The sequence below is a fragment of the Dendrobates tinctorius genome, unplaced genomic scaffold (genome assembly GCF_039654945.1).
Source record: "Dendrobates tinctorius isolate UK_male_01 unplaced genomic scaffold, ASM3965494v1 ptg000043l, whole genome shotgun sequence".
NCBI lineage: Eukaryota > Metazoa > Chordata > Amphibia > Anura > Dendrobatidae > Dendrobates > Dendrobates tinctorius.
In genome coordinates, this window is record NW_027361711.1 from 21,328,290 (window position 1) to 21,472,468 (window position 144,179).

Here is a 144,179-nt window from a genome sequence, read left to right on the forward strand (position 1 = left end):
GTACAACCCCTCAATTTATTCCCCCATCTGTACAGCCCCTCATTTTATCCCTGTTTATTCCCATCTGCACAGCCCCTCATTTTATCCCTATTTATTCCCATCTGCACAGCCCCTCTATTTATTCACCCCATCTACACAGCCCCTCATTTTATTTCCCCTCATCTGCATCCCACTCAGTATATTACATGTCTGCACAGTTCCGCAGTTTATACCCCATCTTCACAGCCCCAGTGTATTCACCCCTATCTGCAGAGCCCCTCAGTTTATTCTTCCTCTCTGCACAGCCACTCAGTATATTCCCCCATCAGCACAGCCCCACAGTTTATTTCCATATGAACAGCCCCATTTTATTCTCCCCCATCTGCACAGCTCCTCAGGTTATTGCCCCTCTCTGCACAGCCCCTCAGTATAATCTCCCATCTGTACAGCCACTCAGTATATTCCTCATTCTGCACAGCCCCGCAGTTTATTCCATCTGCACAGCACAAGTTTATTCTCTCCCCATCTGCAGAGCCCCTCATTTTATTCCCCATCCTGTGCACAGACCCTCATTTTATTCCCCCTCCTGTGCACAGACCCCCATTTTATTCCCCCTCTCTTCATTGACCCTCATTTTATTCTCCCCATGTGCACAGCCCTTTATATTATTCCCCTCATCTGCAAAGCCCTTCCTCTCATTTTATACCCCCCTGCACAGCCCCTCATTTTATGACCCCCTTCCACAGTAATATAAGAATTACCAAAAAAAAAGCTCATACATAATCCAGGCTCCTGGTCCTCCGTCTCCTCTTCTGTGAAGTACAGCAGTGGACAGCACAATGACATCACTACATCATGCTGCCCGCTATCCTCTGCTGGTCGATATAGCCACAGCCAGTCTGAGCATTGCGGTCCGATTTATACAACTGTCTGACTGTGCCCTTGCAACCAGTTTTGTTTGGCTGCAGCGGAAGTACAAAGACTGGCAGAAGACCAGAGAAGTCCTGGAACAGGAGCGACAGGAGATTGGTAAGGCAAGTATTATTTTTCTTATTATTTTAAAACATTTTGATTGTTTTTTTAAACCAAAAACTGCATAACCTGTAGTAACACAAAAAAAAACTCCACCAAAAAGCATAAACATACATACGGTATTAAAATTTTTGATACGCTGCTGTATAAAAATAAGCAGAATTCTGAAAGTGAAGAGCAGACACACAAGGTTACAGTGGAACAGGTGACATTTGTAAATGATACTGGTTGTGGAGCTTTGCTCGCTGGTGCATGAAGCCCTTATACAGTATAAAGCAATATTTCTCAATGTTGTAATTTAATTCCTAGAACAGAAACTACAGAGGTTTATTGGAAGGTTGAGGTATGAAAGTATTATGGGAGGGTTTCAAAAACAACAGGGTGTGGGTTAGGAGATGATTTGGAGTTAAAACTTGTGTGTCCTGAATAACCAAATAGTTTCTATAATGCTTGGCTTCACCTAGATTTTCAGCTTAGAAGTGGAATTCAGAATCTCCAAACTTTTACAATTATGTAGAATAACTTTAATACATATGATTTCCTTAATTTACATTTTTGATTAATAAAACGAATTCAAAATGTTTATAGGTAAAACCACTTCTATAGAAAAGTGACAATGGTGCACGAGCACTTTTATTAGCCATTTTTATCGGAATAGCAGTGATGACCAGAGTGGTAGGAAGTGAAGTGTTTGTAAACTGATAACTCATTTGGTGGCATTTATTGCTGTTAATTTTGCAGAATCCACTATCGCAACAAAACACAAAATAGTACATGTGGCCTCCTTCAGCACAACCCAAAATAAATATAGAGCACACCCCCTAAAGAAATACAGGTATATAAACACAAAAATTTAATGAAAACCCATGACCAAAGTCATTACAAAAGACCCTCTGGAAATAACACCCCAAATAAAAAGCACTTAAGACCAATTAAAAAAAATATGGACACCATACCAGATCCATCCCCTGGTTTACATGAGGTGTTTCTTCCTGTTTACAGACCCACAACCAGAACATCTGTGTTACATCTCCACTGAGACCTGATCTTTCAACATCTGATTCTGTCACCAAGCGCCACCTTAGTCATTTTGTGGGCAGCGTTGATGATGAAGAAATGTCAGGACCAAACTCTCTGGGCGGTGCTAGCTTTGTCCAGTTAGAAATGCTGGTAGGGCTGGGAGCTGTATTGGTGCCAAGTTTGTTAGTATGGGTGTGTATGCTGTTCGGCAGGAATAATAAGCTCCATGCTTTGGCCAATGGGTCAGGTCAGCATGGCACCCTACTTAATGCCCAGCATAATACTGGGAGGTGCCAGCTATAAGTTATACTTGCCTTGAATGAGCCAGTTTGTCTCCCGTTTCTGACTGTGGCCCATGTTTAGACAATCCTGACTATTATCTTCCTGTCCCTTACCTACTGGGGGTATTTATTCTGTTTCCTGACAATCCTCTGCCAGCTCACTACTGTAGTCAGCAGCTACTCTGTGGACCCAACCCATGGGCCCCTGTGTAAGCTAGGATCCCTGAACAGGAGTTACAGTATGAAGGCCAATTCTGGGATTTGAGAGGCCTAAGCCTGTTTATGAAAGCCTTCTAAAAAGCTGCAAGGCTACCATGCACTGTCCCCTTGTGAGACTTTATTTAGTTAAGTTGCAACAGCACCAACAGTCTCAAGACCAGACCTTTATACACACGTGGTCAAAATTGTTGGTACCCATCGTTTAATGACAGAAAAACACACAATGGTCACAGAAATAATTTGAATCTGACAAAAGTAATAATAAATCAAAAATCTATGAAAATGAACTAATGAAAGTCAGACATTGCATTTCAACCATGCTTCCACAGAATTTTTTCAAAAATAAAACTCATAAAATAGGCCTGGACAGAAATGATGGTACCCCTGAAAATAATGTGACAAAAGGGACATATTAAAGCAAGGTGTGTCCACTAATTAGCATCACAGGTGTCTACATCTTGGAATCAGTGAGTGGGCCTGTATAGAGGGCTACAGATACTCACTGTGCTGTTTGGTGACATGGTGTGTATCACACTCAACATGGACCAGAGGAAGTGAAGGAAAGAGTTGTCTCAGGAGATTAGAAAGAAAATTATAGGCAAACATGTTAAACGGAATCTGTCACCCTATTTTAGCCCTATCAGCTGCCATCACCGCCATCAGGGGCTTATCTACAGCATTCTGTAATGCTGTAGATAAGCCCCCGATGTAACCTGAAAGATAAGAAAAAAAGAGTTAGATTATACTCACCCCGACGTTAAGTCCGGTCCAATGGGTGTCGCCATTCCATCCGGCGCCTCCCATCTTCATACGATGATGTCCTCCTCCTTGCTTCTCCCTCGGCTCCTGCGAAGGCGTGCTTTCTCTGCCCTGTTAAGGGCAAAGTAAATTACTGCAGTGTGCAGGCGCCGTGAAAGGTCAGACAGGTCCAGCACCTACGCACTGCAGTACTTTACTTTGCCCTTAACAGGGCAGAGAAAGCACGCCTTCGCAGGAGCCGAGGGAGGAGCAAGGAGGAGGACATCATCGTATGAAGATGGGAGGCGCCGGACCGGACCGCGACACCCACTGCACCCGACCGCCCCCCACCCCAGTGAGTATCATCTAAAGTGTTTTTCTTCTCTTTCAGGTTTCATTGGGGGCTTATCTACAGCATTGCAGAATGCTGTAGATAAGCCCCTGATGGCGGTGGCCGCATCTTATAGGGCTAAAATGGGGTGACAGATTCCCTTTAAAGGTAAAAGTTATAAGACCATCTCCAAGCAGCTTGATATTCCCGTGTCTCTACAGTTGCACATATTATTCAGAAAACTAAACTCCGTGGGACTGCAGCCAACCTCCCTGGATGCGGCCTGAAGAGGAAAATTGATGACAAATCAAAGAGACGCATAATACAAATGGTAACAAAAGAGCCAAGAAAAACTTTTAAACAGATTAAAGGTGAACTTCAAGCTCAAGGAACATCAGTGTCGGATCGCACGATCCGTCGTTGTATCAGCCAATGTGGACTTCATGGGAGATGACCAAGGAGGACACCATTGTGGAAAAAATCTTAAAAAAGCCAGACTGGAATTTGCCAAACTACATGTTGACAAGCCACAAAGCTTCTGGGAGAATGTCTTATGGACAGATGAGACAAAAATGGAACTTTTTGGCAAGGCACATCAGCTCTATGTTCACAGACAGAAAAATGAAACATATCAAGAAAAGAACACTGTCCCTACTGTGAAACATGGAGGAGGCTTTATGTTTTGGCGCTGCTTTGCTACATCTGACACAGGGTGTCTAGAATCTGTGAGGTGTACAATGAAATCTCAAGACTATCAATGGATTCTAGAGAGAAATGTGCTGCCCAGTGTCAGAAAGCTTGGTCTCAGTCTCATGTCATGGGTCTCGCAACAGGATAATGACCCAAAACACAAAGCTAAAAACACCAAAGAATGGCTAAGAGGAAAACATTGGACTATTCTGAAATGACCTTCTATGAGCCCAGATCTAAATCCTATTGAGCATCTTTGGAAAGAGCGGAAACATGCCGTCTGGAAAAGGCAACCTTCAAACATGAAACAACTGGAGCAGTTTGCTCTTGAGGAGTGGGCCAAAATACCCGTCGAGAGGTGCAGAAGCCTCGTTGACAGTTACAGAAATCATTTGCAGTGACTGCCTCAAAAAGTTGTGTAACAAAATATTAAGTTAAGGCTACCATCATTTCTGTCCAGGCCTATTTCATGAGTTTTACTTTTCAAAAAGTTCTGTGGAAGCATGGTTGAAAAGCAATTTCTGACTTCCATTTGTTCATTTTCAAAGATTTTTGATTTATTATTACTTTCGTCAGATTCAAGTTATATCTGTGACCATTGTGTTTTTTTCTGTCATTAAATGAGGGGTACCAACCTCTCCCTATTCCTACGCCTCACATTTGAAGGCCACTGCAGGCAATGTCCTCAAACACTTACATGTCAGGACGATGCTTTCAGTCAGGCTCAGCAGTGGGGGGTGGAGCACAGGAACAAGGAAGGAGGAGTATATAGGCATCCTACATTTACTGGTTCGTCCAAGAGATCTCACCTTTTTTGGAGTGTTCAGGACATTTTGCAAGAGTTGTCAAGTGCAAGAGCATTTGAGCCAAAAACTAGAATGAATCAACAAAGAAGGAAGAGTATATAAAGGAAGGATTTCTATTTTTTCTGGATTCACTGCTATATTTGTTTCAAAGGCTGTCAATAAAGCCTCTTTCACACATCAGTCTTTTAGAATCAGTCACAATCTATCAAAGTGTTGAAAAAATGGATCCTGTGCAGATTGTAAAAAAACTGATGCACCGGATCCGAAGCAGGAGTTGTAGGAATTTTAAAGGAACAGAAATTTGGGAAGAAGAGAGAGAGAGGAGAAAGGAGAGAGAGGGGGGAGAGGGAGAGAAAGAGGGAGAGGGGGAGAGAGAATTTTTATGTGCCAGAATGGCTGTGGGGGTTAAATTAAAGGAAGAGAAATTGTTCAGGACATGCTCAGTGACGGATTCCGTCATTTGACAGACAGCGTCGGATCCTGCGCCCATAGGATTCCATTATAGCCAACGACAGACGGCGCTGGATCCGTCGCTGTCCAACTTTTCAACGTACACAAAAAACGTTACTATGTCCGTTGTCTCCGGCCGACATAGAATTTATGACGGATCCGTCAAACGACGGATGAAACATGCGGCCATCCGTCACTAATACAAGTCTATGAGAAAAAAATGGATCCAGTGGCATCATTCACTGGATCCGTTTTTTTCAAAAAAAGGACGGATTGTGACTGATGGCAAAAAACTGATGTGTGAAAGAGGCCTAAAACATCCACAAAAACTGCATGTGTGGTTACAGCCCTGGACCAACTAAACATCTTTGTTCTAGGACCAAAAAAGGAGAATTAAAGATGTGTTGGATCGGTTTAGCAGTGGGGCTTATCCTCACTGACATCCTCATTACTTACGTTTGATCTCTGGATTCCATACGATAGGCTTTATTTAGAACAGGAAGGTTTATAGGTTGGCTATTTGGGGTGAAAAAAACACTATTAAACTACAGATATGGGGTTAATCTGCAGGTTACTAGAGTTCTGAATTTGCCCAATGCCCGCCGTTAGAGCAAGGAGGAAACTAACTTTATCTCCCTAGGCAGCGTTCGACTTACAGTCATAGGAGGGGTCCACCTCCTTAAAAGGTTATTTTAAATAAAATTTTAGGGAGCAGCCTGACCGTGGTTTTACCATATTCTGTTTGTTATGAAGCTGATCCATTAATACACATAATGGACGAATGTATGACAAGTCCAATCATGTTGTAATAAAGGTAGCTAACTAGCCACAACCCTATTATTAGACAAAAACTCTCAGGGCACTCGACAGCTGTACAATAAATGTAGAGTGATAAGTTAGAAATTTAGCACATTTTTCACTCTATTTTTTTAAAGCACTTTTTTTTGAGCCGTTGAGACATTAAGAGTATTCTCTGACAGTTTTTTTCTGGGATTTTAAAGCAGATCCACATAGAAATCCACTCATTAACACACCCTCATAATGAGCCCAATAAATTTCAAATGATTGTTGTTCCAAACATAGGCTTACATAAAGAATCGTATTTTTAGGTTGGGCTACGAGTGCAACACTGATGCAACCACGATGCCATTTTAGTGGCACACAGTTCTGTTTTTTTGTTGTTGTTGTAAAATCATGAGATCAATTTAAATACTGTAACGCCTGCTTAATGACACTTTTTTGGATGCAACACAGTCATTATGCCATGTACCCATACTGTTAAATACAGACTAAAGGCCCCATACATAATGGACCCGATCTGTGCTCCTGTACTGTTAAATATAGACTAAAGGACCACAAACACCCTAGACCCAATGTCAACAGGTTCTGCCAATGGTCAAATGTGTTTGCCAACTGATGGTCGGGAGAGATGTTGATTGTGCATGCCCAATATCGGACTGCGGATCACATTATCCTCAATGGAGATAGGCTGCCAGCTCTCCAAGCAGCACTTGTCAGAATGAGCACTCGTGTGTATGGGAAAGTTGGCTAACATGGCTGTCTGCTGAATGATCGGCTGAGGCATTGTTCGGCAGACAGCCATCTGGTAAGTATGGCCAGCTTTAAATAAGTGGGGCATAAAACGAAATTCAGTATTTAGCCTGCATCATGTGAGTTCTGTTTTTTTCTTCCTTCCATGCTTTTCCGCTGCATTTTGCTGAGCTATCTTCATCTAGAATTTCTTCTAGAATGGTAATACACTTATGATCAACAATAGGGATGTCATACAATTGTAACCCATACATATTATTATAGTGGCTGTCCACTTGCACACGGACTAACATGTTGGCACACAGAGCCTCCATAAATGATCCATGACTCAAATTCATGTATCATCTAGACAAATAGTCCCCAACCTTTCTGACCTTGAGAGTCACATTCAGTTTACAGTATAGAGAGGGTCGCGAGCCACATTCAGCACTGAGAGAGGGGCGCGAGCCACATCCAGCTCCCACCCCCTTCAAAATAGTGTCAACCAAAGCCCCCATTACAGGAATAATGATAACCAAAGCTTTTCCACAGAAATAACTCCAAAGCAGTACACTGAGATCCAGGGGTTCCCACAATTCAGTATTCTCCCATCAAGGACTCCCAATACACTGTCACATCCAGCTTTGAGCACCTCCTCTAATAGGTAGTACCATCCTCCAGCGTACCATACCTAATACATCTCTAAGACCAGTATATAGGCATCCAGATCTGCTCTTCTGTGCAGGGCTACTCACAAAATTCACGATTTTGAGATGTGCTCCTCGTACCTGTTTGCTAGACCTGCAGCTAATGCACCAAGCTGGCAGACAGTTGCGAGCCACAATTCATGGGACCGCGAGCCACATGTGCCTGCCGAGATACAGGGTGGGGACCCCTGATCTAGACCCTGTGGTTCTCTCTCACCCATGACAGCACCATGGAGAGAGGGGATCCGCCCTTCAGGGACAGGAACCTACAGATAAAAGGGCGGTACCTCTCCTCCGCCTTCAGTTGGGTTCCTGTTGCTGACGGGCGACCCACAGGACGAGCGGTACCTGTATCTGGTCTGGATCCGGGGCCGACCTGACCGGGGGATGGCAGCGGGGAGGCCCCTGCCACGGCGGGTGCGGTGCCCGAGGCCGCCAACGTTGGGGCCGATGCGGGCTGCCAGGTGAGCGGGGGGGAGATGTCGGAGCTGCCGCTCCGGAGAGGAGGTCGGGGCTCGCAGGGACCCGGTAAACGCACGCAGCACCATGGTACAGAGGTGTACCAAAATGGCCGCTGCCCCCGAAGTATATACCGGCTTCCGGGTCCCAGAAATCGGCGCATGCGCAGGAGCACTCTCCCCGGCAGAAGTGGTGCAGGATGGGAGCGGTGATGTCACACGCCGGGAAATTTGAAATGGTGGAGCTGCAAAAACACTCCTGGCTGGAAGCGATCCTATGCATAATGGGGGACAGCAACCAGCACCAGAAGCAGCAGCCCAGGCAGCAGCTTAAGCAGCAGCACCACCACCACCACCATCATCGACAAAAGGAACGAGATAGGAATAATGGCTGTTCCAGCAGTCACTCCACGCAGCGCAGCACAACAGCCGCAAGGAGCAAATCGCCACCAGGAGATCAGCTTGTACAGGACCTGACTCCGTCTCCCGAATCGGTACCTGCAGCCGCGTACTTTCGGGTGAGTGATCTTCGTGAATGTTCACCATTGTAATAGAATTCCTTTCCCTTATTAGGGAAAGAAGAAGGGGAAAAAGAAGAACAGGGAGTGCCTAATGTACTAATCCCCTACCTATATCATGGGAGAAAAAACTCTGCGAATTTTGTACAAAGGAAGTCCTTTGTCAGGAAATCCCGGATGTCGCCTCTGACCTAAGAGCCGCAATGAAATCGGAGGCTCAGAGTGCCCTTAAATCCCTTAAACACAGGGATAAAATAAAAAAGAAAGACACGATAGAGGTTTCCCAATCTGAACCCTCGACGTCGGGGGAGATCACTTTTAGTACCTCGGAATCCGGCTCCTCATCCTCTGACGAGGAAACAGGGGGACATCAGTTTTCCCCTAGAAGAGGTAGACATGCTAGTGAGGGCTGTAAGGTCTACCATGGGGGTGTTGGATCCTAGGCCCGATAAAACAGTCCAGGACATAATGTTCGGGGGACTAGGCCAAAAAAAGCGGAGAGTGTTCCCACTAAACGAAAATGTTCAGGGCCTAATCAAAAAAAAAATGGGAGAAACCAGATAGAAAAAACACCACCGTCCCTTCCCTAAAAATGAAATATCCCTTCGATGAAGAGGCATCTACGTCTTGGGATAAAGCCCCGAAGCTCGACATAACAGTTGCAAAGGCCTCAATGAAATTCGCTCTTCCCTTTGAGGACATGGGTATCCTCAAGGATCCCCTAGATAAAAAGGCAAACACCTTTCGTTAAGGGGCATGGGAATCAGCAGGAGGTAATCTCAGGCCAGCTATAGCGGCGACATGTACCTCAAGAGCCCTAATGGTATGGGTGGATCAACTTGAGAAGCAACTAAGGGAAGGGACACCAAGGGATAAGATCCTGGATTCCATCCCAGTAATAAGGGGAGCAGCTGCCTTTTTAGCGGACTCATCGGCCGACTCGGTACGGTTATCGTCCAAGGCAGCAGCACTTTCAAATGCAGCCAGAAGAATACTATGGCTCAAAAGTTGGCCAGGGGACCTACAGACTAAAATGAAACTGTGTTCGATCCCCTGTGAAGGGAAGTTCCTTTTCGGGGAGACGTTAGACGACATCCTCCAGAAGGCAGGGGATAAAAAGAAGGGGTTTCCAAACCTGGGACCTGCAGCATTCAAGAGGCCCTTTCGGAATAGGAAATTCTTTCAGAGGAGACCACCGAGGGAACAAAAGTGGGACGACAGGAGAAGAGATAGAGGGTTTCTCTTCAGTAACTCGTCCCGAGACAAAAAGCCCCCTAAGTGACATTTTGCCCAGGGTGGGGGGGAAGGTTAACCCTTTTCCTTCCAGCCTGGAAGAAAATCTCAAACAACCCCTGGATATTAAACCTAATCCAGGAGGGGTTGAGAATAGACTTCCTTTCTCTCCAACCTCAAAAGTTCATAGTGACCCCACTAAGATCCGGTACGCAAGAGCAGAAAGCTCTAGAAAGCGAGGTCCTAAGCCTGGTAAAAAAAGGAGTCCTCCAGGAGGTTCCCCTTCAGGGGATGGGCAGGTGTTATGAATGAGTCACCGAGGAGGAAAAAACAAAAAGCAAGCTAAGCCCAGAAAACTGGAGAGGTTGGCAACTAGCGGATTGCAGACCCCTGAACCCATCCACACAACTAGCAGTAGCCGTGGAGCGTGCCTACGGTGGTCCTAGACGCCTCGTCATGGCCGGAGAACTAAATAAGCCTAAAGAAAGAAAGGGAAAATCTAAACTGCCCCAGAGCAGACCCCAAAGCAATAGACAGCCCCCAACATGTATTGTCGGTGAAACAAGATGAAAACACAAACACAGATAGAAAGATAGGCTGAGCAAACGATGGGGCCCTCACTAACTAGAAAGGACAGGAAAGAAAAGCTGCTGTCTGCAATCACGCAAAAAATCCTGTCAAAAAAATGGCCAACACGTCTGATAGAAAAAGGCCCTGAAGTTGCTAGACTTCAATTCCCAATATCAGCACTCAGGTATATTCTGAAGACAGAGCAAAGAGATCAACTGATCAGAGACAAAATGGGGATTCAGCCCAGTCCCAGCCAGGGCTGGCTGAACACAAAAACTAAGTAAACCAGACGAAAACTCATATGAACAATAGCAGAGAAAACTTAGCTTTAAGAAGGCAGGAACCAAACTGGAAACCAGAAGCCACAGTCAGGAGAAATCACCAGCAAGAAACTAGGGAGTCGGCTGCCCCAAACCCAATCAGAAACTCCCGATGCCCAACCACAGTCCCCCTCCTCAGGCGGCCGGTCCCTGCCACCCAGACCAGCCCCACCACCCCCCTTCACCAACAGAGGGAGCCCAGACAGAGAACCCACCACCCCCCTGCCAGCACAGCCAGCCCCACAACCCCCACCAGAAGCCAGAGGCAAACCCGAAAATGAGCCCACAACAGGCAGGGGGTTCTACTCCCCTCTTTTCCTGGTGACCAAACCAGACGGCACCTTTCGGACAATCAGAAATGTAAAAAAATTAAACAGATATGTCAGGAATCAAAGCTTGAAGATGGAGTCAATCTGGTCCACCACCAAAATCCTGTTCCCGAACTGCGTTATGACGGTATTAGATCTCAGCGACGCCTATTATCACGTCCCCATTCACAAAGACTCCAGAAAATATCTCAGATTAGCTGTCACAATAAATGGCAAGATAAAAGAATTCCAGTACAGAGCCTTGCCGTTCGGAATATCTGTAGCTCCACAGGTTTTTACCAAAATAGTAGCGGAAATGATGGCCCATATAAGGGAGCAAGACATAATAATAATCCCGTATCTAGACGACTTCTTAATAGCGAGCAGTTCGACTCAAAAAATGCCGGGAACAGAGGGACAAGGTGATGGACACTCTACAGAGACTGGGCTGGCTTCTAAGTATGAAAAAATCAAGATTGGAGCCCAGCAGAGTGCAGGAATTCTTGGGTCTAACGCTGGACTCAAACATTCAAGAGTGTCGCCTCCCAGACCGCAAGAAGGAGAAAATTGCTCAAATAATAACAAGAGCAATCCAAAATCCCTCCATGACATTAAGGAAAGTTATGTCACTGCTGGGTTCTCTCTCCACCTACTTGCCAGCAGTCCAATGGGCTCAGTTACATACGAGAGATCTCCAGTGGGACGTTTTAGCAAACCAGTCAGCAGTAGGGGGCCACGTAGAGGGTCGCATTACCCTAAATGCAAAAACTATTCATTCCCTAGCTTTTTGGGGGAACCAAGACAATCTCTCCAAAGGAATCCCCTGGGTAACAAAAACAACACACATAGTTACCACGGACGCCAGTCCTACAGCATGGGGAGCGCACTTGAACAGTGAGGTGGCTCAGGGTGCGTGGGGAAGTCAAGAATTAGAAGCCTCCTCGAACCAGAAAGAGCTTTTGGCAGTAGGCCACGCGTTAACACACTTCCTACCCCTGCTCCAAGGTCATCATGTCCGCATATTTTCAGACAATCAAGTCATAGTGGCCTATATAAATCATCAGGGGGGAACCAGGTCCCGAGCCCTAATGGACACATCTTCCAAAGTCCTCAAACTAGCAGAATCAAATCTGCTATCTCTGTCAGCACTACACATCCGGGGCATAGAGAATCAAAGAGCAGACTTTCTGAGCCGCACCCAATTGCAGCAAGGGGAATGGGTCCTAAAGCAGTACGTTTTTCAGCAGATTGTAAAAATGTGGGGGACCCCGGACATAGATCTGTTTGCCGACTTCAGGAACAAAAAAGTGGAAACATTCTGTTCCCTAGACCCCAGGGGGAATCCTCTTGCTCTGGACGCATTTATACTCCCATGGACACAGAGCCTAACATATGCCTTTCCCCCGATCATTCTTATTCCGGCAGTACTGAGGAAAGTCAGGGAAGATGGGACAAGAATGATATTAATAGCCCCCTTCTGGCCCAAAAGAACCTGGTTCTCCTGGCTAAGAATGCTCTCGGTAACCGACCCATGGATCCTTCCGGATCTCCCGGATCTGCTATCTCAGGGGCCGGTGTTACACCCTCGGGCAGTGAACCTCCATTTAACAGCATGGAATTTGAGAGGGCACTGATGAGGGACAGGGGATTCTTAGAGAACCTGATCACTACATTACAAAAAAGTAGAAAACTGATTACGATGAGAGCTTATGGGAGAACCTGGAAAAAATTCCTATCCTCTTCTGAGGTAAAGGTCCAGGATGGGGTCCAGATTAATAAGATCCTAGAATTTCTACAAAAGGGCCTAGAACAGGGTCTGGCGGTCAACACACTAAAGGTTCAAGTAGCAGCTTTGGGTGCCCTTTATAACCAGGATGTGGCAGGTAACCCTTGGGTGGTACGATTCATTAAGGCGGCAACCAGGTCTAGGCCAGTAGCTAGTCAAAGGTTACCGTCATGGGACCTGAATCTTGTACTGTCCACACTGACAGGGCCTCGGTTCAAACCTATTCACTCAGCATCCCTAAGAATCCTGTCATTAAAAACGGTACTTCTGGTGGCACTAACATCAGCTTGCAGGGTGAGCGATATTCAAGCCCTGTCAGCGGGGCCACCTTTTACAAAAATTCAAGAGGATAGAGTCATTTTAAAACCTGAGCCGGCCTATCTACTTAAAGTGTCATCACATTTCCATAGGTCGCAAGAGGTAGTCCTTCCTCCCTTCTGCCCAAATCCTAAGAATAGGGGAGAAGAAAAATTCCACACCCTAGATGTGAAGAGGTGCCTAGTACAGTACTTAGAGGCCACCAAAAAATATAAGAAGGAAGGTTCTCTCTTTGTGTGCTTCCAGGGACCTCGGAAGGGACTCAAAGCATCTAAGAGTACCCTGGCAAGGTGGATAAGGGATGCCATTGCCCTGGCATATTCATCCAGTGGAAATACCATCCCGGAAGGGTTGAGAGCCCATTCCACAAGAGCGATGGCGACCTCATGGGCTGAAAGATCTGAGGTATCAATAGAACAGATCTGTAAGGAGGCCACCTGGTCATCACCTTCAACCTTTTTCAGACACTATCGATTAGATCTAGCCTCTACGTCTGACATGACCTTCGGGAGAAGGGTCCTTCAGGTGGTGGTCCCTCCCTAAGCTACCAATCTCTGTAATTCTCTCTGTGGTGCTGTCATGGGTGAGAGAGAATAGCTTAGTTACTCACCGATAACGGTGTTTCTCGGAACCCACGACAGCACCCGCTTATTTCCCTCCCATTCACGAGTGTGGTGAGTACGTTTTACTGTCTGTAGAGTGTTTCCGTTTAGGCACGGTGCTTCTTGATAAATAAGCAAAATTATAATGTTGTGTATATATTTCTGTTGTTTAACTAACCTGGAGACCCTCTGATGCTCTGTAACCAACTGAAGGCGGAGGAGAGGTACCGCCCTTTTATCTGTAGGTTCCTGTCCCTGAAGGGCGGATCCCCTCTCTCCGTGGTGCTGTCATGGGTTCCGAGAAACACCATTATCGGTGAGTAACTGAGCTATTTTTAAACAAATATTGTGGTTAGAAGAAATTTATCACCCATCCATATGATAAGTGATAACTGTGAGATTGAGTGTCTGACCGCTACAATCATCACCGATTCTGGAAAGGAGCATATTTATCCCCATTAGTATAGATTGGCAGTACACATGCTGGATCACCACTCCATTCATTCTCTATTGGGCTGATGGATTTCTCCAACAGCCCCATAGAGAATGAATGGAGCAATGATCGAGCAAGTGCACTGCCACTCCAATAACCACTATCAGGGGTAGAGGTGCCCTGATCTGGAGGTGGGAACTTCTTCCAACAGGAATGTCTTTAATGCGAGTGTATGACAAATCATCAGGTATTCATCTAGAATGTCATCCATGTGTCCGTTTTTCACATTCCTATGGCATCTGTGTCTATATATCAGCAATTAATAAAACGTAGAAGTGTCAGACTGCGGTGCCAAGTGCCCACCAGTAACAATGACTTTGGGGGGCCCACTTTACACCTGCATACAAATATTACACTCCCCTCGTTCACAAATTTAGCTGTATCTATATAATAATTCACTGGCTAGTATGGTTAATGAATGATGAGATGCTGATTTTTTTCTGTAGGGAGTGAATTATGCCAAGTACTGCTCATATAGTGGGGTTGGGGGCCCACCGGGGGATTGCCCTATCGGCCAGTCCGAGCCTGCGCACAAGACCAAACCCAGTTTCCTACGATAAGAGCCTAGTGCGTGCCAGACGGCACACGCATGGGGCGAGTCTTGAATGCACAAAGCCACAGAGAAGCAAATAGACGCTTGTTTTTGCAAAATTGCACAAAATTTGCACCTAAATTTCTGGGGCATGTAAAATCCCTCTGGGTGACAAAAATTAGCGACTATTTAAAAACTCGCACTCGAATCAACCGAAAACATGCGGCAACATTTGTAAGTATAACAGAAAAAAAAACAACCCAAAAAACATAAAATAGGCTGTAAAAAGGCGAAAACCACCAAACATGCAGTGCACAGACTCGTATGGCTAGAACCCAACCGGTGCTATGTGGAAGCAGCCCGCCTATCAGCAGCTGACAACACCCAAACCTCCTCTGGCTGACCTCATTAGCGCACTGTACACATCCCTCCAGCAGTGACCTTATTGGGCGGAGCTATGACAAGCGACCTTCATAGGAGGAGTCAGGAGCACCATGTGACCGTAGCGTCAACTCCTTTATTTCTCCTCTTTTTGACCTTCTAGGGCGTGGCTAGTGAATTTCAGCTGGTCAGGCAGCGCTGTGACCCCGCCCACTCCAATCTGTCCTCGCCACGCTATTGGCTGCTGCATCTCCTGAGTACGCGAACCGGAAGCGCCTCTTGCGCCAGCTGGTTGTCATTTCTCTGTGTGCTCGGTGCTGACTAGAAGGACGGGGAGGAGCAGCGGAGACGGACGGAGCCTGGCGAAAGGGATTGTAATCCCCCCGTCCCCCACACCGAGAGCCCGTTCTCCTTCTTCTCATACACACTGCTGTCACCGGGGCGGGGGAGCAGAGCCAACCATATGCTGTAATGTCACAGAGCCTGGCAGGCGAGCTGCAGCGCTAGGCACGTCGTCTGGAGCGCTGCTGTCACTGAGGAGCCGCTTCGTGAGGTAATGGTCGGTGAGCTTCCGACGTCAGCTTACTTTCTGTCTATTCTGGGCAGAGGAGGAGACGCTCGCACCGAGGCCCCTCACCTCTCGCCAGTGCTGCCCTTCATGGAGTGAGCCCAGCCCAGCTCCACCACACCAAAGAGCCATTTGGTAGCTTGCCCCCCCCCACCCTTCATCCCCCTCCTGAGGTAAATGTCTGGCGAGCATTGCCACCATTAGAGAATCCTCTGTGGAGACTTGGCCTCGAGAAGAAAAAAGCAAGACCCTGCTATATTTGCCCCCGAAATTAGGAATAAATGGGGGATTACGGCTTTGGAGTGCTGGTGCAAAATAACACTGGGAATAAATCTGCGTTTCCAGTCAGGTTTCACCCACATCTTCAGCCTCCTCACCACCATCAGAACGCCAGCCCGAGCCCCGCCGCCTTCATCAACAACACCCCTGCCAATGGCAACAGTGCGGGCTCGGCCTGGCTCTTTCCTGCCCCGGCTGCCCATAACATTCAGGATGAGATTCTGGGCTCTGACAAGTCCAAGTCCCAACAGGAACAGCAAGAGTCCTTAGAAAAACAGCAGCTGTCCCCGAGCCAAAGCCAAGAGGCCGGGATCCTGCCTGACCCCGAGAAGGTGAAAGCTGAGGAAAATCAAGGAGACTGCTCTTCAGAAAGCGGCAAGGAGAAAATAAGGATCGAGTCGCCTGTGTTGGCAGGGTTTGATTACCAAGAGGCGTCCGGGCTGGGGTCTTCTAACCAGACCTTGACCTCCTCCGCGTCCCCCCTCACAGGCTTCAGCAATTGGTCGGCTGCTATCGCCCCTTCTTCTAACACTATCATTAACGAGGATGCCAGTTTCTTCCACCAGGGAGGGGTCACTGCCGCTTCGGCTAATAATGGTGCTTTGCTGTTTCAAAATTTCCCTCACCACGTGAGCCCTGGCTTCGGAGGTAGCTTTTCTCCACAGATTGGACCCATGTCCCAACATCACCCCCACCACCCCCATTTTCAGCACCACCATAACCAACATCAACAGCAAAGGAGGTCTCCTGCCAGTCCGCACCCACCGCCGTTCCCTCACCGAAATGCTGCTTTTAACCAACTCCCCCATTTGGCCAATAATCTTAATAAACCTCCCTCTCCATGGAGCAGCTACCAAAGCCCTTCACCGACACCATCGTCTTCATGGAGCCCTGGTGGCAGCGGATATGGAGGATGGGGTGGGTCCCAAGGTAGGGACCACCGTAGAGGACTTAATGGAGGAATAACACCCTTGAATTCCATCTCGCCGTTAAAGAAGAATTTTGGGAATAACCACATCCAGTTGCAGAAGTATGCCAGGCCCAGTTCTGCCTTTGCACAAAAATCTTGGATGGAAGACAGCCTGAACAGAGCCGACAACATATTTCCATTTGCGGTGAGGATATGCATATGTTGTGTGTCTGAAAATTTGTGGACCTCATGTGTTTAAAGGAGACCTGTCACCGGGTCCAAGGTGGCCAGTTTTTGCCCTTATTTTATGCGCTTTGCTCTCCTTTAAAATCTATGGTTTCAGAAATATGGGCTGTTTAATTTATTGAGCACCGTATGGTAATTTTTATGGTGGCTCACGGGCTAATAATGCAGAGCAGCCTAAAGTCGTGCCCCCGTCTAAAGATCAGAAAAATTAGCAATGACTATATAGGCCCAAATCTTTTGGATCTGTACGGCCGTGTTAGGCTGTGTGCACACGCTGCGGATTTTGCTGCGGTGTACAGTAGCATGATTCCCTATGGGAATCAAAAACCGCAGTGCAGACGGTGCGGAGTTTTCCACGCGGATTATCTGCGGTTTTCAATCCGCAGAAAGAATTGACATGTCAAATCTTTCTGCGGATTCCCCTGCGGTTTGCCATCTCCTCCATTGAGGAGATGAAAAACCGCAGAGCAATCCGCAGGTAAAACCACAGGTATTTTGACCTGCGGATTTTACAAAATCCGCGCGGATGAATCCGCACCTAATCCGCAGCGTGTGCACACAGCCTTAAAGGGGAGCAGCAGGAATAAAATCAGAGCAAAAATTCCTATTTACTGTTTAAAGGGAATCTGTCACCCCTTTTTTTGAGATATCATTCAATTGTGTCACATAAGGATTCTCTTAGTACTTTTGCTTCCCCCTGACCCTGCACCTTTCATGCATAAATACCTTTTCTATATCTGTTCAGATGTATGTAAACTGACGCGGTGCGGTCCGATGGGCGGGGCTTATTCACCTGCTCACCCCCCCTCCTCCTCCCTGTCTTGCTCTACACAAGAAGAAATGCGTAGAGCAAGACAGGGAGGGGGGGAGCAGTTGAATAAGCCCCGGACAGCGGTAGTTTACATACTTCTGAACCGATATAAAAAAGGTATTTATGCATGAAAGGTGCGGGGTCAGGGGGAAGCAAAAGTAATAAGAGAATTCTTGTGACACAGAATTGAATGATATCATTATGATATCTCAAAAAAGGGGTGACAGATTCCCTTTAATGATGCATCATGCTATTTGCAGCCCCAGCGAAAATGGCACCGGTTATGTTCAGCTACGAGCTCGCATATAAAAACGATGCCTCCATCTACTCTAGTGCTGATGCTATTAATATATGACCCTAAGTGTCCATGGATTTAATCCCGGAAGACCCAGATACACTGCAGATTAGCACAGTGAGAAGAATGCACCACTGTGGACTGTGCTTTCCCTCACCGATCATTAGTGCTGGTTCTGATCCCCTACAGGTCAGTCCGGCTTCTCGCATTTCCATTTGGGTGCCTGTGCCAATATCAATAGTTGCGTCATTGTTGACCTTGAAATATTGCAGCAGAGCTCCAGTCCGTGTCCATGGCTCAGCGTTTGGCGATGGGCTCTGTACATTGCAGATAGCACATCAGCTGCTGGCCCATGGCCTCAGTCCCTTTTTAAAAATAGACAAGGGATCCTTATTGTTTCCATAACAAAGGTTACAGATTTTTCAGGTCAGCTGATGATACATCTCCCCTCAGTGAGATACAGGCTAATGGGGACTATTTATAGCCCTGGTATGTAAGAATGTGCGAAGCACTGCTGACTGCATTCCTGCACTTTCATGCCATACATGCAGCGTGGAGGGTAGATATCTTCTACACATCGGATACAGACCCATGCCAAAAGACAAACCCACCTGTACTGCATCTGTATGCTTGTCCTGGCACCTACCATGTATTTACTGCAGGTACTATACATTGAGGCTGAGATGTAAAAACCTCTAGTACAGCAAAAAAATGAGGGGGTACAATCATTGCGCTTATTAATATGTGAACACCCACCTGGCCCACTGTGTGTAGAGCAGTTTTATGCAGTGATGTTCCCAATCCAACCCTGCCCAATGCCTGCAGTGAATTTCTAGTCTTGGCAGTCAGTGGGTTACTATGACTGCTGGATTACTAGGCTGGCTTTGGCATGGTGGCTTGCAGTGTGCCATTTTATGTAAGAAGGCATGTCATGCTCCGCACAGTTCACAATATGATGCAATTCATGAATCCCCTTATTACATAACCACACCAGTGTCTGTCCACCGTGCATTATTAATTGCCGTCACCTTGTTCTTGATTCTTCAGCCATGTTGTGTTTTTTTTTTTTTTTTTTTTTTTTTTTTGTTTTTTTTTCTAACCTGGAAAGATTGAGGAAAATTTACTTTAGCCAGTGCACCAAGACTGGCACAATTGCCACATTTATACCTTTTTTGTGCCCTGGTTCATCTTATGGCTGTGAGCTTTCTGCATTATCTCTAGTTATATATTTCTTACTTTACAGATGCAGCTGAATTGCTCAACTTGCACTTATTTTCTAATATAAAGGCATTTTCTGACATTTCATTGCCTATTAATAAGCAAATGATATAAAATCTAAACTCACATTTCAGATCCGCTGCTTTGATGGTCCCTGCCAGCTCTTAAGTTAGTCATGTGCTGTATATCATTCATGGGACCACTGATGCCAATGATTGGCTGCAGTGGTCAAGTGAACTATGTTTGACTAGAGTTGACTCTGGTGCAGTTTCCATGTTAGTAGTTTGTTGCTGGTGGGTTGTAGAGTTTAAACCTCCTAAACCCCGTGGCATCCCAGGCACCCCTTCTTAATAGGTACCTGTGATGTCATGCCTGCATTGAGCTGTAATGTTATGGCATCGCCATGCCTACTAATCAGAAGAAACGCTGGGGATCGCAGCTGCTAGGAGGATGTTTTTGCATTGCTATGCATAGTCGGCCACGGATTTTAAAGGTGAAATATATATTATTACCTAGTAATAGGCAAACTTCATGAAATGCTGGAACACTCCTTTCAAGGCATGCACTCCTTGCTTGCCCTATGCCTTCGTACCATTTCTCCATTGCAGTATTGATGATGAACCCTGTGAGGGTCTCCTCACTGCAGCCTGTGCGTTGCCCTATGGTGACTCTTAAAGTCTATTAGTAACGCAGTCCTGTAACAGCAGTTTACACTGTTGCTACATTGCTACCATAGGAATAGCTTTAAATATTCAGGTTAGTGTAGAATCCCGGTCACTGCTGACGCCTTGTCCTTCAGAGGTTGATTGTCATTGCTTTGTATTCTTTTCTCCTCCTCACTAGTGAATAAATGTGGTTTCCATGCCATCGCAGGTGTCTCATGCCTTAAGAGGATCTCTACTGAAATGAATTTCTGCTTAATGCAGCAAGGATGGTTAAGGCCCAAGTAATCTGGAGAAAACTGCTTAGGGATGTGCTGCATTGAAAAGGAAGTGTATCCATAGTAACCGCACCGAGCTGTTCCTTGAGTCGGCTAAATGGGATATAGCTTGGATGTGTTTCCTTCTGAATATACATAGGTTTAATATTTGGGAAAAACTAGACGTCCATCTGAGCTCACTAGTAACGCAGTGTCGGGAGTATGATTTTCCACATTCATGGCTTCTAACACTTGCTTTGCTCTCAGGCCTGAAATACAGAACCACATTCAGGAGCTGCATAATAGGGAGGTATAGTTATAAAATACAGGTGTTGTTTCCAGTGGGCTCAATACCAGCTGTGTTCAAGTCACTGACTAGTCTACGCTTAAAAATTGCATTTGTAGAGGCTTCTGCAAGACAACAAGAATTTTTAGTCTTGTTTCCATCCGTATCCTTATATAATTCCAGATTTAACACCTAAAGTAGTCACTTTTGCAATTGGACTCTTACCCGGGAAGCAGATGGGGTCAGGTGTTAAACTGTGAGCAGGAGGTGGGGCGGCTGGTAGGTGTACCTGAATGTGAAATGTTACTGTCAGTAGATACAACACAGAGGGAGATAGTGTAATAGGTATAGTATCTAATTGTTCTTTAAAATGACATTCCAGCGGGTGTATGCTTCAGGGAGGAAAGAGTCACAACCAGCAGAGCGTCCAGTGAGGCAGGTGGACTTGATTGCGGGAGCGTACGGGACTGGCTGCTGGGTGGATCGGGAGCGTAGGGGACTGGCTGCTGGGTGGATCGGGAGCTGCAGGATGGTAGGCCTTTAAAACCAGAATATGGTTTGTAGCAACCCTCCCGGCGAGAACATGGTGAGGGCTCATTGGCCACATTGTGTGCCCTTGTTACAGAGCCTGAGATGACCTGTACTTTTTTTTTTTTTTTCAATGTTACCGCATCTGTGACCAGGTGCACAGCACAGGCAAGCTATTATATTATATATGGATCATAACAGAGCAATAGTGGTTTAGACATCATAGCTGGGTCATGAAGAAGGAGGTTATTATACATCATTATACATGGTGCGGTGGGCATTACATTATTCACTGTTATACCTTGCCTTGCTCATGGGTGAGGAGGGAGCATTATACATCATTATACCTTGGTCATGGGTTGTGGATACACCTGTGTCATTGGGAGGGATATTTATTCTTGGGACTTTATGGATGATATTATAAAATTATTATACCTGTGTCATTGTGGGGGATACTGTATATACATAATTATATAGTACCTAGGTTATTGGGGGGGATACTATATTATACATAATTATACCTAGGTCATTGGGGATATTATGTTACACGTTATGCCAGGTCATTAACCCAATTACACATATTTTTCCCTAGTCCCATTGCTCCTATTTTATGTACCAACCTTATTGTGGCACCTTATTAAACACCATTGAAAAGTCCAGATAGTGGCGATGCATGATATTACCCTAGTCCTGTGTGGATATTGCCTTCTTATAGAAGCTGATCAGATTAATTTGACAGGACTGATACCTCAAACTGATGTTGGGTTATGAGGCTATTCTTTTTGAGATACTCCAGGATAGCATCTTAGAAAATCCTCAAAGATTTTGCCCACAATAGAGGCAAACCTTACTGGCCTCTCATTTCTAGCCTCAGGTCTTGTCCCCTTTTTGACTATTGGCATCACATTTTCTATGCACTAGTCCTGTGGTACAGTTTTTGAATGTTAAAACTAATGTTCTGTTTATCATATTGCTTAAAGGGAATCTGTCACCCCTTTTTTTTGAGGTATCATATAACGAAATCATTCAATTGTGTGTCACATAAGGATTCTCTTAGTACTTTTTCTTCCTCCTGACCCCGCACCTTTCATGCATAAATACCTTTTTTATATCGGTTCAGATGTATGTAAACTGCTGCTGTCCGGTCCGCTGGGCGGGGCTTATTCAACTGCTCCCCCCCCCCCCCCCCTGTCTTGCTCTACACAAGAAGAAATGCATAGAACAAGACAGGAGAGGGGGAGCAGTTGAATAAGCCCCGCCCAGCGGACCGGACAGCGGCAGTTTACATACATCTGAACCGATGTAAAAAAGGTATTTATGCATGAAAGGTGCGGGGTCAGGGGGAAGCAAAAGTACTAAGAGAATCCTTATCATTCAATTGTGTGTCACATATCATTATATGATATCTCAAAAAAGGGGTGACAGATTCCCTTTAAGTGTGTATATACTGACAGACCATGTGACACTTAGGGTATGTGCACATGATAAGGAATGGCTTAGTAGTCAGAATTTGACGCAGGTGAAATGTGCACCAAATCTGCATCTGAGGTCACTGGCAGGTCACCTGCGTCTTTGATGCATTTTTTGCATGCGTTTTTGATGCGTTTCTTCATTGCGTGTGATTTTTGACACTTGAAATAAAGCTAATTGAAAGTTGGCTTCTGGGAAAAGGAAAAAAAAAAAGCTATTTCCTGTTTGCAGATATATTGGGGGTATGCTCCCACGGTCAGTAAACGCTGCAGGTTGGATGCTGCGTACATCCACAGCGTCCAGCTGTTACAGCGTAGTGGATGGGATGTCAAGAAATCCCATGCCCACTATGCGTGAATCGATGCCCGCGGCTTACCTGCAGAGATGGACATGCGGCGCATCTTTCCAGACCGCAGCATGTCAATTTATGTAGCGGAGACGCTCAGTCTCCGCTGCATAAATTGACCATACACTTTAATTAGATGCAGTAAAACCGCATTATCTTCCTAATCACATGCGTATTAAGTGCGGGAGCCCCCCCCCCCCCCCCCCCCCCCCCGTGGCTGCGATCGCTCTGATTGGCTGTTGAAAGCGAAACAGCCAATCAGAGCAATTGTAGTAATATTTCACCAATGAAATTTGATGAAATATTACTATCCAGCCATGGCCGATGCTGCATTATCATCGGCCATGGCTTGCGAGCGAGATCTGACCCCCCCTCCCACTGACTGACGGCGGCGATCTGCCACCGCCTTCAGCATCTGTTCAACCTCCCATTCCCTCCGCTCCCCCACATTCTGATTCCCCCCGGTACCTCCTATGTCCCTCCCGAATTCTTCATGGGCGCCCCCATCTTCCAAAATGGCAGGCACATGCGCAGTGCGCCCGGCAGATTCATTCATTCATTACAGGTACATTTTGATCACTGTGATAAACTCTATCACAGTGATCAAAATGAAAAAAGTAAATACACCCCCCGTTTATCACCCCCATAGGTAGGGAGATATAATAAAATAAAGAAAATATATTTATTATTAGGGTTGGGGTTGGAATTAGGGTTGGGGTTGGAATTAGGGTTGGGGTTGGAATTAGGGTTGGGGTTGGAATTAGGGTTGGGGTTGGAATTAGGGTTGGGGTTGGAATTGGGGTTGGGGTTGGAATTAGGGTTGGGGTTGGAATTGGGGTTGGGGTTGGAATTGGGGTTGGGGTTGGAATTGGGGTTGGGGTTGGAATTGGGGTTGGGGTTGGAATTGGGGTTGGAATTAGGGTTGGGCTTGTGGTTAGGGTTGTAGTTAGGGGTGTATTGGGGTTATGGTTGAGTTAGAATTGAGGGGTTTCCACTATTTAGGCACATCAGGTGGTCTCCAAACGACATGGCGCCACCGTTGATTCCAGGCAATTTTGCGTTCAAAAAGTCAACCCATGCTCCCTCCCTTCCGAGCCCCGTCGTGTGCCCAAGCAGTGGTTTATCCCCACATTTGGGGCATCAGCGTACTCGGGAAAAATTGCACAACAGCTTTGGGGGTCTAGTTTCTCCTGTTAGGCTATGTGCCACCGTATGCAGAAAATTTCTGCTTCAAAACCGGACTCCTTCCCAGAAAACGTGCGTTTTTTGCGTGTTTTCACTGTTCTGCGCGTTTTTGTGCAAAAAACGTGCGTTTTTGATGCGGAGGTTTTTTTTGTTTTTTTTTTGCGGGGGGAAAAAACGCATCAATGTGCAGAATTAGTTTAAAATGAATGGGATGCTTCTTGCATGCGTTTTGACCGGGACAAATGCTTCAAAAACGTGAAAAAATCGCTTACGTGGGCACACAGCCTTACCCTTGGGGAAATAAAAAATTGTGGGCTAAAAAAATTATTTTTGTGGAAAGATTTTTTTTTTTTTTTTTTTCTCGTCTCTGCGTTAAACTTCTGTGAAGCACTTGGGGGTTCCTCCAAGTGCTCACCACACATCTAGATAAGCTCCTTGGGGGGGTCTAGTTTCCAAAATGGGGGCACTTAGGGGGGGTTCTGCTGTTTAGACACATCAGGGGCTCTGTAAACGTAACATGACGCCCGCAGACCATTCCATCAAGTCGGCATTTCAAAACGTCACTACTTCCCTTCCGAACCCCAACGTGTGCCCAAACAGTGGTTTTCTCCCTCCCCCCCCCCCCCCCCCCACATATGGGTCTAGTTTCCAAAATGGGGTCACTTGTGGGGAGCTCCAATGTTTAGGCACTTTGGCTCCCCATACGTCCGCTAATGATTGAAACTAATTTTCCATTCAAAAAGTCAAGTGGCGCTCCTTCCTTTCTGAGCCCTGCTATGCACCAAAACAGTGGTTTATGACTACATATGAGGTATCAGTGTACTGCACACGGCAGGGCTCAGAAGGCAAGGAGCGCCATTTTACTTTTCGAATGGAAAATATGCTTGAATATTTAGCGGTTGCCATGTCGCGTTTGGAGAGCACCTGTGTGCTAAACATTGGAGCTCCCCCACAAGTGACCCCATTTTGGAAACTAGACCCTCCAAGGAACTTATCTAGATGCATAGTGAGCACTTTGAACCCCCAGGTGCTTCACAAATTGATCCGTAAAAAAAGTACTTTTTTTTCACAAAAATTTTATTTAGCCTCCGTTTTTTCATTTTCACATGGGCAACAAGCTAAAATGGATCCTAAAATTTGTTGTGCAATTTCCCCTGAGTGCATCGATACCTCATATGTGGTCATAAACCACTGTTTGGGCGCACGGCAGGGCCCGGAAGGGAAGGAGCGCCATGTGACTTTTTGATTGGAAAATTAGCTCCAATCGTTAGCGGACACCATGTCGCATTTGGAGAGCCCCTGTGTGCCTAAACATTGGAGCTCCCCCACAAGTGACCCCATTTTGGAAACTAGACCCCCGAAGGAACTTATCTAGATGTGTGGTGAGCACTTTGAACCCCCAAGTGCTTCACAGAAGTTTATAACGCAGAGCAGTGAAAATAAAAAATCATTTTTTTTTTGCTCAAAAATGATTTTTTTTAGCCCGCTATTTTTTTATTTTCACAAGGCTAACAGGAGAAATTGAACCACAAAAGTTGTTGTGCAATTTGTCCTGAGTACACCGATACCCCATATGTGTGTGGGGGGGGGGGGGGAACCACTGTTTGGGAGCAGCACGGGAGAGCTCAGAAGGGAAGGAGCGCCATTTTGGAATGCAGACTTTGATGGAATGTTCTGCGGGCGTCATGTTGCGTTTGCAGAGCCCCTGTGTGCCTAAACAGTAGAAACCCCCACAAGTGACCCCATTTTGGAAACTAGAACCCCAAGGAGCTTATCTAGATGTGTAATGAGCACTCTGAATCCCCAAGTGCTTCACAGAAGTTTATAAATGCAGAGCCATGAAAATAAAAAAATATTTTTTTCCTCAAATGATTTTTTTTTTTTTAGCCCGCTATTTTTTATTTTCCCAAGGGTAACAGGATAAATTGGACCCCAAAAGTTGTTGTCCAGTTTGTCCTCAGTACACTGGTACCCCATATGTGGGGGGAAACCACTGTTTGAGCGCATGGCATGGCTCAGAAGGGAAGGAGTGTCATTTGACTTTTTGAATGGAAAATTAGCTCAAATCGTTAGCGGACACCATGTCGTGTTTGCAGAGCCCCTGTGTGCGTAAACTTTGGAACTCCTCCACAAATGACCCCCATTTTGGAAACTAGACCCCCTAAGGAACTTATCTAGATGCATAGTGAGCACTTTGAACCCCCAGGTGCTACACAGAAGTTTATAACGCAGAGCCGTTAAAATAAAATATTTTTTTTTCCTCAAAAAATAAATTTTTAGCCTGCTATCTTTTATTTTCACAAGGGTAACAGGATAAATTGAACCCCAAAAGTTGTCCAGTTTGTCCTGAGTACGCTAGTTCCCCATATGTGGGGGGGGGCACTGTTCAGGGACACGTTGGGGCTCGGAAGGGAAGTAGTGACGTTTTGAAAATGCCGACTTGATGGAATGGTCTGTGGGCGTCATGTTACATTTGCAGAGCCCCTGATGTACCTAAACAGTGGAAACCCCCCCACAAGTGACCCCATTTTGGAAGCTAGACCCCCCCAAGGAACTTATCTAGATGTGTGGTGAGCACGTTGAACCCCCCAAGTGCTTCACAGAAGTTTATAGCGCAGAACCGTGAAAATAAAAAATCATTTTTTTTCCACAAAAATAATTATTTTAGCCCCCATGTTTTTATTTTACCAAGGGTAACAGGAGAAATTAGACCCCCCAAAGTTGTTGTGCAATTTTTCCTGAGTACCCTGATACCCCATAAGTGGGGGTACACCACTGTTTGGGCACATGTCGGGGCTCGAAATGGAGGGAGCACCGTTTGACTTTTTGAACGCAAAATTGGCTGGAATAAATGGTGGCTCCATGTTGCGTTTGGAGACCCCGTGATGTGCCTAAACAATGGAAACCCCTCAATTCTATCTCCAACCCTAACCCCAACACACCCCTAACCTCAACCCTAATCCCAACACACCCCTAACGAAATCCCAACTCTAACCCTAACCACAAGCCTAACTGTAATCCCAACACAACCCTAACCCTTAAGGCCCCGTCACACTAAGCGACTTACCAGCGATCCCGACACCGACATGAAGGTGTCAGGATCGCTGGTAAATCGCTATGTGATCGCTGGTGAGCTGTCACACAGACAGCTTCACCAGCGATCAGCACAGCGATGCCGAGCGCCCGGCATCGCTGGCCATCCTGTAAAAAATAGAATCAAAATAAAAAAAATAGTTATTCTCACCTTCCGACGTCCTGTTCAGCCATCCCGCCTCTCTCCACGCTCCGGTCCCAGTGATCCTTTGCACGAATGACCGCGAGATGTCAGTCTCGCGGGATAACAAAGTCTCGCAGTCATTCGTGCAAAGGATCACTGGGACCGGAGCGTGGAGAGAGGCGGGATGGCTGAACAGGACGTCGGAAGGTGAGAATAACTATATTTTTTATTTTTTACACCTGATCGCTGGTCTCCCGCCTGTCACACACAGCGATGCGGGAGACCAGCGACCAAAGAAATGTCCAGAGATTTCTTGCAGCGATCAGCGATACTGGCAGGGGGGCTGATCGCTGTCACACATAGCGATCTCGCTGGTGAGATCGCTGTTATGTCACAAAAGTTGTGACTCGGCAGCGATCTCGCTACCGAGATTGCTTAGTGAGACGGGGCCTTTAGTCCAACCCTAGCCCTAACCCTAGCCCTAATGGAAAAAAAAAAAAATTTTTTTTTTTTTTTTTTTTTTTTTTTTATTATATGTCCCTACCTATGGGGGTGATAAGGGGGCGGTGATTTACTATTTTTTTTATTTTGATCACTATGAAAGTTTATTATAGTGATCAAAATAAATGAATGAATCTGCAGCTTTGCAGATTCGATTCGGCGCACTGCGCATGCGCCCGACATCTTCCAAGATGGCGGCGCCCATGACGCTGGACGGCGGGACACCGGGACGGATAGCGGGAGATTGGAGGCACAAAGGAGGGTGAGAGGGGGTGATCGGAGGGCTGGGGGGCGGAGGGAAGGCCGGGGGCCGATTATGACGGCGGCTGCTGATCGGTGCCGTCAGTCGGTGTGGGGGGGGGTCGGGTCTCGGTGTCCAGCCATGTCCGATGCTATTTCAGCATCGGCCATGGCTGGATTGTAATATTTCACCAATTTTCATTTGTGAAATATTACAATCGCTCTGATTGGCAGTTTCACTTTTAACAGCCAATCAGAGCGATCGTAGGCACGTGGGGGCTAAGCCACACCCCCAGGTGTTAACTCTGAAGGGTCCTTTGTGTGCGGGTCGGGTGACCTTTCAGTGACCCCGGTCACCCGACCCGCAGGGGGGCAATCAATTCATGACGCCACATAGGCGTCATGGGTCGTATTGCCACGACTTTTCATGACGCCTGCGTGGCGTCAGGTCGTGAAGGGGTTAAAGGGAAGGTGCCATCCTAAAAATTTTTTTCCAGCAATTGAAAAATGTGAAGAATTAATGTTTACATTTTCTTAAAAAAAAATTATCATTGTTTTTGAATTTGTAAAATATGAAAAATAATTTTAAAAAGTTTGGCATTTCCACTTGTTAACACTAGGGGGAGCAGCTACTGAAATTTGGCACAAAAACCTAGTGTACAACTAGCTCACATTACTGCCCTGCAGTAATTATGGGCGGAATCTGCTGACATGGGTGTGATGTCACTCCTCTCCTCCCCTTCTGGGTGTTGCTAAGGGAAAAGAGAGGATGACATTTAGGAACACAGTGAGCAGCCATTTTGATGGGGCCTGCAAAGTTACTGACTGTCTTTGCATGCAAAGTCTGGATCAGAACAGGCCATAAATCAGCAGAAATGTTGCCTGGATTTCTGTGGAGCAGACAAGCAGACAGTCCATCCACGTGTATAAAACACAGCGCTCTATGTACAATCCCTGGCACCGAACAGGGTGCCCCCCATAGACCAGCACACTGCTCTCCTGAAATACTCTGTGCTGCTGTCACCCTGCTCCTTCCACCTTATATCAGGCCCCTGTCGCCTCGCTTTCACACATCGCCAGGACAGGATCTGAGGCGAGGAATATGGGGTCTTCGGTCACCGAGGATGGCAGGCAGCAAGGATTCTGGGAGCAGGGTGATAGCAGCACAGAGTATTTCAGGAGGGCAGTTTGCTGGTCTATGGGGGGCACAGATGGAGATATATGAGGGAGGAACAGGGTGACAGCAGCACAGAGTATTTCAGGAGAGCAGTGTACTGGTCTATGGGGGGCACAGAGGGAGATATATGGTGGAGGAGCAGGGTGACAGCAGCACAGCGTATTTCAGGAGAGCAGTATCACACGAGATAGGATTAGATACAAGGCTCAGCAGTGAGTATCACACAGGATAGGATTAGATACACTGCTCAGCACAGTATCACACAGGACAGGAATAGATACACAGCTCAGCAGTCAGTATCACACAGGATAGGATTAGATACACGGCTCAGCAGTAAGTATCACACAGGATAGGATTAGATACACAGCTCAGCAGTCAGTATTACACTGGAGAGGATTAGATACATGGCTCAGCAGTCAGTATCACACAGGATAGGATTAGATACATGGCTCAGCAGTCAGTATCACACAGGAGAGGATTAGATGTCCAGCAGATTGCCAAGTGTTTTGAAACAGCAGGGAGCAGCTCCTCCTATGTTTTGCAGGGGCAGCAGCTGATCAGGTGTTTTGGAATGAGCAGCTTGGTCTCCAGGAGCTGGTCCTGTATCCCTCTCCTGCAGCTGGTTTGTGCAGAGTGAACATCCAAGCCATTATGCTGGAATAGTACAGCATCCAGGGCTTGCAATAGAGTGTAAATTGAGCTAAAAGGAAAGCACTGGGCTCTAATAAAATGGCGCCTGGCCACACCAACAGCTGTGAATTGAGCTGCCCTCAGGGGCGTGCCCAGTTCACTCCTGATGCAGCTGCAAATGCATTGAAAGAAATAGGGTCGGGAGCCGACTGTTATGTCTTATGCCCAGGGACTGCCGTAAATGAGCATGGAAAGTGTCGTTCAGCAGCCAGAAAGGTAAGATGGTAGCCCCCAGTGGCTGCATTAATACAGTAAAAAAAAAAAAAAAAAAAACATACACACCACTGAGTCAAGCTTAGGGGACAATATCTTTTTACACTATTTTATTTTTAACATTAAATTATGAAAAAACACGGCACCTTTCCTTTAAGCAGACAGCTGTGAGCTATTAATAAGCTATAAACCTTTATGGCTATTGGCTCCTTCCCAGCATAACACCAGCCCCCAGCTGTTTGCTTTCCCTCAGCTGGTCAGTAAATTTTAGGCAGACCTCATTCCATTTTTTTTTTCTTAATTTAAAGTGTTATGAAGAGACAGCAGGTGCTGACTACTGTCATCAGCGTTGCATGGAGACAAGGTGACTATGAAAGTTGGATTCAGCAACAAGTGCCTGGGAACAGTGCTAACTAAATTGCTTTTCCCAGAGGCCGGTACTTGTCACACTGATGTTGCACAAACGCGGATAGCGCCAGTACCAGATATATCTGGACACATGAAAGAGGCCTAATGGTGTTTAAAATGCTTATCAATCGCTGTCTTATCAGACTTCCAGATCCACCCTGATCCTCTTCTGGCCCTTGTGTCAATCACAGTGTAGGAAATGGTAAGTGCAACATGAATTGATAAGGGGAAGGGAACCCAACACTAGGCAGATCTACTGTCACCCTGTCTGCACTAAACATCCTTATATAGGTTCTGCACCTATCGCCGAGCAGAAACCAAATCCCTTGCTGACCCTGGCAATAAGCCCTTCTTAGAGAAGGATGAGATGTGCACTAGTCAATCCCCACTACAACTAAAAGACAGCTGGGATAGACAAACAAGGAGAACACTAATCTGGAGTAGACTCAGAGATAACTCAAATGTCCTCCAAACATCAAAGAGGAATACAGCTGACTGCTATAGCTCCAAACCTCAACAGGGGGAAACTGAAGTATCACTGGCGATTCCCAGCAGCAGGCTGGGAGTCTATAAACACCCAGGTCAAGGTGTATCAATTAGGGCTGGAGAAATATTGGCACTGGGTCATAGTCAGATGGGTTAAGAAGGTTTCTTGTGATAAGAGGTGTGAAATGAACAAATCAGTATGGGGGCATTCACCTCTGATGCCGAGACCCACATCCTTCCCTCTGGACTGTAACCCTTCCATCGCAGAGAAAAACTGAATCCTGCGGCAAAGAGCCCAGGACTGCATATCTCCCTCTAGTAGAGAGATTATAATACCGACTCTTTTCGTCCTCTTCCAGAAACTTAGAGCAGTTTAAAATAAAGTTTGCAAGCTTCCTTAAACACAAAACTTGTCTCTTCCTCTGGAAAACCTGTTTAGGAGAGTAACCTACTGCTGCTGAACCTCATATTGGAAGTCATTCACCTCCAAAGACAGACAGTATAGCTGCTCTGTCAGCCCTGTGACCGGATCAATACCAAGGGAGAAAAGGAAAAATACACAAAACCACGTGTCGTTTTTTTTTCCCCTAAATATGCATGCCCGGTGATAGTCTTTCCTACACTGTAAGTGCAGCACAAAGGGATAAGGGGAGGGAGCCCAATACTAGGTAAGGGGGGAGTGGAGACTCCTAGGCAGATCTAACATCACCCTGTCTGCCCTAAACCTCCCTATATAGGTTTGGCACCTATTGCCGAGCAGGAACCAAATCCCCGCTGACCCTGGCAATAAGCGCTGCTTAGGGATGGACGGGGTACCCTAGTCAATCTCCACTACAACCAAAGACAGCTGGGATACACAAATAAGGGGAACACTTATCTTGAGTAGACTCGGAGAGGTAACACAGACGTCCTCCAAGCACCAAAGAGGAAGATAGCCGGCTGCTACAGCTCCAAACCTCAACAGGGGGAAATGGAAATATCACCAGTGATTGGCAGAAGCAGACAGGAAGTCTATAAACACCCAGTCCTAGTGTCTATTAGAGCTGGGGGGGGGGGGGGGTTGCCACTGGGTCCAAAAGTCAGAAGGGTTAAGAAGGTGTTTGCAAAGCCAAACGCAGAGACTTTCTGCAGCTATATGCAGTACGACAGTCTGTAGCTTCTGACATACCCGTAACGCCATGTTACCGCGCTTATGCTTTGCTGGCTCACAAAGCAAATGTAAATTTGAGGTTCCATAGACTTAAGGGCCTGTCACACTAAGGCTGGTTTCACATTAGCGCTTTTTAAGCGCACGCATGGCTGGGGGTAGCTCCGCCCCCGAGCCGGCTCTCTGCCCGGCGTGCCCGCCCCTTGCTTGTAGCGCCGCCTCCTAGCGCACAGCGGCGCCTGCGATCGGCGCACCCCATCTTTAGCATAGGGTGCGCAGATCGTGCGCAGGCCGTGCGCTAGTTGCGCTTTGACCTGCGCTGCGCACTTTTGACGGTGCGCCGTGCGCGCCAAAATCAAACTTTTCGGATTTTGGCGCGCACGGCGCGCCGTCAAAAGTGCGCAGCGCAGGTCAAAGCGCAACTAGCGCACGGCCTGCGCACGATCTGCGCACCCTATGCTAAAGATAGGGTGCGCCGATCGCAGGCGCCGCTGTGCGCTAGGAGGCGGCGCTACAAGCAAGGGGCGGGCACGCCGGGCAGAGAGCCGGCTCGGGGGCGGAGCTACCCCCGGCCGTGCGTGCACTTAAAAAGCGCTAATGTGAAACCAGCCTAAGAGATATCGCTATAACTAGTGACGTTATAGCGATATTGCTAGCGATATCGCTGTGTGTGATACCTACAACCCGCTCCCCTGCTGCTTATCGCTGATCGCGCGAGAACAGGCTGGACTGACGACAAGCGACGCGTGGAGCCGGGCGGGAGGACGCAGGATCGCCTGGTGTTACAGGTAAGTAGCGACCCCCGTCCCCAGCGATGTCGCTGGTGAGATCTGCCTGTGTGGCAGCTCACTAGCGACCACTTAGCGATGTACCAGCGATCCTGACCGCGTCATATCGCTGGTCGGGATCGCTGGTACATCGCTAAGTGTGACAGTACCTTTAGATTGAAAAAGTAACTTCTGGTCCTCCTATGGGATCCAGATAGTCTGATTTCACGTCACGTAGACCAGAAGAGGAACAAAGGGTTGCTGTAAATCGGGAAAGACTGCAATCTTTAAGTAGTATTCTTGCACTGCATTTCATACATAATTGAGAGAATAAGAGACTTTTTCTTTTACCCCTTAGTGATGGGCCAATTTTTTTTTTTTTTAAATCTGACCAGTGTCAGTTTATGCATTTCAGCGTTATTACCACATAATGATAACAACTCTGAAACGCTTCACCAGATCTCATTGATTTTGAGTTTTTTCGGGATGCATTGTACTTTGATAATGGTAGATTTATGTTTATTTTTTGTTTATAAAAATATCAGAAATTTTACAAAAATGTCAGCTATTAGCTTTTTCAAACTTTGATTATCCCTTTTAATCCAGATGCTCATTCCACATAAACTTTAATAACATGTCCCTCATGTCTGACTTACATCAGCACCATTTGTAAAATGTTTTAATTTGTTCGCATTTTAGAAGGTTTAAAAATGTAGCAGTAATTTTTTTTCATTTTTTTTAAGGAAATTTACAATTTTATTTTTTTTTGGAACCCATTAAGTTTTGAAGTGACTTTGGGAGTCCAATATATTGGAAAACCCCAAAAATGATTCCATTTTAAAAACCACACCCCTCAACGTATTCAAAATTTGCTTTCAGGTAGTTTAACCCTTTAAGTGCTTTTCAGGAATTAATTAAAAGTAGCATGACAGGAATGAAGAAATGTATTTATTTTTTTTCATCAAAACTTGTTAACTTCTGAACAGGCAACTGAATACAGTTGTGGCCAAAAGTATTGACACCCCTGCAATTTTGTCAGATAATACTCAGTTTCTTCCTGAAAATGATTGCAATCACAAATTCTTTGGTATTATCTTCATTTAATTTGTCTTAAATGAAAAAAACACAAAAGAGAATGAAGCAAAAAGCAAAACATTGATCATTTCACACAAAACTCCACAAATGGGTCAGACAAACGTATTGGCACCCTTAGCCTAATTCTTGGTTGCACAACCTTTAGCCAAAATAACTGCGACCAACCGCTTCCGGTAACCATCAATGAGTTTCTTCCAATGCTCTGCTGGAATTTTAGACCACTCTTCTTTGGCAAACTGCTCCAGGTCCCTGATATTAGAAGGGTGCCTTCTCCAAACTGCCATTTTTAGATCTCTCCACAGGTGTTCTATGGGATTCAGGTCTGGACTCATTGCTGGCCACCTTAGAAGTCTCCAGTGCTTTCTCTCAAACCATTTTCTAGTGCTTTTTGAAGTGTGTTTTGGGTCATTGTCCTGCTGGAAGACCCATGACCTCTGAGGGAGACCCAGCTGTCTCACACTGGGCCCTACATTATGCTGCAAAATTTGTTGGTAGTCTTCAGACTTCATAATGCCATGCACACGGTCAAGCAGTCCAGTGCCAGAGGCAGCAAAGCAACCCCAAAACATCAGGGAACCTCCGCCATGTTTGACTGTAGGGACCGTGTTCTTTTCTTTGAATGCCTTTTTTTTTTTTTTTTTTTTTTTTCTCCTGTAAACTCTATGTTGATGCCTTTGCCCAAAAAGCTCTACTTTTGTCTCATCTGACCAGAGAACATTCTTCCAAAACGTTTTAGGCTTTTTCAGGTAAGTTTTGGCAAACTCCAGCCTGACTTTTTTATGTCTCGGGGTAAGAAGTGGGGTCTTCCTGGGTCTCCTACCATACAGTCCCTTTTCATTCAGACGCTGACGGATAGTACGGGTTGACACTGTTGTACCCTCGGACTGCAGGGCAGCTTGAACTTGTTTGGATGTTAGTGGAGGTTCTTTATCCAACATCCACACAATCTTGCGTTGAAATCTTTCTTTTCCGTCCAAATCTAGGGAGGTTAGCCACAGTGCCATGGGCTTTAAACTTCTTGATGACGCTGCGCACGGTAGACACAGGAACATTCAGGTCTTTGCAGACGGACTTGTAGCCTTGAGATTGCTCATGCTTCCTCACAATTTGGTTTTTCAAGTCCTCAGACAGTTCTTTGGTCTGCTTTCTTTTCTCCATGTTCAATGTGGTACACACAAGGACACAGGACAGAGGTTGAGTCAACTTTAATCCATGTCAACTGGCTGCAAGTGTGATTTAGTTATTGCCAACACCTGTTAGGTCCCACAGGTAAGTTACAGGTGCTGTTAATTACACAAATTAGAGAAGCATCACATGATTTTTCGAACAGTGCCAATACTTTTGTCCACCCTCTTTTTTTGTTTGGTGTGGAATTATATCCAATTTGGCTTTAGGACTATTCTTTTTGTGTTTTTTCATTTAAGACAAATTAAATGAAGATAATAATACCAAAGAATTTGTGTTTGCAATAATTTTCAGGAAGAAACTGAGTATTATCTGACAAAATTGCAGGGGTATCAATACATTTGGCCACAACTGTAACTGTAGCCGACAGATTTTAAGGCCATTATTTGGCTATAAATTGCCTTGGAAAACCTTAGAACCATACAATCAAGATCACAGGGTGCCTATTGGGTTAAAGAGTAAAACCCCCACACTCTGTTAACCATCTAGATGCTCTAGTCATTACTCACCTCTCAGGTGAGTATAATCTAACATGTTTTTCCTTATCTTTCAGGTTATATCGGAGGCTTATCTACAGCATTACAGAATGCTGTAGATAAGCCCCTGATATCAATGCCGGCAGCTGATGGGGCAAAAAAAGGTGACAGATTCCCTTTAAGCTGTCCGCTAATGTAGAGTACAGCTGACAGCTGCTGAATTGTCACCCGTTGTGAGATGCTATAATGCAGGTCAGTAAACAGACGTATTAGTGGTCATTAAGGAGTTAAGGAGGCATCATATAGCACAGATACTGAGTGAAATAAAAGCTGTAATTCACTTACTAAACCCACCATCCATTAGATTTCTTTTTTCAGTACTGCTTTATTTGGATGCAGTGCAATACTATTCCATCAAGTAGCCTTTTGCTTTCCACTTACCCTTCTCCGTTTTCCTCCTGTGATGCTCCCCAGTATATCTAATAAAAGTGTTTGCATGCATTTCAGCCTATTACTAATGTATGTAGCGAAACAAGTTAATGCAGTTTTCTATTAACAGTAGCAAAGTTGACACAAAAAGCGATTAGTCACCACGTCCAGTATCTGGGAGGAATTTATGATTTAGGACGTTGTGAAATAAAATTAAAATGTACAATTATAATTACCGGATTGTGGAATAATCTTACAGTTGGATTGCTATCATATTATAATTATCGGGAATCTAACTGGGAAAAAAAAATCATTGCAAATATGCTGTTTAACTTCATTTTAAACTATATTCACTCACACACGTTCAAAATTGTTGGTACTCTTCGTTTAATAACAGGAAAAATCCAGTGGTGACAGAAATAACTTGAATCTGACAAATAATAAATAAAAATTTCTATGACATGAACAAATGAAAGTCACATTGCTTTTCAACCAAGCTTCCATGGAAATAAAACTCATGAAATAGGTCTGGACAGAAATGATGGTACCCTTAACTTAATATTTTGTTGCACAACCTTTTAAGGCAATCACTACAATCAAATGATTCCTGTATCTGTCAATGAGACTTCTGCACTTCTCGACAGGTATTTTGGCCCACTCCTCAAGAGCAAACTGCTCTAGTTTCGTGTTTTGAAGGTTTCCTTTTCCAGACAGCGTGTTTCAGCTGTTTCCAAAGATACTCAATAGGATTTAGGTCAGGGCTCATAGAAGGCCACTTCAGAATAGTCCATTGTTTTCCTCTTAGCCATTCTTGGGTGTTTTTAGCTGTGTGTTTTGGGTTATTATCCTATTGCAAGACCCATGACCTGCAACTGAGACCAAGCTTTCTGACACTGAGCAGCACATTTCGCTCTAGAATCCGTTGTTAGTCTTGAGATTTTATTGTACCCTGTGCCAAATGCAGCAAAGCTGCCCCAGAACATAATAGAGCCTCCTCCATGTTTCACAGTAGGGACAGTGTTCTTTTCTTGATGTGCTTCATTCCATTTTTCCGTCTGTGAGCATAGAGCTGATGTGCCTTGCCAAAAAGTTCCATTCTTTTCTCATCTGTCCATAGGACATTCTCCCATAAGCTTTGTGGCTTGTCAACATGTAGTTTGGCAAATTCCAGTCTTGCTTTTTTTTTTTTTCCCAACAATGTTGTCCACCTTGGTCGTCTCCCATAAAGTCCACTTGGCTCATACAACAATGGATGTTGTGATCTGACACTGATGTTCCTTGAGCTTGAAGTTCACCTTTAATCTGTCTAGAACAGTGGTTGCCAAATTCCAGTCCTCACGGACCCCAACAGGTCGTTTTCAGGATTTCCATAGTGTTACACATGTGAGAGAATTCCTGATGCCTTGATGATACTTCAATCACCTGTGAAATACTAAGGAAATCCTGAAAACATGACATGTTGGAGGGCCGTGAGGACTGGAGTTTGGGAAACGCTGGTTTAGAAGTTTTTCTGGGCTCTTTTGTCACCATTCGTATTATCCGTCTCTTTGATTTGTCATCAGTTTTCTTTCTGAGGCCACGTCCAGGGAGGTTGGCTACAATCCCATGGAGCTTAAATTTCGGAATAATATGTGGAACTGTAGTCACAGGAGCATCAAGCTGCTTGGAGATGGTCTTATAACTTTTATCTTTAACATGTTTGTATATAATTTTCTTTCTAATCTCCTGAGACCTCTTTCCTTCGCTTCCTCTGGTTCATGTTGAGTGTTACACACCATGTCACCAAACAGCATAGTGAGTATATCTGTAGCCCTCTATACATGCCCACTCACTGATTCCAAGATTGTAGACCCCTGTGATGCTAATTAGTGGATACACCGTGATTTAACATGTCCCTTTTGTCACATTATTTTGAGAGGTACCATCATTTCTATCCAGGACTTTTTCATGAGTTTATTTTTTTTTTAAATTCTGTGGAAGCATGATTGAAGAGCAATGTCTGGCTTTCATTTGTTCATTTTCATAGATTTTTTATGTACTTTTGTCAGATTCAAGGTATTTCTGTGACCATTGTGGGTATTTGTCATTAAACGAGGGGTACCAACAGGTTTAACCACGTGTGTATGTATATATACAGCTCTGGCAAAAATTAAGAGACCACCACATCAAAACTCTGTCATGGGCAGCCCAATCTCCAGACCTCAACCCCATTGAAAAACCTCTGCAATGTAATCAAGAGGATGATGGATAGTCACAAGACATCAAACAAAGAACTGCTTAAATTTTTGCAAGCACGGGGGTCTTCTGCAGACACTCGGCTGCCATGCCAACCCATTGGCACCCCACGATAATGTGACAGGCGCTGAGGGGTGGGGTTTTTTGATTCGGAACCAGTTTGCAGATGTTAACATGATTGTGATTCCACCTGTGGTTGTTAGGGGCGAATGACAGCTGATGAAAATCTGCTCCTGAGGCAGAGTTGTCTTCCAGGCACAGTTTTCCCCAGAGCCTGGAAGACATCCTTTTGTATAGTGATAAAAGATGATTTCCCAGCAGCAACACATTTGATATGAGACATACCTGTAGGACTTTTTTCAGCAGTCTATAACCTTTGAACTCATATTAATAACTTAGATGGGTCATATGTGACACATTCCTTTTAAAACGGGTGTCCAGAGTGTAATAAAAGAAAAAAACAAAAAACCCTCAATACTCAACCACATCCGTCCCCATGGCTTCCATATTTTGTAACCCAATCTGAACCTTCCATGTCTGGCTTAATTTAAGCCATAGATTTGGGTGAATTCTTCAGGTGGGCTTCACCTTGGTCCTTGCTACCCTCACCTCTGACCACTATCTTTTTCTTTTTTTCGGAGAAGTTGGCCGAGACTGGCCTAAAACATCGTTGTCAAATTTTTGCTACACTTAGGGTTACAAAATAATTTTGCAAAATTTCAGGTTGTTTTAAGGCAGAATTCTGTCAATCTCCTTGATAAAGTAAAGCCTGTATGTTTGGATCCATCCACTGCACGCTTTCTGTACCATGTTTGTCCCAGTCATCTCCCAACCCCCAAATCTGTCCCACAATGTAAGAGAGATGTAGATTCACTGTTGAGGTTCCTGCAACTACCACAGCAGATCTAATGTTCAGACATTGATGCCTTGCTGCCGACAGTCTTCAATGGTTCTGCATTGCAGATATAGTTTGAAAACATTCATAGCTAGTCTGCAGCATGTCTATAACATAATAGACTTGCTGTAGATTGTAAATTCCATTTCTCAATTACTTACCTGGTGTGAATTTTTTTTTTTTTTTTTGTGCTCAATATCTGAAAGTTTTGATAAATTACTGCAAAATGTTATGGCAGTCAAGACGACCACTGTGAATTTTCCCTGTAACTGGAAATAGACAGCAAATCCACTGCATCTAAACACAACCATGTGGGACTGTATTGTATAAATGTTTTTCTTTAACAAAGTATGAGAAGGTAAAACCTTTTTTTTTTTTTTTTTTTTTTTTTTTTTTTTTTTTATTACATTAGTTGAGCTGAAATATTTTTTTTTTCTTTTGATGTCTATTGACATACATCAGATGATCACATTCAGGTCTGTGATCTAGAACTCCTAAATGAAAGGGAGTAAGCCTTTTTAAAGCGCCACTCCAGCATTTTTTTTTTTTATTTTAATTTCCCAGCTGGAGTGGTATCACTAATGCATGTTTACTGCCTCTAGTGTTCTACTCACCAGCCGCCATCTGCAGCTCTTGCCAGCACCGCTCCAGTCCCATACAACCATCTTGCAACTGCTGCTTCTGACTGACCAGAAGTCTGAGAGGAACGGTCACAAGCTTTCAATGCAAGTCTATGAGGGCATTGTTCTGGCTATTACACTTTCTGGAGCAGGTCATGGATAACAGAAGTTGACCAGAGTGGTGCAGAGAACAGATGATGGTGAGTGGTAAGTATATTACTAGGGGCATGGTACATGCATTAGTGATACCACTTCCAGAGGGAAATATCAAAAATCAAACTCTAAATCTAATTTTCATCCTGGATCCCTATTGCTTTCCCTATGTTGTCTTGTGATACATGTGTAGGTGGCAGAATTAGTAATCATTCCCAGCGTGGAGAGAGGCGAGACACGCAGACTGCAGAGTAAAAGTCCATTTGGCAGTACAGAGATCTGTTTCTGAAACACAAATGGATTATCTTAGGCTGAGTTCACATGTGGCAGTTTTTTCGCGTTTCCGTGGCGGTTTGAACCACGAAAAATAAGCATCCCATGCATTCCTATGGGATTCCGCAATGCTGCGCTAATGCTGCGGTTTTTACCGCGGCGGAATCGCTTTGCGGTAAACTCAGCATGCTCATTAATTTCGCGGAATCGCGGCGATCCCGCACCCATAGGAATGCATTGTTCTGCTTACTTTCCGCATGTGGCTGTGCACACCATGCGAAAAGTAAGCAGAACATTTGCGGATGGTACCCACGGTCCGGAGGAGAGGAGACTGTCCTCCGGACTTTGGGTACCATTTCCCTGTAAAAAATAGAATTTAAAATATATTGTTGTTCTCACCTTCCGACGTCCCGCGCAGCCTTCCCGCCTCTCTCCACGCTCCCGGTCCCAGTAAGCCATTGCGAGCGATGACGTCTGTTCTCGCGGGATCGCGAAGTCTCGCAGTTATTCGCGCGACGTCATAGCGAATGACCGCGAGACGTCGCGATCCCACGAGAACAGACGTCATTGCGGTAATTGTCGCAAAGGATTACTGGGACCGGGAGCGTGGAGAGAGGTGGGAAGGTGAGAATAACAATTATTATTTTTTTTTTTTTTTTTTATTATTATTAGAATGTAAAAAATATCTTTTACTATTGATGCCGCATAGGTGGCCTCAATAGTAAAAAGTTGGTCACACTCGTCAAACACTATGTTTGACGAGTGTGACCAACCTGTCAATCAGTTCTCCAAGCGATGCTCCAGATCGCTTGGAAAACGCTAGCAATTCTGCAAGCTAATTACGCTTGAAAAATTCTAGTTTTTCCGCAGGAAAATCGCGGGAATTTGAAATGCGATTTTTCCCGCGGAATGGAATTCTCGTGGTAATTTCTGCGAGAGTTCCGCTACGTGTGAACCCAGCCTTAGGCTATGTGCACACATAGTTTTAGGTGCTGCCGATTTTTCAGCGCAGATTTGGAAAAATCTGCAGGTAAATTCTCAGGTCAAAAGACCTGTGGTTTACCTGCGGATTAGCTCATCGGTTTCACACCTCAACAATGGAGAAGGTGTGAAACCGCTGCGGATTCCACACAAAGAATTGACATGCTGCGGATTTGAACCCGCGGAAAAATCTGCAGCATGTGCACAGCGTTTTTCAGTTTACCATTGAAAACAATGGTACTGTACAATGCAGCTAAATCTACTGCGGACCCGCAGAGCCTGAAACGCTGCGGATCCGCAGCAGAATCCGCAACGTGTGCACATGGCTTCAGCCTTCACGTTCTTTCCAGAGTTTATAGTAAATGATTTTTTTTTTTTTTTTTTAATTGCATGTCAGCTTATACATATTTTTCTAATACTGTAAAGATGGCCAGTACACTGTAGATACAGGCTCATCAAGCTGTATATCACTGTATGTAGATGCAAATCTATGCATAGTACTTGAAGGCTTTTTTTTTTTTTTTTTTTATTACTATTGATCCTACTTTGGAGTTGGCTGTAGCAGGTCATTTCTTTCAGCTACCAACCTGCCTAATAAATTATACAGATTGTAGCATGAGCCAGGTAATGGGATCGCAGCAACAAGCACACAAGGATCTGGTGTTGGAACCGACCATGGCTTGCTCCATTTGGAAATTTGCATAAAAACCGCAAAAAGAGCAAAATCCTAGATAAAATACCTTTGGTTGTCCTGTCAATAGCTAGATGGCAGCTTCCCTCTCTGTGAGCGGATAATTGACCATAGCAAGATGCCCTGCTCACTCCAGCAAGGTGTCTAACCTATGTTTCAGCCATTTGCATTTTGCGTAACCATTTTTGTCACTTGTAAACGCAGACCATTGGATCAATGATCATACATTTTATCACCTCTTCAGTTGGTAATAAATGTATTTTCAGAGATCTTTGTCAGGCAGTGTCAGCTTTTCTATTATCCAATGGCAAAAAGGCTGGTCTTTTTAGAAAGTATTTTATTGCAGACTGAAAGTGAATTTAATGTCTTTTTCACAACAGGTTATGACAGGTCTGGGAGGGGTCTGTAAACTGTTCAGACAAACATTAGGGGTGGGTGAAAAAAGGCTAATACTTTGCCGACAGATATTAAGCGATTCATGTGACAGCCTGCCAAACGTGTCGAGCTGGAGCTCACATGGCATCATATGTACATAGTAATATTGGGTGAGCAACACATGTACATTTCTTTGAAGTGGGGATAGTGGTTAGAATATTCCAGATTTGTTAAACTGTAATGAAAAAGGGTGTAAGATGTCTCATTTTCATAAGAGTGCTGTCTGTAGGCCCATATTGTATCTACTTTTGTACGCAGGACATTGTCTTGTCTGGAAGGAAAATAAAAAGTAAGTTCCTATGGAACATTGGGAGAAAAGAATATTCCTAGAGTAGAAATCTGCAGCCAATGAGATACAACTGGTGAATTCATTTCATATGTTGGAAGTTTGCTTTTTGTGAACCATATACACTATATTAAAAGTATTTGGACACCTTATAGAAGCTTTTATGGCATGGCATTCCATTCTAAATCCGTAGGCATTAATATGAAGTTGGCCTCCATTTGCAGCTAAAACATCTCCCACTTTTCTAGTAAGGCTTTCTACTAGATTTTGGATTGCAGGACTTTTTGCCTATTCATACAGAAGAGGATTTGTGATGTCAAACATGCAAATGGCCTCTTCAGAGAGGAAGTCAGGACCCTCTAGTGACATCTACAGTTAGCTATCCTAAAAGTCAGTATCGCTCCTTTTAAAGGTTCCTTGCCACTTGACTTAGAATGAGAAGCCAGAACAGAACAATTATTTTGTACAAGAAGGCCAGCCTCACAATTTTTGTTCTCTATACCAAAGAATAGGCCAATATCGCCAATGTCCTTGACCGCTCTCTACACTTTTGGATCAAGTAATGGATCATTAGCTAATGTATCAGTTTGAGAGGCAGATGGTGGCAGGAGACATTGATGAAAGTGAGACTCCCTGTCCTGCAATGTGGGCACTTGCAATTGCAATCAGGGGAACTGCTTAATGCAAAGTGAGATGAAGTAACCGTGCACTGAACTCTTGCCTACACGAAGGAATTACTGCAGCTCCCTTATTTACATATGGAATAAAATGAGTTTTCAAAGTAACTATAACAATGAAATATGTACTACAAGTATGATTTACATAAAGATGAAGTCCATGATATAATTGTTTTAATTACCGGTAGTTTAATTTGGGGTGACAAATTCCCATTAATGTGGTTGAGGTCAAGGCACTGTGTGGACCAATCCAGTTATTCACACCAGACTTGTTTAACCGTGCCTTTTATTACCTGGTTTTGAGCACTGGGTCACAGTTTATGCAGGACCAAAAAAGCACTTTCCCAAACTGTTGGAAACATACAATTGTCCAAAATATCTTGGTATGCTGAAGACTTAAAGGGTTATTCTCAAGTTGTCTTCAGCAGCACCCAGCGTTCCAGTCTGTTCCACATCTTTGATATTGGGGGATGGGCGCTCTTCCTTGAGTGAGACAATTCTGGTTCAATAGCTTTGTCCTACAGCTTAGTTTGTTATTGTGACTCACAATAAGTGCTTAGTCTGAAGTCTACACTGCTATCATATTTGCATGTAGCGATAACCTTGCCTTTGAAAAGGCACATGGCTCAGGAAAATGACAGCAGTTTTTAAAACTGCTCAACAGTGATGAAATGCTTGAGTGCTATGTGCTTGAACTGAGCACATTCGATGCTCGGACATGCTTCACTCGAGTAGCGAGCATAATGGACATAGCCACAATCAGGGCTGCCACTAGGAATTTCAGGGCCCCGTTGAGACTTCGCCCAGGCTCCACCCAGCCCGCCTCCACCCCTCAAACTGTCCACAGTCAGAAGATTTTTTTTTTTTAAGCCGCCACCACGACAAGGTAGACTCTTTTGGCCGGGCCCTACTCTACTCTAACCTATTAAACATTTGTTAAAATATCCAATACAATTTAGGTATATTTTTTTATTTTGCAATTTTTAAAATGACCAATAATGTCATACAGGTTGACAATACCACTGCACCATGACCTGACACCATATTACCACCATATAGTGAACAAATAGCACATACAAGGAACAAATACCACCACACCATGTCCAGACCACATATTACCACTGTATGGTGACCAATAATACCACATACAAGGAACAAATAACAGCACACCATGACCAAACCACATATTACCACCACATAATGACCAAATGGCACATACGAGGAACAAATACCCGCCACACCATGGCCGGACAACATATTGCCACCACAGACTGAATATTACAATACTGATCAATAATAAAAAAAGCACAATACTAATATTTTACATAAGTGCCATTATACACAGGAGATCTGTACTTAGTATGCAGTGTCTGTGTACAGGTAATACAGTGATCACCGGTGACATTGTACACAGGACCGCTGTATATAGTGTCAGTGTACAGGTTACACACCGACTCACCAGTGACCTCTCTAGGTGAAGTCTTTAATCTTCATCCAGCACAGACCGCCGTCAATTCTTCCAGCTAGGGCTCGTCTCTGCAGGAAATAAGTTATGTAGAGCACTGCTTGCAGAACACATTACTTATTATTTCCCAAATTCTAAACTACACCAGATGAAGAAAAACCGCGACAGTGTTGCTCTGCACAGTAACAGGACCACCTCCCCTTTTAAAACAGTATCCTCAAATAATAAAATAAATACATCACTGCAGTAATAATATCCCTTAATTAGCCCCTATGGTGGTAATATCCCCCTATCCTGGCCCCCGTGTGTCTCATTCCTGGCTCCAGCCACATGTTCTCCTATCCTACCCCCATGTGATGTCTCATTCTGCCCCATGACCCTACCCCATCTGTCCCGTGATTGTGTCTCCATCCTGCCCCCCCGTGTTTCTATCCTGCTGGTGAAACATAGTGCGGCTTGCCACTTTCAATAAAAATAAACAAATAAAAAGAAAAACCTTTCCTCTTACCTGGCCGCGCTCCTGCGGCGTTGATCTCTTCCGGCGTTTCAAGCGCGCACTTGCCGGCGAATGACAATGACATCAAACACTGGCGACATGCACGCTGACGTCACTGCCAGCCTCCGAATGGCTGGCGGCTTTATCTATTGCTGTGCCTGCCCGCAAGGGTCAGTTACTGCACTGGCAGAATCCTGCTGCTGGGGCACGATCAGCAGAAGAGATGGGGCCTGGCGCGGGCCCCCTCTGCCACTGGTCCCCGTACGCCAGTCTGTGCAGTAATGCCCTGATGGCGGCCCTGGCCACAATAGTTGAATCCCAATCCTATCTTTTGTAATGGAGTGTCTAATAAGATTGTGTAAAGGTAATTGTAAAGGGAGAGAATAGGGCAGGTGTCAAGTAATGTATTGTGGACACCATTTTGCATGAAAAATTGTTATACATTTAAAAAAACCCACACTTTTTTTTTTTTTTTTTTTTTTTTTTTTCTTCTTTCTTTTAATACAATGCAGCACAGAAACCTGATTTAAACAATAGGCCAATTTTGAACCCCTTTCTGCCATTAGACGTACTATCCCGTCCATGTGCCCTGGGACTTAATTCCCAAGGACGAGATAGTATGTCTAATGCGATCAGCGGCGCCCACGTGGTGAGCGCTGCTGATCGCAGCCGGGTGTCAGCTGATTATCACAGCTGACACCCGGCACAATGTGTCAGGGGCGGTCACGGACCGCCCCCGACACGTTGACCCCTTGTACACCGCGATCACACGACGCGGTGTACCGGGGTTAAAGGGAAGCATCGGCAGGGAGGGGGCTCCCTCCGTGCTTCCCTGAGCCCCCCACGGCAGCGCAATGTGCAGCGCTGCTGCGGGGGACTCCTTCCCTACAGGCTCCCAAATCCAAGATGGCGACGGGGGGCCTTCGGGGGCCTGTGGGGAGCTGACTTCCTCACTGCCTGCAAAGGGCAGGCATGAGGAAGTCTGCAGAACTGCTTGTGACAGATTGCTGATCTGTGATGTGACAGATTAGGCCTTTTTCACACTTCAGTTTTTTGCATCAGTCAAAATCCGCCAAAAGGACGGATGGCGGATCTGTTTTAGTACTGATGAGAACGGATGCCACCCGTCCGTTTTTGTGACGGATCCGACAAATGAAGAATTTTAAAGGGGGGGAGAGAGAAAATTGTTGTCCGGCACCCAGAAAGAATTTCGGGATAAATCAGTGTCTGGAGGATCCGCCAGAGGGAAAAACGTTGCAAGCCCCGTTTTGAAATCTTTGAGGATGGTGACGGACAGCAACTTTTGGCGGATCCGCAAAAAAAAAAAAACTGATGCAACGGACGGCAATCCGTCAATAATGGAAGTCAAAGGGGGAAAAAAACGGATCCTCAAAGGAAAATTGCGGATCCGTTTTTTTCAAAACCTGGCGGATTGTGACTGATTGTAAAAAAACTGAAGTGTGAAAGAGGCCTTAGCGATCTGTCACAGGACAGTGATGTCCCACCTGGGACTATGTAATAAAGTAAAAATAAAAAAAAAAAGTGTAAAAATAATTTTAAAAAAATCGCTAAATTAGTAAAAAAAAAAAAAAAAAAAAAATTCCCCAATAAATTCATTTTTTGAAAATAAAAAAAATAAAAGTACACATATTTGGTATCGCCGCGTCCGTAGCGACCCGCCCTATAAAACTGTCCCATTAGTAGTGAACCCCTTAAAAAATAAAAATAAGAAACGAAGCAAAAAATAATTTATCATACCACCGAACAAAAAGCGCAATAACGCGCGATCAAAAAGACGCATATAAATTTCCATGGTACCGCTGAAAACGTCAACTTGTCCCGCAAAAAACGAGCCGCCATACAGCATCATCCGCTAAAAAATAGCTCGTAGAATAAAGCGATGCAAAAATAATTATTTTTTATATAAAATTGTTTTCATTGCAAAAAACCGACAAAACATAAAAAAACTACCTAAATGAGGTATCGCTGTAACTGTACCGACCCGAAGAATAAAACCGCTTTATCAATTTTACCGCACGCGGAACAGTGTAAACGCACCCCCACAAAAGAAATTCATGAAACGCTGGTTTTTGGTCATTCTGCGTCCCAAAAATCGGAATAAAAAGCGATCAAAAAATGTCACGTGCCCGAAAATGGTATCAATAAAAACGTCAACTCGTCCCGCAAAGAATAAGACCTCACATGACTCGCTGGGTCAAAATACGGAAAAATTATAGCTCTCAATATGTGGTGATGCAAAAACTATTTTTACAATAAAAAGCGTCTTTTAGCGTGCGACAGCCGCCAAACATAAAAACCGCCATAAATAGTAAATCAAACCCCCCGTTATCACCCCCTTAGTTAGGGAAAAATAATAAAATTAAAAAAAAGTATGTATTTCCATTTTCCCATTAGGGTTAGGGCTAGGGTTAGGGCTGAGATTAGGGTTAGGGGTGTGTTGAGGTTAGGGTTGGAGTTATAATTGGGGGGGTTTCCACTGTTTGGGCACATCAGGTGCTCTCCAAATGCAACATGGCGTCTGATCTCAATTCCAGCCAATTCTGCATTGAAAAAGTCAAATGGTGCTCCTTCCCTTCCAAGCTCTGCCATGCTCCCAAACAGTGTTTTACCCCCAAATATAGGGTATCAGCATACTCAGGACAAATTGCAAAACAACTTTTGGGGTCCAATTTCTCCTGTTACCCTTAGGAAAATAAAAAATTGGGGGCAAAAATATCATTTTTGTGGAAAAAAATGATTTTTTTATTTTCACGCCCAGGCGTTATAAACTTCTGTGAAGCACTTGGGGGTTCAAAGTGCTCACCACACATCTAGATAAGTTCATTAGGGGGTCTAGTTTCCAAAATGGGGTTACTTGTGGGGGGTTTCCACTGTTTAGGTACATCAGGGGCTCTCCAAAAGCAACATGACACCCGCAGACCATTCCATCAAAGTCTGCATTCCAAAACGTCACTACTTCCCTTCTGAGCCCCGACGTGTGCCAATACAGTAGTTTTCTCCCACATATGAGGTATCAGCGTACTCAGGACAAATTTGACAACAACTTTTGGGGTCCAATTTCTCCTTGTACCCTTGGGAAAATGAAAAAATTGGTGACTAAAAGATCATGTTTGTGGAAAAAATACGATTTTTTTTATTTTCACACCTGGGCGTTATAAACTTCTATGACGCACTGGGGGGTTCAAAGTGCTCACCACACATCTAGATAAGTTCCTTGGGGGGTCTAGTTTCCAAAATGGTGTCATTTGTGGGGGGTTTCTACTGTTTTGGTACATCAGGGGCTTTCCAAACGCGACATGGTGTCCGATCTCAATTCCAGCCAAAAACATCAAATGGCGCTGCTTCCCTTCCGAGCTCTGCCATGCGCCCAAATAGTCATTTACACCCACATATGGGGTATCTGCGTTCTCAGGACAAATTGCACAATAACTTTTAGGGACCTGTTACCCTTGGAAAAATAAAAATTGGGGGTGAAAAGATCATTTTTGTGGGAAAAAATGATTTTTTTAATTGTACCGCTGTACGTTATAAACTTCTGTGAAGCCCTTGTGGGTTCAAAGTTCTCACCACATATCTAGATAAGTTCCTCGGGGGGTCTAGTTTCCAAAATGGGGTCACTTGGGGGGGGTTCCACTTTTTAGGTACATCAGGGGCTCTCCAAACGCGACATGGCGTCCGATCTGAATTCCAGCCAATTTTGCATTGAAAAAGTCAAACGGCGCTCCTTCCCTGCCGAGGTCTGCCATGCGCCGAAACAGTGGTTCCCCCCCACATATCAGGTATCAGCGTACTCAGGACAAATTGCACAATAACTTTTGCAGTCCAATTTCTCCTGTTACCCTTGGTAAATTAAAAAAAATTGAACCTGAAGTATTTTTTTTAGTGAAAAAAGTTAAATGTTCATTATTTTTTTTTTTTTTTTTTTTTTTATTTTAAATATTCAAAAAATTCCTGTGACGCACCTAAAAGGTTAATAAACTTCTTGAATGTGGTTTTGAGCACCTTAAGGGGTGCAGTTTTTAGAATGGTGTCACTTTTGGGTATTTTCTATCATATAGACCCCTCAAAGTGGCTTCAAATGTGATGTGGTCCGTAAAAATAAAATGGTGTTGCAAAAATGAGAAATCGCTGGTCAATTTTTAACCCTTATAACTTCTTAACAAAATTGGTTTCAAAATTGTGCTGATGTAAAGTAAACATGTGGGAAATGTTACTTATCAAGTTTTTTGTGTGCTATATCTCTGTGATTTAAGGGCATAAAAATTCAAAGTTGGAAAATTGCGAAATTTTCAAAATTTTTGCCAAATTTCCATTTTTTTTCACAAATAAACGCAAGTTATTTGAATGAAATTTTACCATTAACATGAAGTACAATATGTCACGAGAAAACATTGTCAGAATCACCGGGAACCATAGAAGAGTTTCAGAGTTATTACCTCATAAAGGGACAGTGGTCAGAATTGTAAAAATTGGCCCGGTCATTAACGTGCAAACCACCCTTGGGGCTTAAGGGGTTAATTATCGCTGCCATTTAAGATACTGAGCTGTTCACGTTCTGCTTATTTTAGCATAAATCTGTATACATACTGCATGCATACAAATTTGTTCATGTTTGCTAACTATGAGAAATACAGATTTTGATCTGTGTCCCTACAAATTTGAACAGTTTTTTTTTTTTTTTTTTTTTATTTATTTATTTATTTTTTTTTATATTTGTCTGGATTCAAATGCAGTAGTCACTCAAAATTCCTTCTAAACTGGTTGACTGTACTTAATTGTAGTCATTTTTTTTACCCCCAAAAATAATCCTAAGAAGGAAAAAAAAAATCCTTCCTCCTCCCCCAGACTTGTATATTTTCTAAAAACAGACACCTGGCTCATTGTACAAATATTCCAATTTACAATTATTGCTGCAATTCTCTCAATTTTGCATCTATGTGTAAAGATTTCTAAAAATATCCATGAAAAATCATGTTTGAGGCAAAGGTACATTCACTAGAACTAAATAGAATAATTTTTGGTTTTAGGCCATATCTGAGTTGGGCTACATTTACAGTGGATTTTTCCTCTAGAATATAGACTTTCAGAATTGGCAAATACGGTAATTTCAAAGGCTGGATAGATATGCAACTGAACTGACCATATTCTCAGTAGTTCAGTGGAAAATTAAAAAATCTCCCCCAAATGTGGCAAAGCAGATATCCTCCCTGATTGGTGAGGAGGAGTGTGATAACACTAGGAAAGGTCTCTGTATTCCCCCAGGACTCTGAAGACTGTACACAGAGAAAGATGACTGTAATCTTCAATCTTCCTTCCTGCTGTCACTTGCATTTTTCTCTCTTCCAGCTGTCCCTTACAGACACACAGAAGACCTCATATAATTATTTGTTTTGAATGCCAGATACAAGATGTGAGCTCCAGCCACAGCAGTATTTATAGACATAATACATATAACATTTAACCTTTTGAAGTGGTAACTACCTTTTCTCAAAACTTGATGTTGTAGATGTACAGTGCTGTACAAAATTTTTAGGCAGGTGTGGAAAATAAAACAAAAAAAAATCAAGATGGAAAAAATGATAATACATCCTGCAGTAAATGAATATCAATGGTGCATGAAAATAATATAGGGTGCTTAGTTAACATAATTGTGAAAAAAAAACAAAAAAAACATAGGCTATCCCACTGTCATGGTGACCTCATTGGGAACAGACCTGACCTCTAGTATAAAAATCTTACCATATGTCAAATGACGTATAAGGACCGAGCAGGACAGAGACGCAAACACCGTAGAGTGCAAAACCTTAAAACAAAAACTTAGAGCGATGTACTTGAATATAAGTTGGAGTGCATGCAGAATGTAGGCTCATATTCACAATGGCCACTAAACAGACAAAACCTAAGATGGAAAGAAAGAGAGCAAATACCCTGCGGTAAATAAATTGCAATGGTGCATGAAAATAACATGTTACTTAGTTAACATAACTTTAAAAAAAACACACCGTATGGTTTTTTTCATGCACCATTGATATTTATTTACTGCAGGGTATTTTCTGACTTTGTTTTTCTCTTTAGGTTTTGTCTCTTTAGTGGCCAGTGTGAACATGTCACTTGATGCTGTGTACACACCAGTTTATATTCCAGTTCAGCGCTTCAGGTTTTTTTTTTTTTTTTTTTTGTTTTTTTTTTTTCCAGGTGTTTCAAAATGTTGCAAAGTAAAAAAAAAAAAAAGCGTTAAAAAAGTTTGTCTTTAAAACTTCTATCAGTTAACAAATGCAAAATGAACAGAACAAAAACGAAAACTAAATCAAATGAATATTTGGTGTGATCACACTATGTTCAAAACGGCATCGAAGCATCAAAAACTTTATATGTGCATCTAGAAGAATTGAAGAAGGTTCGTTTTAACAACCTGTCGGCAATTTTTGCCGATATAAGATGTGGCCACTGCCTTTCAGGGCTTGTCTAAAGCATTCTATAATGGTGAAGATAAGCCCCTGATCCGACATGAAAGATTAGAAAAATAAGTTTTATTATACTCGCCTAGGGGGTGGTCCAGTCCGATGGGTGTTGCAGGTCCAGGTCGGGCACCTCCCATCTTCATGCAATGCCACCCTTCTGCTTGCTTCATGGCTACCTGGCATCGCGCTCCAGCGCAGGCGTACTTATTATACAGGAAAGGTCAGAGGTCCTGCATACTGCAGTACTTTACTCTGCAGGGCAGATAGGTACGCCTGCGCAGGAGCACAATGCCGGGAAGTCTGTGATGCAATCAGGAGGGCGGCATTGCATGAAGATGGATGGCCCCGGACCTGCGACACCCATCGGAGCGGACTGCCCCCTGGGTGAGTATAATAAAACTTATTTTTCTTATCGTTCAGGTTGGATCGGGGGTTTAGCTACAGCATTATAGAATACTGTAGGTAACCCCTGAAAGGCAGTGGCCATATCTTATGGCACAACTGCTGCCAGGTGCACTTAATAACATCATGGAGAGCTAACCACAGATCTGCGGATGTAAGCTTGTGCAAATCATTGTCTCTCCATGTATTCCCAGATTTGATCAAATTGAGTTTTTTGTTCTGCGTGGGCCAATTCATCACTTCAGAGTTCTTGCTGCTGAAGATAGTTCTTATATTAACTGAATGTTGCATCTTTGTCCTGCTGGAGAATAAATTAAGACTTCCTTGATGGATAAGTATCTGTATTTCAAGGTATTGAGGACACCAAGAAATGGGTAATGTTGAGGGCAGTAGACTCAGTGGTCGGCCATGGAAACTTAGCATAATGAAAGGCACATCATGCTTGCTTTAGAAATCAAAAGTCGTCCTGCAGTGCCATCAGGGCCACTGTCAGCAACCAGTGGACCTCAGATACACCCAAATATTGTTCAGAAAAGTCTGGAAAGAAGTACTCTACATGGAAGAACGGTGTCCAAAAAGCCAATCCTTCAATGTGGAAACAAGGCCAAACGTAAACTATTTGCATGTGTACCTAGAGCAATTGATGCTGTTTTTAAGACAAAGGGCGGTTACCCCAAGTATTGATTGGATTAAGCTTTTTCTTTTGATCTGTAACTTTGCACTTAAGTTATCTATTTACTCTTCTATAGTTTTTAAAGGATTCTTACTTTGCAGCACTCTCTCCTGTCTAAAACTTTTGCACAGTACTATTTAGGAGATTTGATTTATGAATGTTGATCCTGAGAATTCCTGATCTCTAGATTTGCCCTGCCTCACCCTGATATACAGTTTAGAATACAATGTCCTATTGACTCGTTCTTTTCTAGGTTTATAATTTCTTTAGACCTTAGCTAAAGTCTAACCAAAGGCAGAATACAGCTGTGGTGCTTTTCCCCTCCCCCCAGATATTCTGATCTATATGCCTCTCCTCTCTACGGCTTACTTCCTGTTTTCCCTTGGCTTCAGGAAATAACAGAACTTTTCTGTCAGACCTCAACCCAGGTTCCCCAGCACTGCTCCTAATGGAGGATGACCCGCTGCATGGTGGAGAAGACTCTTGTAGGCATTGTTGCACTGTTCTGTGTAATTATCTGTAAGAAGGGAGGAGGTCTGATGTCTGCCAGGTCTAGCCTCATATCATGCCGAGTTACTATATGGAATGTTATGTGTAATCTGAAGTACAATGGGACATGGAGCAACACTAATGTAGAGGAAAAGTGAAGTAATTGTCCATGTAACCACTCAGCCCACTGCCTTTATTTTCTAAATGGTTTCTATAAAATGAGGACAAATCCTGCCGGTGCCTATGGGCAACTTACTCTGGTTTTCTTTCGTAGCAGTTTTGATTCATCTCTCTCAATAGTGAGTCCTTGCTGTTTATTTAAACAGCCAGCTAGGTGCCGGCCAGCCAGTATGCAGTCATTTACAATACACCCCACCACAAGTATAGTACTCACTTCCCAGGAGTAAGAGACCGTACCGCTGAGTAATGCTGCCACCTGGTGGCTTCATTGTGTCTCCTATGGAAAATATTTAATGGAAGCCATTATGACAAAAGTGACAAATGTCTGTGCAGCCAGAGTGGATGGCACAATAATGTGCACCTGGTAACTTCTTGGCGTATGTGCACACAATCCGTAATTGCGGCCAGCTATTACAGCATAGTGGATGGGATTTCAAGAAATCCAATGTCCACTATGAGTGCACAGACGCCCATGCCTCACCCGCTGAGACTGACATGTGGCACATCTTTCTAGACCTCTAGTCTGCGCAAGAGAAATTTCACCAGTAGAATGTATTGGACGCGGTGAATCTGCACGGTTCAGTGAACACATGCAAATTCACCTGCATTCAATAGACTCGAGCGCTTTGGACGCAGTGAATATGCGCTGCATCCAAAGCGCTGCTACTTCTGGATCATGTGCACCCGACCTTGGGGATTTATTTTGCACTTGATATATTTAATTAGCTGTACTTTATTAAACACATTTGTTTGAAGACCATTTGATGTCACATTATTACATGCTGTAATCCAGTCTCTTTCTTCTTATTTTCTTCTTTGTGACTAGAGATGTGCGAACCCGAACAGTGAAGTTTGGCATTTGTACAAAACATCTACTGTTCGGGCACGGACACCGAACACTGATTTCACCAGGAAGTCCGGGTTCGGCTGCCCGAACACCGGGTGTTTGTCGGCTGTCATCCACTGTCGCGCTGTCGTGGATGACAGCGCAGCAAACACCGCTTCTGATCGGCAGTGAAATCATCCCCACCGGTCAGCTAGCCACGGTTCCCATGCTGTCAAAAGACAGTGTGAGCGCTCTGCTTTGATCGGAGGTATAAAGTTTACCTCCGGTCACTGGTGTCAGCTGATGGGGCTACTGATCCCATCATTCTACACCTGCAGCCGCTAATAACAGCAAGAGCAGGAGCGGCGGATAGGAGTATTCATCAGCCGCTCCTGCTCTGTAAATAATGGAAAAAAAACGGCATGGGTTCCCCCATATTTTTGTTAACCAGCCAGGCAAAACTAAAAGCTGGGGGCTGCAACCCTCAGCTGTCATCTTCAGCAAGGCTAGTTATCAAGAATTGAGGGGCCCCCACACCCTATTTTTTAATTATTTAAATAATTTGAAAAAAGTGAGGTTTCCCCCATTTTTGACAACCATCCTTGCTAAAGCAGACTGCTGGGGGCTGGTACACTCAGGCTGGTAAGAGGCCATGAATATTGTGGATGTTGCCCCCCAGCCTAAAAATAGCAGCCCGCGGATGACCAGAAAAGGCACATCCATTACTAACCCCATAGTCTCATTGTATGAAAATAGACACCAAGAATAAAGTCCTTTTAATTGAAAAAATGTCACTCCTTTAATAATCTTAATCAAACCATACTTACAGCCTCGCCTAATTCCACTAAAGCTCTTTCCTGTAATAAACCAAAAATAATAAAACGACAATATACCATACCTGTCTGTCGTTCTGTCCCATGCCGTAATCCATGTCTGGGGGAGAAATAGTTTTCAACCTGGACGGTGCCAAGATGCGACCGTCTAGGCTGAGAACCAGTGGTGACTGAACTGCTGCGAGCGCAGCGTCAGTGACTAGCGGTGACGTCACTGAGGCTGCGTTCCCAGCCGGGCTGAACTGCGGTGACATCCCCGCTAGCACCATTTGAAAAACTCTCTCGCAGCAGTTCAGTATCAATATCCATGGCCCCTTGCCAGCCTGAGAATACCAGCCCCCAGCTGTCTGCTTTAGCAAGCTGGGTTGTCAAAAATGGAAGGGACCTGATGCCGTTTTTGCTTTTAATTATTTAAATAAAAAATACGGCGTGGGGACCCCTCTATTCTTGATAACCATCCTTATTGAAGCTCACAACTAAGGTTTGCAGCTCCCAGCTGTGAGTTTTGCCTGGCTGGCTAACAAAAACACAGGGGGACAACACTTTTTTTTTTTTTTTAACAAAAAAAAAATAAATTATTTACAGTGCAGGAGCGGCAGATGAATACTCCCATTCGCCGCTCCTGCTCTCGCTGTTATTAGCGCCAGCAGGTGTTGGATGCCCAGTTGTCTGGTCAGCTGACACCAGTGACCGGAATTAAACTTTATACCTCTTCTGACCACGTGGGAACCGTGGCTCTCTTACCAGCGTGGTTGATTTCAACGCCGATCGGAAGTTGTTTGTCGTGCTGTCATGCACATAACAGCGCAGCAAACACTGGATGTTTGGGTCCCCCGTTCAAGTAAATTGGGTCTGGGTATTGTTCTGGAACTCGAACCCTAACTTTTTGTAACTGTTTGGCCGGACCCGAACATACAGGTATCTGCTCATCTGTTTGTGATTTTTTTTTTTTTTTTTTTTTTGGCATTGCATTCTCTTTGGTTTTCATCTAAATATTATGTGACCTTTTTGCAGGATCGCACCAGAACATTTGACATGCATTCACTGGAAAGCTCGCTGATTGACATAATGAGAGCAGAAAATGATTCACTGAAAGGTAAATATGCATTTCTATCACCTCTTCACTTTGAGTTATGCAGTTTATATCCGTACACTCTGGAGGATTGGGGATCTGGGGAGATATTGCTGGTGCAACTTGCTCACGGTTTTTTTTTTTTTCTCTAGTTCTGTGTACTCAATTTTTGTGACATGTGGTATTTAGAGGAGAATGACCCTAGTTGGTGTATAAGTGTATGGACGAGTGTGCACTTTGGCCTTGCCAGTTTTCGTGTTCCCATTTGGTGCATTTTCCTGATGCTCCTCACACTTTCTGCTTCACATAAGAAAGATTATGTAAATTCATTTTGAAAGTTAAATGTGGGCGGAAATTGTTGTGACAGCGAGAATTTGGATATTTAACCCCCAGCAGAGTGTATATTTTTTTTCCTATGCGGTTTTCTATAACTGCTCTCATGTCATTGAAGAGTATGGAGATTTCTCACAGCTTTGTTTGCTGTGATTTTTCTAATCCATAGTGGGCATTCCTCCTCTCTTCTCTCACCCTGTAGTGTTACATGGCATGTGTAGAGTGAGAGCTCCTCTTTGCTGACTTACCGGGATGTGTCTAATCAGAATTCCTGCAATTAAATTCTGCATTGAATACCTGCAGATTCAATGGTGGAGACTGTGGGGTTAAGCAGCGCATATCACCCTTGCATTGCATCAGGTTAAATCTATTGTGACATCCTTAGCATAAATTCGAATAGGATTCGAATTTCAAATCCACAGCTCCAATTTACACTGTGCACACACGTGGTCAAAATTGTTGGTACCCCTTGTTTAATGACAGAAAAACCCACAATGGTGACAGAAATAACTTGAATCTGAGAAAAGTAATAATAAATCAAAAATCTATGACATTGCTTTTCAACAATGCTTCCACAGAATTTTTTTTTTTTTTTTTTTTTTTTAAAACTCTGAAATAGGCCTGGACAGAAATGATAGTACCCCTGAAAATGTGACAAAAGGGACATGTTAAGGTGTGTCCACTAATTAGCATCACAGGTGTCTACAATCTTGGAATCAGTGAGTGGGCCTATATAGGGGGCGGCACGCGGTGGCTTGAATCCCACCAAGGACAACATCTGCAAGGAGTTTGTATGTTCTCCCCTTGTTTGTGTGGGTTTCCTCCAAGTACTCCGGTTTCCTCCCACATTCTAAAGACATACTAATATAGGGAATTTAGATTGTGAGCCCCATCGGGGACAGTGATGATAATGTGTGCAAACTGTAAAGCGCTGCGGAATATGTTGGCGCTATATAAAAATAAAGATTATTATTTATTATATATAGAAGGCTACAGATACTCACTGTGCTGTTTGGTGACATGGTGTGTATCACATTCAACAGGAAGCGAAGGAAAGAGTTTTTTCAGGAGATTAGTAAGAAAATTAAAGACAAACCTGTTAAAGGTAAAAGTTATAAGACCATCTCCAAGTAGCTTGATGTTCCTGTGACTACAGTTGCAAATATTATTCAGAAATTTAAGCTCCATGGGATTGTAGCCAACCTCTCTGGACGTGGCCGCAGAAAGAAAACTGATTACAAATAAAAGTGACGGATAATACAAATGGTAACAAAAGAGCCCAGAAAAACTTCTAAACAGATTAAAGGTGAACTTCAAGCTCAAGGAACATCCGTGTCAGATCGCACCATCCGTCGTTGTATGAGCCAAAGTGGACTTGATGAGAGACGAACAAGGAGGACTCCATTGTTGGAAAAAAAAAATCATAAAGCCAGACTGGAATTTCCCAAACTACATGTTGACAAGCCACAAAGCTTCTGGGAGAATGTCCTATGGACAGATAAGACAAAAATGTACCTTTTTGGCAAGGCACATCAGCTGTATGTTCACAGATGGAAAAATGAAACATTAAAATAACCCTGTCCCTACTGTGAAACATGGAGGAGGCTCTTATGTTCTGGGGCTGCTTTGCTGCATCGGGCACAGGGTGTCTAGAATCTTTGCAGGGAACAATGAAATCTCAAGACTATCAAGGGATTCTAGAGAAATGTGCTGCCCAGTGTCAGAAAGCTTGGTCTCAGTTGCAGGTCATGCGTCTTGCAACAGGATATTGACCCAAAACACACAGCTAAAACACCCAAGAATGGCTAAGAGTCCAATGTTTTCCTATTCTGAAGTGGCCTTCTATGCAGGGCTGTGGAGTCGGTAAGCCAAACCTGCGACTCCGACTCCTCAATTTCCCTGACTCCGACTCCACAACTCCGACTCCCACATTTATTGCTTATATTTAAGTGAAAAATTTATTGTAGTACAATGTGAACATCAGACATTTTAATCATTTCTATGATCCAATAATTCAAGATATTTAGATAGAACATAATATCTATTTATTGGAATACAACTTTAGAACGCAAAAAACTGTAATAAATTGTAAATATGTAATACACTGTATACATGTATACAGTACAGACCAAAGTTTGGACACACCTCATTCAAAGAGTTTTCTTTATTTTCATGACTATGAAAATTGTAGATTCATTCTGAAGGCATCAAAACTATGATAACACATGTGGAATTATATAATTAAAGTGTGAAACAACTGAAAATATGTCTTATATTCTAGATTCTTCAAAGTAGCCACCTTTTGCTTTGATTACTGCTTTGCATTCTCTTGGCAGAGCAATGCCTGTCCTGGGCGTCCTTTTGGGCAGCTATGAGGTGTACCTGACTGGTGCTAAAAAAAGAGTGTTAGTCTGTGTGCTATCCGGCTTTCATTCTTTTTGGTACAGATATGATATGGATATATAGATAGAGCAGATTTCTAATCTTCTTTTGCTATTGAAAACATTATCTGAGCTCAAAAACCTTTCAGGTGATGCGGTTTTTTAAAAAGCTAAATCTGCTTTTGCAACTGAAAAACGTATCCTCAAAAAACGCAGGAAAAATGCTGTGTGGGAATGTAGCCTTAGATCAGGAATAGAACAGTCATTTATAGGACATTTCATAACTTTCTCAAATTCCTATGAAAAAATATTCAGCACATTCTGCATTGAACTACTGTACCCAATTTATTATATGTTTTAGGAGTCGGTCCATTTTATACCGACTCCAACTCCGACTCCACCAAAATGAGCACCGACTCCACGACTCCGACTCCACAGCCCTGCTTCTATGTGCCCAGACCTAAAACCTAAATCGTATTAATCATCTTTGGAAAAAGCTGAAAAATGCCGTCTGGAAATGGCAACCTTCAAACACGAGACAACTGGAGCAGTTTGCTCTTGAGGAGTGGGCCAAAATACCTGTCGAGAGGTGCAGAAGTCTCATTGACAGTTACAGGAATCGTTTGATTACGGTGATTGCCTCAAAAGGTTGTGCAACAAAATATTAAGTTAAGGGTACCATCATTTCTGTCCAGGCCTATTTCATGAGTTTTATTTATTAATTTAATTATGTGGAAGCATGGTTGAAAAGCAATGTCTGACTTTCATTTGTTCATTTTCATAGATTTTTGATTTATTACGTTTGTCAGATTCAGGGTTATTTCTGTCACCATTGTGTGTTTGTTTTTCTGTCATTAAACAAGGGGTACCAACAATTTTGACCATGTGTGTATTCTCTGAAGCGTGTGCATTAGATCATATCTTGTACACAGCACTGCTACTATAAAAAAAAAAAAAAGCAGCAGATTCTGTCTGGTTCCATACTCCAAAGGTGGCCGTACACACAACCATTCAGTACAACCATCTATTTTATGCTTAGGGGTTGTGCCAGCACTCTCTCTCAACATGCACAATCTTTTGTCCTAAAGGAGATAGAGATGTGTTTGGCAATGACTTGCTTCTTCTCACTAAAAACATATACACACTGAAACTGAATTTGCATGTATGAGGGAATTGGGAGGAGTAGCTGTCAACCAAATGAGAGATCAGACATTTGCTAAAGGTGAATGTGTGCCTTGTGGCCAAGTTCACGACTCTATCCCTGCTTGTGCAATCTCTGAACTGTAATGAGCCTCAGAAGTCTAAGGATCTTTTGTATCCCTTTTATGGAGGCGTTAAGCAGGAAAATAATTTGACTTGCTTAAAGGGTTATTCACAAAATGATTAGCTATTGCCTTTTCAGCATTTGCCCTTTTCTGGGAATGAATGCAGTGATGGTCAAACATACACACCTCTACCATGATCAGAATGGGACTGTGCAAAGCTCTGTGGGGGTACCAGTGGTCAGACCACCAGAAATATAGTAAGTTCTCCCCATTTCTATGGATGGGGGGAGGGGATAACTTACTATCTTGAGATCAGGGCTGTGGAGTTGTGGAGTCTGTGTCCATTTTAGTGGAGACTGTATAAAATGGTCCACCTCCTAAAATATACAGTATAATAAATTGGTACAGTAGTTCAGTGTCGCTTATACTGTAAATATTTTTATAAGAATTTGGAAAAGTTATTGAAATGTCTTATAAATGTCTGTTCTGTTTCGGAGTTGGGAGTCAGGGAATTTGAGAAGTCGGAGGTTTGGCTGGCTGGAGGTTTGGCTGGCTGGAGGTTTGGCTGGCTGGAGGTTTGGCTGGCTGGAGGTTTGGCTGTCTGGAGGTTTGGCTGGCTGACTCCATAGCCCTGCTTGAGATTAACCCTGTATTCAAAATCCAAACTGGAGTTATTTTTCCCATGAAAACAATGCAGTTTGGTTTCATACAACTCACTTAGGTATGCCCTGTGCTTTTAGCCTAACAAAGTGTGTCCTAATAAGATCATCACTTATTAAAGAGTGCACTCCCTCCTTTTAAATGCACCTAATATTTTTTTTTTTTTTCTGTGCTCCTGCCATGCAGGGTGCTTCAGATGGACAATTACAGCAGTCTGTATCCTGCAATTTCCTACTATTATCAGATGACACTTTTAGCGCAGTCTCCCCTGTACTTGTATTCCTACGATGTAAATAAGTGACAATGATATTCCGAGTAGCCGGAGATGAAAACGTGTGTGTCGTCAAGTAGTATTCTACCATCTGCTGCTGGATATAAGCCATCTCTCCTAAGTGGATTCCTCACTTGATAGACTGTAACTGGGAAGAAATGGTGATGTGGAAGACTGATACAACTGTTACTAAACAAAGGACTTACCTGGCCTTTCTGTGCTGTGTCACTGCATTCAGGGCCATAATGGCAGTCCTATGGAGCTTTGCTTCAAAACAAAGCCTTCCTCACCAGTAGGATGTGATGGGACCACAGACCGGTATAGCGCAGGAAATATACCCTACATGATTTAGCCTCTTTACATATAATGCTATGGGAACGCTGGTTTTGGTGCATACGCTGCATGATGCTATAGACCCCCTTATTCCTCTTGGTCTACATTTGGGTTTCTAATTGGCTTTTTGTTGCTGAATAAAAAGGTGTAACGTGGTGGTAACTTTTGGGTGAATGGCTGTGTAGGCTACTGTATGGCCATACAATGACATCTGATTGCGGTATTTGTCTCCGTATTCACCTGACATTTCACTGGAATGACCTGTGAACTCCGCCTTATCCCTGTAACTAAAGGCACAGCAAAGCCAATCTGCATTGGGCAGACCTGCATCAACACATCAGGATGTGGCACTGGATATCTGTGCCAGTTCACCAAGACGTTTTTTTCCCAGCTCTTATTTTTCAGTTCACATGTGATTTATTTTTTTTTTTATTTTTTTTTTTTTTCCCTCCTTATTCAGTGTTCTGCTTTTGAATGTTTTCCTGCTGCAGAGGGAAGTTAGTGGAAACAAGCCTGCAGGTGCGGTCATTCACTGAACCAGTCTATAACGCTGTAACATACTCGGCTTTCTTATGACACTGCTTTCTGACTGCCTTATGTTTGATTTGTTCCCTCAAGCTTTACGACCCTTTTTCTGCAACATCAGCAGAACTACATTTTGAAGCATTCTTTATATATGACTGTTATTGTGCATGAGACCAGGGGTCTTGCATCTCATCCCTGGCCTGCAGATAGATAATACTAAACTCAAGGATTGAGAAGGAAAGAGATTAGTGACGTGACATCATTCCATAGGCACAGAGGGGGCGCATGACCGCAGAAGAGCTGCATACTGCATAAATGGTGCATTGTAATAACCGTGCACGTAGGACCTACAGAGCTGAAGCAATGCTGGGAAATCTCAATGTGATCCACATGGCTAATAAAACAATAATGCTTGTCTGCTATTTTCAGCTGCACTCCCATTAGCAGAACCTGATAAGACGGGAGCATCATGACAATGCTTGACGATAAGCTGCTTCTTCATTTTTGAAGTTCTGCAGCAGCAAGTCTGTGAAATACAAAGCATAGGTCTAATGTTTCATTGTGGACATTTATAATGGGAGTTGTGATCTTATAATTTAGAGTGGGTAATGCTGAAAAGAGGCTATTCTGGATGGATTCAAAGCAACAAATCCTGGCATCTACCTCTGCCAGGATTAGCTGCTCCTGACATTTTTATTTTTTATTTTTTGATTTTGTGATGGTATGTAAGCAATTACTAGTTTGGTTATCATCTCAATATACATTGCTGTAACTTGAGGAGGGGCTATTATTTCATCATAGCAGTTTCTTTCTGTCCCAGAATATGCATAGATTTGGTTCTACTGTGGATGGAAAATGTTAGCCTATTGTTAGTCTTGGACTGAACTCCAAGCCCTTAGTCTATTAGGCAGACACTCCCTGTTCTGTAGAAGGCACTTCATTATCTTATCAAGGTCAGGATTACAATGAAAGGTGACACCTAAAGAATGTATAGATGACACAGGTCTACCATATACAATGGACGATCTATAAAAGTCATGATACAGGAAAGATGTATATCTTTGTACCGTGTTAGCCAGTAGATAGAAAAATATTCAGGATTGAGAGTCCTCAGTAGTTGATACCTTTTAATGGCTAACTGAAAAGATGGTAATACATTGCAAGCTTTCGAGACTACTCAGGTCTCTTCATCAGGCTAGACTAATACAAAATCTGAAGTCACATATTTATGCACAATACAGCCTAGAAAAAATGCAATAGATAAGACAAGTGACGTGAAGCAGAACTATCAATATGGGAGAGGGAGAAACATAAATATAAACATTGGTCCAATGTTTATATTTATGTTTCTCCCTCTCCCATATTGATAGTTCTGCTTCACGTCACTTGTCTTATCTATTGCATTTTTTCTAGGCTGTATTGTGCATAAATATGTGACTTCAGATTTTGTATTAGTCTAGCCTGATGAAGAGACCTGAGTAGTCTCGAAAGCTTGCAATGTATTACCATCTTTTCAGTTAGCCATTAAAAGGTATCAACTACTGAGGACTCTCAATCCTGAATATTTTTCTATAAAAGTCAGTGAGTCATTTTCTTTAGTCAATGTGTCTGTTATGAAGTATACGTATAAAGTGTCTGCCCCATGGTTTTTGCCTTCTTTAGCTATAGATTGAACTTGATGGACTTTCCCATCTCCAAGATCCTATCCCAATATGTGTGCCCACGTTGCATTTTTTTAAGCATTTCCGCAGCGTTAGTGCCGGATCAGACGCTGCAGAAACGCTTAAAAGAAGCTTCAAATTAATTTGCATGCGTTTTTGGCTTTTTGTGCCAATGCATGGGTTTTTGAACGCTCAGGAATCGCTTAGCGGCTAAAAACGCAGCATGCTCATTAATTTCCGCTTTGCTGAGCGTTTTTAGCCTTCCCCAATGTTCCCAGAAAACGCGCGTCAAAAACGCGCAAGAAACGTGCGGAAAAAGACGCGCGTTTTCTGGGAAGGGGATCAGTTTCCTGAGCGTTTAAAAACGCTAACGTGGGCACATAGCCTAACAGTGGTCAGAACCATAGATACTGAAGACGCTGTAATGCCCCACACATGGGGTAAGTGACATCATGAGTCAGAAGAACTATACTACATTTATAATTGGAGTTATTTGCTAGTATTATTATTACACATACTACATATTAGGATAGGATCTTGGAGGTGGAAATATCTTTATAAGTCTACCGTCAACCTTAAAAACTATGAAACTTTAAATGATATTCACCACAGGTAAGATCTTTTCACACGTTAAATTATCATCCCGTATTAAAAAAAAATAAATCTTGATCCGTTAGAAACTGAGCAAAAAAAAAGGATGTAAAACAGAAACTAAACTGTGCATCACCTTTTGCTATGCTTGTAACGGATCAGTTTTTACCAGAGATATTTCTGACTATCTCTATTATTCTGGACAAGTCTAGGGCTAAACAAGGGATCCATTAACAAATTACATTAAAAATGACTATCTGTTATGATGCTTTCCACATAACTACCGTAACGCGTTAAAACCCTTGAATCCAGTTGCACTCTATTGGTTTTCTTTTTTCTTTTTCTTTTGGTAAGACCAAATAAGTTGTAAGGCCATGTGCACACACTGCGTAATCACCTGCGGGTTTTTCCCCACGGAACCGCAGGTAAAGTGACCTGCGGTTTTCCTGCGGTTTGGCCTGCGGTTTGACACCTCTACTATGTTAAAGGTGTGAAACCGCAGAAACCATTGACATGCTGCGGTTTATAAATCGCAGCAAAACTGTGCGGAAAAAAACGCAGCGTGAGCACTACGGTTTTGAAAACCCATAGGGTTACATGGTACTGTACCATGTCTGCGGAACTGCTGTGGGTCCGCAGGGCCAATACCGCAGCGTGTGCACATAGCCTGACAGTTTTTTGCTTTAGGCTGAGTGCAGACTGAGTTTTTAGCCCTGCGGATTTTTCTGTGCAGAATGGAAGAAATCCGCTGGTCAAATGACCTGCATTTTTCCTGCGGATTTCTTCCATTTTTCCTGCGGTTTCCTTGCGGTTTTTGTGCGGTTTTCCACTGCAGACTCCCCCCTGCGGATTTGGAGACAGGGGAGATGGAAAACCGCACAAAACAAGTGACATGCTGCGGATTTTGTACCGCAGGAAAACCGTGCGGAAAAATCCGCAGCGTCTGCACAGCGTTTTTTTTTTCATTGATTTTAAGGCTACTGTACATCACAATGCGGATATGCAGCATTTCTGCGTGGAAAAATCCGCTGCGGATCCGCTGCAAATCTGCACACAACCTTATTGAACTGATGGAAGGCATATCTGTCCCCATTCAGACGAATGGATACCATACTAGATCATTTTATTTTCATTTTTGTCTTCCTAAAAAATAGAATAAACGGCTGGATATGAAAAAATACATTCAGGCATGAAAAAAACTACAATGAAAAAAATAAAAGCTAATTAGAAATCAGATTAGCTATCTGGTTTTAGTTGGTATAAAATCTAAGTTATTTATATATGTTACTGCTAATACCTTAGTATATCTTCTTGCCGCCTTCCCTTATTTCCGTAAATTAGTTACTGGAATTCACGGTTACCCACCCTTTCCCAGCAGTAATAACACAGGGCGAGCTGTCAGAGGAATCTGGTACACAAGATGTTCTGTAGAGCAGGGCAGGATGCATATACTCCTTACTGGACAGATGCCTGCAGCACTGAGCTCTCCCACCTAGGCTGCAAGAAACACCCGATTCTATAGAAGTCATGGCATCGCATACTACTGGAACTAGTCTACTAGTCTGTAACTACAGTTTACATGGCTGTTGTGCTAACTGTAAAGGTACTGTCACACTAAGCGATGTCGCTAGCAATATCGCTATAACTTGTGACGTTTTAGCGATATTGCTAGCGATATCGCTGTGTGTGATACTTACCTACAACCCGCTCCCCCTGCTGGTTATCGCTGATCGCGCGAGAACGTCCTGGACTGTTTCTCGTCGTCAGCTTCCTGCGGCGAGACGAGCGTGGACGCGGGCGGGAGGACGCAGGATCGCCTAGTGTGACAGGTAAGTAGCGACCCCCGTCCCCTGCGATGTCGCTGGTGAGATCTGCCTGTGTGGCAGCTCACTAGTGACCACTTAGCGATGTACCAGCGATCCTGACTGCGTTATATCGCTGGTCGGGATCGCTGGTACATCGCTAAGTGTTACAGTACCTTAAGACCTTAAACCTGCATCTTAAAGACCACTAAACACTGCACTTCCAATGCTCTCAAACAGATGACAATGTGTGAGCCAGCAGCCCTGACAAGCGGTAGAAAGGTTACCGCTGGTCACAGGCATTGGCTGATGAGTGCAACTCTCATTAACCATACACCTGCTCTCGCTGATGGCGGTGAGTAGGCGAGGCTGATGAATATTAATGGATTATCATTGGACAGGTGAAGAATATTGGGTTTTGTATTTTTATTTTACAGTAATGAGCAAAAGAGGGCAGTGAGTTTGTATTTCAAATAAAGGAAATGTAGTTAAATAGTGTTTACTAATAAATATTATATTTTTATTTGACTAGTGTTTATTTCAAATAAAGGAGTTTATTCTGGCTGTGTTTATTACAATTTGACTATGGGGTTAGTAATGTGAGTGTCTTGTAGACAAGAGTTTTTCTAGCAAGCGTTGGAGAAACAGTAGTAGACGTTTTTGCAAAGCTTCTTAATATTCAATAATTTTTCCTTTTACTGTCTTATAGACATGTCATGATGGTGCCATACTACTGTTTAAAATGATACCTGGTTTGATGAAATCTGTGGTTTTAACCTTTATTTGTAGTTTACAGCTAATGAGATATGTTTTGTGCTTAATCGCATGTATAATGTGCATTGAATTATTTGAATTGCTGATAGAAATTTATTCAGAAAAGTAAATTGTCTCAAAATGGCGCCAGCGCAGTAGCAGCTGTCAGCGATCCGATAGATGGCGCCTGTGCAGTGGCATCTTGCTAGAAGAAAAAATTTGTCTCCAGCAAGATGCTGCAGGTGCAGCGGGTGCCATTTTGACAATTTATTTTTTTCTTAAGAAATTAATATCAGCAAAAAAACAATTTTATGCATATTATACATGTGATCATGCTGCAGTGCAGGTACTGCTGCTGGGGCCTGCCTGCTGAATGTTTTTTTTTTTTCTTCAATATAATGAGTATGTAAAATAGGGGGCAGGTCACTGAGGGATCAGGATAAATAGCTAATAGCAGAGCCCCACAGGCCCGCCCTGAAGCACGAGAATCTCATTAGCTGAAAACTACACATACAGATTAAACAACCACAAAATGGATTTCATCAACCAAGGTATCATTTTAATCGGTATAATGGTGCCGACCTGACACTGTCTGTAAGTTACTGTGCTCATTCCTGCTGACGATTCCCTTTTAAAAGCATGACAGACCAGAGCCTTTCCTGCTCCCTCTTTCTGTTGCATTATCGGCCTCCCCATGAGAAGGATGTGACACTAGCACCATCACCTGTGTCACTGAGCATCTCCACACCGTCCCATGGAACTGTTCTGCTTTCCTTCTGCCTAACCCTGGATTGTGAGACTAAATTTGCCCCTAACCACACACAAGCCATGCTTTTCAATTACAGCATTTCAAAATTTACTTGCTTTCATTGCTGCTGTTGTAGACGAACAGGTTAAAAATCTGATGGTGGCGGCTGTCCTACAGTACGTTGTTCACAACGATACTACTTCTCCAGGCAGTACATCCTGCCCTGCACAGACTTGTGGCAGACAAATTCAGGTGTGCACTGTGCAACACCATCAGTGGCAAGGTTCACATAATGACTGATACGTGGACCAGTAAGCACGGCCAGAGACATAACGTCTCCCTAGCTTGCCCCCTGGATAAATGTAGTGGCAGCTGGGCCAGAGGCAGGAGGCGCTCTAGCGGATGTCCTACCACCACCAAGGATTGCTGGATGTTCCTTTGGCCAGGTTACTGCTTCCTCCACCATTTCATCATCTGCTCACATTAATACGTGTGCCTTCATCTTGAGCTCAGCCAAGGAGAAACGCATTTGTTTGAGGGATAGACCCCACACTGCGCAGGAGCTGTGGACTGGGATCAGAGAACAGGCAGAGGAATGGTTGGTGCCGGTGTGTTTCAAACTCAGCTTGGTGGTGTGCGATAATTGGTGAAATGTGGTAGCAGCTCTTGTCATAGCACGTCACTTGACTGGCACATGTTCTTAATTTGGTCGTGTAGTTTCCGCAAAAATTACCCAAATACAGGTGCTTCTCGCAAAATTAGAATATCATCAAAGAGGTAATTTATTTCAGTTCTTCAATACAAAAAGTGAAGCTCATATATTATATAGTCATTACACACAGAGTGATCTATATCAAGTGTTTATTTCTGTTCATGTTGATTGTGGCTCACAGTCAATGAAAACCCAAAAGTCATTAGATCGTCTGCATTGTTGGGTCTGGTGTCTGTCATCTCCCTCTTGACTGTACCCCATGGATTCTTTATGGGGTTAAAGTCAGGTGAGTTTGCTGGCCAATCAAGCACAGTGATACTGTTGTTTTTCAATGAAGTATTGGTACTTTTGGCAGTGTGGACAGGTGCCAAGTCCTGCTTGAGAATGACATTTCCATCTCCAAAAAGCTTGTTGGCAGAGGGAAGCATGAAGTGCTCTAAAATTTCTTGGTAGACAGTTGCACTGACTTTGGTCTTGATAAAACACAGTGGACCTACACCAGCAGATGACATGGCTCCCCAAACTATCACTGATTGTGGAAACTTCACAATAGACCTCAAGCAGCTTGGATTGTGTGCTTCTCCACTCTTCCTCCAGACTCTGGGACCTTGATTTCCAAATGAAATGCAAAATTTACTTTCATCTGAAAACAACGCCTTGGACCAGTCAGCCACAGTCCAGTTCTTTTTCTCCTTGGCCAAGATATGACTCTTCTGGCGTTGTCTATTGGTCATGAGTGGCTTAACACAAGGTATGCGACACTTGTAGCCCATGTCCTGGATATGTCTGTGTGTGGTGGCTCTTGAAGCATTGACTGCAGCAGCATTCTGCTTGTGAATCTTCTCCAATTGTTTAAATGGCCTTAGCAATGTTTTGAAGGCTGTGGTTATCTCTGTTGCGTGTGCACCTTTTTCTACCACACTTTTTCCTTCCACTCAACTCTCCATTAATATGCTTAGATGCAGCACTCTGTGAACAACAGCCAGCTTTTTTTTAGCAATGACCTCTTGTGGCTTACCCTCCTTGTGAAGTGTATCAATGACTGCCTTCTGGATATCTGTCAAGTCATCAGTCATGCCCATGATTGTGAAGCCTACTGGGACCATTTTTAAACTCTTAGGAAGCCTTTGCAGGTGTTTTTTGTTAATTATTCTAATATACTGAGATAATGAGTTTTGGGTTTTCATGGTCCATAAGCCATAATCATCAACATTAACAGAAATAAACACTTGAACTAGATCATTCTGTAATGACGCTATATAATGAGTTTCACTTTTTGTATTGAAGAACTGAAATAAATTAACTTTATTTATCGTCACATGGGTGAGTCACTCTGCAGAACAATCACCAATCACTGGGCCTCCATGCAGGATGTGTGTACTATATTGTGGTGCTTTGAATATTCCAGCAATATAGCCAGCTCTGATGACACCATCAGTGTTATGATACCAATTGTTTGTCTGCTAGAAAAAGCACTACAGGCAATGATGCATGAGGATGTGGGAGACCAGGAAGATGAGCAGAAGGAATAGGGAACACTTTCAATGTTATCAGACCTGTCTTCTACACCAGTAAACAGCCAGGAAACAGTTTTGGCAAATGAGGAAGAGGAGGATGAATAGCCTGTTCACAGCAGGGTGGCTCTCAGAACAGCTCAGGAGCATCACTGGAGTGTAGATGGGGGGAGACAGTGAGGACACACTATACACATCCCACTGAGGACAGCCTATCATTGCCTCTGGGCAGCCTGGCACACATGAGCCAATACATGTTTCAGGTCTTGCTCAATGATTGCACCACTAGTGCAAATTACTGGCTGACCACCCTGCTGGATCCCTTCTACAAGGACAGTGTTCCATAATAGCTTCTGTCCGTTGGATCAGGATCTAAAAATGCAGCAATACAAGTAGATGCTTGTATAGAAACTACTGATGACTCTCCCATCTGACAACAGTAGCTCAGCGTAACAAGGTAGAGGTGGAAGAGGAAGTCACACACATACAGCTCTAGCACCACCACCACCACCTCGAAAGGCAGGGTTAGCATGGTTGCAATGTGGCAAAATTTCATGAGTATGCCACAACATACAGCACCACCAGGTGATACTCCCTGTAGCAGCAGGACACAGCGTTTCCAGAATATGGTGGAAGAGTGCGTGTTCACACATATCCATGTACACACTGATGGGTCTGCACCATTTAACTATTGGGTATCAAAATTGGACACATGGCCAGAGCTTGCCCTGTATGCTTAGGAGGTGCTGTCCTGCCCTTCAGCTAGTCTGATGTCAGAGCGTGTCTTAAAGGGAATCTGTCATCCTGTGCACTGCAGGACTTTGCTCTGCCCTCAACAGGGCAGAGCAGTGCACCGGAGCCACGACAGGAAGGGAAGAAGAGGACGGCATCGTATGAAGATGGGAGGCGCCAGACAAGACCGCGACCCCCCCCCCCCCCCCCCCCCCGTGAGTATAATCTAAAGGCCCCCGTCTCACATAACGAGATCGTTAGCGAGATTGCTAAAACATCATAGATTTTGTGACGCAACAGCGACCTCGCTACGTGTGACACATTTTGTTGTTTTTCAAAATTTAACAGTGTTGGCTCCCTCCCCTTCTTCAACGTACACCGCGTCCACCTCCATCACTTTGACCTCTGCATCATGTTCTTCTTTTTTTGGCCGTTACCTGTAATTTTCCTTTAAAAAAAAAAATGGGAAGGATGACCAACCACCGGAAAACTGACATCTGGGGGCTGCAGACCTTGGTTGCCTGCTTTCCCTTAGCTGATTATTAAAATAGGGAGGAACCCACAACGTTTTTTTCCATTTATTTATTACTACTACACTGCTCAAAACAATAAAGGGAACACGTAAACAACAGAATATAACTCCAAGTAAAACAAACATCTGTGAAATTAAACTGTCCACTTAAGCCCCCGTCACACATAGCGATCTCGCTAGCGAGATCGCTGCTGAGTCACAAGTTTTGTGACGCAACAGCGATCTCACCAGCGAGATCGCTGTGTGCGACACTGACCAGCGACTGGCCCCCCTGCTGCTTATCGCTGATCGTCCTGGCATAGCCAGGACATTTTTTTTGATCGCTGGTCTCCCGCTGGCCAGCACGCATCGCTGTGTGTGACAGGCGGGAGACCAGCGATCAGCGCGCTGGTAACTAAGGTAAATGCAGGGTTTCTAAGCACCAGGCGGTGCTTAGAAACCCGATGTGTACCTTAGTTACCAGCGCGCTGATGCAGGGAGCTGGTAACCAAGGTACACATAGGGTTTCTAATTGACGCACGCCCCTTAGAAACCCGATGTGTACCTTAGTTACCAGCTCCCTGCATCAGCACGCTGGTAACTAAAGTACACAGCGACGCTGTGCGCTCGGCATCGCTGGTGAAACTGTCTGACAACTCACCAGCGATCATGTAGCGACTCAACAGCGATCCAGACAAGTTGATATCATTGCCGGGATCGCTGGTGAGTCGCTATGTGTGATTGGGCCCTTGGGAAGCAACACTGTTTGACAATCAATTTCACATGCTGTTGTGCAAATGGAATAGACAACAGATGGAAATTATTGGCAATTATCAAGACCCCCTCAATAAAGGAGTGGTTCTGCAGGTGGAGACCACAGACCACATCTCAGTACCAATGCTTTCTGGCTGATGTTTTGGTCACTTTTGAATGTTGGTTGTGCTTTCACACTTGTGGTAGCATGAAACGGACTCTACAACCCACACAAGTGGCTCAGGTAGTGCAGCTCATCCAGGATGGCTCATCAAAGCGAGCTGTGGCAAGAAGGTTTGCTGTCTGTCAGCATAGTGTCCAGAGGCTGGAGGCGCTACCAGGAGACGTGGAAGGGGCCGTAGGAGGGCAACAACCCAGCAGCAGGACCGCTACCTCAGCAAGGAGGAACAGGAGGAGCACTGCCAGAGCCCTGCAAAATGACCTCCAGCAGGCCACAAATGTGCATGTGTCTGCACAAACGGTTACAAACCGACTCCATGAGGATGATCTGAGGGCCCGACGTCCACAGATGGGGGTTGTGCTCACAGCCCAACACCATGCAGGACGTTTGGCATTTGCCACAGAACACCAGGATTGGCAAATTCGCCACTGGCGCCCTGTGCTCTTCACAGATGAAAGCAGGTTCACACTGAGCACGTGACAGTCTGAAACACTGTGGAGAGCGATCTGCTGCCTGCAACATTCTTCAGCATGACCGGTTTGGCAGTGGGTCAGTAATAGTGTGGGGTGGCATTTCTTTGGAGGGCTGCACGGTGTTGGTCTTTGAGCACAACCCCCATCTGTGGACGTCTGGCACTCAGACCATCCTCATGGAGTCGGTTTTGCGTGCGCTGGTTATCAAAAATGGAGCAGAACCTAAGCCATTTTTAGTTATTGCACAGGCATCGTACGCCTGCTCTCGCTGCTATCGGCGATATCAGGTGTATGATTATGAGAGTAGTACTCTCCTCATCAGCCCGGTCTCAGCTGCTGGCTGACACGCAGTTATCTGTGTGACAGTGTGGGAACTTCAGCTCTTTGGCTGATGGCAACTTGAAAGATTACTGCCGATCAGAGCCTGTGTTTCTCATGCTGCCATACAATGATAGCATGGGAAACACTGGGTGTTCGGACCCCTTATTAGTTTGAATAGGGTTTGCGTTCTGGTACCCGAACCAAACTTTTTAAAAATGTTCGGCCAGACCCAAACATTCACGGGTTCACCCATAACTATACATTTACAATACAATATAGATCTAGAAAATATATAAGATGCTCTGGAACATTCTTTTCGTGGGAATGCACATAATTACTAGACATTTGAGAAGCGGTGACAAAGTTAAACATGAGAATCTGCTGATACTTCTGTACTAAGTAATAACCGGTTGAAGGGCCAAAACCTGAGGCTACACAACTTACAGTATGTCTACACAACACGCTCTTTATCCTGTGCCTTAGGCCGGTTTCACATTCGCGCTTTTGAGCGCAGCGACGTCCTGCGCACGGCCGCCGCTAAGCCCCGCCCCCTGCCCCACCTCCACCGGTATCTCCGCCTCCGGGCGCATGACGTTGCATGCGTCGTGCGTCCCCTATCTTCATCACAGAGGGCGCAGGCCGTGCGCAGTCTGCGCACAGTCTGCATTTGGCGGCGCATGCGTCCTTTTGACGGTGCGCCGAGGACAACCAAAATGCAACAGGTTGCGTTTGGCGCTGCTCGGCGCACCGTCAAAAGGACGCATGCGCCGCCAAACGCAGACTGTGCACAGACTGCGCACGGCCTGCGCCCTCTGTGATGAAGATAGGGGACGCACGACGCATGCAACGTCATGCGCCCGGAGGCGGAGATACCGGTGGAGGCGGGGCAGGGGGCGGGGCTTAGCGGCGGCCGTGCGCAGGCCGTCGCTGCGCTCAAAAGCGCGAATGTGAAAACGGCCTTATTCTTATCGTGTCTCCTCACATTATTAATCACCATCTACATTTGTGTTCACATAACTTGCTTCATTCATCTGCCAGTTGTGTGTTTTTCTGGACATTGATTCTGACGGTGATTTGAATCCTTGTACCTGTGGAGAGGTTGAACAATGACAGTGTTTAGATGGAAGATGTGATCAGCACAGCACGACATCCTAAGATATTTCCTCTCTAAAAGCCCATTTAGGGTGCCTGACTACTGCCATTAAATGATTACCAATCAAACATATGTGAACCGATCGGCAGTGTTTAAAGGGAATATTGTCACCCCCGGGATGCATATGACTTATTAATATGGGCATACAGGTAGTAGAAATGTTACACTAGTCCTACCTGTATGCCTCATATTAATGGTTGTGAGCGATGTTATATTATATTCTTATTGATTTCTTTCAGACTCTGGCATAAGATGCATGGAAGAAATCCCTGCCTCTATTGTAATACTTACCTCCTCCCATCAGCGTCAGTTATGGCCCTGCACTCCCTCTGAAATACATACCTAATGCTCCCTTCTGTGGGAACTGCGTTCAGGGATCTTCTGTATAGACGCCGGCAGTCACTATGACCTCAGGTGAGCGTGTCAATAATATGCTCTCCCCATTTCCTCCCTGCACAGTCATCTCTAGGAACCATGTGCACATGGCAATGACTATGCAGAGATAAAGTGGGGGGAGCACCTTATCGGCGTGCACGCTGGTGGTCACAGGAGCGGAAGTCGCTGGTGCCTGCACAGAAGATCCCTGAATGCAGCGCTCATAGAAGGGTGGATGAGGTTTGTATTTCTGAGGGAGGGCAGATCCTCATTGTCTTGAATAGCCATTCAAAACAATGAGGATCTGCCCTCCCTCAGAAATACTGATGTAGATTCTGATGTAGAAACACGTAGTCAGTCATGGAGAAGTCATTGTGGCCTCCGAGACCCCTAGATGACTAATATATATATAAAAAAAATTTTTAAGCATGGCAAATCATGATTTCAGTCAGATCAATTGGCCATTTGAACACATCAATCACTTACACATATTATATTTTTCTACTGGTTTTATTGAAAGGACATTGGGACAGAAATCTGTAAAAGACACTTCCATATCTAAATTTTTCCATTTTTTTGGGAAAAAAACATTGATGACCTTTATTAATGTGGGGGGGTTGTCATTTATAGCTGGTAAATGCTGGTAAAAAAACACAAAAAAACCCAATAATTCCTTGTGAATAATCTAAATGTGTATATGGGAAATATATTGTAGATTGATACAAGCTAGTCCCAACATTCATCAGTCTGGGGTTGTGCTGGGTACATGGAGTGTGGGCGCAATCTGTAAATAAATTGCATATCTTGAACTCAGCTGCCCTTGCGCACACACACACACACACACAGACGATCACCTGTTACCGTGAATTACCGAATCTTTGTGATACTCAAAAAGCCGTGCTCGAACATGAAATGACATGCACCTGTGGCCTGTGATGTGACCAAAGGGGTTTCAAATGCAAACCCTCCTTTGTTCTGTGAAGGGGGTACATCGCAACCAATTAGCCGCCTTAAAAATAATCACATGACAAACACACCACTTCAATGACTGTCAACATGACCCTTTTTGATATCCCTGCCTGACTGTGAGAGATTGTGATACACCATCTGATTCCAAAGGGTCAGGTAGTGCCTGCATTTCAGTCTGTAAGGGTATGTGCACACATAGTTTTTTGTCTCTGCGGATTTTGTAGAGAAATCCGCAGGACAAAGTGCTGCGGTTTTTCTGCGGTTTATCTGCGGTTTTGCCCTGCGGTTTTACACCTCATAAGGCTGAGTGCAGACGTACTTTTTGGCCCTGCGGATTTTTCCACGCAGAATGGAAGAAATCCGCAGGTCAAATGGCCTGCATTTTTCCTGCGGATTTCTTCCATTTTTCATGCGGTTTTTGTGCGGTTTTCCATCGCGGTTTTCCCCCTGCGGATTTGGTGACAGGGGAGGTTGAAAACCGCACAAAAGAAGTAACATGCTGCAGATTTTGTACCGCGGAAATATCCGCAGCGTCTGCACAGCGTTTTTTTTTTTTTCCCATTGATTTTAAGGCTACTGTGCATCACAATGCGGATATGCAGCGTTTCTGCGCGGTAAAATCCGCCTCGGAACCGCAGCAAATCTGCATCGTGTGCACACAGCCTAAATCTGCAGTGTTTCTGCACCAAACAATTGACATGCTGCATTTTGAAAACCGCGCAGAAAAAAACGCAGCATGTGCACAGCTTTTTTTTATTTCCATAGGAAATAAAGGTACTGTACAACGCAGCAGAATCTGCTGCGTTTCTGCAGAGCCAAAAACGCTGCGGAAACGCAGCAGAAACCGCAAAGTGTGCACATACCCTAACAGTATCATACTGATGTAATTACGTCTGTTATGGTGATAGGCTCCCTTTAAAGATATTGTTTGGAAGTATGACAAACAAAAAATAGAACAAAATAAAAGAAGTGATTTCAAATGGATGTACGTTGGATATGTACATGGGATGTCAGGCTTTAAATATCTATTAAGGTGTCATTGACATTCGCCATATAATCTATCCTACCTTGCAAATGACCGTTAACATTTTCTAGAGCATCATTTTGGATTGTTAGGTTTTTGACAGTATTGCTGTCATTATGGCTGCCACATAAATATGCTGGAAGGTTTATCTCCCTAACAGAGGAAGGAGTATTCCTTGCCTCACTGAAAAGACTTGTAATAAAGGTGCAAAAAATGACTATTAAATTCTATGTCAACCATATTTCCTATTTTTATGTGTTTCAAACTTTGCAGCCTCTGAGTCAGAAAGGTGAAGTATCTAGGTAAGTTAACTGAAGCTTGAAAGGGACATAATGTGTTCTGCGCAGTATTGCTCTCATATTTCCAAAATACTTTGATATTGTAATATGGGCCCGTAGTAGCCTCAAAAGGATAAATAAAAGTACATACTATTCTAACAGCAAACTGCGCAGGACCGCTGCAACCAATAAGCCACCGCTGGTTGGTAATCATGTGTTTCCTGAGCCAGAAAAGTACAGTAGAAGACGGACTCTGCTCAGACTGCTTGAAACCCCTTCAGTCTTCATAGACCGTGCCCGTTTTGAAATGAGCTTTCTAATAAAAAAAAAATCCAATACTAAGATGTTTATTTTCATGATTACCGGCTAATAAACCTAATCCACTAAAGCAGTAATGCTTTATTTGTGAAATAACACAGAATATTAAAACTCTTCTGGCAAGTTATCTGCTTCATTTTCCAGCTTTTAGATGAGTTAAATGTTAGACCTTGGTTCTTAGGCATATTTTTATATACAGTGGGGAAAATAAAATACACTGTTTGATACACTGCCGAGATTTCTCACCTACAAAGATTGAGAGGTCTGTAATTTTTATCATAGGTACACTTCAACTGTAAGCGTCAGAATCTAAAAATATAAACCATAAAATCACATTGTATGATTTTTAAATAATTAAACCCCTTTACGACATGTGGCGTAATAGTACGCCAATGTCTGGCTCCCCCTGTTTGGTGTGGCTCCGGCGCTGATCCCGCACCTTTCCGGGCACATATCAGCTGTTATAAACAGCTGATTGACATGTGCCTGCAACAGCCATGGGTGGGAATTGTGATCCACATGTGGCTGTTAACTAAATGTCGCTGTCAGTTTCTGACAGCGGCATTTAGCTTGAGCTTACTGTAAGCACGTCGTAAGTCCCACGCATCAGTGATCCCGTGACATGATCATGGGTCACCGATGGGTTGGCATGACAACCATGGTGTCATTGCCGGATTGCTATGAGCGCTGCCTAGTGGTCGGCGCTCATAGAAGGTGAGCATTTCTGCTACATACAGGCGATCTAATTATCAAAGTAGTGCAGCTTCCCGCCTCCCATGGAGACTTTTAAAAAGAGTAAAAAAAAAAAAAAATTTCAAATCACTCCCTTTCCCCCATTCAAAATAAAACAATAAAAAAATCACATATACACATATTCAGAATTAGGTTTTTTTTGGTCGCCCGCTACAATGCAATAAAATGCAACGGGCGATCAAAACATCATATTTACACCAAAATGGTATCCGTAAAAACATCTCGGTATGCCGCAAAAAATAAGCCCTCACCACACCCCCAGATCACGAAAAATGGAGACACTACAGGCCTCGGAAAAGTGTGCTTTTTTTTTTTTTTTTTTTACCAAACTTTGGATTTTTTTTCACCACTTAAATAAAGAACCTAGACATTTTTGGTGTCTATTAACTCGTAATGACCTGGAGAATCATAATGGCAGGTCAGTTTTAGCATTTAGGGAGTATGGTAAAAAAATAAAATAACTGTGGAATTGCTCTTTTGCAATTTCACCGCACTTGGATTTTTTCCCCCCCAGTTTTCCAGTACACGATATGTTAAAACCAATAGTGTCGTTCAAAAGTACCACTTGTCCTGCTAAAAACAAGCCCTCACGTAGCCATATTGAACGAAAAATAAGTTTTGGCTTATGGGAAGAAGGGGAGCGAAAACGAAAAAATGAAAATACCTCTGGTCATGAATGGTTTAAATGGCATTTTATTGCATGAAATAAGCATTTGATTACCTACCAACCAGCAAGAATTCTTGCTCTCACAGACCTGTTATTTTTCTTTAAGAAGCTCTCCTACTCTGCACTCATTACCTGTATTAATTGCATCTGTTTTAACTGTATAAGACACCTGTCAGCACACTCAATCAATCACAATCCAACCTCTCCACCATGGCAAAGACGCAAGGGCTGTCTAAGGACACCAGGGACAAATTTGTAGACCTGCACAAATCTGGGATGGGCTACAGGACATACGGCAAGTAGCTTGGTGAGAAGGCAACAACATTTAGCACAATTATTAGAAAATGGAAGAAACACAAGATGATTGTCTATCTTCCTCTGTCAGGGGCTCCATGAAAGATCTTGCCTCGTCAGGGTAAGGATGGTTCAGAGAAAGGTCAGGAATCAGCCCAGAACTATACGGGAGAAGTGTTCAACGACCTGAACAGAGCTCGGACCACAGTCTCAAACATTACCGTTATAAACTGTGGTCCCAGCACATGTCCAGGCCCGTTTGAAGTTGGCCAGTGACCATCTGGATGTTCCAGAGGAGGCATAGGAGAATGTCATGTGGTCAGATGATACCAAATTAGAACTTTTTGGTATCAAATCCACTCGCCGTGTTTTGGAGGAAGGATGAGTATAACCCCAAGAACACTGTCCCAACCGTGAAGCACGATGGTAAAAACATGATACTTTTGAAGGTACTTTTCTGCAAAGGCCTGTTTCACACTTCCGTTTTTTCAAATCCGTCAAAATCCGTTGGTTTCCGTAAAAAAACGGATCCGCCATTTTTTTTCAGGATCCGTTTTTTTGTCCCATAGACTTACATTAGTGGTTACCGCGGATCCGTCAAAAAAACGGATCCGTTTTTTTAAAAACGGATCCGTCTGCATCAGTTTCCGTCAAAAAAACGGAAACGGATCCGTTTGGCGGACACAAAAACGGAAGTGTGAAACAGGCCAAAGGAGGAAGACTGCACCATATTGAAGGAAGGATAGATAGGGTCATGGAGTGGCCTAGTCTGACTCCAGACCTGAACACAATAGAAAATCTTTGGAGGGAGTTGAATCTCAATATTGCCCAGCAACAGCCCCGAAACCTGAAAGATCTGGAGAAGACCTGTGTTGAGGAGTGGGCCAAATTCCATACTGCAGTGTGTGCAGACTTAGTCAACTACAGAAAATGTCTGACCTCTGTAATTGCAAATACAGGTTTCTATATGAAATATTAAGTTCTGTTTTTCTATTGTATCAAATAATTTATATTTTATTGCATGAAATATGTACAATCATACAATGATTTTCTTGATTTTTTTTTTTTTTTTTTTTTTTTTTTTTAAGATTCTGTCTCACAGTTGCAATGTACCTATGACAAAAATTACGACCTCTCCATTCTTTGTAAATGGGAAAACTTGCAAAATCGTCAGTGTATCGAACACTTATTTTCCCTTCTGTAGATAAATTGAGATATTTGTAGTGGGGACAGATCTGTTATCAAATCCAATAATTTTGACCAGAAAGCCTCTTTGGCAAACCATTGTACACCAGTATAAAACTTTTGACCTGAATTATGATCGCGGCCAATTTGGAATCCTACAAGATAAATCAGAAAAACAACCAAGCTCTCAGTATGTGATGAATACTAATTGCCCTAGGACAGAGTACAAAACGCTGCTTTCACATGACTGCCAAGACGAGCAAGCCAAAACTGATGATATTGTTAGTAGCAGCTCGAATGATTGTGTAGTGGCTGCCAGGTTGGGACTTGTGCTGTAATACAGGAACTCTATTACTGTGGGTCCGATAGATAACAGCCGTATTCACGGTGTACATAAACTTCATAAGTTTCCGTTTAGTAAGAAGCCAGAGTGGTAACTAATAATAAAACATCATTGACATGATCATTTGGATGGGACATGTATTATCCATGAAAATGAAGACATGACAGTCTACGGTACAAACGTGGTGTTGGTGGATGGAACGAGACATGATGTCCCAGATGTGCTCGATTGGATTCAGGTCTGGGGAATGGGCAGGTCAGTATTTACCATTAAGGCTACTTTCACATTAGCGTCGTGCGACGGCCGTCGCCCTGCGTCCACGCTGTGAATGGCGTGTACAACGGGGGCAGCGGATGCAGTTTTTCATCGCATCCGCTGCCCCATTGTCATGTCCGGGGAGGAGGGGGCTGAGTTTCGGCCGCGCATGCGCGGTCGAAAATGGCAGAGGCGACGCACAAAAAAGTTACATGTAACTTTTTTGTGTGCGTCACGGCCGCCAAAACACAACGCATCCGTCGCACGACGGATGCAACGTGTGGCAATGCGTCGCTAATGTTAGTCTATGGAGAAAAAACGCATCCTGCGGCAACTTTGCAGGATGCGTTTTTTCTTCAAAACGACGCATTGCGGCGTGCGTCGCACGACGCTAGTGTGAAAGTAGCCTTATTCCTTCATCATGGAGGAATTGCTGACACACTTCAGCCACATGAGGTCTAGCAATGTCATTCATCAGAATGAACCCAGGAGCTTAGTGCACCTGCACATGGTCTCACTGTGGGTCTGAGGATCTCATCGTGGTACCTAATGGCAGTCAGGGTTCATCTAGCTAGCACATGGAGGGCTGTGGGGCCCTCCATTGAAATGCCTCCCCACACCACTACTAACCCACTGCCAAAACTGTCATGCTTGAGGATGTTACAGGCAGCAGAACGTTCTCCACGGCGTCTCCAAACTCTCTCACGTCTGTCACATGTACTCAGTGTGAACCTCCTCTCTTCCGTGAAGAGTACAGGGTGCCAATGTCGAATCTGCCAATCTTGGTGTTCTCTGGCAAATACCAATCGCCCTGCACAGTGTTGGGCTGTAAGCACAACACCCACTTGTGGATGTCAGGCCCTCATACTACCTTCATGGAGTTTGTTTCTGACAGTTTGAGCATGGATGTTAGTGGCCTGCTGAACGTCATTTCTCAAGTCTCTGGCACTGCTCCTCCTGTTCCTCCTTGCACAAAGGAGGTAGTGGTCCTGCTGCTGGGTTGTTGCCCTCCTACGGCCCACTCCACGTCCCCTGGTGTACTGTCCTGTCTTCTGGTGTCTGCTCCATGCTCTGGACACTGTGCTAACAGACAATGCTACCCTTCTTGCTACAGCTAGCATTGATGTGTCATCCTGGATGAGCTGCACTACCTGAGCAACTACAGTACCTGTTGTCAGTTCTGTTTGCACAACAGCAGGAGAAATTGATTCACAATCTGTGTTGCTTCTTAAATGGACAGGTTGATTTCACAGAAAAGTGATTGGACTGGAGTTACATTGTGTTGTTTAAGGCTATGTGCACACGTAGTTTTTTGGGGGTGCGGATTTTTGAGAGAAAACCGCAGGTAAATCCGCAGGAGAAAAGTCCTGCGGTTTATCTGCGGTTTTACACCTCATAATGGATGAGGTGTAAAACTGCAGCGTTTCTGCACCAAACAATTGACATGCTGCGGATTGTAAACCGCAGCAAAACCGCACGGAAAAATCCACAGCATGTGCACTGCGTTTTTTTTTTTCCATTGAAAATAAAGGTACTGTACAACGCAGCAGAATCTGCTGCGTTTCCGCAGAGCCAAAACCGCTGCGGAAACGCAGCAGATTTCACTACGTGTGCACATACCCTAAGTGTTCCCTTTGCTTTGCAGTTTTGTTAGTCATCGCATTGTCCAGCAGATGAGTCCAAGTTTATTGAACCCTCTGTGACCATTTAAAGTGAAAGTGCCTTGCTTTTACACCGCATTAAACGAAGACATCTTGGCACTACCAGATAAAAAATTATGACAAGGTTCACTTTTAATCAATTAAAAACACGTCCAATTCTATATTATACAGTATGTGCACTGCTGGTTTATAAATATAATGTTTGGTTCTTTCAGTGGCTGTCTAGTCATACGATATTGATGATCTATCCTTAGCAGTGAGTGGATGGAAACATTGAACAGAACAACGCTGCACAACTGTTCACTGTTCATTGTGTAGAGACCTGCTGTGGAGTACAGCACATCACCGCCTACTAAATAAAATAGGAGCTGATCTGCAGCGGCAGCTACACATTATACACACAGTGGAGAAAATATGTATTTGATACACTGCCGAGTTTGCAAATTTTCCCACCTACAAGTAATGGAGAGGTCTATAATTTTTTATCATAGGTACACTTCAATTGTGAGAGACAGAATCTAAAAATGAAAAACTGAAAATCACTTTGCATGATTTTTAAATAATTAAATAGCATTTTATTGCATGAAATAAGTATTTAATCACCTACCAGCCAGCAAGAATTCGAATTCTGGATCTCACAGACCTGTTAGTTTTCCTTTAAGAAGCCCTCCTAGTCTGCATTACCTGTATTAATTGCACCTGTTTGAACTCGTTACCTCTCTAAAAGACACCTATCCACACAATCCCTCAATCACACTCCAACCTCCCCACCATGGCCAAGACCAAAGAGCTGTCTAAGGACAACAGTGACAAAATTGTAGACCTGCACAAGGCTGGCATAAGCTACAGGACAAAAGGCAAGCAACTTGGTGAGAAGGCAACAACTGTTGACACAATTATTAGAAAATGGAAGAAACATAAGATGACTGTCAAATCTTCCTCTGTCTGGTGCTCCATGCTAAAATCCTGAAATTTTCATACTGGCCATTGGGACTGTTTTAGATTCATACGTCCTGTCCTTTTAGGAAGTTTTCAGCAAGCTTACTATCCTCACAGGCAGGATTACAATGACAGGCAACACTTCTATACACTATTGATAACACAGGATCCACCAATCACAATAAGTGTCGCAGCTGAGCCTGCTCTTCTTTTTACAATGTCCCTCACTCATTAAATGCTTTAGTACATATTCTGTATATATCATTACAGAGCGTGATGTAAAAAATAATAGAAAAACATTAACAGAAATTAACCCACTGTTTCAATTTTTTTTTGTTATTTTCTGATGAAAAATTCCCTTGTAAGCTTAGTTTTTAACACCATTCATTCCATAGTGAGTGACGAAGGGTATTTGGGGATCTCTATATATTTTTTTTTTTTTTTTTATTAAATTGTACTTTTTTCGAGGTTCGTCAGTAGTTTTCATTTTGTGTCATTATGAAACAGTGACCACAAGTCTAGATTTCTCAATAGATATTTGCTAAGCAGCCATTTCAGTACAGAGGATGTAATTAGATTTTCTAATCTTGATAACATTTTCTGAAAGGTTCTTTTCTTTCTCTGACATGCAGCAAGGACATACGGGCGGAGGAGAGGTAATATTTCTACTTTTCAATCTTCTAACAATGTTTATAATGTCAGTGATCAGCTCCAGATTACTATACTAACATTTCATTTGTTAAGTACTGCCTACTGGAGAGATGATATTGCTACTTTGCTGACAGGGAGCCTAAAAATACAACTGTTAACATGTTTTTATGTCAAAATACATGTTAGCCACCATTTAATGCATGCCACATGCAAAACTGCAAATATGATTCTGTTCCTGAATCCTCAAGTCCAATAACGTGTACAGACCCCCTTACTAGTTCAGCTTTGTACTACATACTTCCTTTTTTTTTGCTCCACTCTGTAGCAGAGGATCATCGTTGCCTATAATCATAATGATTGCCAGGCACCTGAAACATGGGATTTTACCATACACCTAGCAATTTTATGTAGACTCAAACACACAGAATCATCAGGATGTCCAAACCTTTGACATACACTTTTAGAATTACTCCATACAGTTTCATTTATTTAGTTCTACAATATAAAATGCCCAGTGGGGATAAACTGGGAGTTTAAATAATAAAATCTTGATTAAAATTGAATTGTCATGGTGATATTCACAAAGCTGAGTACACTTTACTGCTGGCTGTATAGAAATGAAGACAAAAGGCAAGATGCTATTTTACCTATGGTGCCAAGTCGTAAGGACATAGAAGTATAAAATGCTGTGCACACGCTTTGCAGGTAAACTGAATAAGGCTAGGTTCACATTTGCGGATGGCCGAGCTGCGGAGGGCTGTGTGCTTCCTCTGTGAAGCTCCGCCCACTGCCGCACCTCCTCCGGTCAGCTCTGCCTACGTCTGCATGCGGCCTGCGTACCTATCTTTAACACTGGGTATGCAGGCCATGCGGATCGTCAAAGCGACGCATGCGGGACATCCGCACGACCTGCGTACCCAGTGTTAAAGATAGGTACGCAGGCCGCATGCAGACGTAGGCGGAGCTGACCGGAGGAGGTGAGGCAGAGGGCGGAGCTTCACGGAGGAAGTCCGCAGCCCTCTGCAGTTTGGCCATTCGCAAATGTGAACCTAGCCTTATACAGTCTTCAAAGTTCAAACACTTGTCTCACTGATTGCAATGACTTCCTACTCCCTTATACATGTGCATGCTTGGTCAAATCTGCAAGTGTTTTCCATGTGGAGAGGAAAGGATGTGGCAGCAAAACCATACGTGCATTTATTAAATTGGGGGTGGGGAACCTCTGATGCATAGGCTGTGTACGACCCGCAATTACCTTTTCTCTGGCTCTGAGCAAATTCCTCGGGATTGCAGTGCTCGGACTGGCAATTGTGTTTTGCCGGCTGTGGTCCCTTTTTAATACCTTCTTACACTGCTGGTACACGCATGCAGCATTCACTACTCATAACAGTGGTGCATGCAATGAAGGATTACTTCCAGACACTGGCAAGTGTCAGCATGAGGACATTGTGGGCAGCATTAATGCATAATGCGCTCCTGTCCCAGAGATAAAGAGAGGAGCGGCAGCTCCCATGTCCACTGTGATGTATCTACTCCTGCCTCAGCATCTCCTGTGAAGTATCTGCTCCTGCCTCAGCGTCAGTTATGCATGTTTTGTTATACACATGTTTATTTCCTTTGTGTGTATTGAAACAAAGCAAAAAAAAGATAGAAGAAAGGCAAAGTGGACATAATTTCAAACTAAAGCCCAAAAATGGTCCAGACAAATTGTTGGCATCCTCAACTTAATATTTGGTTGCACACCCTTTGGAATAAATATCTGCAAACAATCACTTCCTATAACCATCAACAAGCTTCTTACACCTCTCAACTGGAAGTTTGGACCACTCTTATGCAAACTGTTCCAGGTCTCTCATATTTGAAGAGTGCTTTCTCCCAATGGCAATTTTAAGATATCTTACATGTGTTCAATGGATTTAGATACAGACTCATTGCTATCCACTTCAGAACTTGTCACTTCTTTGCCATTCATTTGTGGGTGTTTCTTGAAGTGCTTTATGTTTGGGGTCATTATCCTGCTGGAAGACCCATGACCTAGGACACAAACCCAGCTTTCTGACACTCGGCACTACATTGCTATCCAAAATCCTTTGGTAATCTTCAGATTTCATGATGCCTTGCACATGGTCAAGACACCCTGTGCCAGAGGCCGCAAAACAATCCCTAAACATCTTTGAACCTCCACCACACATATTTGACTGTAGGTACTGTTCTTTTTTTTGTAGGCCTCATTCCGTTTTCTGTAAACAGTAGAAAGAGCTATTCGTAAAGCACAATCTTACTCTCATGTGTCCAAAAGATGCTTTCACAGAAAGATTTTGGCTTACTCACGTATAGAGATGGGTGAACCCAAATAGTAAAGTTTGGCGACCGCACCGAACACCTACTCTTCGGGTACGTACACCGAAACTGACTTCACCATGAAATCCATGTTACTGTTCAAGTTCAGCTGCTCGAACACCGGTTGTTTGTCGTGCTGTCATGTGCATTACATTGCGGCAAACAATGCTTCTGATCAACGGTGAAATCATCCACACCAGTCAGAGAGCCGTGGTTCCCACGCTGTCAAAAGATAGCGTGAGCCCGCAGCTGTGATCGAAGGTATAAAGTTCACCTCCGGTCACTGGTGTCAGCTGATGGGACGACTACTGCCGCTAATAACAGTGAGAGCAGGAGCGGTTCATGGGAGTATTACGGTAATCTGCCAGCTCCTGCGCTGCAAATAAATAATAATAAAAAAACACGTGGGTTCCCCTCTATTTTTGTTAACCAGTCAGGCAAAACACAGCTGGGGCTGCAACCCTCAATTGTCAGCGTTAGCAAGGCTGGTTACCAAGAATAGAGGGGTCCGCCGTATTTTTTAATTATTGAAATAAATGAATTAAAAAAAACATTGTGGGGTCCCCCTCATTTTTGGCAACCAGCCTTGATAAAGCAGACAGCTGGGGGATGATGTTCTCAGACTGGAAAGGGGCAATGAATGTTGCCCCACCTAGCTTAAAAATAGCAGCTTGGAGCTGCTCAGAAAAGACGCCTCTATTAGATGCGCCAATTCTGGCGCTTTGCACTGCTTTTCCCACTTGCCCTGTAGCGGCAGCAAGTGGGGTTAATGTCACCTTTTGTATTGTCCGGTGACATCAAGCCCACGGATAAGTAATAGAGGGGCATCTATGAGATGCATATCCATTACTAATCCTATAGTTATATGGTAAATAAACATAGAGCCAGAATAAAGTCTTTTATGTGAAATAAAACAAAACACACTTTCTCATTTTTATTTAAAAATAACAGACACCTTTATACTCGCCCAACGCCTAATTCTACTGAATCCCTGGTCTCCTGTAATAAAGCAAAGATAAAAAACAATATCCCTCACCTGTACGACGTTCTGTCCCACGCCGTAATCCAAGTCTGGGGGATAAAACGGTTTCAACCCGGATGGTGCCAAGATCCGACCGTCCAGGCTGAGAACCACTGATGACTGAGCTGCTACGAGCGCAGGCTCAGTGACTAGCGGTGACGTCATTAAGGTTACTGCAGGTCACTGATGCTGCGTTCCCCACCTGCAAATGAACCGCGGTGCCCTCGGTGAGATTCCCACTAGCACAGTGAGAAAGTCTCACGGTGCAGAGGCCAGTTCACCTGGAGAATTTCACAACGGTAAATTTGAACTGCGATGAACTCGCCTCTGCACCGTGAGACATTCATCATCTGCTTGAAACAATGTTGTTTACCCACATTTTTGGAAAGGTGCCAACATATTTATTCCACTCTTCTTTGGGATTTAGTGTGAACTTATGTGCAATCTTGCCTTTTTTCCTCTTTTTTTGTGTTGTTCCAATACACACAAAGGAAATATACATGTGTATAGCAAAACATGTGTAATTGCAATAATTTTCTGGGAGAAATACCTAATTTTCTGAAACAGTTTCAAGGGTGCCAATAGTTTCGGCAATGACTGTATATGCTCCTGCTCCACTGTCTGCTATATGATGGATTTGCTCCAGCTGCACTGTCTCCTATGTGATGTATATACAGCATTCTCAGTGTATCCTATGTGATTTATATACTCCAGACCTCCCACTTCATGATTTCTATCATACGTCAGCAGTGATGAATTTTCGCATTGTGAGGAGACATTCAGTGTGATATGGATCTGTGTTCAGGACAACTTACTGCTGCCAGTTCTTTAAAACCTTATCATAAAGAGTCAGCTACATTCCAGACTGACGAAACCTGGAAAAGCGGTTGCGAACAGCAACATATCACCTAACATCACATGCCGCATCAAAGAGAAGCAGCTCCAGCCATCACATTAGGGGAAATTAATTAAATGTTTGACCAAATATAGCAGAATACTTTATGAATGTATGTATGTCCAACTTGGGGCACTTCCCTTTACAGAAGGCATAGTACCCTGTTGGAGTGGGGCTATAAGGCATCATGCAGTATGTGTGGGAGCGTTCTGTGTGCGCCTAGCATACTATGTGTGGTGGGCTGTGGGAGTTCTGCATACTATGTGAGGGGAGCTGTGTGGTCATGATGCTGTGTGTGGGGGAGCTGTTGATCAAGGTGCAAGGGCTTAATATCCCCCCAAAAAGTGGGTAAATAAGGGCTGAATAGCAGGAACAGTATGATTTGCTGTTTTTTAAAAATGTTCTAAAAAGTAGTAAAATATTTGGTTTTGATTCGCTGCTACATGCAAGAATACAGGTTGCCATAAGCCCTATAGTAAGTAGTATTATCTCTATTTAACAACTTTTATTCTGCTCAATATTAAGTGGTAAAAATTAATATGCAATAATCATAATTAAAGTTCGGCCTGTTGGTTCGGCTCTCCACAACAGTCTCAAGAGTCCAATAGATAACTTGATCCCAAGTTCAGAATACATATTTTTGTGGCACAACAACCCCTGGTATAGTTCCAGGAAGGGAATAGTTCCCAATGGAGCTCCTGAATAACTGAAACAACTTAGAAAAATTGGAGCAAAAAATCCATACAGAGAAACAACATATGCTCTTAATTTTACTTTTATTAGTACAAAAGGATATATGTTAAAAAGACACACAGGGACCCCCCGAGGAAGCTGTTTGCGAAACACGCGTAGGGGCACGGGTAATGGCTAAAGATACCCCCTCCCCCTCTCCATACCCATTTACTTGTGTCACTGATATCTTTTTTTGGCTGTAGCTTTACAGTATATTTTTGATGACTGTTTGGATCGGTACATTTGGGTACTATGTTTTGGAGATGGGGATTTTTGGCCCCTATGGATAGCTCACAACTCCACCTAGATTATTATATAATGGGGTTACCTTTAATGATGTATGGAGTCACATATGGGGCCTCTGTGGAGGACTTTTGCCTAATTCCTGTGCTGAACATCTGTGTTTGGTAGCGCACTTTTTCCAATTGGGTGCATTCTGATCTATGTCTTACATGTCTGTCTGAGTTTAATATATTGTAATAATGTCTTTTTAACATATATCCTTTTGTACTAATAAAAGTAAAATTAAGAGCATATGTTGTTTCTCTGTATGGATTTTTTGCTCCAATTTTTCTAAGTTGTTTCGGTCTCGAGTCCAGGCAGATAGCTGACAAATCATTACTTAGACTGGATGCAGTTGTTTCCACATCTGAGCTGAGAACAGTCACTGACAACAAAGCCGTGAGCAAATGAAAATAGAACTAAAAACGTGAGGAACCTTTTTTTATTGTCTGCTGTACTTATTTATTTATTTTTTTTACTTGGAGAGGTATGATGATGACAGGTCCCACATTGGGCATGTTCTAGGCATTCCCAAGTGTTGGTGTGGAAGAAATCTACAGTATACACAGTAAAACACCCAGTAAAGGAAGAAAAGACTATATTATTATTATTATTATTCATGTCTTGGCTGCTTTTAATAACCGCTTAGGTAGAGGGGAATAATCTCTGGACCTTTTCATGGTCTGTGTCCAAACTGACAGCAGTCTCACATTCTTGAAACTAATCATGTCTTTAGTCTGACTTCAGCCTGAAACGTTAACGCATACAACAGACTTCAGCGCTTAATACCAGACCATCGTCTTCTGAAGAGATTTCTGAATTGACTTAATAATCTCTTCACATGTAAATTGTAGTTGAGGGGGAGCAGTGAAAGTAGGCATTCTTGTGTTAGGACAATAGATGAACAATTTCGGCCTGATGTAGCCTCTTCCTAGAGTGTCTTCGAGGAAGGTTCACTACTTTTCATAAGTGTATTAATTTTGATATTCTTCTATATTATTAATCTTTTCTCTACTTGATTTGTAATTTTCTGGTTGAATTGATACTCTTGGTTTGAGGTATGTGCATAGGGTAGACCAAGAATAATCTTTACAGCAGCAGTGTGGTTTGTCTGTCACGCTCTCCTGTTTGGCTGACCACATGCGGCGGATAAGGACTTTGGGGCACGTTGCCAGGATCCACATTTTTTTCAGTAATGAGGGATACTGAATATATTGTATTGTTCGTTCATCAGGACAGTCCTCTCTCTTTCCAATGGAAGATGGCTTTTTGGATGACGGTCGAAGTGATCAAACCCTCCACAGTGGCTTGGGGTCTCCTCATTGCTTTCCCCATCAGAACGGTGAAAGAGTGGAGCGCTATTCCCGTAAAGTGTTTGTTGGGGGTTTGCCTCCTGATATCGATGAAGGTGAGTAAAGACACAGACATTTAGATATACTGTATAGGGAATAGTAGAGGGCCTTTTAGTATTGCATTTTTTAGTATTCGTATAGCATTTAAGATGGGTGTTTTGAGACACCAAGGCTTTAAAAAATGAAATATGTATACAGGTGTGGCAGAGCTGGACTTCCCATGAGTACAACCCAATCATGTTATCAGCTTGACTGGTCCTCGATATTCACTAGTGCATGATAATATAGATACTTGTGTGATTTGGGGGAAGTCTTGGGTCTACCCAAAATAGTCATAAGTATGAATAAGGGGTGATGCCCCTGCTCTGTGTATTCTAACTAGCTAATTGCACAATCCTGTTGTTTGCCATTTTGTGCCCAAATGCACCTAGTCTCCCCCCTGATTTTATCCTAACAGTACGTTTATTTATATTCTTTTCATTAGGGTATGTAATGTATTATTACGCACACACATATTAATGCATACATACTTAATGTCATGATTGCTGTTCAGGTGATTAGTGTTGGACATATGTGACCTGCAGTCCTAGGAAGAAGCGCTGCTGAACAATACTCTTAAGCGGGAGTCACACATAGCAATCTCGCTAGCGAGATCGCTGCTGAGTGACAACTTTTGTGACACAACAGCGATCTCACCAGCGAGATCACTGTGTGTGACAGCGATCAGCGACCGGCCCCCCTGCCGGTATCGCTGATCGCTGCAAGAAGCCTCTGGACATATTTTTCGTCGCTGGTCTCCCGCTGGCCAGCACGCATCGCTGCGTGTGACAGGCGGGAGACCAGCGATCAGCTGTAAAAAATAATAATAAATAAAAAAAAAATTGTTATTCTCACCTTCCGACGTCCCGCACAGCCATCCCGCCTCTCTCCACGCTCCCGGTCCCAGTGATCCTTTGCACGAATGACCGCGAGACGTCGCGCTGCCGCGAGACCGTGACATTCTCGCGGTCATTCTCGCAAAGGATTACTGGGACCGGAGCGTGGAGAGAGGCAGGACGGCTGCGCGGGACGTCGGAAGGTGAGAATAACAATATTTTTTATTTTAATTCTATTTTTTTACAGGGATATGGCATCAGCGCTAACGAACACAGCGACGACGCGCGCTCGGCATCGCTGTGCTGATCGCTGGTGAAGCTGTCCGTTTGACAGCTCACCAGCAATCACATAGCGACTTACCAGCGATCCTGACACGTTGATATCGTTGTCGGGATCGCTGGTAAGTCACTATGTGTGACTCCAGCTTTACTGCACTAATCTACCTTTGTATACTTCTTTCAGATGAAATCACTGCTAGTTTTCGTCGGTTCGGTCCTCTGATTGTGGATTGGCCACATAAGGCTGAGAGCAAATCTTACTTCCCACCAAAAGGTATTTCAGTTGGCAACCAGTTAATTTCCACTCTTAACTATCCAAAAATTATGTATAGTCTTATGGGTTTGTTTTCGTTCACAAGCAGAAAGGAAACTCACATTTCTATTGTTCACTGACTACTGTTCATAACTTGCACAATACAGTATATATTTTAAGGAAACATTAAGGTATCTTACAAATGATTACATTATAGCTATCTATAATTGGGCACATGAATGAGGCCTTACAGAAATCTGACCAGGTAAAAGGTTCCATTTAGCATATGAACAGTGTTATAATCTGGTTCTTTTTCTGGTTCCTTAAAGTCTTCTCTTTTATAACCCAGGCTATGCATTCTTGCTGTTTCAAGACGAAAGTTCTGTGCAGGCTCTGATTGATGCTTGCATTGAAGAGGATAGTAAGCTCTACCTGTGTGTGTCAAGCCCTACCATTAAAGACAAACCTGTGAGTATTCATTATATAAGATGTCATCAATTCCCTTTGTAGTTATTCATGCAAGGTAAGTTGAAGTACAAGTATCACCTAATGGCTAAGCTTGCAAAAGAAATCTCCATTGAAGCACCTCCAGTGTTTACATAGAGACTTGAAAGCTTTCACTGGGTGGAACGTCCTGCCTTGTGCATTACTTGACAGCTTCAAGTGCGCTTTATAAGTTCTTCTTAATTTCAGAATGAGGCCAGTCATCAAAGTGCTGCCAATACTCTGGTCTCATGAATAGCACATTAATCGTAAGCTCCTGCTGTGTAGCAGGTATATATAAAAAGATGGTTCTGTCTGAAAGTGGAGAAGATGGTTGGATCTACTGTCGTTTCATCTGTAATTGCTGAATTACAAGCGTATTTAGCATGCTATACTTCAGACCTAAAAGCGTTGTATACAATTAAAAGCTTATGGTTTACTATTGCATAAAACTGATAGCCGTGTAAATCGAGCATTCAAAGTGACCATTGGGCAATAGACGCACTATGAAAGAGTAAAATGTTGGCTTGTTTTCGATATTCATTCCGTCCTTGCTCTGAGTGGTGTATTAACATTCATTGACTTCTCATCACATTTCTGCATGTACGTAGCAATCTGAATACACAGAATTTCAATGTGACACATACTAGAAGCCTGCCTCAGTCATGTTTATGTTGGAGTAGTGGAAAAAGCATCCTGCACTGAAGAAACCTGTTAATAAAAGAGAAATAAAACAAAAAAAAAAAAATTGTTTTCACAAAATAATTTCAAAGTAGACCTAAACTTTAACCCCTTCATGACTGGAGCTTTTTTCGGCTTTCGTTTTTCGCTCCCCTTCTTTCAAGTGCCATAACTTTTTTATTTTTTGGTCAATATGGCCATGTGAGGGCTTGTTTTTTGCAGGACGAGTTGTACTTTTGAACAACACCATTGGTTTTACCATGTCTTGTACTAGAGAACGGGTAAAAAAAATTCCAAGTGCGGTGAAATTGCAAAAAAAGTGCAATCTCACACTTGTTTTTTGTTTGGATTTTTTGCTAAGTTCACTAAATGCTAAAACTGACCTGCCATTATGATTCTCCAGGTGATTACGAGTTCCTAGACACCAAACATGTCTAGGTTCTTTTTTATCTAAGTGGTGAAAAAAAAATTCCAAACTTTACTAAAAAAAATTGCGCCATTTCTGAGACCCGTAGCGTCTCCATTTTTTGTGTTCTCGGGATTGATAAGGGCTTATTTTTTGCGTGCCGAGCTAACGTTTTTGATGATACCACTTTTGTGCAGATACGATCTTTTGATCGCCCGTTATTGCATTTTAATGCAATGTCATGGTGACCAAAAAACGCAATTCTGGCGTTTTGATTTTTTTCTTGCTACGCCGTTTAGCAATCGGGTTAATCCTTTTTTTATTGATTGGGCGATTCTGAATGCAGCGATACCTAATATGTGTATGTGTGAATTTTTTTTTTTATCGTTTTATTTTGAATGGGGCAAAAGGAGGGTGATTTAAACTTGTATATTTTATTTAATTTTTTAAATATTTTTAAAACTATTTTTCTTTAAGTTTTGGCATACTTCAATAGCCTCCATGGGAGATTAGAAGCTGCCACAACTTGATCGGCTCTGCTACATAGAGGCGATGCTCAGATCGCCTCTATGTAGCAGAATTACAGCATTGCTATGAGCGCGTCGACCACAGGGTGGTGCTCATAGCAATCCGGCATCAACAGCTATAGAGGTCACCAGGAGACCTGGTTGTTATGCCGACGAACCGATGACCCCCGGTCACGTGACGGGGGTCAGCGGTGAGCGCATTTCTAGCCAGATGGCCTGGAGCACTTGTTAAATGCCACTGTTAGTTTGACAGCGGCATTTAACTAGTTAATAGGTGCGGATGGATCGTGATTCCACCCTCTGCTATTGCGGGCACATATCAGCTGTTCGAAACATCTGACATGTCCAGGCTTTGATGCGGGCTCACCACCGGAGCCCTCATCAAAGCGGAGTTCTGCCATTGGATGTACTATCCAGTCCAATGGCAGTAAAGGGTTAAAGAGCGTCTGTTCTATGTAATCTGAGAGCAGCATGATGTTGTAGCTGAGACCTTGATTCCAGCCATGTGTCACTTGCTGGTCTACATGCTGTTGATATAATCATAGTTTTCTTTGCTACAGGTCTAGCAGTGCTCAGAATGCTAACTCTTGTATAACCTAGTTCACATCACAGTTTTATGTGTACACTGTACATTAACAGAAAGCTACTAATCATTGGTGGGAATGGCGTTACACAGACAAGTTGACTAGTTGAGGCAACTAATCTTGTAATGATATATCCTGCTGTAAAACACTGATTTTATTGAAACAGTAACGCACAACCTAGTAAGTGATTAATCACTGGAATCTGGGTCTTTTCCCCTAGATATTGGTGCTCTCAGATTACACAGGTGTCAGATTCCCTTTAAGCAGTCATGAAGATTCTGCTACATTTTCTTATACCAGGAAAATGACATTGCTCTTTAGACAAGCAGGTTGAGCAGGCTACATTCTGCATTCATGTAAAAGCTTGATTACTGCAGCCACAACACTGTTCATATAGACATTGCTATATTGTTTACCAGGTTCAGATCCGGCCCTGGAATCTTAGTGACAGTGACTTTGTGATGGATGGCTCCCAGCCCCTCGATCCGCGGAAGACTATCTTTGTTGGCGGTGTCCCACGACCTCTGCGAGCTGGTATGTTTTTAAAGTAAAGTGAAAGTTTTAATCTTCAGTTTTATGCAGATCTTGTTGCATAGATATAAACTTAATAGGAAAACCACTGCTTTGAAAAAATAAATGCTTTCATGAATTAAAGTGCTAACATTTTTCGGTTTATTTTATTATGCTAGTTTCTCTACTTCTGCAGAATGAACATCTGTCCCATTGCATGACGATCATAGAGGTTATGTACAGCACTACTGCCCTCTCTGAGACAGCCATCGGCTAACAAGTCAGCCAGTGGTTTATCTAGAGTAGATCAGCAGTCCAAAATCAGACATGCGCTATCAAAATCCCTCCTGACCCTTAGTCGGCCCACATTACACTGTTGTCCGAACCCATCAGTATCGAAGAGTTCACCTGAATTTAGTCTGTGTATGGGGGCCCTTACAGTACAGTTATCAGAGTTGTCTCCTGTAATGAGTTGTGCGCCTCAGTGGTGATCGCCAGGAGAGATTGCCGTCGGTGAATGGAAATCTTCATTGTTTACGTTAAGGGTATAACAAACTGAAATGAGAAGTAGACGATGCTTTCAGGGCCCAGTATATTGTGTTTTAGCAGGCAGCAGAATAATATTTTCTAATAATATAATTTATACTAAATGTATATTCAGTCTATGCACATACAGTATGATTACTATAAATCTACTATTTCTCCGTTCTTTTATAGTGGAGCTAGCTATGATTATGGATCGCCTTTATGGAGGTGTATGCTATGCTGGCATAGATACAGACCCTGAGCTAAAATACCCTAAGGGAGCTGGGCGAGTTGCCTTTTCCAATCAACAAAGTTATATAGCTGCTATCAGCGCCCGCTTTGTTCAGCTGCAGCATGGAGAAATTGATAAGCGGGTAAGTGGTTTTATGTCCTGCTTGCTTTTATGTCTTAAATTCTTATCTTGGGCGACTCAGTGCAATCTGTGGTTCTTGTTTAATCCGCATTTGAAATTTTCATATAATGATATTTCAGTGCACAAGGGCGAGACTGTGGGTAGGGTCTTCTCCTTCTCTTGCCCCTTCTCCTGTCTCTGGAGTTTTGATGACAAGTCACTGATTTTTCAGTTACCTGCCTCCTGTTTGAAACTTCACGCTGCAGCTGTCATTGGGATGTGGCATATGCGCAGGTTGAGATCTGCTTAATGAAGAATGATGGAGCCGAAATATAATTTGCACATGCACTACCTACCACAACATTTTATTGAAGACCAGAAGACCAGCCATGAAATCAAACAGTAGGAATCAATGACTTGTCATTGAAACTCCAGAGGCAGGCAGAGTTTCCGAAGCAGGAGGGGAAGACCCTACCCACAGTCTCGCCCTTGTGCACTGAAATATCACTAAACGAAAGCTTCAAATCTTGATTGAACAAGAACCACAGATTGGATTGATTCACCAAATATATCAATTTTGATCAGTAGAACAGCACCATTTACTTTATATTGCTAAATCCTTTTTATACCTTATGTCTAAAGTTATAATGTAGCTGCTATAAATGGGATATGCACATGAACTCTCTTGCTGTCTACAAAACGCTATGCTTTCTGCTCTTACAGAGAATCTTTAGAGGTACAGTTATCATTTGACATTGCAACCCTGCTCAGCACTCCCGTTTCTGAAAGTTCTGGTGACTACATATTTCTCCTGCAGCAAATTTCCTGCTGCCTGTGAAATGTGAGGTCTGCTCCAAATCATGTAGTATTTGAGCTCTCAAATATGAATGGGCAACCACGTAGTGGATTAAAAAAAAAAAGGGGGTTTTCTATTATTCGCATCTCTATGCTATAGTTAAAAACAGTGAGTTCTCCGATGTCCATATGACCAAATATTATAATACATGAACAATAATTGTGTTGTGAGAGTCTCTTTAAATTGTGTTAAATCCTAAATCAACTGGATCTGATAGAAAATTTGGTTTATCAAATATTCATGATTAAACAGCCAGTTATGAAAAATAGTGTGAAAAACTGAGGTTTTGGGGTAAAGTGACCTCAGGAAGAAAGATGAAAATAACAGTATTAACACGACTCCTATCTGAAGCTTATATTACACATCAAAAAGCTTTTGGAAAGGTGGAATTTGATTGACCCATGTCTTTTTCGTTCAACTGGTGTAATTTTGGTTTGTAAGACAGCTATCGCATTTAACCTTCACATGCACGTTTAGTTTGGCTGAGAATTCTCATGCTCTAGATAGGGAGAGGAAAGAAAACCTTTGCTAGATATCTCTCAGAGATGCCTAAGCTACTGCAATGTCCTGCACATGGACAAACTACATATTGGGAGAGGATCTTGGAGATTGGAATGCACCTTTAACCCTTTTCCGACCTTGGACATACCCAGTACATGACATAATGGGTGCGTTCTTGATTGCTGCCGGGTGATCATCTGATATCACAACTAACACCAGGCACTCACTGCCACGAGTGGTGCCTGCACCGCTTCTTACAGTTTAACCCCTTAAATGCGATCAATATCAATTGCAGCAATTGAATGGCAGGCAGAGGGAGGGAGCCCCCTCTGCCCTCCGATCGGCACCCCCGCGATGTCATCACGGGGGCCCGATCGATGCCATGGTCACCCGATGTTGCCATGATGACATCCGGGTCACCAGACTCCAGCAAGTTAATTAGATCATGAGCAGTGCATGATCTAACTAATTTGAGGCAGTGCAGCACTGACAGTTATAAGCCAATTGAATGCTAGTGCATTGCAATGGTTTATAACAGCAATCAAAGCTGTAGAAGTGAAAGTCCCAAGAGGGACAAAGTAAAAAAACAAATTGTAAAAATATTTTTAAAAAATCAGAAAATTACGATAAAAAAATATATATGTATAGTGTACCAATAAATTTCTACTTTTATGTAAAAAAAAAAAAGACCCCACAGAAGTACATGTTTGGTATCGCCACGTCCGGAATGACCTGCCCCATAAAACTGTCACACTAGTTAACCCCTTCAAAGAACACCGCAAAAAAGATTAAAAATAGGTAAACAAAACGATGCTTTTTCATCATGCCTAATAACAAAATGTGAACTAAAACGGGATCAAAAAGAGGAATGTAAATAAAAATGAACTGAAAATGTCGTCTTGTCCCACAAAAAACAATCAGCCATAAAGCTCCATCAGTGGAAAAAATAAAAGTTATAGCTTTCAGAATAAAGTGAAAATAATTAATTTTTTCTGTGAAATGGTTTTTGTTGTGTAAAAGCTCCAAAACATAAAAATATGATATAAATGAAGTATCACTGTAATTGTACTGACCTGAAGAATAAAGCTACCTTATCAATTTTACACCTGTGCAACGGCATAAAAAAACAATTCTTGAATTGCTGGTTTTTATTCATTCTGCCTCCCAAAAATCGGAATAGAAAGCAATCAAAAAATGTCATGTGACCGAAAATGGTACTGATACATGTCAACTCGTCCCACAAAAAACAAGCCCTCGTATAACTCGTGGGTCGAAATATGGAAGAATTCTAGCTCTCAAAATATGGCGATGGCTAGTTTTTGTAATAAAAACCATTTTTTATTTTGTAACAGCAGCCAAAAATAAAAACCTGATATAAATCTGGTATCGCTATAATCACATCGACCTAAAGAATAAATTCGCCTAATGGCTTATACCACAATAGAGATGGTGTAAAAAATAAATAAAACCAATTCTTCACCTGCTGCTGTTTTGTTCATTCTGCCTCCCAAAGTTCACAATAAGGCTCGGCTCACATTTGTCCTGCACTTTGCGCTGAGTGCTTACTCCAGGGTTTCTGTGCATATCTTTGAAATATATGATTCAGACAGAACCCCTGGAGGAAGATTCCCTATAATGAAGATGGAGTCACTGTGGACACAGTTTGGCCTGTGATCCAGCGGGGTCCATCTTTTTAACCACTTAACGACCAGGGGTATTTTTGGTTTTGCATTTTCATTTTTCCCTCCCCTTCTTTCCAGAGCCATAACTTTTTTATTTTTCCGTCAATATGGCCATGTGAGGGCTTGTATTTTGTGGGACGAGTTGTACTTTTGAACGACACCATTGGTTTTACCATGTTGTATACTCGAAAACGGGAAAAAAATTCCAAGTGCAGTGAAACTGCAAAAAAAGTGCACTTGTTTTTTGCTTGGCTTTTTTGCCAAATGCTAAAATTGACATGCCATTATGATTCTCCAGGTCATTACGAGTTCATAGACACCAAACATGTCTAGGTTCGCTTTTATCTAAGTGGTGAAAAAAAATTCAGAAGTTTGTTAAAAAAAACATCTTCTGAGACGTGTAGTGTCTCCATTTTTCGTGATCTGGCGTTGGGTGAGGGCTTATTTTTTGTGATGACGTTTTTAATGATACCACTTTTGTGCAGATACGTTCTTTTTATCGTCCATTATTGCATTTTAATGTAATGTCACAGCAACCAAAAAAAACCGTATTTCTGGCGTTTTGATTTTTTTTCTCGCTATGCCGTTTAGCGATCAGGTTAATCCTTTTTTTATTGATCTGCTATTGTGAACACGGCGATACCTAATATGTATATGTGTGATTTTTTTTTATTGTTTTATTTTGAATGGGGCGAAATGGGATGATTTAAACTTTTATATTTTATTTTTTTTCATACTTTTTAAAACATTTTTTTTTTAATTTTGGCATGGCTCAATAGCCTCCATTGGAGGCTAGAAGAATCCCATACTTGATTGGCTCTGCTACATATAGGCAATGAACACATCCCCTATATGTAGCTGAATTACTGCATTGCTATGAGCGCCGAACACCGGGTGGCGCTCATAGCAATGCGGCTTCAACAGGAGACCTCTGGTTGTTATGCCAATGCGTCGCTGACCCCCAATCACGTGACGGGGGTCAGCGATGCGCGCATTTCCGGCTGTGCGGCCGGACGCGCCGGTTAAATGCCGCTGTCAGCGTTTGACAGCGGCGTTTAACTAGTTAATAGGCACAGGTGGATCGCTATTCCACCTGCGCCTATTGCGGACACATGTCGGCTGTTCAAAACAGCTGACATGTCCCGACTTTGATGCGGGCTCATCGCCGGAGCCCTCATCAAAGCGGGGGAGATGTACAATGATGGGCTATGTCCGTCATTTGACGTTAAGGGGTTAAAAGCATGGTCGGCCACAGTTTTGTGCACTTCTAAAAAGGATAATGCTGAACAAAGGCTAGACTGAGTGCATGATACTCTGCTACCTCATAGTGAATGAATCACGTCACCCGGAGATTTAGATGGAAACTCTGATGTAAGTACTCAGCATAGAGCACAGGATTAATGTGATCCCAAATGTTATGTAAAATGTTCTTCAAATCAATCAAGAAAAAAAGCAAATTCCCCATTCAGGTCCGTCATATGTTAATGAAACTATAGAGGGTTTCCACATTACTCGTAGTACAAAGGCTCTGGAAAAGCACTATGGCTTCTTGCCCCCCAAAATAAATTCAGCAAATTTTGAGCTCTCAAATCCAAATGCCCCCCTCCCTTTGAGCCCCAGTGTGCCTACACGACATTTAGCTTCCACATCTTTGGCATTTCTATAAAACCTACAAAAGAAAAAATGAGACATGGTAAGGTTTTTAATATTAGACAGTAGAAGACTGTCCTGATCAGAGTTACCTTGTCATGGTGGTATGGCTTTTATGCTATTTTTGATTAAAAAAGTATTACTAAAAACTCTGTTATTTAAAAGCACATTTTGCTTTTCATTTACTTAGTTACAGCAGGGTTTTTGCTCATTTTTTCACTTGTAGGTTTTATATGTTTTGTGGCCACTGTGGACATGCATTTTGTTTATGAGAAATTGCACAACAAATTTTGGGGTCCATTTTCTTCTGTTATGCTTGTGAAAATAAAAAAAAAATTGGGTCTAAAGTAAAAAAAAAAGTTAAATGTTCATTTTTTTCCTTCCACTTAATTCCTGTTAAGCCCCTGAAGGGTTAATAAACTTCATGAATGTGGTTATGAGCACTTAAAGGGTTACAGTTTTTAGAATGGTGTCACTTTTGGGTATTTTCTGTCATGTATGCCCCCCCAACGTCTCGCCAAATATGATGTGGTCCCTAATAAAATGTTTTGGTTTTTTTTTTTTTAAGTTTTGTTGGACAAATGAGAAAATTTCGTGAAATTAGGGATTTTTTTGACAAACTCAAGTAATTTCAAACAAATTTTATCAATTTTATCACTATCATGAAGTACAATATGTTATGAAAAAACTTTCTCAGAGTCACTAGGATTTGTTGAAGCGTCCCAGAGTTGTTACGTCATAAAGTGATAGTGGTCAGAATTGTATAATTTGGCCTGGTCATGAAGTTAGAAGCAGGCTTGGGGGGAAGGGGTTAGGTTGATGTAAAAGAAAAAAAAAATTAACAAAAAAAAAACCTAGCGGCCAGTGTAAGGCTATGTCCACACGTGCGGAATTGCCACGGAAATTTCCACGGCAATTCTGCAACTCCCTGCCACGAGAAATCCGCATGCGTAATTCCCGCTAAAAACTAGCGTTTTGCAAGCGTAATTAGCTTGCAGAATACTAGCGTTTTTCAAGCGATCTGTAGCATCGCTTGGAAAATTGATTGACAGGTTGGTCACACTCGTCAAACATAGTGTTTGACAAGTGTGACCAACTTTTTTCTATTGAGGCTGCCTATGCTGCATCAATAGTAGAAGATATAATGTTAAAAATAATTTTAAAAAAATGTGTGTTTTTCTCACTTTCCGGCGGCCCCCCGCAGCGTCCTCAGGCCTCAGCAATGCTCCCAGCAAGTCCCGTTCCCAGCGATGCCTTGCGACAATGACCCCAGATGACTTAGCATCACTCGAGACTGTATTTTTTTCCCCTCTGTGTAGAATTATATTTATAACTTGTTGCTGCGAAAGGTCGCACATTTTGAAAAATGGCGCAAAAATTGCTCCAAAATATTGTTGTACTCAAAAATATACCAGAGGAGACCGGAGTGGTATTACAACATATTTTGCGACTTTTTAAAAACATTTGGAATTGCTAAACTTTTCCCACAGAGTGAAAAAAACACAGGCGAGCACTTATAAATTAGACTTCAAAAAAGACACAAATTGAATGATGAGTTGGGGGCAAAAAAAATGAGTCAAAACCACAAAACTAGATAAAAAATAGGCACAAAAGCGAGTGATGAATCTGGCCTTATCTGTTCTGATTGTATCTCTGCTTTTTCTCTTCTCAGGTAGAGGTGAAGCCATATGTCTTGGACGACCAGCTTTGTGATGAGTGTCAAGGAGCTCGCTGCAGTGGCAAGTTTGCTCCATTCTTCTGTGCTAATGTTACCTGTCTGCAGTATTACTGTGAATATTGCTGGGCTGCTATCCACTCGCGTGCTGGCCGGGAGTTCCACAAGCCGCTAGTAAAGGAAGGAGGAGATCGCCCAAGGCATATTTCATTCCGTTGGAATTGAACCACCCTCTGCTTAACTTCCTTCCAAGGATCCAAATAAGTGCACTCTTCTGTTCTCTTAACCCTTCTCCCTCCTTACCATCCTTAGGAAAGCATGTCCTCTTGTTGTAGTCTGTATTTTAACAATAGTATAACGAAAGAATGACCTACACCATAGGTATTTGTAAAGTCTTGTGTCATTGAGAACTGTATTGGAAAGCCTTCTTGTTCATTACAATATCACTCTGATGCATGCATGTTTCATGCTGTCCTCATCGAAAACCAAGGGAGCAGGGAGACTGCAACTAATGAATTGTTATTATTACTATTATTATTATTATTATTTTTATTATTCAGAGAAGAGTTTGAAAGCTTGCAAGTAGATAATTATTAAGAAAAGAAAACCAGAGTATTTTTTTTAATTAAATTATTGTTAAATGAGAAATAACAGAAGATTACTGTTAATGTAACCATGCAACCACAGTAACACTATTGGTCTGTTTGACACAGCTTATTTTTTACTACGGGGGGATTTTTTTAATTTCTTATTTATTGGGGATTATTTTTTAGTTTTTTTTTATTTGCTTTTTACCTTTTTTAGTGGAAGTAATTGCCTATTGTGAAATGAAATAACCCACACAAACAAACAAAAAAAAAAAGTAAAGCAGCGTTGTATGTGAACCATTTTGGAAGGGTAAACCAATGGCAGATGCCTCCAATATTTATCTTTTCTAGTAACTCATTGTCACTTTTTCCTGTTTTGGCATCCACATAACTGGCTGATTCTCCTTAGAGCTCTGAAGTATTTTAGATGTTGAGCTATTTAAGCTTTTTAAGAATGTAAATGTTGAGTGAAGTTACTACTGAGGGGAGTGCACTTATTTATTTATTTTTTCAGTGAAAAATAATCTTAAAAAAATACTTATAAAAAAATTCAACAGAGTAACATCGTACCAGTTATCCATATTCCCCGAAAAAAAAAGTCCTACCAAAGCTGAAAGAAGTTAAATTTCAGAAGGCAGTTGTTTTTTTTCTGCTCAGAAAGAACAAATGTATAGATTTTTATTTTTTGATGCTTAATATATATCTATAGTCCTAACTTGCTAAACCTTTACTTGGTGCCAGCTTCTGTTTTCCATTTGACACCGAACACTTGAAAGATACCTCAAGGAAGGAATTGGACGTTTGTACTGCCTCCAATCTAGAATTCTAGACATTACCAGAGAAGCCCATTCTTGCTGTTTGAGAGTATATAGTGGCAGAACACATAAGTTTCCCATGTCACACAGATGTATTATGGCCCTTTGGACATCAAAGGGCCAATGAAGGGCTTCCCTCAGCATAATGTCACTTTACACGTGCTTCTTCTGCTTGGCTGTGGGTAACAACATAGTACTGTCTGGGTGATGACTGTGTGTTGTTGTAATAGTTGTCACTTTTGCTTTAAAGTTCCCCCTCCCTTGCTCTAGATATAATCATTTCTAAATGAAACATTCTGAGCTGAGTTTGGCTAAGGAACTTTCAGTACCTAGTTTTAATGCCTTTTTGGCACGTTAGACTTTAAGCTGCTTAATACCACTGAATAATCTTGATGCCTTAACTCTTTACAGGCCAAGTAACTTAGCCAGCGCTCATCTTTGCTTGCTGCTGAGGTATAACAACGTTAAAGATGGCTTCCTAAGAATCATATTGGTAGCACTATAGGTGCAAGGTTGGATACTTTGGTGTTTTAGTCAGTAGCAAGCGCTGCCCTGTATATTTAAGCAGATGTGTCCATTACGTCCAATGTGCAATATTGTTACACTTGGAAATTTGCTGCTACCCATCACACAAATGTGCGTTACTGGCTGACCTCAACACCTTTAAGGATGCTTTGAGATAGTTATGTATGTCTGTAAATTCCAGGGACTGCACACTTCCAATTTATACAGTATGTGTCAATTTTGCTGACAAGAAGTAGAAGCAGTGGTCTTGTAGGCTGACTGGTATTTATCGTGGTGAAGTCTTTTGAGGCAATAGGTGCTTGAAACGTAGAACCTGGTTCATCTTAAAATATACATATCTCCATTTTAAGAAGTTTACCTTAAATACTATTTGTCACTAGGTTAGACCCATTTTACTTCGGACATTCATATGCATTGGATTAGCTGGTGCATGTGTACTCACTATAAGGCTTCCTAGGCTGCTGCACATGAAATGACTATGTAATATTTATTGTGGCCTCACAGCTTTCCCCTGACTGCACATGTATAGGCGATAAAGATTAGATAGTTTCTTTTTCAGGTTTGTCAGACATCTTGGCAAAATAGATCTTATGTTATGAGGACCTCCCAACAGATTTTATCCGAAAGAGGGGAAGGAGAAGGATCGGTTAGAGGTTACCTACCACCCTATCCTTCTAATTTTACAGGCAAGATAACTTGTATGGCAGAGGTGCTAGGCAGCGCCTTATTCCCCTCTCCCCATTGACAACACAAGCCTGCTTAGTCAGACCGAATGTGTATGGATGGATCAGTAAAAATGGCTATAGTTTGGCCCTAATTCCATCAGCTGATCAATGTTTACAGCCTCCTTGACTTTTCCTAGGCAGGAAATGCTTCAGGCAGTTTGGTGTTAACGTGAGGTTGGTAGGGATCACAGTGGGTGACAACAACTTATTTTGGTCTACCCTCAAAAAGCAGTTTGACCATGCCAAGGAAGCCATTATTTTATTATCCTAGTGACTGATACTATGTAAAGTAAATATCCTGTTCATCATAGCATGACTGGATTGAAACACTGCATTGTTTAGCGCAGGATCCTTGGGATTTCTGTTGAATTGCTGCTGTGAGGGGCAAGACGTATAGAGGCTTATTTTGTGAACTTTTATGGCAGTTCATAATCTCGTGCTGTCTGGCTGCAAAAGGGTGGCCGTGACCTCTTGCTATACGCTTGTAGAGGCGAGTAGTAGCTCCGAAAACTGACCGTTTTTTTTTTTGTTATTTTTAGAAACACTGCAGATGTACCTGGTTTTAGTGCATTGCTTGCTAACAATGCTCTCACAGTTTGTGGAAACCAAAGACTTGCTTCAGTGCTGCTGCGTAACTCTTGAGGAGCCCCTGTTATTACCAAATTCAACTTCCAGAATGAGATCTGGTGTAAAGTAGAATATTGAGGTCTTTAACTCTCACTGAGGAAGCCAGAGCCTTCCTCCCTTCCCCTCAGCATTAACGTTACTAAACAATGCACCTGTCTTTTTTTTTTTTTTTATGATTCTCGGTATTCCTTTGTATGTGTTATAACGTGCATCGTTACCACCAGAGGGGTATGGGAAATATGTTTGGAAATGGAGACAGTTGCTGAAGGTTCTAGAGAACCCGTTAAAGGAGCTGCTTACGAAACCAATCCTTGTACTGCAATGACAGACGTCATTTCTATAGGTGGGTGCTGTGGTATACATCCAGCAGGTGGGTCGACAGATTGTTTTGACCCTTTTGTGAGTGTAGATGGCTTGGGATGTGCTAGTGCCATTCCTACCAGTAAACAGCGGCGACAACTTAACCTTTTCATTGCTAGATGTTTGCACAGCAAAGCCCAAAAATCCCTTTATGCATCCAAGACACAATAGTCTGCATGGCTTTGTGTAGACTCCACGCCTCAGCATGGGAAAGGTTAACTCTGGAAATAAACCACTGTTTGGAAGCTAGCTTTTGAAGAATATTTTCTCTTTATTTCCCTTTGTACATGACCTGCTGACTTTCGGTACAGTGTTTTTGTAGCTAACTTATTTTTGTCATGCACATATTGTACACTTGTTATGCACTAATTTTATATATCTTATGTTTCCAGCAGTGAGCATTTAGGCCCACTTTTCACTGGCGGGATATCTCTTTATGCAATACCTCAATTTTTCATATTGCAAAGAGTAGCTTTTTGTACTTTTATTACGGAGAGATCTTCATATAACTTCATTTTTTTAAGATAAATAATTTTAATAAATTTTTATTTTCTTATTCTGCTTTTTATACATTTCAGTGCTCTGCATACATTACGGATGATGGATGTTGCGCACTGGTAATGCTACTTCAGAACCTGCAGAGATACAAAGCACGTGACTTCAAAATACGCTAGCCCGCACCAAACATTTGGTGGATGTTTCATTTAAAGATGTCCTAGACCTAATATTGAGGAGATGAAATCGCATGAAACCAGACAATTTAATCAACTCTTTTAGTCCCTTGGAAAAATACAAAAAAAATAAAAATTGTAGCATAGAAGATTAAAAGTTAAAGTAACAACTTAAAAAACAATGTATTCTGCTTCTTCATATTTCTCATTTTTTAAAGAAGTGAAAAAAAAAAATATATATATAAATTGCAAATTTTTTTGGTGAATGTTTAGCCATTTTACATATTAATGAAATTAATGTTAGGTGTTTTATATCGCAGACAAATCTGCAGTTTGGGAAAAAAAATGAAAAAAAAAAGTTTTAAGTGGAAAATTTTTTTTTTTTAAAGAAATAAAAACCATACCTTTTGGGGTTCCAGATGTGTAATGTTAGTATGCATGACTAATATAAGGAAAAAAAAAATCTAGTTATTCTACTAATATTCACTTGTTGTTATTGTGTGAAAAGCGTGTTTACAGATACAGACTTGGTAACACTTTAATTTACAGAGCATAAAGTCCCATGGCCTTACTCCATTGTACGGACTCATGGCTTCAGTATAACGTATGCTAGTAGATAATCGGCCACTAGTCGGCACCTCGGATTATTGGCTGGGGCGAAGCATGTGATATATAGCATAAGTCCGTGTCTTTTCACATGCTAGAAGTTTTTGGTTTTCTGTAACCTGCTTCCTTCTAAATAAGCCTTTTTTTTAGCAATGAGTGCAGTGCTTGTACCTGTAGCTAAAAAGCAGCCCAAGCATCACATGTCAGGGTGTCAACATGAATCTCTTATGCACTGCAAGACGGAACCGCATTACTTTGAGTTTCCACGCAGCGGAAACCCTCACTGCCCAATGCTTTGGCCTAGTATATACTTCTCCATACACAGACCTCTGCATAATGCAAGTTAATATGTTTGCAGTGAATGACCAGCATTTTCTAAGAAGTGCTGTTGGAAAGACTTGATAATCCCACCGTTTTTGGGTTTTTTTAGTTTTGATTTTCTTTACTTTTCTTTTTTTTATGTTTTTTTTATTGCTTTGATGAGTTTAAACCTTCTGTTTAAAGGTGATTTAAAACTTGAATATGATAATATATTGTGGCGAGTTGAACTTCAAGTTATGTGCAATACTTATTTCTGACTTTTGAGAGATCTTTGCAGTGTAATTCTTCATTGTTTTTAATTGCAGGCATTTAAAGATGTCGTTTTCTACTGTTCTAGTAATCCTCTTTCTTGCTGGTGTTTCTAAAGAAAAGAATCAGAATTCAATCTTTCTACTAATGTAAAACTGAGATTATTTTTTAAAAAAAATGGAATAAAAGAGGTTTTGGTCATTTGGCGTTATTTTGTTACCTTCTTTTAAAATTTGGTGTCAGGGAGGAGCGCGAGGCTTTCCGAGACTTGTCCCTCTCTAGACAGTCAGGGTTTAAAGCTACTGTGATTGATAACATTGTAAGAATTGGGACAATATTGTATTCAACTGTTTTATTTTTTATATTTTTAAATTTGAAAGCATAATTAGTTTTTATAATTTTCATCAGATTCCTTTGTTATATTTTTTTGAAAGTGAAATTCTTATTATTATTAACAAGTGGGTGTCTAGTTTTTACTAATCCCTAATGTTACCTTCTTTTCCATTGTATTGCTCATTTACCAGAAGGAAAAAAAGTTATTTAAGTATGTCAATTAATTGTACCACTTGGCTGAATTTACACATAGTTTTTACTGTGTATGGGGAGGTTGTAGTATTTATTATAGCATTTTAAATAAAGATAATTCATTTTTTATTAAAGTCATTTTCACTTTTAAGTTCATATTTTTGTATGTTTTACTCTAATTAAGTTATATAACACAAGTTCTTTTTTAAAGAGTTCATTTGTTGAAGTGCTAGTGAAAAATTAATGTTATTAAATAGTTTGCAAATGACTATTTATACCAGTATGCATATAATTTTTAAATATTTGTAATGTGAGATGTTGAATGAATAAACTTTTAACTCTAAATTCTTCCTTGTCTTCATTTTTGACTTTTGCATTTCTTTTCTACGTTTAATCAGGACTTTTCACCTACAGTTCATATAGAGGTATGTTTTATACAGTTTTTAGTGCATACCAATAAAATTCGGTTAAAAACGTAAAATTAATCTGGTACCCTTTTTGCAAAAGTCTCAATAATTGGAAGCTTTATTGATTTGATTATGCAAACACTAATTTTATCATTTAAGTTTTACTAACAGCTTCTGAAAGAATAATAATTGACAACTAACATGGATACAATTTACTTTATCGAAATGTTCACCAGATAGTTGTTAATAATTACCAAACATCAGATTGACTGCCTAACATTACACACATACAGTTGAAGACAAGCTTTCAATCAATAAAAACTAAGTTTTTCACAATCTGACATTTTAATCTTAGTACACGTTACCTCTCTTAGGTCAGTTAGGATCGCTACTATATTTCAGAATAAAATGTCATAATACTAGAGAGACTGATTTAGTTCAGCTTTTATTTCTTTACATTCCCAGTGGCTCATAATTGTGCATACATGAGATGTTTAGTAACTGGCAGCATTTCCTTTAAATTGTCCAACTTGGGTTGAATATTTTGGTAACCTTCCACAAGCTTCTAACAATAAGTTATTGCAATTTTGGCCAATTCTTTCTGACAGAATTGGTGTAATTTAGGTTTGTAGGCATCCTTTCACACATTTTTTTCCCACTTCCCCTAAATATTCAATGAAGCTAGAGCTTTGTGATGGCCACTCCAAAGCGTTCTCCCAAACCGCATACATTCGCAATCCAGACTTTGAAAGCCAAATCCATTGACACCTTTTTATATCTGTTGCTGTATTCCTAAAATGTCAGCATTGTAATTCACATGGAAATGAGTTTTTAAAGTGCTCTTGGCATGACCTAGCACTTCCTAAGCTTCTTCCTCTTGAAGCTATTTTCCTGGCTAGCACCAGCCTCTTCAGCTTGGTTGATAGTCTACTGTATTTCTTTGCCTGGTGTCACACAGATAGTTATCTATCAATCAAGCAAAAGAGCCTGCTGCTGGACAGTAAACAACCTGGGGTGGCAGAGGCTCAGAAAGGGTGCAGTCATGCCCAGATTCAATCATGGTTTGCATGTGAATTAAAGGGAATCTATCACCCTTTCTTTTCGACTATTAGCTGCCAGCTCCGACATCAGGGGCTTATCTACAGCATTCTGTAATGCTGTAGATAAGCCCCCGATGTAACCTGAAAGATAAGAAAAACACGTTAGATTATACTCAACCGGGGGGGGGGCGGTCTGGTCTGATGGGTGTCGTAGTCCGGTCCGGCGCCTCCCATCTTCTAATGGTGACGTCCTCTTTACTGCCTGTCGCGGCTCCTGTGCAGGCGCACTGCTCTGCCCTGTTGAGGGCAGAGCAGAGTCCTGCAGTGCGCAGTTGCGGGGAGAGGTCCGGTGCCTGCGCACTGCAGTATTCTGCTCTGCCCTCAACAGGCAGAGCAGTGCGCCTGCGCAGGAGCCATGGCAGGAAGGAAAGAGGATGGCCTCGTATGAAGATGGGAGGCGCCAGACCGGACCGCGACACCCATCGGACTGGACCGCCCCCCGGGTGAGTATAATCTAATGTGTTTATCTTTCAGGTTACATCGGGGGCTTATCTACAGCATTACAGAATGCTGTAGATAAGCCCCTGATGTCGGTGCTGGCAGCTAATAGTCGAAAAAGTGACAGATTCCCTTTAAAACGTTGATTTCTTGGGTATGCAGCAAAAGTTAATGGATTTCGCTTTTGAACACCTCCATGACTATATATGAGGACTTGGGCCTCATTCACACGTCCGTGATAAAACACGTCTGTAAGAAAATGGACCTGGTGTCATCAGTGTTTTGGATCTGCATTTTTACCATCAGTGGGTGTTCCATGTCTTTCTCAAATGGATAAATAAATTGCAAAGCTTCTCTTATACTATACAATTAAATACGGATGCCAGCCGTGTGCTGTATGTGTTTTTCACAGCCCCATAGATTTATATTGGCCCTTTATCAGTGGTACCAGAAAAATGAGACCTGTCCCTGCCATTTTTGCAAGGATAAACGATCCCTGAAAAAATGTGGACATGTGAATAGCGTCATAGACTAAAATGGGTACGTGTTGTATCTGAAAAAAACTATAGGACATGTACATCCAGGGGAGGCCTTAGTGACAAATTGCATTTTAAACCACTTTGCCATAACTATGGAAGGGTGCTTGCAATCATCCATTTGGGAGACTCATTTGCAAAGAATGGGTTATTGGGGAGAATTCTAAAATTTGATTGGAACTCTTCAAAAGTGGGCTTCTAAAGAATGCAATATACTGACAGAATTCTGCCATGTCTACACTCCATACACATCTCATGTGCTCACGTAACTGCCCCAAATGCGATTTTAATACAACCGCTGAAATACCAAGCTGTCAGGTGAAACCGCCAGGTGGGCACTTACCAGCGGTTTCAGCAGCCCTGACAGGGAGAGCTTGAAGCCTTTGACGGCCTGTGACGGCTGTACTTACAGCGTCCGGGAGCTGGGCAAGATGACAGCAATATAGCAGGGCTGAAGTGAGCAGAAGGCTGGGTGGTGAGTGTACTGACAGGACTTGCAGCACGTGACCACAAGGGGCTGGGCTTGGCATCCTATTGCTGGAGATGAGTGCAGGATGCGACAGGGACCCTGGAGCAGAGGAGAGGAGAAAGGGGGACCCAGACACCAGGGAAAGGACGGGGAACCAGAGGGAGATGAAATCCAAGACAAGTCGAGGTTAGTAAACGAGGCAATGTGGTAGACAAGGAGCGGGCTAATCAGGAATAGTCAGGGACGTAGCAGGAGTCAGAAAACCAGAAAAGCAGATACACAATACAGAATCAAAAGGCAAACTTACAATGGGTGATAGAACCGGGTCAGAACCCTATAAGCAAGCTATAACACAGTCACAAGGCACAGGCACACAGGGGTCGACACTCAGCCAAGGGCAAAAGTATAACTGACAGGGATTGGCGCTTCCCAGGGCTATAAGAAGCTCTCCCTGAACCAAAGAGAGGCCACAATAATTAACCCCAGGTGTGCAGGTCAAAATCTGCACTGGGATCATGACAGTACCCCCCTCTCAATGGTGGGCCTCCGGACCCCCCAGGCTTCCCTTGGTATTTGGCATGGAAAGCCCGAACCAGGCGATTCGCATGTACCGAGTGAGCAGGGAGCGATCCTCCGGTCCATATTCCTTCCAGTAGACCAGGTACTGCAAGGTGCAGTGCCCCTGCTGAGATTCCACAATATGTCCGACCTCATACTCCAAGTGACCCTCCACCAACACTGGAGGAACAACAGACTCTGAGTCCTCCTTGCCGGACCCCAGGGGTATCAACAGAGATTTCTGGAAAACATTTGAAAATATTTAAAAGAAGGCAGAGAGACGAAACCTATATGCCACCTGATTGATTATCTCCACAATCTCGTACAGACCGATGAACTTTCGTCCCAATTTAGGTCCTTGATGAAGAGGGACCGCGTCCTTCGAAATGTGTCGTTCAGTATTGACCCCCAGCACTACCCGTCCAGCTCAGCAGCTAGCTACGTGACGTCACGCCCCCAGTTTCCTGCGCCTTGCAGTGTGTGGACGGCGGTGCTTCGGCCGGAGCCCGCCATCAGCCTCTGCTTCTCCACGCTCCCCGCCCTCATCTCCCGCATGTCAGTCGGACGCCAGTAATCAGCGGCACACTGGGAGCGCTCTCTTTCATGCCACACGGCGATACACTGCTTAACAGCGGAACTTCGCAACTTTGTTCTACAACCTCACAAGTAAGTATCTAAGCTTACCGCTACCTGTTAACAGCGGTGAGGGGTTATTTTAACCAGTACCTCTGCGGTATAACTATTGTCAATTACTGTCTGTTATTCAGTCTGCCGCTATTTGGCAGCAGCGGTGAGGGGTCAATATATAGAGTACCTTTATGGTACAACGATTTTTTTGGCATATATCCATTTTTGGTTTTTTGAGTATAAGCGCTGTGAATTTTATTTTGGATTTTTGTTTGTAATTTATGTAACAGGATTTGCACAGTGCCTGTTTTCACTTGCAGCTATTTTAGTTGTCCTTCATTATAAGGTGGAGCGCCAGTGGGTATAGTTGATTGTTTTATTTGTTTAGAAAACCTGTCCACCACCACCACCCAGATCACCATATTGCCCCTGGAAGGTGGAAGACTGGTTATAAAGTCCATGGAGAGATGAGTCCATGGCCTATCAAGAACGGGTAAAGGTATGAGTGCCCCAGCCGGCCGACTATGCGAGCATTTGGAACGGGCACCAACTCAACTAGCAGAAATGAATTTCAAGACATTGGAACCAAGTGAGGGCCACCAAAAAACCCTGGCTACTGCCTCTCTAGTGGCCGTGATACCGGGATGAGCACTCAGCCTAGACTCATGAAACAAACAATTTATCCCCTGGCCTGGCCGCCGGAGTTAGGAACTGAGCCCTCAAAATTTCTTGTTCCAACTCTGACGAGACCCCCGCCACTACTACTCCCGGGCAAAGAATGGAGGACAGCGGCTTGGGGGGAGTCACCGGGTCAAAACTTCTGGACAGGGCATCCGCTTTCACATTTTTGAACCCCGGTCGAAAAGTAATGGACAATTGAAATCGTGAAAAAAAAGTGACCAACAGGCTTGGCTAGGAGTAAGCCCCTTAGCAGAGTCAAGGTATGCCAAATTTTTGTGATCCATGATAACAGTGATAGGGTGAGCCGCCCCTTCCAAAAAGTGCCTCCATTCTTCAAATACCAGCTTGACCGCAAGAAGTTCTGTATTGCCTACATCATAGTTTCTCTCGGCAGAAGAGAACTTCTTGGAGAAGAAGGCACAGTGTTTGAGATTAGTAAGGGTGGCCGGATCCTGGGACAACACTGCCCCCACCTCCACAGTAAATGGTTTGGATGGGACTGGCTGAACCAACATCGGGGTGTACTTGAAACATTTCTTAAGAGCTGAGAAGGACTCCTTAGCGAGTCCCGTCTAATTTTTTACATCAGCCCCCTTCCGGGTAAGATCGGTGAGTGGTTCAACCACTTGTGAGAAACCTTTAATGAATCTCCAGTAATAGTTTGCAAATCCTAAGAATCGCTCGATTCCCTTGAGATCTCGATGCTGAACCCAGTCTGCGATCGCCAGCACCTTCTTAGGATCCATACGAAACCCCTCACAGGACACAATCAGCCTGCAAAAAGACAGTTCCTTTACGAAAAATGAACATTTTTCCAATTTAACAAACAATTGGTTCTCCCTGAGTCTCTGGAGAACTGTCTGTAGATGTTGCAAGTAAGACTGACTGTCCGGGGAATATACCAAAATGTTATCCAAATAAATTATAACAAAACGGCCTATTAGGTCAGAAAACACAACATTGATAAAGTTCTGGAAAAGAGCGGGGAAATTAGTTAACCCAAACGGCATAATCAGGTTTTCAAAGTGTCCCTCTGTCCCACTCGTCCCCTTCCTGAACCCTTATCAGGTATCTGATCTAATTTGGAGAACCATTGGGCCACTGATGACTGGTTACATGTCTGGGATGAGGGGAAGCAGGTAAGTGTTCCTAACCGTTATCTTGTTAAGTTACCGAAAGTCAAGGCACGGCCGCAAACCACCATCTTTCTTCTTCACGAGGAAGAATCCTGCTGCCTTGGGTGAAACAGAAGGCCTGATATGCCCTTTGTGGAAACTCTCAGCTATGTACTCCTTCATGGCTTGGCGCTACGGCCCAGAAAAATTGAACAACCGAGCCTTAGGTAACTTGGCTCCGGGTACTAAATCAATGGCACAATTGTAGAGTCTATGTGGTGGCAGCACCTCAGCCTTGCTTTCGGAAAACACGTCTTCGATATCCTTCAGGTATCGGGAATACCCTCCAGATGGACAGACGACACAGATACGGATTTAAAAGAGTTAACAAGAGGTCCCATGTTACAACATTTATCCTTGCATTCCCATTGAGTGATCTCCCCGTTACCCAATCAATGGTAGGATTATGGCGTTGAAGCCAAGGCATCCCCAGTACCAGTCCCTCAGGCAAGTTATCTAACATAAGTCAACTTAGTTTTTCCACGTGAGTGAGACCCACTTTCAGAGAAAAAAGCTCAGACCTGAAACAGATACCGTCCTGGGTAAGGGGACGAGTCAATTGCGACAAGTTTAACAGGATCGTGAAGTCTGACTGTCCCTAACTTATTAAGAGTTATAATCCGGGTATCAATCAGGTTAAAGCAGAACCACAGTCACAAAGGCAGTAGTCTGAACAGGATTGTCACCAAGTTCCCGTTCCACCTGAAGCACAATTTTTGCAAGTGAGGAAAAATGTACCTGAAGGTCTGGGTAGCCTCCTCGACTACTACCCAGACCTAGTCGTTTCCCGCCACCTTGGAGGATCATGGATAGGAGGGGCAGTCTTTCCAATGTCCAGATTCCCCACAATAGCAGCACAACTGCTTCTCCTGGTGGTGTCTTCTTTCCTTCTCCTCACAGGTGACAGCGATCACCTCCATAGCCACAGGAGGAGTCTGGGTCTCACCTCCACTGGAGAATAACGATGTTTCGAGTTGCATAACGCCTCTTGCTCGCAGTCTGTGATCCATGTGAACCGCTTGGGTCATGGCGTCCTCCAGGGAGTCAGGTGGAGGATGAAGTGCCAGAGCATCCTTCAGACGTTCACACAGACCTCTATGGAACAACCCCCAAAGGGTGGCATCACTCCAAGAAATCTCAGCTGCCCAACGTCTAAATTCAGAACAGAACCACTCGGCAGAGTGCTTCCCCTGACAGACACTCATTACCATGTCCTCAGCCAAACGCACTCTATCCAGCTCATCGTAAATATGCCCTAAGGCCTCAAAAAACGCATCCACAGTCATTCTCTCCGGGGCAGAAGAGGAAAGAGAAAACGCCCAGGCTTGTGGGGCTCCCCTAAGCAGGGACATAACCCACCTGCTGAAACCCTGCAGAAAGCGCCCCCTGAACCGAGTCTGCAACCTGCTGTTGGGACTGGGCCAGAGTTTGGTGCTCCAGATTTAGCTTCTGCAGCGACTGAGTCAAGTGTTTCACCTTCTCAGATAACGCATGCATCGGGTCCATGCTGAAGAAGGGAAAAAAGTTCACAGTCAGTTATAATGTCAGGAGAAACTGCCAGGTGGGCACTTACCAGCGGTTTCAGCAGCCCTGACAGTGAGAACTCGGAGACTCTGATGCCCTGTGACAGCTGTAATTACAGCGTCTGTGAGCTGGGCAATATGACAGCAATACAGCAGGGCTGGAGTGAGCAGAATGCTGGGTGGTGAGTGTACTGACAGGACCTGCAGCACTTGACCACAGTAGGCGGGACTTAGCATCCTACTGCTGGAGATGAGTGCAGGATGCTACAGGGACCCTGGAGCAGAGGAGAGGGGAAAGGGGGTCCCAGACACCAGGGAAAGGACGGGGCACCAGAGGGAGATGAAATCCAAAACATGCCGAGGTCACTAAATGAGAGAGGCAACGCGGTACACAAGGAACAGGCTAATCAGGAATAGTCAGGGACGTAGCAGGAGTCAGAAAACCAGAGAAGCAGATACACAATACAGAATCAAAAGGCAAACTCACAATGGGGGACAGAACCAGGTTAGAACCCTATAAGCAAGGTGGCTATAACACAGTCACAAGGCACAGGCACACAGGGGTCGACACACTCAGCCAAGGGCAAAAGTATAACTGACAGGGATTGGAGCTTCCCAGGGCTATAAGAAGCTTTCCCCGAACCAAAGAGAGGCCACCATAATTAACCCCATGTGTGCAGCTCAGAGCCTGGACTGGGATCAAGACATTAACCCATAGCGTGCAGGTCAAAACCTGCACTGGGATCATGACACAAGCACTTTCTTTTTCTATACTCTCAACTGAGACCATTTGCCTAGGTTGGTGTGTGATCGTCGGTACATCCAGCTGTCAATTTAGTCATTAAAAGAAATAGCAGAGGATGATGCAGAGTTTTAATGATGGATTTTCCATTATTGTACATTGGGAATGCAACTGCCTGCTAAAGCAAACGAGTAAGAAGAAGTAATGGGTACTATTTGAGTAAATATAACCAAAATTATGACACATTTCAAATGAATGTAGTTTTATAGAATGCTATTCACGTTCTCTTTTCAAAATCTTGTCTTAAGAAAATTCAGATAGTCAAACAACTTGTAATTCATGGTTTGGTTTGTTTGAGAATGCTGCCATGTAAGCCTAAAGTCAGTTGGCCATTAGAAAGAAATTATCTTTTATATACAGTTGAAATATAAATACATACAACTTGTTAATGTACTTGTATGTACAAAATAGACACAATATTCAGATGTCAGTATTTGTCATAACTAACTTGGGATTGACACAGAAGGTGTTAGGAGTGGCGGATGACACTAAAATAAAAATATAAATAAAGTGCCTTCGCCACTCGGGGTCCACCGTGCGGTAGATGGAAAGACCGCTGCTAGGTGGTGGCAGAGCTATATGGTGGTAGAGTGCACCGGTTTAAGTGCGTCATCAGGTGCACTGAACAAACTCTGTTGAGCTCACAGAGCTGTAATAATAAATGGTACCACAAAAGAGGCTGAGTCTGTTCAGGACACAGAATCTCAGCGCAACACACGCGGTATGCGGTCACCGGAGAAGCACAAGGTGGCGGCACAAACTCCGTAGGGACCTACCAGGAAACGTGTGCAAGGCGTCGCAACCGCAAACGCACCAAGGAGCTGCAACTGCAGCGTGGTGATAACTGAGCCGCTGCAAAGACACTGCTAAGTAGCAGGCGCAATGCTGATGCTTAAGCTGCTGTGGTATGGAGCATAGCGCGCTGGCGCTTGGCGCTAAGCACTGGCACTAACACAAACACTCACACATGCGTAGTATCAGAGGGTAGGGGTTTCAAATGAGTCAGTCACCAGTCCATGCATCCATCAACAATCATACAGCAGCAGTATGGCTATACTAGCGCATGGCGGAACGGCCATGTGCACTTTTTATAGCAAGCGGGACCTGCCGGAAATCTCCAGGTCTCCAAAAGGAGCCAATAGGATCCGGAGCAGGACCTGAGCACCTGACTCCCGAACTCCAATGGGAGCTCGTCCCGTGAGCATGCTTAGAAGCTGGAACAAAGGACCTAGCCTCTGGAGATAAATGTGAGAATCTGGATTCCTACATAGGCATAGTAGAAACCAGATTCCTAACAGAAGGAATCCTGCATCAATAAGTCATCAGTGGCTGTCTGATGCATGTTGACTTTTTCACAGTTAAAGGGAATCGGTCACCCCATTTTCGGCCTATAAGCTGCAGCCACCGCCATCAGGGGCTTATCTACAGCAGATTAGCCCCCGATGTAACCTGAAAGAGAAGAAAAACAAGTTAGTTTATATTCACTGGGGGCGGAGGCGGTGGGTGTCGCGGTCCGGTCAGGCGCCTCCCATCTTCTAGAGATGACGTCCTCCTTCTTACTTCTGCTGCGGCTCTGGCGTAGGCATACTTATCTGCCCTGTTGAGGGCAGATAAAGTACTGCAGTGCACAGGTCAGAAAGGTCAGAGAGGTCCGGCACCTGCGCACTGCAGTACTTTACTCTGCCCTCAACAGAGTAGAGAAAGTACGCCTGCGCAGGAGCCGCGGCAAAAGTAAGAAGGAGGATGTCATCTCTAGAAGATGGGAGGTGCCGGACCGCGACACCCATTGGACCGGCCGCCGGGGTGAGTATAATATAACTTATTTTTCTTGTCTTTCAGGTTACATCGGGAGCTTATCTACAGCATTACAGAATGCTGTAGATAAGCCCCTGATGGCGGTGGCCGCATCTTATAGGCCAAAAATAGGGTGACAGATTTCCTTTAAGTGTTTTCCATCAGCATCAAATCTCATATTGGGGACAGAAAATGGTCTATTTCTTTTTTTAGTCATTCAAGATCAAGTGTTTGAACTGTTTTTTTTCTGATATTGTTTATTTTTAGTTACATTATGTTGATCGTTGTCACCATATCTTCTTTCATCACTTTACTCCTCTTTAGATCCACCATATTATCCACTTCATTTAATCTCCTACAGTCTTTCCCTTTTATATAAATCCAGTATTTTCTTCCTTCCATGCAAATAACATTTACAGATACAGTTTGCATCTATTGTTCAAAAAGTGTCATGCCATCATAATACATACAGTACTGTCAAGTCCAGAAGTATTTGAACAGTGACACAATTTCCATAATTTAGCTTTCATACACCAGCATAATGGATTTCAAATAAAGAAATTAAGATGTGATTGAAGTGTAGATTTTCAGATTTAATTAAAGAGATTTTATAAAAATCTTGCAGTAAATGTTTGGGACTGACATTTTTACAGAAGCCTTCAATTTTCACAAAAGTAATTAGACCGTTGACTGATAAGTAGTTTTGTTTTTATGGTGAGTTGTGGCCTATTCCCTCGATATTTCAAAACAACTTATGAAGATGAAAAGTCTGGAGTCGATTCCACGTTTGGTACAGGAATCTGTCACCCTTTTTTCAAATATGAGCTGCTGGCACCGACATCAGGGGCTTATCTACAGCATTCTGTAATGCTGTAGATAAGCCCCTGATGTAACCTGAAAGATAAGAAAAAAGAGTTAGATTATACTTACCCCTCAACAGGGCAGAGCCATGCGCCTGCACCAGAGCCATGACAAGAAGGAAAGAAGAGGACGGCATCGTATGAAGATGGGAGGCGCCAGACCGGACCTCGACACCCATCGGACAGAAACAGACGCTGGGTTGAGTATAATCTAACTCTTTTTTCTTATCTTTCAGGTTACATCGGGGACTTATCTACAGCATTACAGAATGCTGTAGCTAAGCCCCTGATGGCGGTGCTGGCAGCTCATAATTGAAAAAAAGAGAGACAGATTTCCTTTAAGGATCCAAAGAGTAGTTAATGCAAAAAGGGGATCATCATTATACCGGGTGAGTCATAAAGGACGGACGTTTTTAAACTAATCATAAAATCGTTAAATATAAAGGACGGATGTATTTGAAGTGGCTATAACTCACCACCAGGTGGAGGTAGAGATGTGCGGGAGGCGGGGTTATGTTTGTGAGGTGAAAGCATTGTTTTTATTTTAGTTTCAGTTTAAGCTATGGTGCCGTGGACGATAGAACATCGCGTTTTTGCGTACGACAGTTTTGTCAAGAATAATGAGTGTATCACAGCCGTTCAGCGTGAGTTTCGGCGTCATTTCAATATTCACAGAAATCAAGCTGTTCCCGCTCGTAACACTATCCTACGTTGGGTTGAAGCACTCCGTACACGAGGTACACTAATGGACAAACGACCACCGGGGGCTCCACGAACGGCACGTACCCCTGAAAATGTGGAACGCGTCAGGCAAGCCATGCTGCGTAGCGCGGGGATTACGCAGCGCGACTGAAGTTCGCACATGAGATGGAAGCAATTATTGAGCAAAACGACAACCTTATTTTATTCATGAGTGATGAAGCTCATTTCCATGTCAATGGCATGGTTAATCAGCAGAACTGCCGTTATTGGGCCTATGAAAATCCGAAAGAATTACATGAACGACCGCTGCACAGCCCTAAGGTAGCGGTGTGGTGCGCTATGGGCAAATATGGCGTGATCGGTCCGTACTTTTTCGAAGGCGATAATGGCAATACTGTTATCGTGAACTCACAACGTTATATCGCCATGATAAATAACTTCTTTGTTCCTGAGTTACGACGGCAACATATCCCCATCTCTAGTGTGTGGTTTCAACAAGATGGGGCAACGGCCCACACAGCCAGAGCAACAATGAACGTTCTTCGCCCTCTCTTCCCTGGTCGCATCATTTCCAGGTTTGGCGATATTAATTGGCCTCCTAGGTCCCCAGACCTGTCCATGTGCGATTATTGCTTATGGGGTCACCTCAAATCACGTGTATACAAGCTTAAGCCTCGATCATTACAAGAACTGAACTAAGCTATTCGAGTGGAAGTTGCCCAAATCGACAGAGTTGTGTTGGAACGTGTTGATGCCAACTTCCAAGAACGCCTTTGGAAATGCATCACTGATAATGGCCACCACATGGCAGATGTTGTTTTCCACACTTGAATTTGTCAAATGCTATTAGTATACGTAACCAAATCTGTGAATACATTTATATTTAATAAATATTTAACGATTTTATGATTAGTTTAAAAACGTCCGTCCTTTATGACTCACCCGGTATATAGTGCTCAACAAAAATAAGTACACTCACTTTGAAAAGTAAGATTTGAATCAAAATATCACTCAACACAAGAACAATTTCCAACATGTTTATAAGACAGTTTCATAGAACATTTCTAACTTTTAACATGAATGCAAGGTCGATAATATATCTTTAACCCCTTTCTGACATCTGACGAACTATCCCATTCACGGTACCCGGGACCGTATGACCGGGGTCGGGATAGTACATCATAATAATAATAATCTTTATTTATATAGCGCCAACATATTCCGCAACGCTTTAACAGTTTCAAAACACAAGTCATAAGTAACAACATTAACAATACAATAATTAAAGCAAAATAAGACGACCCTGCTCGTTAGAGCTTACAATCTACCATGAGGTGAGGGAGATACAAAGTACAGGGGTGTATTTACAATTGTATATTTACAATGAAGGTCCAGCCATCTTGAGGGAGTGAAGGATGGATGGAGATAGTGAATGGGCTACACATGCACACTCACACATAGAATGACTTTGATTAATGAACGTGATAAGCCGCACTGAACAAATGTGTTTTGAGGGAGCGCCTAAAACTATGCAAATTGTGGTTAGTCCTAATTTCTTGGGGTAGAGCATTCCAGAGGATAGGAGTGGCATGGGAGAAGTCTTTGAGTGGAGAGTGGGAGGTATGGATTAGTAGTGCAGAGGTTAGTTGAAAGTCGTTTGCAGAGCGCAGCGATCAGCTAGGCCGATGTAGGGGGGTGCCGCACCTTGGAGAGCTTTGTGGGTGAGAACAAGTACTTTGAATTGGATTCTATAATGAATGGGCAGCCAGTGTAATGACTGATGAAGAGCGGACACGTCCGAGTACCGATTAGCCAGATGGACGACCCTGGCTGCTGCATTAAGTATGGACTGGAGAGGGGATAGTCGAGTGATGGGGAGGCCAATTAATAGAGCGTTGCAGTAATCCAGGCGGGAGTGGATCAATGCTACAGTGAGGGTTTTTGTTGTTTCCAAGGTGAGAAAAGGGCGGATTCTAGAGATGTTCTTTAGGTGTAAGCGGCCAGAGCGGGCAAGAGATTGTATATGGGATGTGAAGGAGAGATTGGTGTCAAAAATAACACCCAGACAGCGCGCCTGCTGCTAGGGAGTTATTGTGGTACCACCCACGGAGAGAGAAATGTCTGATTTAGGGAGGTTAGTAGATGGCGGGAGCAGAAGAAGTTCAGTTTTGGAGAGGTTGAGTTTCAGATAGAGAGTGGACATGATATTGGAGACTGCGGACAGACAGTCACTGGTGTTCTGTAGTACAGCGGGGGTAAGGTCGGGGAATGACGTATATAGTTGTGTGTCATCAGCATAAAGATGGTACTGATAGCCAAATCTGCTGATGGTCTGTCCAATTGGGGCTGTGTAGAGAGAGAAGAGAAGGGGGCCAAGGACTGAGCCCTGAGGTACCCCGACAGCGAGAGGAAGAGGAGATGACGTGGAGCCAGAGAACAAAACACTGAAGGAGCGGTCAGAGATATAGGAAGAGAACCAGGAGAGAGCGGTGTCCTTAATGCTTAGTGACTGGAGCCTAGAGAGTAGAAGATGGTGGTCAACAGTGTCGAAAGCTGCAGATAGGTCAAGAAGAATGAGCAGAGAGTGGTCACCGTTACGTTTTGCTGTCAGAAGGTCATTGGTCACTTTGATGAGTTCAGTTTCAGTCAAATGTAGGGGGCGGAAGCCGGACTGTGAAGGGTCTAGAAGGGAGTGAGTGGAGAGGTAACGGGTAAGGCGGGAGTAAACTAGGCGCTCCAAAAGTTTAGAGATGAAGGGGAGATTGGAGACTGGTCTGTATTTTTTTGTGCAGGATGGGTCGAGAGCGGGTTTCTTTAGTAATGGAGTAACGATGGTGTGTTTGAAGGAGGATGGGAAAATGCCCGAGGAGAGGGAGAGATTAAAGATTGTAGTTAGGTGGGTTGTGACGACTGGAGAGAGAGACTGGAGGTGATGTGAGGGAATGGGGTCGGTAGTGCATGTAGTCGGACGAGAAGAAGAGAGGAGTCTGGAAACTTCTTCTGTGATGGGATCAAATGTGGAAAGTGAGGCAGGGGAGATGTAGGAAGGGGTGGGAGTCACAGCACTTGGTGGTTGGGAGCATACTTCCTGACGGATATTATCTATTTTTTCTGTAAAGTGGGAGGCCAGGTCATCAGCACAAATGTCTGTGATAGGGGCTTGTGCTTTTGGCCTGAGGAGGGAGTGAAAAGTTGTCAAAAAGTTTCTTGGGGTTGTTGGCTAGTGAGGAGATCAGGGTGGTGAAGTAGGTCTGTTTGGCGAGATGAAGGGCAGCGTTATAGGTTCTTAACATAAATTTGAAGTGGATGAAGTCTTCTGAAGTGCGGGTTTTTCTCCATAGGCGTTCAGGACTCCTAGAGCATCGCTGGAGAAGTTGAGTTTGCGATGTGAGCCAGGGCTGTTTTATTCTGTGCTTGGAGGTTCTGAGGGTGAGGGGAGCTACTTGGTCAAGGGTGCTACTAAGAGTGTCATTGTAGTGATGAACAGCCAGATTAGGACAAGAAAAAGAGGAGATTGGGGACAGTGATGAGTGAAGGGAGTCTGAAAGTGTCTGAGGGTTAATGGCTTGTAGATTTCTGACTGTGTGGTAGGTAGGAGTGAGCTGGGGTGGGCGAGGTATTGTGAGAGTGAAGGAGAGAATGTTATGGTCAGAGAGTGGAAGAGGTGAGTTATTTAGGTGGGAGATTGAACAGAGCCGGCCGAAGACCAGATCAAGGGTGCTACCGTCCTTGTGTGTCTCAAAGGTTGAAAGCTGTGAGAGGCCTAGAGAGGTGGTTAGTGATAGAAGCTGGGATGCAGATGTGGATGTAGGGCTGTTAATGGGGATGTTGAAGTCTCCCAGGATAAGGGTTGGAAGTTCTGAGGACATGAAGTGCGGCAGCCAGGCTGAAAAGTGGTCAAGGAAGTGGGTGGGTGAGCCTGGGGGCTGGTATATGACCGCTACCCTGAGGGGGAGGGGACGGAAGAGCCTGATGGCATGGACCTCAAAAGAAGGGAATAAGAGTGATGGAACTGGGGGGATGACCTTGAAAATGTATTGTGGGGACAGGAGTATGCCGACTCCACCACCATGTCTGTTTGTGGGTCTCGGGGAGTGAGAAAATTATAAGCCACGGTAGGAAATGGCAGCAGGAAAGACAGTGTCAGAATCCTGAATCCAGGTTTCCGTGAGGGCCAACAGATTAAGAGAGTTGTTCAGAAAGTAGTTGTGTAGGAAAGGAAGTTTTATTACAAGCAGACCGTGGATTCCAGAGGGCACAATTAAAAGATGGAGATGAGGGAGTGCAAGTAATATTAATAAGATTATTATGGTTTTGATGTGAGGTAGGGTAGGGGTTGAGGTTGGGGGATGGTGGACCAGGGTTGGGGGAGATGTCCCCTGAAATCAGTAGGAGCAGGAAGATAAAGAACAAATAGTTGTTGGAATTGTAAGTAGTTTTTTTCTGCGATGTGTTTGGCAAGATGGGCTGAGGTTTCTCAGGAAGGTGAGGAGTGCATGGGAGCCATACATGAGAAAGGGAAGTATAGAGGGGCTGATGTGTATGAGTTGTGATGGAGGGGGGATAGGATGGTGAATGTGGATGGCAAAGGAACACAGGAGAATAAAAATAAAGCACATGGTTAAAGGGGAGAGCAAAGTTTAGGTTACCTGACACCTGCCCTGACTAACTGCCATGTATAACTGCCGTTTTCCTGATGCTTATCTTCTGTGATGCTTTGCTTATGGGATGCTTGCGTGCTGCACCCCACACTGCGTGCTTCCCCTTAGGAACTACTACATATATAAGCCACACTACAGGGTCAGGAAAGAGGGATTGTGGGAGCTGGTTGGGTATAATTTGGAAGCTGGGGCCAGCACACCAGGGGATGGTTAGATGATCAAAGGCACTAGACCAGGCTGTGTCAATATGCTATAGCACCTTCCACCTGATAAGATTTAGAGAGGCCCCAGTCACGGATCTAAAGCAGTAAGTATTACATACAGTGCAACAAATGAATTATACCAAAGCTTTAGCAAGCACATTAAAATATGCAGCAAAATGGTAAAGCAGCAGAAGTAGCAATCAGCAGCGCTCCCAGGGGGGCGACGCTGATCGCAGCCGGGTGTCAGCTGATTATCACAGCTGACACCCGGCACTATGTGTCAGGGCTGGTCACGGACCGCCCCCGGCACATTAACCCCAGACATGAAACATGATCGCAGTGTACCGGGGGGATTAGGGAAGAATGACGCAGAGAGGGGGCTTCCTACGTGCTTCACTGAGACCCGCAGAATAGCGCGATGTGCTCGCACTGCTCCGAGCACCTCCTCCCTGCAGGCCCCCTGGATCCAATATGGCCGCGGGGGCCTTCGGGGTCCTGCAGGGAGGCGGCTTCCTCAGTGCCTGCTGAGAGCAGGCACTGAGGAAGCCTGTGCAGCGCCTGTCAAATTGCTGATCTGACACAGTGCTGTACAAACTGTTAGATTAGCGATTAGCACACTGGGACATTACTATAAAGTAAAAAAAAATAAATTGTGTAAAAATAATTATTAAAAAATCCCTAAAATAATAAATAAATAAAAGTACGCATATTTAATATCGCTGCATCCGTAACGACCTGCCCTATAATACTGTTCCACTAGTTAACCCCTTTAGTGAACCTCTTAAAAAAATAAATAAAAAACAAAGCAAAAAACAATGCTTTATCATCATACTGCGGAACAAAAAGTGCAATAACGGCCGCTCAAAAAGACGGATATAAATAAACATGGTACCACTGAAAATGTCATCTTCTCCCGCAAAAAACGAGCTGCCATACATCATCATCGGCGAAAAAATTGAAAAGTTATAGCTCGCAGAATAAAGCGATGCAAAAATAATTATTTTTTATATAAAATAGTTTTTATTGTATAAAAGCGCCAAAACATAAAAAAAATATAAATGAGGTATCGCTGTAATCGTACTGACCCGAAGAATAAAACCGCTTTATCAATTTTACCACACGCGGAACGGTGTAAACGCCCACCCCAAAAGAAATTCATGAAATGCTGGTCTTTGTTCATTCTGCGTTCCAAAAATCGGAATAAAAACGATCAAAAAATGTCACTTGCCCGAAAATGGTACCAATAAAAACATCAACTCGTCACGCAAAAAATAATACCAAACATGACTCTGTGGGTCAAAATGTGGAAATATTATAGCTCTCAAAATGTGGTGATGCAAAAACTATTTTTACAATAAAAAGCGCCTTTTAGCGTGTGACAGCTGCCAAACATAAAACCCCGCCATATATAGTAAATCAAACCCCCCTTTATCACCCCCTTAGTTAGGGAAAAATAATAAAATAAAAAAATGTATTTATTTCCATTTTACTGTTAGGGCTAGGGTTAGGGGTATGTTGGGGTTAGGGTGGAGTTAGAATTGGGGGGTTTCCACTGTTTAGGCACATCAGGGGCTCTCGAAAATGCAACATGGCGTCTGATCTCAATTCCAGCTAGTTCTGCGTTGAAAAAGTCAAACGGTGCTCCTTCCTTTCCAAGCTCTGCCATGCAACCAAACAGTGGTTTACCCCCACATATGGGGTATCAGCCTACTCAGGACAAATTGCACAACAACTTTTGGTGTCCAATTTCTCCTGTTACCCTTGGGAAAATAAAAAAAAATGGGGGCAAAAATATATTTGTGGAAAAAAATATGATTTTTTTATTTTCATGGCTCTACGTTATAAACTTCTGTGAAGCACTTGGAGGTTCAAAGTGCTCACCTCACATCTAGATAAGTTCCTTGGGGGGTCTAGTTTCCAAAATAGGGTCACTTGTGGTGGGTTTCCACAGTTTAGGCACATCAGGGGCTCTCGAAGCGCGACATGACACCCACACACCATTCCATCAAAGTCTGCATTCCAAATCATCACTACTTCCCTTCTGAGTGCCGACGTGTGCCTACACAGTAGGTTTCTCCCATATATGGGGTATCAGCGTACTCAGGACAAATTGGACAACAACTTTTGGGGTCCAATTTCTCCTGTTACCCTTGGGAAAATAAAAAAAATTGGGGACTAAAAGATCATGTTTGTGGAAAAAATATGATTTTTTTATTTTCACGCGCAGCGCTATAAACTTCTGTGAAGCACTTGGGGGTTCAAAGTGCTCACCACACATCTAGATAGGTTCCTTGGGGGGTCTAGTTTCCAAAATGGGGTCACTTGGGGGTTTCCACTGTTTAGGCACAAACTCGACATGGCGCCTGATCTCAGTTCCAGCCAATTTTACGTCAAACGGCGCTCCTTCCCTCCTGAACTCTGCCATGTGCCCAAGCAGTGTTTTACCCCCACACATGGGGTATCAGCGTACTTAGGACAAATTGCACAATAACTTTTGGGGTCCCTTTTTTCCTTGGGAAAATAAAAATTGGGGTGAAAAAATAATTTTTGTGGGAAAAAATATAATTTTTTAATTTTACGGCTGTACGCTATGAACTTCTGTGAAGCCCTTGGGGTTTGAAAGTTCTCACCACACATCTAGATAAGCTCATTGGGGGGTCTAGTTTCCAAACTGGTGTCATTTGTGGGGGTTTCCATTGTTTAGGCACATCAGGGGCTCTCAATACGTGACATGGCATCCGATCTCAATTCCAGCCAATTTTACATCAAACGGCGCTCCTTCCCTTCTGAGCTCTGCCAAGTGCCCAAACAGTGTTTTACCCCCACATATGGGGTATCAACGTACTCAGGACAAATTGCACAATAACCTTCGGGGTTCTGTTTTCCTTGGGAAAATAAAAATTGGGGGTGAAAAGATCATTTTGGTGGAAAAAATATGATTTTTTAATTTTACGGCTGTACGCTATAAACTTCTGTGAAGCCCTTGGGGTTCAAAGTTCTCACCACACATCTAGATAAGTTCCTTGGGGGGTCTAGTTTCCAAAATGGTGTCATTTGTAGGGGGATTCCACTGTTTAGGCACAACATAGGCTCTCCAAATGCTATATGGCGTCAAGTCAATTCTGCATTGAAAAAGTCAAATGGCGCTCATTCCCTTCTGAGCTCTGCCATGCGCGCAAACAGTGGTTTACCCCCACATATTGGGTATCACCGTACTCAGGAAAAATTGCACAATAACTTTCAGGGGCCTGTTTCCCTTAGGAAAATAAAAATTGGGGATGAAAAGATCATTTTTGTGGAAAAAATATGATTTTTTAATTGTATGGCTGTACGTTATAAACTTCTGTGAAGCCTTTGGGGGTTCAAAGTTTTTGCCACATATCTAGATAAGTTCCTTGGGGGGTCTAGTTTCCAAAATGTGGTCACTTGTTGGGGGTTTCCACTAATTAGGCACATCAGGGCTCTCCAAATGTGACATGGTGTCCGATCTCAATTCCAGCCAATTTTGCGCTGAAAAAGTCAAACGGCGCCCTCCCTTCTGAGCTCTGCCATGCGCCGAAACATGGCAGAGTTCCTCCCATATGTCAGGTATCAGTGCACTCAGGACAAATTGCACGATAACTTTTATGGTCCAATTTCTACTGTTACCCTTGGTAAAATAAAAAAAATTGGATCTGAAGTAATTTTTTTGTGAAAAAAAAGTTAAATGTTCATTTTTTTTTTTTAACATTCAAAAAATTCCTGTGAAGCACCTGAAGGGTTAATAAACTTCTTGAATGTGGTTTTGAGTACCGTCAGGGGTGCATTTTTAGAATGGTGTTACTTTTGGGTATTTTCTATCATATAGACCCCTCAAAGTGACTTCAAATGTGATGTGGTCCATAAAAGCAAAAATGGTGTTGTAAAAAAGAGAAATCGCTTGTCAAATTTTAACCCTTATAACTTCCTAACGAAAAATAAATTTGGCTTCAAAACTGTGCTGATGTAAAGTAAACATGTGGGAAATGTTATTTATTAAGTTTTTTGAGTGCCATTTCTCTGTGATTTAAGGGCATAAAAATTCAAAGTTGGAAAATTGCGAAATTTTCAAAATTTTCACCAAATTTTCATTTTTTTCACAAGTAAACAAAAGTTGTCTTAATGAAATTTTACTACTAACACGAAGTACAATATGTCACAAGAAAACAGGGTCAGAATCACCGGGATCCATGGAAGCGTTCCAGAGTTATTACCTCATAAATGGACAGTGGTCAGAATTGTAAAAATTGGCCCGGTCATTAACGTGCAAACCAACCTTGGGGGTAAAGGGGTTAATTGCAAAATCTTTAATTTTACTCAAATTAGTTGATGCAAAAATGATCTCACCCCACATCAAAAACTACTACATCTAGTGTTTTGTATGACCTCCATGGTATTTAAGGACAACACCAAATCTTCTAGGCATGAACTATATCTATCTTTTTTCATTCTTCAAAAATTAACTCTTTTAGAGACCGGATGCTGTATGGAGAGTGATGTTCAACTTGTCTCATCAGAATTTCTCATAGGTGTTTGATTGTGTTTAAAAAACAAGCTTGGCAACTGAATCACTTTCACAATGTTCTTCATCAGAAATGGAACAGTGGCCCTAGATGTGTGTTTTGGATTATTATCATGTTAGAAAATAGCACATCTTCCGAGTGCACGGAATGATGGTAGCATCTTTTCTTTCATCTGTGATATAAATGAGAGAACATATGTATGGGTGCTTGTGAAACAAGGTACAAGTTGCTGTGTGTCAAACATCATACTTCACTCTGATGTCATCAAAGTGCAGTCTGATATACACCAAGTCAGGCCATGGAGAAGATGGAGAAATTACTTTCTTCTTCTCTGCACCTGTGCTGCAATTCTCTAATTTTCTCATGTGAGATAATCAGAGCACAGTGCACTGACACCTGGTTCATGCAGCAGAGCTGTAGAGGAGAGTCAGGGGCGTAACTACCATGGTGCAGCAGTCGCCACTGCGACTGGGCCAAGAGATCAGACCATATCTCCCAACCGTCCCAATTTTTGTTCCCGTTTTTAACTCCCCCCCACGTCCCGCCTGGGAGGCTATTTTTCCGGCACTGCACAGAGCCGCCACCCCCCCATGCACCCCATCCTTTCCCTCCCGCAGAGACCCACTGCAGCCTCCCACAGCCTGCAATGACATCGCTAGGCTGTTCTTTAATGTGCGCACAGGACCTGTGATGAGGTCACAGGAGGGGAGGAGTCAGGGGTCACATGATCAGGGCCCTCGGTGTATGCAGGACTCTACTGTGCTAGTTGTCCTGGTGTTGGATGAGGGGAAGATTATGTGTGGGTTTCAGAGGGGTTTACAGGGTGTATGTAGCAGAGCTGTGTGTGTACAATTTTGGACGGAGCGGAGCTGTGTGTGTACAATTTTGGATGAAGCAGAGCCGTGTGTATGAGGTGTATGGAGCAGAGCCGTGTGTATGAGGTGTATGGAGCAGAGCCGTGTGTGTACAAGGTGTACGGAGCAGAGCCATGTGTGTACGAGGTGTACGGAGCAGAGCCCTGTGTGTACGAGGTGTACGGAGCGGAGCCGTGTGTGTACGAGGTGTATGGAGCAGAGCCATGTGTGTACAAGGTGTACGGAGCAGAACTGTGTGTGTACAAGGTGTACGGAGCAGAGCCGTGTGTGTACGAGGTATGCGGAGCAGAGCCATGTGTGTACGAGGTGTGCGGAGCCAAGCCTTGTGTGTGCGAGGTGTACGGAGCGGATCCGCGTGTGTACGAGGTGTACAGAATGGAGCCGTGTGTGTATGAGGTGTGCGGAGTGGAGCTGCACGTGTACAAGGTGTACCGAGTGGAGCCGCGCATGTAGAGGTGTACGGAGCGGAGCCACGCATGTACGATGTGTATGGAGCGGAGCCGCGCATGTACGAGGTGTGCGGAGCGGAGCCGTCTGTGCACAAGGTGTACAGAGCGGAGATGTGCGTGTATTTTGGCATGGGGGCCGACATTTGAAAGTTCGCACCGGGGCCCATAACTGTTACGCCACTGCTGAGAGTCATTAGTATATCGCATCCGATGCTCTCAGTCTTAGATATTAACCTCCGTGGTCGGCCAGGACGTCTCTGTGACATGGTTTATTAAAAAATTTGTTTCCATTTTGTTTCAGTACTTTAACTTATAAGTAAAGCTTTGGTGAAGTTCTTGAAACATTCACATTTCTGATGTAAAGAAATTATTTTATCAGGTTTGTGACATTTCTCTTCCATGTGGTGCCATTGCTGACAGCAATAAATGAGTTTTCTTTAAGTATCAACTTTTCAATCAACTGTTTGCTGGATAATTTTTTTTAACCCCTTTACCCCTGAGAGTATTTTTCACATTAACGATAGGGTCAATTTTTACAATTATAGAAGGGAAAAACACCATGAGCACAACTTAAGTATTTGTGCTAAAGGTTAGGTTCTCAAGCCAAGTAGTTATAAATTATAAACCTAGCACTTGGCTTTAGGATTTTCAGAAGAATATTTATTGTAGTATGTAAAAAAGGTTTTGGTCAAATTTTGACCTTCAGTTGCTACAAAAGGTAGATTTTTTAAGCGTGCCCTGAAAACGCATTTATTCAGACTGGCCTATCACCTCAATACATTAGCCTAATCTATCCCTGTGTGGCACAGCCAAAAGTTTTGCCATAACCAGGTTCCCCGCATCATGTTCCCACATGCTTTATGCATCCATTAGCCCTCTGTGTCTGTACTGTTACACACTTAACATTATGGCTGGTCCATACAATCAGGGCAATTGTTACCACCCACCTTTCGTGTCTACCTCTTTCGTCATAGATTGTAAGCTTGCAAGCAGGGCCCTCATTCCTCTTGGTATCTGTTATGATCTATGTGATTATTGTTATGCTGTAATGTCTATTGTCTGTACAAATCCCCTCTGACATGTAAAGTGCTGCGGAATATGTCGGCGCTATAGAAATAAAATTTATTATTATTATTATTATTATTATTATTATTATTCACTGCTCTTAAGAAGGGGAGGGGGCGGGACTATAAGGCTGGCATCCAATCGGACACTGTGATGTAATGGAGCCGAGGTAGTAAACAGGAAGAACATGGCCGTGTGTTCCACAGCATGTCTCTGTGTGTTCCAGCAAAAAAAAACAAAAAAAACAGTGATTTACTGATTGTGATAGCAGAAAATCTATCAAAAATATAGCGGATGTGTGCAGCAGAGGGCGGGACATGGTTGCGGAGGTGTCATAGCGAATTGGGAGAACTTTGTGGACCGCTGACAGAGGATAGCAGTAACAACATAGGGAGATGTATTATGTGAACATAGGTCTGTGGAGAGATGAAAGACACTGTGGACAGAAGTCTAACAAAGATGGATTTAATTATTAGACAATAACATAGAGAGAAGCGAATACAGGCAGCTAGGTTTATAACTTATAACTACTTGGTTTGGGAACCTAACCTTTAGCATCATTACTTAAGTTGTGCTCACGGTGTTTTTCCTTTCTACGTACTTCCCCATACGTGCTAGCACACTATAAGGTCATGACCACCGCTACATTTTCCTACAACGCAGAGGAAACCTCACCATCCTCGCACAATCTATTATCCCTATTGATTTTTTGCAAATTCCTCCACGTGAAATCCGTGTGCGGGACCTGGAACAGGAGTTGAGATCCCTTACCAACACTGAACTCCATTGTGCCACACTATCCGAGTACCTAAGGGTCCAAAGGATCCCTAGAGGCCTTCGGGTTCCACTGCGTCCTACACTTTTCCGGGAGTCACCTGATTTTTGTACCAAATTTGAGAAAATTCTTAATAAGTGTTCTCTCGACTTAATAACCTTGACAGTGGAATTCCTCCAGAAGCGATATCCACCAGTGCGGAATGAATCAAAGTCATCGAGACATAGCTGTCAGCCACTGGTACACCGGAGGAAGTCAGCTCACTGAAAGCCGAGAACCAGGAGCGCATTAACCGCCACAAACGGGACATCGCAGGTAGGTAGGGCCGTATTCGCCGGGCAGATGAAAGAGTTGGTAGATGGTGTGCAGTGCAGGATGTAGCAGGCCGTGCGCCAGGCGCAGGAGAAAGATGACAGACACAGTCGTACAGTTCCTTTACCTGTACTTGGTAAGTGCCGTCCAGGACCCAGAGTACAGATGGAGAATGAGTTGGTCAGCCTGGAAGCCAATTTCGAATTCTTTCTCTGCAGATAGGTAGTGAGGCCTCCGTTCTAGTGCTTATCTGAGGTTCTTGCAGTGCTGAGTTCAATGAAGTTCCCCCTGTTGACTCTCTTTTGGAACTTTCTCGTATGGCAGGCAGCCGTAGCCTTTTCCTTCTGGCTCCCATACGTCGATGCTGGGGCCTCAGAGCCTTAGTTGGGTACAGAGCATTTACAGCTGCTACTTCCTCCGGTTTCTGCTGCAGGAACGTCAGTGTCCCTACAAACTTGGAGACCGGAATCCGGACCATGCGCTCCAGCTAGGAGTGAGCCATAACTCTGCTCATCCTCAAGCTTCCCTTCTCACGTCCACACTCTTCCACTTCCCTGCACAGAGTGCCCTAAATTACCTCCTCCCGACCACAGAGAGCAGCTCCTCAGCAGTCAGGTTCAGAAGTCTCCCTGCTGGCCTGGAGTGGGAAATGTGTTGTGTGTTGGTTGAACTGCTAGAGAGATCCTTCGTTGCTCCCAAGCATGACATCACACTCCCTAGGAGGAAGGTAATGCCACTGTGGCGACCGTACTCCTGGGGACGCCACAAGTGCACTGCTGCCCAGCCACTGCTAGATGATTCTGCTGGTACATTGACCCAGACCACTATATTCCTCTCACACTCTACACAGCCAGAATCTGACCCTGAGGAAACTCAGGTTCCCCTTCCTGCATACTATACCACCTTACAAGGTGACAAAGAGGAAGGTGCAGATGAAAGTGCAGGTTCCTTGAGCAGGTGGGGGGCATACTCATGGGCGACGGCACTGGCACAGGGCCCCTCATAGTACGCAAAAGTGTCTCCCGCCGTACTACACTGGGTGCAGAATTATTAGGCAAATGAGTATTTTGATCACATCATCCTTTTTATACATGTTGTCCTACTCCAAGCTGTATAGGCTTGAATGCCAACCGCCAATTATGTAGATCAGGTGATTTGCATCTCTGCAATGAGGAGGTTTGTGGTCTAATGACATCAACACCCTATATAAGGTGTGCTTAATTATTAGGCAACTTCCTTTCCTTTGGCAAAATGGGTCCGAAGAAAGATTTGACAGACTCTGAAACGTCAAAAATTGTGAGATGTCTTGCAGAGGGATGCAGCAGTCTTGAAATTGCCAAACTTTTGAAGCGTAATCATTGGACAATCAAGCGTTTCAGGGCAAATATCCAACAGGGTCGCAAGAAGCGTGTTGATAAAGAAAGGCGCAAAATAACTGCCCATGAATTGAGGAAAATCAAGCGTGAAGCTGCCAAGATGCCATTTGCCACCAGTTTTGCCATATTTCAGAGCTGCTACGTTACTGGAGTATCAAAAAGCTCAAGGTGTGCCATACTCAGGGACATGGCCAAGCTAAGGAAGGCTGAAAAACAACCACCTTTCAACTAGAAACATAAGATAAAATGTCAAGACTGGGCCAAGAAATATCTTAAGACTGATTTTTCTAAGGTTTTATGGACTGATGAAATGAGAGCGACTCTTGATTGGCCAAATGCATGGGCCCAAGGCTGGATCAGTAAAGAGCAGAGAGCTCCACTCCGACTCAGACGCCAGCAAGGTGGAGGTGGGGTACTGGTATCATCAAAGATGAACTTGTGGGACCTTTTCGGGTTGAGGATGGAGTGAAGCTCAACTCCCAGACCTACTGGCAGTTTCTGGAAGACACCTTCTTCAAGCATTGGTAAAGGAAGAAGTCGGTATCGTTCAAGAAAAACATGATTTTCATGCAGGACAATGCTCCATCACATGCATCCAAATACTCCACAACGTGACTGGCCAGTAAAGGTCTAAAAGAAGAAAAAATAATGACATGGCCCCCTTGTTCACCTGATCTGAACCCCATAGAGAACCTGTGGTCCCTCATAAAATGTGAGATCTACAGGGAAGGAAAACAGTGTCTGGAAGGCTGTGGTGGCTGCGGCACGCAATGTTGATCGTAAACAGATCAAGCAACTGACAGAATCTATGGATGGAAGGCTTTTGAGTGTCATCGTAAAGAAAGGTGGCTATATTGGTCACTGATTTTTTTTTTGTTTCTGAATGTCAGAATTGTTTAGTTCTAAATTTTGTGTTGCTCTATTGGTTTACCTGGTGAAAATAAACAAGTGAGATGGGTATATATTTGGTTTTTATTAAGTTGCCTAATAATTCTGCACTGTAATAGTTACCTGCACAAACAGATATCCTCCTAAGATAGCCAAATCTAAAAAAAACCCACTCCAACTTCCAAAAATATTAAGCTTTGATATTTATGAGTCTTTTGGGTTGATTGAGAACATAGTTGTTATTCAATAATAAAAAGAATCCTCTCAAATACAGCTTGCCTAATAATTCTGCACACGGTGTATGAGGGGCCCTGTGCCAGTGCCGTCGCCAACGAGTGGGCCCCCCCTGCTTGCTCCGGATCACAGCACTTACAAAGTTGAAATACTTAACTCTCCCTGCTCCACCGCCATGACGTCTTCCACGTGTCCTGACAGTGATATTCTGATCAGAGAGCGCAATGACATCACGTCTGTATGCCCTTTGCCTAAACAGCCAAGTGCAGTGAGATGGAAGACGGGGACAACGAGGAGTCCAGACTAATACAGGGATTCCCTAGCGAGGAGACTTATTTAATTGTTTTCAATGTTGGGACAGCAATTTTTGGGGAGCACTATACTCTGGAGAATGATATATGGGGCCCACCATACACTGGAGCATTCCAAAGGTGGACATCAGACACTGGAGCAGCATTTACAGGGCCCATTATACACTGGAGATTAGAAATGGGGCCCATTATATATGGAGCATTATTTGGGCCCATAAGACAGTGGAGCTTCATCCATGGGGACCAACATATACTGTAGCATTATGTGGAGCTCATCATATACTGTTTCAAACATTATATGGGACCAATGATTCTGTATGGAGAAATATATGGGCCTCATTACTCTGTATAGCGCACTATGCGGTGCCCATAATACTGTATGGAGTAATATACTGTCCGTTTTTGGAGCTATTGGAGAATTTAAAATCGATATCAGTCATGAGATGTAAAAAGTGAAGTATTTTTCATTGTACTATACCGCTGTTTCTCTACCGTATTGGAGCATCATGAGTTGTGGTATGTGTTAAAGGGGCGCTCTTTGGCCCAGGGCACATGAAAACCTGGAGCCAGCCCTACCCCTCCACAACTTTAGCCAAATAACCCCCAGTTTTCAGTGTGTAACTATTATTATGAAGTAAATTAAGGTTGACAAGCTTAAGTAATAAGAATTGATGTTTTTGGCATTCAAATGGGCACTGTAGGTGTCTTTCCTGTCCTCCACTCCCTGCCGACTTTGCTTCCCCATTGACTTGCATTGGGTTTCGTGTTTCAGTCGGCCTTCGACTTTTCACGATAATCGGCCGATTTCGTTCTACTCGACTTTTGAGAAAGTCGGGTTTCATGAAACCCGACTCGACCCAAAAAAAGGCAAAGTCGTTCATCTCTACTGTAGAGTCGTGAAAATAAAAAATCATATTTTTTTTCCACGAAAATGATCTTTTAGCCACTATTTTTTTATTTTCCCAAGGGTGACTAGAGAAATTGGACCCCAAAAGTTGTGCAATTTGTCATGAGTGGACACCCCCCGATGAAGGAATTTTAATTCCAAAACGCGCGTCGCTGTATTCAGGTCCGGCGGCATTTAAAGTTACAGTCCCTCTTTTATGAATAGTGTGGTATTTGTTATTTCTGTGTGCCCCATTTACACGGGCAATATGCAGTCATAGCTATATCCCATTTAATCTGTACACATTGACATATTGTTACATATGCCTTATTTTTGTGTTTTTTGATGCATATAGGTTTTACACTCAGCACATGCACTTTTTATAAGCACACACTGTAGTGATATCACGTTGAAGATTGGATTATGTGTTAATACACATCATTTTATGTATTTATGAAAAATATTTTTTTTGCACTTTTTTATATACTTAGCTTATGCTGGATTTTTGCACATCTTTCTTGGGATTATATGGTTCTTGGAATTTTTTTTTTCTCCATATGTATTGGGACTTTTATTCATGATTGATTTATGAGAGATATCTATTGCTTATCTTTTATGCCTATTTATTTGATAAAGATTGTTTAAAATTTTATTATACCCATTCGAATTATCTATTATAGGGCCGGGAGATACAGGCATTGTGTTTTGGTATCATCCCTATTGCCATTTGGTGTATTCTTTTTTGTACATTATAAATATATTTTTATGATACATTATACATGCCTTTTGTGTCCATCTATATGGGGTCTTCTTGGTTCTTCTGATTTGTTGGGTGGCCTCCACCATTATGAGCACTGATGTTAATATATATATATATATATATATATATATATATATATATATATATATATATTATTTATTATTGATATATATATTTTTCATAATAATAATTTTTATTTTTCATTGGTGCTTAATATATTGGTTCTCTTGGGACTGAATGTGTGATGTGGAGGTCTGGCCTGCACATCGTGACAGCAGAAAAACGCTGAGCATTGCCATCTGCACGATGTGCACGGCCAGTTTCTTGTACCACACCTTGGCCTATCTCAAAGCACTGTACGGCTGGAGGACTTGATCAGAGAGCAACGCTCTCCATGTTTTTGTTGTACCCCAGTACACAGTCCGGTTTGCAGACATGTGCAGAGGTACCTTGTACAGTGCTGAGGGTGCTGCCATCACCATGTATGGTGGTCAAGAAAAAGACATTCCTATTGTACTTGACCATCAGCAGGTGGTCGCTACACTGGGCTCTGCTGTCACCCATTATGAGCATCTGCCCAATTAGCTCTTTTGGGAGGCCTCTCTGATTTTTACGGCAGTACCGCAGGCTGCGGTACTTCGCACAGAGAGGGACTTAAAGAGTATGCTGGTATAAAAGTTATCCACATAGAGGTGATAACCTTTATCCAGCAGTGGGTGCACCAAATCTCATACAATTTCCCACTCATTCCCAGGACAGGGGGGCATTCAGGGGGTTCAATATGGGTGTCGTTCCCTTCATAAAGTCTAAACCTGTGGGTGTACTCTGAGGTACTTACACATAGCTTATAGAGTTTAATTCTGTACCTGGCCCTTTTACTGGACAAGTACTTACAGAATTTGAGCCTCCCCTTGAAATGAATTAGGGACTCATCCACGCAGATGTCCCTTTGGAGCACAAACACTTCAGCAAACTTTGTTGAAGTGTTCGATGACAAGCTGAACTTTGAACAGATAGTCAAAGTTGGGTCATCTCGGGGAGGACAACATGCATTATCGGTATAATGTAGGATTTTGTGGATGGCCTCATAACGTGTCTGGGCCATGACCATTCAGAACATTGGAGTGTTGTATAAAACATCAACACTCCAATATTGCCAAAGTTCTCGCTTCTTCAGGATCCCCATGTGAAGGACCAGGCCCCAAAACAGCATCATTTCAACTGCATCTACAGGAGGCCAATTAGAATATGATGAATCACGGTTTGGTGCCAAAAATTGATGAGCATACAAATTAGGTGGCAGTGCAAAGAGGGGTGAAAAAGAAAAGTATAAAACAGCAGGCAAAAGCTCTGATGAATGAACTGCGTCACTAATCAAATCTCGGTGACTGCTGGATGCGCGCATGGAGGTGGCGCAGAGGGGGCTTAGAAAGAAAAGTGGAAAACAGCAGGCATTAGCTCTGATGAGAGAACTGCGCCACTAATCAAAGCTCGGTGGCTGCTGGAGGTGGCTTAAAGGTTGGTGAAAAACAAAAATGGAAAACAGCACGAGTGCTGATCAGTGAACTACGTCACGCAGGATTGGGGTGGATAAGGAGAGATTGTGCAAGAATCAGGGATCAAGTCACTTCCAGTTGTCTCTCTTCTTTCTTGTGTCTTGTCTTCTTCTCTGTTCTTTCTTCAGCGGGGATTGTGGTGTCACAGACTTCTGTGGCACCACAAGGCCCAGTACAGTGCATATTCTATAGCGTGACTGCTCTGCAGAAATCCTCAGCTACTGTGAGGACCTGCAGCACGGTCACAGACAGGTCACAAAGCGGTCATACCGCTGCTGTGCCCTGTCATTTGTGTGATCGATGATGACATCGTTCGCACCAATCAGAGATGGCCCTGGAGATGCTGGCAATGCCAGGCAACAGCCTAGGATTGGTGCTCTCACAGCTCAGATCCTAGACAGGTAACAGCCAGGGTACAGCCAGGTCACAGCGCAGTCACACCGCCCTGTGATTGGTGCGATCGATGTAATCGTCGATTGCTCCAATCAATTGGTCCAGGCCATGCCTGGCGTTGCTAGGCACCAGCTTAGGATTGGTGCTCTTACAGCTCCGATCCTAGGCAGGTCACAGCCAGGGCACAGTGATTGTGGTTGTGGGAAGGCGGTGACACCACCCATCACTGCGATTTCAGTCTCAATGTCACATTAAATAAATTACGTAATGATCCGTCCCTGGTCAAATAGGCCTAGGGCACACGGACGGATCATTACATCTAATGTCAGAATGGGGTTAATGAACAATTAGACTTACCTGTGATTAAATTTTTATTAATTAAAATTTTGTAGTCTAAACTTTAGCTTTGACTTAGAGTTGAGCGACTTTGGTCGGATCGGGTTTCGTGAAACCCGAATGAAACAAAATAAGTTTCAGATGAAACTCGTCCGACTAGAGCAAAAAAAGTCGGAGTTTCGTCTGACTTTTATTTCCCATTGACTTGCATTGGGGTCGGGTTTCGGACGAAACTCCGACTTTGTTTTGCTCTAGTCGGACGAGTTTCATCTGAAACTTATTTTGTTTCATTCGGGTTTCACGAAACCCGATCCGACCAAAGTCGCTCAACTCTAGCTTTGACTTTACTTGGGATGTAATCACTTTTGCAACATGGTCTTGAATGAATTTGTTTGGAAAAGTACTGTGGATGTGCAAAATAACAAATCTTGTATGTAATAAATGGCCCACATTTGTGGGAGTATTTTTGCAAACAGTTATCTCATAGAAAATGTTGATTACAAAAGGAAACTAAAAATTTTCTAACATACCTATTGGGGTGTACTCATTCATGCTGAGCAATGCATGTGTGTATGTGTGCATGCAACGAGCTACACATCAGCACATGTGGATACTTCATCCTGCCACCCAGGGACCCTGAACCTGACAGGTAAAGCATTTATATTCCTTCTCCACATTGTAACAACATATTGCTGATTCTATATTAATTTCATGCATAGAATACATATAGCTTCATCTTGCTTTACATGCTGCTGGGTCTATATGTATTCCACTCACAGAATTTATCTTGCTTTGTCTCCTACTGTAGGTATCGCAAGTACGCGGGATGCAGTGACGAGATGGGAGTCAGAGTGAACTTAGAATGTAACTTTTATATATATATTTGTGTGGTACTCGCAGGTACGCAGGACGCAGTGACGAGGCACAAGACGGATTAGTGCTTTTATTATTAACGTTTATAGGCCTAGAGGTAACTGTCCTCAGTTGTAGTCTAACCAACCAAAGGGGTAACAAGAATGGCCCTCGCAGGGGCTCTATGCAAGCAAACACAAACAGGGTAGAACACGACTACGTCCAGCAAGAGCCGGTCACTATAGGGCCGTGGTATGGCCGACTACGGGTCCTTAATTATATAGTCAACTTAGCCATCCAGATGTCCCTCGCCATTCAGGATGGTGATCTTTCGGCGTAGCAGTCGCTGGGCCCAGTTGCTGAAGCATTGATGAAGTCTTCGAGCACTCCGGCGCTCCGATGACACTGGAGCACCACAGGCCCCGGAGGAGTCCTTGGACGGATGGACCGCAGCCCCCGGACTGGGGCAAGCAGCAGTGATGTGGGGTGGCGAGGTGCAGGCCACCTGTGCAGCTACCAGCTGCGACGGGGAATCTGCGGCGAGCAACGGCCCCGCCCTTCCCACGGACCGGAGCGGAACAGTGGTGGCCGCCGGTGGCACTGGACTTCCACGGCCACGGATAGGAGCAGGGCGGCCTCGGGTGGCGGGGGACAAGCTGCAGCCACGGGCCGGAGCAAGGCGGCAATGGCCACGAGCGACAGCGGGCAGGCCGCAGCCACGGGCAGGGATGAGGCGGCAGTGGCCGCGAGCTGAGCTGAGGCGGCAGCGGCCGCGGGCAGAAGCGGGGCAGTGGCTCTCGGACGGTCGTCTCGGCGCCGTCCCTCTGATGTCCCCGAGGAACGTCTCTCCTGGCTCTGATAAGTCGCTCTGGTTCTCAGTCGCTCCCACGGTCTCCTGCTGCTTCTGTCCCAGTCTGCTGACTCACGGTGACTAGCGTTCCCCTCCCCGTTTATACCGGCTCCTCCCCCAGCCCATCTGTCCATCTCAACGGTCCGTCCCTGAACTCTGTCCCCCGGGAACAGTTTCCCCCGGAACCTAGGTGACAGTCCCCTTGGTTCCGGCCAGGACACGTGGCGGGGGCCCTTCTTCCCACACTTGTACCTATAAGGGCTATCTTGAGTAACCGACAAGCTAACAACAGTAATCCTCGCAGGGATCAGAACAATAATACACAGGTAGCATGATCACGACTACCCGGTCGAAACCGGTAACTATGGAGCCACGGTAAGGCCAACAATGAGTCCAGGAGGCCGACTACGGGTCCAGAAACTACAGGTTATCAACTACAACATGTCACTTATCCTCCTCTGACGTTCGGTAGAGTGGTGGTCGGTGTCTCTTCTGCGTCTTAGCTGCTGGGCCCAGCTGATGAGGATCTGATGCAGGCTTCTGGCATTCCTACACCCAGGTGGAGTGTGGGCACAACAGGCCCCTGTAGAGTTCCTCTGCATTGCGCCTCCCGGCGGAGGCGGGATGGCGACAGCCAGGGCCCAAGACATGTGGGCCGCAGCCGCGGGCTGGGGCCGGACAGCGATGGTCGTGGGTAGCAGCAGGCAGGCCACAACCGCGGGCAGGAGTCGGACACGGGCAGCCGCGGATAGCGGTGAGCTGGCCTTAACTGCGGGCTGGAGACGGGCGGTGGCGGCCGTGGGTGGTAACAGGCAGGCCGAAGCCGCGGGCTGGATTTGGGCAGCAGCGACCGTGGGGGCAGCTGGCAGGCCACAGCCACGGGCTGGAGTCAGGCTGTGGCGGCTGCAGGTGGCAGCGGACAGGCCGCAGCCACGGGCTGGAGTTGGGCAGTGATGGCCGTGGGGAGCACGGTCGTGCAGTCGGGGTCCCTCTACTGGTGGGCTTGGTGCCATCTCCTTCCTGTCCGTGGTGAGTCTCTCTCCAGTCCCTCTAGTCATTGCTCACTCCTTCTAGCTGTGGCTCTCTGGCGCTCTCCAGTCTTCCTGTTCCTTTTCTCCCGTTCTGTCAAGTCCAACCTGCTGGCGTCCTCAGCTCCTTTTATATTGGCTCCGCCCCCACTCCTTCTAGAACTCTCTCCGGTCTGTCCTCTAATTATGTTCCCCGGAAACAGTCTCCCTAGGAACTTTGCAGACAGTCCCCTTGATTCCATCCCGGTTACACAGTGGGGACTCTCCCTCCTACACTCCCCCATCCTGTATGCTCGCCTGTCCTCGAGCAAGGGCTCGGAGGGGCCTGGGCCTGCTTTTTAATGTGAAAGTCTTTTCTGCCACATGAACTGGTCCTGTTCGTAGCGTTCGGGGAGTTTGCAGCTGTGGACCGCTCGGAGCGCCGTGGTTTGACTGTGGTGGAGTCCTCTGGGGGGGTGAAAGATGGTGGATTGACTAGGGTTGCTGGGGCATCAGTTTTTGGAGTGTCTGTTTGTACAGCTGGAAGGTCTTCCTCATCATCTTCATTCCATACTGCTGGCCAAGGTTCTGGGACCTGAGGAGGGGCCTCGGGTCGTGCAGGGTCCGTGGAAGTACAGGGTCGTAATATATTATGGTGTACGGTACAGGTAGGGTGGTCTCCTTCTTTTTCAGATTGTATTTCATATACTGGCCCATCAGGGCTTACTCGGCGCAGTACCCGATAGGGACTTTCTTCCCAGCGGTGTTCCAATTTGTTTTGGGGACGCTGATCTCGTACGAGTACACGATCTCCTGCTTGGAATTCGGCGGGTTGGGACGAGGTCTTCCCCGGGTGTTTCAGGTCCTGAAGTTTTGTGTGGACGATTCGGTGCAAGGTTTGTAGCCGATACCGGTGATTCCGGATTTATCGATACCATATAAGCGGTGTAATTCTTCCATTACTTTTCCCAGGAAGCATGCACCTTGATCTGAATGGATTAATTGGTGGCAGCCATATACTTGGATAAAGTTCTAACAAATTGCATAGGCGGACGATTCCACAGTTTGATCTCGGGTAGGGGTCATCACGGCGAATTTGGTAAATTGGTCCACCATGACTAGGCAATGCTCATACCCCTGGTGGGCAGAACCGATGGTTAAATAGTCTATCATTAAGAGTTTGAGGGGTGCTGCTGTTACTATGGTTTGGACTGGAGCCTGTTGCTCAGGTGGTTTAGTTAATTCACATAGGCGGCATGCACGGAAAACTTCTTCCACTGTGGCCTGCAAGCGGGGGTGGTAGGCCATTTGTTGTAGCCATTGAAAAGTCTTTTGTGCCCCAAAATGAACCCCTTTTTCATGAGCCTCACGAGCAAGTTCAGTGAGCCGGGTTCCCGGTATTACTACCTGCCAGGCTGTCGCTGATGTTGTGCACAGCACTGCCTTTCGGTACAATAGTCCTCCTTTGATCACCAGTTTCTCCCACTGACGTAGCATTAGCAAATTGTCCCAAGTCAATGTCTGTCTTCGGGCGTCACTGGGTAGCCGGCCCGTGGCCACCCATTGATACAGGGGGCCAATCTCTCCATCTTCTTGTTGTTGTTGGATCCATTTATCCCGGGATTGTTCTAAGATGCCCCTTGCGGGTCCTATGTGGAAATGTTCTCAGTTACAGCTGTGATTCCGGCGGGGGCCGAAGCGAACGGCGTTTCTTCTCCTTCCAGCTCTTCGTCTCGGCTTTGCCCAGGAGTTGTATGTCAAA

General features: G+C 43.7%; 1 protein-coding gene across 2 annotated transcripts; it reads left to right on the forward strand.

Moving 5' to 3' along the window:
* The first annotated feature begins 15,572 nt into the window (after positions 1–15,572).
* On the forward strand, positions 15,573–108,760 carry CPEB4 (cytoplasmic polyadenylation element binding protein 4). Of its 2 annotated transcripts, XM_073575237.1 has the most exons (9): positions 15,573–17,264; positions 56,501–56,582; positions 83,925–83,948; positions 90,448–90,621; positions 91,904–91,993; positions 92,322–92,440; positions 95,073–95,187; positions 95,881–96,062; positions 102,402–108,760. In XM_073575237.1, the coding sequence occupies exons 1-9, from the start codon at positions 16,152–16,154 to the stop codon at positions 102,627–102,629; spliced, it is 2,127 nt and encodes a 708-aa protein (XP_073431338.1). In that variant the 5' UTR covers positions 15,573–16,151; the 3' UTR covers positions 102,630–108,760. The 2 variants fall into 2 exon arrangements, with proteins under 2 accessions (XP_073431338.1, XP_073431339.1); XM_073575238.1 differs by lacking the exon at positions 83,925–83,948.
* Positions 108,761–144,179: the final 35,419 nt, after the last annotated feature.

Coding starts and splice junctions, on each gene's coding strand:
- CPEB4 (XM_073575237.1), top strand. CDS start 16,152: ATGGGGGATTACGGCTTTGGAGTGCTGGTGCAAAATAACACTGGGAAT. Junction 92,441..95,072: donor CTACCATTAAAGACAAACCT/GTGAGTATTCAT, acceptor ATTGTTTACCAG/GTTCAGATCCGGCCCTGGAA. Junction 95,188..95,880: donor CCCACGACCTCTGCGAGCTG/GTATGTTTTTAA, acceptor GTTCTTTTATAG/TGGAGCTAGCTATGATTATG.